The sequence below is a fragment of the Pleurodeles waltl genome, chromosome 9 (genome assembly GCF_031143425.1).
Source record: "Pleurodeles waltl isolate 20211129_DDA chromosome 9, aPleWal1.hap1.20221129, whole genome shotgun sequence".
Taxonomy (NCBI): Eukaryota; Metazoa; Chordata; class Amphibia; order Caudata; family Salamandridae; genus Pleurodeles; species Pleurodeles waltl.
This window is the reverse complement of record NC_090448.1, coordinates 1,183,301,100-1,183,445,278: the sequence shown is the minus strand read 5'-3', so window position 1 is coordinate 1,183,445,278 and position 144,179 is coordinate 1,183,301,100. Positions and strand designations below refer to the sequence as shown.

Sequence of the window (144,179 nt, the reverse complement as noted above, 5' to 3'; positions counted from 1 at the left end):
GGGTGGATATAGCCACACTAGCTGCCTGGCCACCAGACAGGCAAAAATACAGGCAGCAGCTCTTGACAAATGGGACAAAGGTAGAAGACCTGAGGGATACAGTGCCAGTGTCACCAAGGTGACAGGGAAACTGGTTTCCCCAGGACAATATTTGGCTGGACAAACTTATCCAGTTACCAATGCTGACAATGTGACTAAAGTCCATCCCATGGCTCTGGTGACTTTAGAATGGGTAGGGGTTACTGCCTGAAACATGTAGTGGTCTCTTCTGCAATCCCAGTAGAACGTTTGCTAGAGAATGGTTTGGAGTCCTCAGCATGGGCTGAGGTAGAACTCAAAAACCCATGCAGCCATGCTGGATATCCCTGAACTTGTGTGTGTGAACACCAGAGCACAGAGCAGAGCACGGGGTGAAAAAGAAGTGTTGGAGCCTGGAATAATGGCCCAACCTTCCAAGGGAAAAGGTAAGAGGACTGGGGAACCAGCCTCTGAACAGCAAAAGAAGCAAGACCTCTCTTCTCAGGAAGATGTCTTATCCCCTGAGGGAACTGAGTCCATGGAGATGGAATCTTACCAGAGAGAGCTCTTGGGCCCCGGGGGACCCACAAGGGAACAGCTGTGCCAGGGACAAACGACTTGGCCCACTCTTGAAGGACTGAGACAGCAAGCTGCTGAACAGGACAAGGGGGATGTCAGTGGCTCCCACAGGGTATATTGGGGGGATGGACTCATTTACACTGAGGCCAGAGATCCCAAACCTGGAGCCACTAGGAGAGTGGTAGTGACACAGGAGTTTAGCGAGTTTATCCTTACATTGACCCATGACATCCCCCTAGCTGGGCATTTGGGACAGATCAAGACATGGGACCGCCTTGTGAACTATTTCTATTGGCCCAACATGTCCCAGAAAGTACGGGAAGTTTGTAGCTCCTGTGTCACCTGTCAGGCCATTGGTAAGATAGGTGGCCATCCAAAGTGTAGGAGGTTGGCCTGGTTTGTATTGGGTACCAAAGGTACTAACACCTTAAACCAGGTCCAGTTATCCCTTATTAGTGAAATGTAGTCAGTGCCTAGCAGCTAGGCTGTCTAGAGGTAGCTGTAGCTGAGCAGCCAAGGCTGAACTAGGAGACATGCAAAGCTCTTGCAATACCACTGTAGTCACACAGTACTCACAATCATGAAATAAAATATTCAGTGTTACAGAAATAAAAGTACTTTATTTTGGTGACACAAATGCCTAAAATACCTTAGAGACTATACTCCCTTAGGAGGTAAGTAATATACACAGTACATACACTAGAATCCAAAAACAGGTAAGTAAACAGTTAGAAAACAGTGAAAATAGTGAGAATCACATTAGATTGCAATGGGCCTAGGGGGAACACAAACCATATACTAAAATAGTGGAATGTGAAAGTTGGTTTCCCACCTATGCAAGGGTAGTATGTAGACAGGCGTTGGGAGTGTAAGAAAACACTAAAGGTAAGTAATAGAGCCCATCCCAGAGCCCAGGAAAACAGGAGTAAATCACAGTAAGTTTCCTGAAACACAAGCAGTCATGATAGAAGATTATGCAAGAACTAGGTGAGACTGCAAGACACTAATGATAGATTCCTGCACCTGAAGACCTGTGGAAGAAGGGGACCAAGTCCAAGAAGCACTGAAGAGTCCAGTGAGAACAGGAGACCCTGCTAACCTAGATGAAGGTGCAAAAGAAGAACCGCCGGTGAGAAGACAAAGTAAGTTATGCACCCAAAAAGATGGATGCAGGTTCCTAGTTGGTGCAGAACATGTCCCACGCCGGATGGATGATTGCTGTCTGGTTTGCGTCACTGGATTCGGCCAACAAGCCTTGGCATATGCAAAGCTCGCACTTAGTGGAAAATGGTGCTGCCCGGGACCAGGAGGGACCTGGTGGCCTCTACCCAGGAGGGGGAGACAGGGCGCTCTCAGCAACTCAGAGAGCCCTCAGAAGACCAGGCGGTGCACACAGGAGTCCCACAGCATGGGGACAAAGAAGGTGCAAATGGAGGCCCACACAGAACGACACAAAGGGATCCAAAGCAGCCGGAGAACCACTCAGGAAGCTGTGTGTTACAGGATGGAGTACTGGGGGCCTAAGCAGTGCTGTGCACAAAGAACTTCTTGGAAGGTCGCACACAAGTCTTGGCAACTGCAACTCACGCGGTGCATGGTGGTACTGTCTTGCGTGGGGAGGCAAGCTCTAACCTTCACCAAAGTTGGACAGCTGGACCTTGGGACTGTTGGGGTCACTTTAGTCCACCACCCGTGTTGCTGGATCCACGCTCGTCGTCTGGAGAAGGGACCCACACCACCGGTCGTCGCTGCAGAGAGGTGCCTGCTGAAGCAGGGAAGTGCCTCAGTGACTCCACGGAAGATTCCTTCGGTTCTTCTGGCGCAGGCTGAGGACAGGCAGTCCTCGGAGGATGCACGACTTGGAAACTGTTGCAGTTGCTGGCATGAGCTGAAGATATAATGTTGCAGGTCGTCTTTGCTTCCTTGTTGCAGTTTGTAGAGTTCCTAGAAGGTTCAGCTGCGGTTCCGTCAGTAGAAGATGAAGTAAAGGATGCACAGGATTCCTGCTGGAGTCTAACAATTCAAATCTGAAGAAACACGAGAGACCCTAAATAGCCCTGAAAAGGGGATTGGTCACCTAACCAAGTAAGCACCTATCAGGGGAGGGCTCTGAAGTCACCTGCTGGCCACTCAGATGCTCCCAGAGTGCCCCACCACCTTGGAATCCAAGATGGCAAAACCCAGGGATACTCTGGAGGAGCTCTGGGCACCACCACTGGGGTGGTGATGGACAGGGGAGTGGTCACTCCCCTTTCCTTTGTCTAGTTTCGCGCCAGAACAGGGACTGGGGGTCCCTGAACCAGTGTAGACTGGATTATGCAAGAAGGGTACCATCTGTGCCCTAGAAAGCATTCCCAGAGGCTCTGGGAGGATACCCATCCCATGCCTGTAAGACCTATTTCCAAAGGGAGAGGGTGTAACACCCCTCTCCCAAAGGAAATCCTTTTTCTGCCTTCCTGAGCTTGAGCTGTCCAAGCATCAGGAGGGCATAAACCTGTCTGTGAGGTGGCAGCAGCTGGGGCTGCCTGGAAAACCTCAGAAGGCACTGTGGAGCCCTCAGAGTTCATGGGATTGCATAACCAATACTGGAATCAGTATTGGGGTACAATTCCCAGTTGTTAGACACCTTACATGGCCATACTGGGGTTACCATTGTGAAGCTGGACATAGGTATTGACCTATGTCCGGTGTACGTGCATAATGGTGTCCCCGCACTCACAAAGTCCGGGAAAATGGTCCTGGACGACGTGGGGGCACCTCCGCTAGTGCAGGGGTGCCCTCACACACAGGTACTTTGCACCCAGCCTTCAGGGTTGGAAGGCATGACATTTAGGCGACTTATAAGTGACCTCGTGCAGTGTAAATGGCTGTGAAATTGTGCATGCACCATTTCACACAGGCTGCAATGGCAGTCCTGCAGAAGCCTTTGCATGGGCTTCCTATGGGTGGCAAACGTAATGCTGCAGCCCATAGGGATCCCCTGGAACACCAATGCCCTGGGTACCTAGGCACCATATTCTAGGGGCTTATAAGGGGTGACCAGTATGCCAATCTAGAGTGAACTAGTCGGTTACCAGTATGTAGTGATCAATTTGGAAACAGAAAGAGCATAAGCACTGGGGTCCTGGTTAGCAGGACTCCAGTGACACAGTCAAGCATACTTTCAAAAACATTGAAACATACTGACAAGCACGCCAAAATCCATAAGCACTGGGGTCCTGACTAGCAGGATCCCAGTGACACAGTCAAAACACACTGACATCAGGCAGAAATTGGGGGTAACATGCCCAAAAGAGGGTACAAAGGCCCCCCTCATTCCACTTCCAGTGGTGGGGGTACCCTTTGAGAGGATGGTGTGGACATTGTGGGTCCAGTTGAACCTCCCACTGCCTCAGGGAATCAGTACATACTGGTAGTAGTGGATCTTGCTACCAGATACCCTGAAGCAATTCCCCTGAAGCCCATTACTGCCCCTGCAGTAGCCAAAGCTCTAATTGGTACTTTACCAGAGTGGGTTTCCCTAAGGAGATGGTTTCTGACAGAGGTACAAACGTCATTTCAGCTTACCTGAAGCACATGTGTAATGAGTGTGGGGTGACTTATAAGTTCACCACACCATACCATCCACAAACCAATGGACTTGTTGAGAGATTCAACAAGACATTGAAGGGCATGATCATGGGGCTCCCTGAAAAACTCAAAAGGAGATGGGATGTCCTCCTGCCATGCTTGCTTTTCACCTATAGAGAGGTGCCTCAGAAGGGAGTAGGATTTTCCCCCTTTGAACTTCTGTTTGGTCATCCTCTAAGGGGGCCACTGACACTTGTTAAAGAAGACTAGGAGAGACCTCTCCATGAGCCTAAACAAGATATGGTGGACTATGTGCTTGGCCTCCGTTCCAGGATGGCTGAGTACATGGAAAAGGCATAAAAAAACCTTGAGGCCAGCCAACTACTCCAGAAGTTGTGATATGACCAAAAGGCTGCAATGGTTAAATTCCAGCCAGGGCAGAAAGTCTGGGTTCTGGAACCTGTGGCTCCCATCGCACTTCAGGACAGATGGAGTAGCCCTTACCCAGTCCTGGAGAGTCAGGTCACTTACCTAGTGGACCTGGGCAGTAGCAGGACACCCAAGAGGGTGATACATATTAACCGCCTGAAACTCTACAATGATAGGGCAGATATAACCATACTTATTGTTACTGATGAAGATCAGGAAGCAGAGAGTGAACCTCTCCCTGACCTCCTCTCAACTGACCCTAAAGATGAATCAGAAGATGGAGTTGTCTATTCAGACGTCCTTTCTGCCCAACAGCAAGCTGACTGCAGGCAAGTCTTACAGCAGTATGCTGAGCAATTCTCTTTGACCCCTGGTCAGACACACCTGTGTACCCATAATGTGGACACAGGAGACAGTTTAACTGTCAAGACCAGCAGAAACAGTGCCATGGCCTTGACCTCGTCTCCCTTAACAGAGACGAGGCCAATGCAGTGGCACAACAGCACCCTCTCAATGTGCACTGTGTACAGTGCAGACAGTGCGCTTTCTGAGGGTGCTGCCAGGAGGGGCCATGCACTGCCCATGCCATGAGCATGGGTAGTTCAGGGGCTACCCGGTGGCCTCCATCACTGACTTTCTGCCAGCCTTTTCATAGCAGGGACCCTGCCATGAAATGGCTGGCGGAGAGAGGACTGGCTGGAGGAGAGCGCTGTCATGGCTGACCACAACTCTGACCGCTGCCAGTCCACTGGGATCCATGATCCTGGATTTGGTGGCGGTCCCATGGAGGTCTGACCGCCAGGGTCATAATCTGGCAGTCGGACCACCAGGACTGCCGCGGTCCGACCGCCACTGCAAGTTTTTCGTTCCTCGGACCTCCAAACCCATAATGGGGTCCTTGGTGCCTTACAAAATGCATGCTTGCCATCCTCAAGGGATTCTTGACAGTCTATAAACCATTTGAACTTTTTCAATAGATGTCACATTTGATGAGTTTTCGCAGAAAAAGTTATCTACAAACTTAGAATAAAATTCAGCTATACTTAGAAAGGATCTGAGATTACCTTTGGATTGGGGTGTTGGGCATACCTTAAGACTTCAACCATTTCTCCTACACTTTAATTCCACTACAACTGATCTCATCCTCCAAACCTGCACATACTAATTTCTGCCACTAAACCCCTTTCCTGAAGAACTTCCAGCACCTTGCTTGCAATGCCCATCGCTTTCGTTCCCATCCATCTCCATCACTAGTACGTCATCCTGTAAACAAATGATTCTTGGCATATCTACCAACAGCTCCATCAAAAGTCTCTGGAAAACAGCAGCAGCCAGTATGGCAAATCAGATACATCCTACAGAACTGGGAGCAGCCCAATGGTGTGATAAGCTGTCAAGATTTTCCTGCTAGAATGTAGACATAGCTGGTGACAGGTAGAAGAGAGATCAGAAGTGGGCAAGTGCTTCACATTATTTCTGGTTCATGAGGGCATCTCGTCAATCCTAGGAAAGGGAAGTACTCAGCTACAATGTTTATTGATAGCCCTTTCTCAGTCCTCAGCAACAGGAATTGGTCAGCTACAATGGTCTTTGGGCACCTAAAATCCACACATTCTCACTTCACCGTTCGCATGTCATGATACAACTTGACTGATGGGAATTCGACTCAAGATTCAAGAGGTTCTACAACCTTTGCATTCTGTATCGCCTAAAGTTCAGCCTTTGCCTCAGCCTTTAACCTGAACTGCATATTCCTTATGTAGCATGAGAATTCAGAACTAATCTATATGCGAAGCCCTTTAATTTCCAAGTGGTCTTGTCAGGTACCTTAGTAAACTGCTTAATACCCACATTCTGGTGACTTCGCTGCCACGGTCTAGACTAGTAAAATCAAACATGATGTGTAACAACCTCTGATCTCTCCATCTCAACGTGGGTGGTTCTTCTCTGGCAACAAATAACATACAGTCTCTCTAGTCCGGAAGCTGAAAACGAATAATCTGAAAGGTAACATATCTATGCTGTCCCCAATATAACTTTCCAAATTAATATCTGAGACTCCACACTACTCCCAATGTTGTCACTATCATTCTCTTCCCAAACATGTTGTGCAACGTCCGTATGTGGTGAATGGGAATCCGCCGCAACCTGAGCATAATTCCCCCAGTTGTCAACCAGCACTCAAAGCTGGCCACAGTACCTGGTCGACATGAGCGGAACATGCACTCGGCCGGGTTTACAGCTCGCTTCTCGAAGCTGAAATGGAAACAAAGGGAATGTACCATGGCTGTGGACACAGACAGCGGCATCCTCAGATGCACCAGGACCCCCTTTCCCTCTCTCGCGTCTTTGCGTGCGATTATAAAGGTGTGGACCTTCCACGACTGTTTCCCCTTTCAGGTGACAAGTCCACATTCTCATCCTCCATCGCAGACATGATCACGGTCTAGGTGAAATAACAACAGATTATCAGCGCTCTGCACTGACATGCTGAAAATACAGGACAAAACAGAGAACTCTCTGCCAGGACCAGAGGCGAGGACTGAGCATGACTCCCTTCACTTCCTTATATATAGAAATAATTTCCAAGTTTGCCCTTTTAAAAATAATAATACACAAACAATTCCCCAAAACACAGTGAAATCTAAATGCAAAAAATAACCAACTTCCAGTAAAATACAACTTACCTTGCCTGTTCCTCCTCTTTCTTCACTGCTTGGCAGAATTAAGTGGATCCTCGAGAAAATGATATAAACGTATTCACTGTAGAGTTCTGGATGCTGAGTTGACTTGAGTTGAAGCAGGGATGCCACTTTGGCCAGAGCAGGAGGCCCCCAGCTAGGGAAGCCAGAGTGCTTCAGGAGGACCACGGGTGGGCATTGCAGCAGTCTTGCACACTCGGCTGCAAGTCTCTGCGCCACCTGGAGCAAGTAGGGGTCCTTCTCCCTTGGGGTCACTGTTGTTTTCAGCCCTCTATAGTAGAACAGCCAGATCAGTTTATTTTTAATGAGTAAGCCTTTTTTTTAAAGAACATTGGAGCTGCATGCGAAATAAACTCTATTTTGATTCATAATAATTCATTAAATGCTCTGCATTTTCATAAATCCTGTTTTATCCCTTTTGTAACCTAGTTGGATTGCATTGTCTTCTTAGCAATTTAAGGGCAATACTGTTTGTAAACAAACACTGTACAGGAAAAACAGGCATCTTAAAGCAGGTTGCAGAGGTGCCAGCCTTGAAGCCTGCAGTTTTGCTCAAGCACACAAAGGATAGTTGGAGATGGGGTTGTAGGTTAAGCTGGGCGCTGAGCGGGAAATGCCTGTGTGCTAAATGAAACACAGGACAAAGTACATGAGATTGGGCCTTTTGGGCGTCACGTATGTGAATACCAGTTAAGCAAGCACAAGTTACCATAAACCAGGCTTCTCCAATGAGCAGCTCTTGAGCTATTAGTAGCCCTCCACCTCCCAGTAACTAGTTCTCCTATGAACAGCCCAGCCTACTAAATGAGAAGCTTTTGCTTCATTTAAACAATCTATATACATAAAAACTGAAAAGTGTGTGTTCAAGAATAAAATGTGTATGTATTTTCAGAATTCTTAAGCTGATGTTTGGAACAAAATGATTTAATATCCAAAATATATATATAACAGATATTTGAGGGATAAATCGTGCAAGGCTGAGGAAACATATTACTAATGTAACTAACTTGGTAATCCACAATCTGCCAGAAGATCGTCAAGGTCACTTTAAAGAGCTAGTGTAGGACAGTCAAGCTGTGGACCAGCAAGTTATACAATCTAGCCTGAACACAACAGACTCAGTGGCAACAGCCATGGGAATATCCCCTTCCCCTCTGGCGCCATGGATGGTTGCACAGTTCTGTTTTTTGCCAGGATGGCCAAGCAACTTTGACAGGCCTTCCCTTCAACGTCTCCTGCCTTTTCAGACCAAAAGCCACTTAAGCACTGGGGAATTTTCAAGACAGTAAAGCCACTACAGTTTCACTCGGCCTCCAGACACATATGAGGGATTATTGGTAATTTTGAAAAATATGAGGCTTTTCCTTTCAAGGTTGTCAAAAGTAAGCCTAGCAGCAACAGGAGAACCCCATATAAAAACAATACAGAGGTCGTGGTAGAGGAAAAACGTGTTCTCCTTCTACCATCCTCCTCCCCAGCCACCGCAGGGAAGCAAACCTAGCTCCCCCCTGTCTCAGTACCCACTGGAGGATGTATATACACCTATTCACAGGTCTGGAGAGCCACCACTCCAGCTCTTGGTCTTGCAGATTGCAGAAAAGACATATAGCCTACCATACCAACACAAACCCTTGCCATGCCTCCTCAGTGGCAGTTGCTCCCTCAAGTCCATCTATGAGTACTACAGCGGGAAGTTCAGATCTTACTCTTCCAGGGCAGAGTGGAGTTGGTTCTATAGCAGGGACACAGATGCTACTTCCTGGTCCCCTAAAAGGTCTCTGTCTGATCCTCAGGGATCTGAACTGGTTCTCCTAAAAGGAAAAGTTGAAAATGCTGTCCCTGGTTCTGCTAGCATGGTGGTGTCTGTCGACCTGCAGGATGCCTACTTCCATATCCCTATCCTACGGTTACAAAGGAAGGATCTATGTTTTAGGATCCAAATACTACCAGTTTGCCGTTCTTCCATTTGGCCTCACGCTCCTTGAAGCTTCAGATATATGATGGTGATGGTTGTGGCCCATCTCAGGTTGCAGGGTATGCTAGTATTCCCTAACCTGTACTACTAGTTCCTGAAAGACAGCTCTCCAGAGATGCTGCCTTGCTATTTGAACACAAACGCCAAGTAGCTGTTTGATCTCAGCTTTTCTATCAATAAGCACGAGTCTCATCTGGTACCATCTCAGAGCATCCTGTTCATAGGGGCAGTGCCGGACACCACAATAAATCAAGTTTTCTCTCATTCTCAGAGAGTTTGCAACATTTAGGTGATGACTCTGTTAACGAACAGAGCAATGATTTCAATACTGACTTGAATTCTTTGACTGACTGACTGACTGTCTTACGTCTGCTTGGTCTGCTAGCCTCTGTAGTGAATCCTCCTATTTGATTTTATTGGGAATCAGGAGTTCGCTTAGCCTTCTGTGCCCCTTCACCTAGTGACTTTCAACCTACTTCGCCTGCTTTGTTTTAGCTATTTTATTTATTTCTTCCAAGATGGCTGCTATGTTTATAGTTAGGAAGATGTTTTGATTTCAGGTTAGCAGTGCCACTCTGTGAAGACGTCACTATCAGTGTCAAAGACAAGTGACATACGTAGGTATTCACATCATGTCGCTTTCCCACTTACGTGCGACAGGAACATAATGTTCTTTTGGAGGGAACTGTTAATATGATTGCTGCCCCAAGCAAGCCTGCTTATCTATTGTTTGGGAACATACCTGCGTCAAGGGTTCTACAAGATATGTATAAATACATCTCACGCAGACAGGGTTATCAGAGGGACTCCTACCAGATGCCATCAACGCTATCTATGCTACACGTCACAGGGATGCAGACCCAGCCTTTGTGTCCCCACGGAGTCTGATCTAGAGACCTCATTCCAAGGTTTGTAGGGCCCTTCTCATGGAGATGGTACGGGAAGATTAGGTTTAACACACCTAGCTCTCTTTAGGTTAGAGATTAGGTTCTCCATGCTAGGGCTTTAGGGATATTTTACATCTTATGTTTATTGCAAGATGGTGGGGGTCTTTGTATTTATGACTCTCATCTTTACAATTCTGCTTCTTACATGGTTTATTAACATTACCCTAATCATTGCAGCTCATGCATTTTACAGTGGATTGCAGTCTTGTTAATAAAACCTACTGAAAACTTTACTGCATCTCCTTCGTTGCCTGTGTGTGACTGATTCTTGTTGCTCACGTGAGAAAGGGTAATCTCTGTTTCACCATGACTCCCCTGAGATGTCGCACTCTTGAGTCCATGCATAAAGTCTACCAGAAATCACCTTTTACTGTTTCAGTTGTTGGTCAGGTACTGCTTGTGAGCCGGGAGGGTTGGGCCGACAGTTGTGACTTGTAGGATTAGCATAGTCGCCCACTGTGAGAAGGTAGCCTCTTTCTAGCCTTGTTACCCCCACTTTTGGCCTGTTTGTGAGTGTATGTCAGGGTGTTTGTCACTGTTTTCACTGTCTCACTGGGATCCTGATAGCCAGGCCTCAGTGCTCATAGTGAAAACACTATGTTTTCAGTATGTTTGTTATGTGTCACTGGGATCCTGCTGGTCAGGACCCCAGTGCTCATAAGTTTGTGGCCTATATGTATGTGTCACTGGGACCCTGTCACACAGGGCCCCAGTGCTCATAGGTGTGCATGTATATGTTCCCTGTGTGGTGCCTAACTGTCTCACTGAGGCTCTGCTAACCAGAACCTCAGTGGTTATGCTCTCTCATTACTTCCAAATTGTCACTGACAGGCTAGTGACCATTTTTACCAATTTACATTGGCTTACTGGAACACCCTTATAATTCCCTAGTATATGGTACTGAGGTACCCAGGGTATTGGGGTTCCAGGAGATCCCTATGGGCTGCAGCATTTCTTTTGCCACCCATAGGGAGCTCTGACAATTCTTACACAGGCCTGCCACTGCAGCCTGAGTGAAATAACGTCCACGTTATTTCACAGCCATTTTACACTGCACTTAAGTAACTTATAAGTCACCTATATGTCTAACCTTTACCTGGTAAAGGTTAGGTGCAAAGTTACTTAGTGTGAGGGCACCCTGGCACTAGCCAAGGTGCCCCCACATCGTTCAGAGCCAATTCCCTGAACTTTGTGAGTGCGGGGACACCATTACACGCGTGCACTACATATAGGTCACTACCTATATGTAGCTTCACAATGGTAACTCCGAATATGGCCATGTAACATGTCTATGATCATGGAATTGCCCCCTCTATGCCATCCTGGCATAGTTGGCACAATCCCATGATCCCAGTGGTCTGTAGCACAGACCCTGGTACTGCCAAACTGCCCTTCCTGGGGTTTCACTGCAGCTGCTGCTGCTGCCAACCCCTCAGACAGGCATCTGCCCTCCTGGGGTCCAGCCAGGCCTGGCCCAGGATGGCAGAACAAAGAACTTCCTCTGAGAGAGGGTGTGACACCCTCTCCCTTTGGAAAATGGTGTGAAGGCAGGGGAGGAGTAGCCTCCCCCAGCCTCTGGAAATGCTTTGTTGGGCACAGAGGTGCCCAATTCTGCATAAGCCAGTCTACACCGGTTCAGGGACCCCTTAGCCCCTGCTCTGGCGCGAAACTGGACAAAGGAAAGGGGAGTGACCACTCCCATGACCTGCACCTCCCCTGGGAGGTGTCCAGAGCTCCTCCAGTGTGCTCCAGACCTCTGCCATCTTGGAAACAGAGGTGCTGCTGGCACACTGGACTGCTCTGAGTGGCCAGTGCCACCAGGTGACGTCAGAGACTCCTTGTGATAGGCTCCTTCAGGTGTTAGTAGCCTCTCCTCTCTCCTAAGTAGCCAAACCCTCTTTTCTGGCTATTTAGGGTCTCTGTCTCTGGGGAAACTTTAGATAACGAATGCAAGAGCTCATCCGAGTTCCTCTGCATCTCCCTCTTCACCTTCTGATAAGGAAACGACCGCTGACCGCGCTGGAAGCCTGCAAACCTGCAACATAGTAGCAAAGACGACTACTGCAACTCTGTAACGCTGATCCTGCCGCCTTCTCGACTGTTTTCCTGCTTGTGCATGCTGTGGGGGTAGCCTGCCTCCTCTCTGCACCAGAAGCTCTGAAGAAATCTCCCGTGGGTCGACGGAATCTTCCCCCTGCAACCGCAGGCACCAAAAAGCTGCATTACCGGTCCCTTGGGTCTCCTCTCAGCACGACGAGCGAGGTCCCTCGAATCCAGCGACTCTGTCCAAGTGACCCCCACAGTCCAGTGACTCTTCAGTCCAAGTTTGGTGGAGGTAAGTCCTTGCCTCACCTCGCTGGGCTGCATTGCTGGGAACCGCGACTTTGCAAGCTACTCCGGCCCCTGTGCACTTCCGGCGGAAATCCTTTGTGCACAGCCAAGCCTGGGTCCACGGCACTCTAACCTGCATTGCACGACTTTCTAAGTTGGTCTCCGGCGACGTGGGACTCCTTTGTGCAACTTCGGCGAGCACCGTTTCACGCATCCTCGTAGTGCCTGTTTCTGGCACTTCTCCGGGTGCTACCTGCTTCAGTGAGGGCTCTTTGTCTTGCTCGACGTCCCCTCTCTCTTCAGTTCCAATTTGCGACCTCCTGGGCCCCAGCAGCGTCCAAAAACGCCAAACGCACGATTTGCGCCTAGCAAGGCTTGTTGGCGTCCTTTTGGCGGGAAAACACTTCTGCACGACTCTCCACGGCGAGAGGGATCCGTCCACCAAAGGGGAAGTCTCTAGCCCTTTTCATTCCTGCAGAAACCTCAGCTTCTTCTGTCCAGTCGAAGCTTCTTTGCACCCGCAGCTGGCATTTCCTGGGCATCTGCCCATCTCCGACTTGCTTGTGACTTTTGGACTTGGTCCCCTTGTTCCACAGGTACCCTAGATTGGAAATCCACAGTTGTTGCATTGCTGGTTTGTGTCTTTCCTGCATTATTCCTCTAACACGACTACTTTGTCCTTAGGGGAACTTTAGTGCACTTTGCACTCACTTTTCAGGGTCTTGGGGAGGGTTATTTTTCTAATTCTCACTATTTTCTAATAGTCCCAGCGACCCTCTACAAGGTCACATAGGTTTGGGGTCCATTCGTGGTTCGCATTCCACTTTTGGAGTATATGGTTTGTGTTGCCCCTATCCCTATGTTTCCCCATTGCATCCTATTGTAACTATACATTGTTTGCACTGTTTTCTAAGACTATACTGCATATTTTTGCTATTGTGTATATATGTCTTGTGTATATTTCCTATCCTCTCACTGAGGGTACACTCTAAGATACTTTGGCATATTGTCATAAAAATAAAGTACCTTTATTTTTAGTATAACTGTGTATTGTGTTTTCTTATGATATTGTGCATATGACACTAAGTGGTACTGTAGTAGCTTCACACGTCTCCTAGTTCAGCCTAAGCTGCTCTGCTAAGCTACCATTATCTATCAGCCTAAGCTGCTAGACACCCTATACACTAATAAGGGATAACTGGGCCTGGTGCGAGGTGCAAGTACCCCTTGGTACTCACTACAAGCCAGTCCAGCCTCCTACATTGGTTGTGCAGTGGTGGGATAAGTGCTTGAGACTACTTACCACTCTTGTCATTGTACTTTTCATAAGAGAAAAATATACAAAACAAGGTCAGTGTATATACACATAGCCAAAAAGTTTTGCATTTCCTCTTTTCACTCTTTTCTAAGTGCTGAAAAGTACTCCTAAACTTTCAAAAAGTTCTTAAAAGTTTAAAAAGTTTTTTTTTCTGTCTTTCCAAAAAGTTCTGAAAACTTTTTTCTCTTTTTCTATCACTTTAACTCTCTCTAAAAAATGCCTGGCACAGGCCAAAGTGTTGATCTGTCCAAACTTGCATATGATAACCTTAGCTGGAAAAGAGCAAGGAGTCTCTGTATAGAGAGAGGTTTGAGTGTAGGGAAGAATCCTTCCTTGGAACTGTTACTTAACATGCTTAGAGAACAGGATAAGGCCATAGGTGCCCCATCTGTTGAAAAAGTACCTAATAGTTCCCAATCTGATTCAGGGACTCCCCCAGGAAAAGATTTAGGAAAGAAACTTCCTAGCCTGCCCATTACTAGACAGTCTAGCATAGATGGTAATGATGATGAGCCACACCATAGAAATAGTGTTGTCTCACATCATAGCAAAAGCATATACTCTCACCATACTGGTAGTAATGTTTCTGTAAACCAAGCTGTTAGGGTGGCTCCTGTAAGGGACTGGTCTCCTTCTGTTCATTCCCATCATAGCTCTGTTTCTATAAATGTCCCTCCCACCAACCCTGATGACAGAATTTTAGAGAGGGAACTCAATAAGTTGAGGGTGGAACAAACCAGACTGAAGCTTAAAAAGCAACAGCTGGATTTGGATAGACAGTCTTTTGAATTAGAGAAGGAAAGACAGAAGTTGGGTTTAGATACCCATGGTGGCAGCAGCAGTATTCCCCATAGTCATCCTGCAAAAGAGCATGATTCCAGGAATCTGCACAAGATAGTTCCCCCTTATAAGGAGGGGGATGACATTAACAAGTGGTTTGCTGCACTTGAGAGGGCCTGTGTTGTACAGGATGTCCCTCAAAGGCAGTGGGCTGCTATCCTATGGCTATCATTTAGTGGAAAAGGTAGGGATAGGCTCCTTACTGTGAAAGAAAGTGATGCCAATAATTTTACAGTTCTTAAGAATGCACTCCTGGATGGTTATGGCTTAACCACTGAACAGTACAGGATAAAGTTCAGAGAGACCAAAAAGGAGTCTTCACAAGACTGGGTTGATTTCATTGACCATTCAGTGAAGGCCTTGGAGGGGTGGTTACATGGCAGTAAAGTTACTGATTATGAAAGCCTGTATAACACAATCCTGAGAGAGTATATACTTAATAATTGTGTGTCTGATTTGTTGCACCAGTACTTGGTGGACTCTGATCTGACCTCTCCCCAAGAATTGGGAAAGAAGGCAGACAAATGGGTCAGAACAAGAGTGAACAGAAAAGTTCATACAGGGGGTGACAAAGATGGCAATAAGAAGAAAGATGGTGAAAAATCTCAAGATAAGCATGGGGATAAGGGTAAAACCAAAGATCCCACTTCAAATCTTAAACACTCTTCAGAGGGTGGGGATAAAACAAATTCTTCCTCTTCTTCCCAACCTGCACACATTAAAAAGCCTTGGTGCTTTGTGTGTAAAAACAGAGGCCATAGGCCAGGGGATAAGTCCTGTCCAGGTAAACCCCCTGAGCCTACCACCACTAATACATCAAGCTCTAGTGCCCCTAGCAGTAGTGGTACTAGTGGTGGGACTGCTGGCAACAGTCAAGCAAAGGGTGTAGTTGGGTTCACTTATGGGTCCATAGTGGAAACTGATGTAATCAGTCCCAAGACAGTTTCTGTCACACCTAGTGGCATTGGCCTTGCCACACTGGCTGCTTGTCCCCTTACAATGGATAAGTACAGGCAGACAGTTTCAATAAATGGTGTTGAGGCCTTGGCCTACAGGGACACAGGTGCCAGTTTCACTTTGGTGACTGAAAACCTAATGCCTCCTGAACAACACATCATTGGACAACAGTATAAGATTATTGATGTCCATAACTCCACTAAGTTCCTTCCCTTAGCTATAATTCAGTTTAGTTGGGGTGGAGTTACTGGCCCTAAGCAGGTGGTGGTATCACCTAGCTTACCTGTAGACTGTCTCTTAGGTAATGACCTAGAGGCCTCAGGTTGGGCTGATGTAGAGTTTTATGCCCATGCAGCCATGCTGGGCATCCCTGAGGAATTGTTCCCTCTCATTTCAAGTGAAATGAAAAAGCAAAGGAGAGAAGGCCTGAAAACTCAGGATCCCTCTCCATCAACAGGTAAAAAGGGTATCACAGTATCCCCTAACCACCCTACCATTCAGGATACCATTCCTGTGGTGGGAGAAACCTCTCCTGGAGTGGCACCTGTTCCAAGGGAATCATCAGCTGGCAAAGCTGGACTCCCTGAGGTGGAAGTACCTCTCTGTGGGATAACTAACATTGGTGAGAAAAACAGCACCATTTTAGTTAACATGGAGCATCCCTCCAACCCTCCCAGAGAAACTTTAGTGCAGAAACCCTGCACTACCTCACAACACTTAGGACAGCATCCCTGCCCTAGTGTGGAGCTCATAGGACAGCATCCCTGCCCTGCTCCAACTCAAGAGAAACAGCATCCCTGTTCTCTCTTCCAGCCAGATGGACAAAGTTTTTGCCCAGCTATGGCTTTTCTGAGACAGCATCCCTGTCTGGCATTTCCATCACTACAAATAGGTTCAGTGGACAATTCCCACTGCTCTAAACTAAAACTTACTGATAGAAACTCTGAAAATACATCTTCACATTGTTGCTTAGCTAAAAAACTTCAAACAGGGTGGTTTACATCCCCACAGGGAAGTAACCATATAGTGGATGATAAAGGGAGTAACCAGTCTATTGCAGAGCTACTCTCTACTTATCACCACTTAGACAATAAAGTCTCAACTGGCCAAGGTTAGCCTTATTGTCCTTCGTTTGGGGGGGGGGTTGTGTGAGAAGGTAGCCTCTTTCTAGCCTTGTTACCCCCACTTTTGGCCTGTTTGTGAGTGTATGTCAGGGTGTTTGTCACTGTTTTCACTGTCTCACTGGGATCCTGATAGCCAGGCCTCAGTGCTCATAGTGAAAACACTATGTTTTCAGTATGTTTGTTATGTGTCACTGGGATCCTGCTGGTCAGGACCCCAGTGCTCATAAGTTTGTGGCCTATATGTATGTGTCACTGGGACCCTGTCACACAGGGCCCCAGTGCTCATAGGTGTGCATGTATATGTTCCCTGTGTGGTGCCTAACTGTCTCACTGAGGCTCTGCTAACCAGAACCTCAGTGGTTATGCTCTCTCATTACTTCCAAATTGTCACTGACAGGCTAGTGACCATTTTTACCAATTTACATTGGCTTACTGGAACACCCTTATAATTCCCTAGTATATGGTACTGAGGTACCCAGGGTATTGGGGTTCCAGGAGATCCCTATGGGCTGCAGCATTTCTTTTGCCACCCATAGGGAGCTCTGACAATTCTTACACAGGCCTGCCACTGCAGCCTGAGTGAAATAACGTCCACGTTATTTCACAGCCATTTTACACTGCACTTAAGTAACTTATAAGTCACCTATATGTCTAACCTTTACCTGGTAAAGGTTAGGTGCAAAGTTACTTAGTGTGAGGGCACCCTGGCACTAGCCAAGGTGCCCCCACATCGTTCAGAGCCAATTCCCTGAACTTTGTGAGTGCGGGGACACCATTACACGCGTGCACTACATATAGGTCACTACCTATATGTAGCTTCACAATGGTAACTCCGAATATGGCCATGTAACATGTCTATGATCATGGAATTGCCCCCTCTATGCCATCCTGGCATAGTTGGCACAATCCCATGATCCCAGTGGTCTGTAGCACAGACCCTGGTACTGCCAAACTGCCCTTCCTGGGGTTTCACTGCAGCTGCTGCTGCTGCCAACCCCTCAGACAGGCATCTGCCCTCCTGGGGTCCAGCCAGGCCTGGCCCAGGATGGCAGAACAAAGAACTTCCTCTGAGAGAGGGTGTGACACCCTCTCCCTTTGGAAAATGGTGTGAAGGCAGGGGAGGAGTAGCCTCCCCCAGCCTCTGGAAATGCTTTGTTGGGCACAGAGGTGCCCAATTCTGCATAAGCCAGTCTACACCGGTTCAGGGACCCCTTAGCCCCTGCTCTGGCGCGAAACTGGACAAAGGAAAGGGGAGTGACCACTCCCATGACCTGCACCTCCCCTGGGAGGTGTCCAGAGCTCCTCCAGTGTGCTCCAGACCTCTGCCATCTTGGAAACAGAGGTGCTGCTGGCACACTGGACTGCTCTGAGTGGCCAGTGCCACCAGGTGACGTCAGAGACTCCTTGTGATAGGCTCCTTCAGGTGTTAGTAGCCTCTCCTCTCTCCTAAGTAGCCAAACCCTCTTTTCTGGCTATTTAGGGTCTCTGTCTCTGGGGAAACTTTAGATAACGAATGCAAGAGCTCATCCGAGTTCCTCTGCATCTCCCTCTTCACCTTCTGATAAGGAAACGACCGCTGACCGCGCTGGAAGCCTGCAAACCTGCAACATAGTAGCAAAGACGACTACTGCAACTCTGTAACGCTGATCCTGCCGCCTTCTCGACTGTTTTCCTGCTTGTGCATGCTGTGGGGGTAGCCTGCCTCCTCTCTGCACCAGAAGCTCTGAAGAAATCTCCCGTGGGTCGACGGAATCTTCCCCCTGCAACCGCAGGCACCAAAAAGCTGCATTACCGGTCCCTTGGGTCTCCTCTCAGCACGACGAGCGAGGTCCCTCGAATCCAGCAACTCTGTCCAAGTGACCCCCACAGTCCAGTGACTCTTCAGTCCAAGTTTGGTGGAGGTAAGTCCTTGCCTCACCTCGCTGGGCTGCATTGCTGGGAACCGCGACTTTGCAAGCTACTCCGGCCCCTGTGCACTTCCGGCGGAAATCCTTTGTGCACAGCCAAGCCTGGGTCCACGGCACTCTAACCTGCATTGCACGACTTTCTAAGTTGGTCTCCGGCGACGTGGGACTCCTTTGTGCAACTTCGGCGAGCACCGTTTCACGCATCCTCGTAGTGCCTGTTTCTGGCACTTCTCCGGGTGCTACCTGCTTCAGTGAGGGCTCTTTGTCTTGCTCGACGTCCCCTCTCTCTTCAGTTCCAATTTGCGACCTCCTGGTCCCTCCTGGGCCCCAGCAGCGTCCAAAAACGCCAAACGCACAATTTGCGCCTAGCAAGGCTTGTTGGCGTCCTTTCGGCGGGAAAACACTTCTGCACGACTCTCCACGGCGAGAGGGATCCGTCCACCAAAGGGGAAGTCTCTAGCCCTTTTCGTTCCTGCAGAAACCTCAGCTTCTTCTGTCCAGTCGAAGCTTCTTTGCACCCGCAGCTGGCATTTCCTGGGCATCTGCCCATCTCCGACTTGCTTGTGACTTTTGGACTTGGTCCCCTTGTTCCACAGGTACCCTAGATTGGAAATCCACAGTTGTTGCATTGCTGGTTTGTGTCTTTCCTGCATTATTCCTCTAACACGACTACTTTGTCCTTAGGGGAACTTTAGTGCACTTTGCACTCACTTTTCAGGGTCTTGGGGAGGGTTATTTTTCTAATTCTCACTATTTTCTAATAGTCCCAGCGACCCTCTACAAGGTCACATAGGTTTGGGGTCCATTCGTGGTTCGCATTCCACTTTTGGAGTATATGGTTTGTGTTGCCCCTATCCCTATGTTTCCCCATTGCATCCTATTGTAACTATACATTGTTTGCACTGTTTTCTAAGACTATACTGCATATTTTTGCTATTGTGTATATATGTCTTGTGTATATTTCCTATCTTCTCACTGAGGGTACACTCTAAGATACTTTGGCATATTGTCATAAAAATAAAGTACTTTTATTTTTAGTATAACTGTGTATTGTGTTTTCTTATGATATTGTGCATATGACACTAAGTGGTACTGTAGTAGCTTCACACGTCTCCTAGTTCAGCCTAAGCTGCTCTGCTAAGCTACCATTATCTATCAGCCTAAGCTGCTAGACACCCTATACACTAATAAGGGATAACTGGGCCTGGTGCAAGGTGCAAGTACCCCTTGGTACTCACTACAAGCCAGTCCAGCCTCCTACACCCACAAACAAAAGTGCTGTCATCCCTAAACCAGCAGAATTCCCTAGAGCAAGATTCCAACTACGACATGGTGCCACCAATGATGGTGTTTTGGAGCTAATTTACGGATGTCCTGAGTATCTCAGTCTCACACACAACAGGCACCCTAAGTGCCATTTTTTGGAGACATCCGTGGTCTCTGGGATAATCCTCCTCAGCTGAACGGGGAACACCAAACTAGGCTGCAGGTTCTTCGAGCTCAAACTCTTAAAATGACTTTCTTCCCATTTGGTGTTTATAATATGGCTAACGCAATTAATATTCCTGAGAATGTCAGACATTCATCAACACTACATCTAATAGCGCATAGCTTAACAGATGAGGGTGGGGATGTCACATTCATTGTAAAATCCAATGAAGCTTACAAAACAGAAACATTCTATTCCAAGGTCACCTTTCCTGAGGAAGACTCTACAACATACACATTCCACACATATAGTTGTAAACATACAACAGCAGTACCAAGCATTCCAGAATCTTGATATACCGATTACTTGAATAGGTTTATTGGCGCCCTACGACACTTAATACAACCCATGAGATTAGGTCCTCTAAGTAATGACAGACCAATGTGGCAAATGTTTGCAACATATACACTACACCCTGGTGTACCAAACACGCAGGCAGCTGATCTGTGCAATCTTTACAATGTGCTAGAACATTATATAGATTACTTTTTCAGTTTGTAATGCAAACTTTGAACACAATACCAGTGTGTCCAGGACCTGCTGGATATCAATTGGCTGTTACTGGGATTAATCCGCAAACAGTGCATTCTATCTTGGGCAAAGTGCTCATGGAACAAGAGAAAATCCTGTTCTGGACAGCCCAGAAAACTTATCAGCTAGAAGCTGTGTTTCCCCATTTGGGACTACAGGAGAAACACAGAATTCTCACAATGTGCTTGCCATTCGGAATGGGGTACAGTCTTCGCTGCAATATACACAACCACACGTGGTACCCAGACACTTGCCAATTTACCAGAAGTGTTAAAACAAATTCAGAACGAACATTGGGCTGCACCAGCCCTGGACTTGGGAATGAAACTAAAGCATAACTTCAACGCAGTCTCCTCAATAATACTCAGTAATATTAAAGGGAAAGCAGTAGCGCTGGCTATACGCCAACGGCTCCAAGAGTTTCCACATTTAGAACAGGAGAAACAGCTACCAAAAATTATTTCCTATACTAGTACAGGATGGGATAGTTTGGAAGCAAAGCTGAAAAAGCCTGAAATTCAGAGTACCACCCCTGAGGAAGGTGCCAAACAGCACAGGCGGGTTCTATAATGCACTGGGATAAACAAAAGCAAATAAACAAAGACAAAGTCAGAGTGCAGACTCTCCACACCCGGAGAGCTCCGAAAGGAGATATAGGGGGCATTCTGACCCCGGTGGGCGGCGGGAGCCGCCCGCCTGGAGGGAACCGCCAGAATACCGCTGCGCGGTCAAAAGACCGCCGCGGGTATTCTGGGTTTCCCACTGGGCTGGCGGGCGACCGCCAAAAGGCCGCCCGCCAGCCCAGTGGGAAACACCCCTCCATGAGGATGCCGGCTCCGAATGGAGCCGGCGGAGTGGAGGATGTGCGACGGGTGCAGTAGCACCCGTCGCGAATTTCAGTGTCTGCTAAGCAGACACTGAAATTCAGGGTGGGGCCCTCTTACGGGGGCCCCTGCAGTGCCCATGCCATTAGCATGGGCACTGCAGGGGCCCCCAGGGGCCCCACAACACCCCATACCGCCATCCTGTTCCTGGCAGCCGAAGCCGCCAGGAACAGGATGGCGGTATGGGGGTCAGAATCCCCATGGCGGCGCAGCCAAAAGGATTTCCCTTTCTGGCCGCGGCTGAACCGCCGCGGTCAGAATACCCTGGGGAGCACCGCCAGCCTGTTGGCGGTGCTCCCGCCGACCCCGTCGGAATGACCCCCATAATCTCAGAAACAGAGAAAATATAAAAGCTCCTGACAGATGTATTGACTCACGTCCCTCTCATTCCTTTTAGGATGCACCGGACAGAAATAGCGAGAAAGTGGGCCGGTCACAGCAAGGTCCTGACTATGTGAAACAGAAGAAAGACTCACAGTGGTCTTCAGACAACAAAGAAGAAAGGTCCCCACAACAAAAGCTAGAATTTAAAAAGAAAAAGGTGGCAGCAATTTTAATTAAACATGCCAGCAAACCTGAGAACATTGCAGAAGAACAAAACATGGGCAGTGATCCTGCTAGACAGCGTGGCAGGAGTCACAATATGTCACCAGAGTTTGAAAGATCATCTGGATGCAACAGCAACTAGCGACTTCATTGCAGTCGAGACTGCCGACAGACATGTTCTCCCACCCGACAGGGTTTATGATTTAAACATCCAAATTGAGGGACACATAGAGCGCACCATTACTGTAATATTCTGGGACAAACTTAGTTGTGATATTCTATAGGCCGAAATAGCCTGGCCTCCGGAACACGTCTGTAAGCTCCCATATGGGTAAGTTGTCATTTTGCCTTTTTCTCTGATCTTGTTCCAGAAGCAGTAAAACAAGCTTATGCTGTCAAGTGGGCTTTAGCGCAGGCACCTGCGCTATACCACAATCATGTAGGTTGGGATAAGGATTCTTACCATGTAATACCTATTAGGCCTACACCCCAGCCTCAGCCCATATATCCTGTTAAACACAAAACCAAAGCTCCACTGAGGGAGGTACTCACTCAGCTCGAGTACCAGGGTATAATGGAGCCCTGTATCTGCAATGAATAACCTGTTATTTCCCGTTGCAAAACCTGACCATTCATATAGAATAGACTTAGATTACAGAAACTTTAACAGTCACACACACACAAATGCAATTCAAGACTCACACAGCACTGCACTAATTAACAACATTGTGAGTAAAGAAAAACTTTGGATATCTCCAATGTTTTTTTGGGGACCTGCGTGCATTCTCATTTGGCTCACAAAAATTATTCTGTTGTTTGCCCCAGGGCTATAACAACAGCCCAGGGCTGTTCTCAGCTTGTGTAACATCAATATTGCATAATACTGACCCCGAACCGTTGTCCTATGTGGATGATTTCTATCTCACAGATGATGATCTCAACGTTGATCTTGCCAGGGTTGATCGGATCATTCTAGTTTTTGCAGCCCTTGGCTACAAATTCAATTTTAGGAAAACTAAAATAGCCTTTCTCAGTGTATTGTTCCTGAGATATGAGCTATTAAATGAAGGCCCCGCATTCTTTAGAAAATTTGCTCAGCTCCAGACACCAAATTCTATCAAGAAACTGCAGTCTTTACTAGGTTTCTTTAAATTTGGCAGAACGTATATTCCTGATTAATCACAACGCATCAAGCCACTCTATGATTTATTTGCCCACATTTCTCAAGCAGACACTGGACAATTGAATACACGTGCATCCTTAGAGGACCCGAGCAGGATATGTTAGAAGCAAAATACTTACACACCTTTGACAACAAAACACATTTGATCATCAGACTAATTACTGGGGTCATTGGGTTCACATATGTCACCTTTAATGAGGGCGACACTGTGCCCATAGCATATAAAATCACACTTCTATTCCAATGCAGAACAACGATTTGCAGCCACAGAAAAAATTCTAACTGCTGTAAAGATGGCTGTCATCAACGAGAGGCCACTTGTCCAAGAGAAATGCATCATTGTTGTTAACCTGGTGCCGGCCTTAGAATCCCTCACCAAAGCAAGCGTTCCTAACAATAAAGCATTACACCCATGTTGGATTCAATGGGCAACCTCCCTAACTGCCACTGATGTCGATTACATCTTTGATCCAAAACTTCAGAAACAAGAATTTCTCCAATGAGAACAGGAGTACCCCGCACCTCTTGACATCTTGCTGCTTGAAAGATACCATACTGTCATTTACACTGATGGTTCAGCACAACCAGCTGTATATACAAAACATCAATACTCAGCTGTCTGCGCAGCCATGAGTGGAGTGATGAAGGATGGTGTATTCCACCCTCACAGTACCTACATGCAGACCCTGGGGGACTGCACAGGTCAGCTGGCTGAACTTAAAGTCCTTATCCTAGTGCTAGAACGTACGGATCCTGGACAATTCACATTGTCTGTGATTTGTACTACTGTGTCCAGCCCTACAATGATTATCTTAATCATTGGTGACTGAAAGGGTTCAGAGACTCAAAGGGGAATACCATAAAACACAGAACTCTGTGGGTTAGGGTGGATGATCGTAAGGATAAGCTACCTGATGCTCATCTAGTCCATACAATGGATTACCAATGTTTAAGAGTAAACGTTATAAGCAACACTTTGGCTGATGAAGCGGCCAAATCCACAGTAGCTACAGCTTCTGTTGCTGCAGTGACTTGTTCTCAAAAGAGAGAGGATATTTTGGCCGCTGTGAAAGGCTTGTCTGAAGGCAAGCCTCTCCCAAAAACATACCCTACAAACTATTCATACTACATCAGTGCACAGAAGTTGCCTTTGCAACAATTCCTGGGGTTGGAGCTCGAGTGATCCCCAAACAAGGCCAGAGATTAGATCTCATCAAAGCAGACCATGAAGGTGTCACATCTGCTCATGCTGGCGTTGTGGCCACAATAACTCTGTTGCAAAAATGCTTCCAGTGGCCAGGTCCATACTAACAGATCAAGCAATATGTCCTTTGTTGTGACATTTGCCAGCAGATTAAGGGGGTCATTCTGACCCTGGCGGCCGGTGACCGCCAGGGTCACCGACCACGGGAGCACCGCCAACAGGCTGGCGGTGCTCCCAAGGGCATTCTGACCGCGGCGGTTCAGAAAGGGTAAACCGGCGGTCTCCCGCCGGTTTACCGCTGCCCCATTGAATCCTCCATGGCGGCGGAGCGCGCTCCGCCGCCATGGGGATTCAGACACCCCCTACCGCCATCCTGTTCATGGCGGGAAACCCGCCATGAACAGGATGGCGGTAGGGGGTGCCGCGGGGCCCCTGGGGGCCCCTGCAGTGCCCATGCCAATGGCATGGGCACTGCAGGGGCCCCCGTAAGAGGGCCCCACAAAGTATTTCAGTGTCTGCTTCGCAGACACTGAAATACGCGACGGGTGCAACTGCACCCGTCGCACCCCTGCAACTACGCCGGCTCAATTCTGAGCCGGCGTCCTCGTTGCAGGGGCATTTCCGCTGGGCCGGCGGGCGCTCTTTTGGAGAGCGCCCGCCGGCCCAGCGGAAATGTTTGAATGGCCGCTGCGGTCTTTTGACCGCGGTGCGGTCATTTGTCGGCGGTACCTTGGCGGACGGCCTCCGCCGTCCGCCAAGGTCTGAATGACCCCCTAAGTGCTCGAACATCAAACACCCTCCGCAGACATCTCTTTTAGTGTCCAACGGCCAATACAATGTGTGTACCTGGACCAGTGTCATCCCTTACAACCTGATGATGCATACAAATATATCTTAGTCGCTGTAGATTCCTGTTCTAGATTCCTGTGGGTATGGCCACAGCAGTCAGCTGACGCTCAAACTGTTATAAAAGACTTGCTGATCTTTATCTGTATATATGCGGTTTCAGCATTCCATTCAGACCAGGGCCCTGCCTTTGCCTCTAAGGCATTCAGGAACACCCAGAGGACAACGGGTGTTGAACCTCATTACTCCTCACCCTACCTCCTGAGGGTAATTTGGTCGTGGAGAGGAGGAATTGAGATCTAAAGCAGTCCTTAACAGCTAGAGGATTAGGTTCTGGCAGCAGTTGGCTTCATCACCTATATGGGATCCAGACAGCACTGAATAATCTGCCAGGACGGTCTTGGAGGACGCACTCCTTATGAGGTCCTCTTTGGGATACATATGTATGTCCCAGATCTAGATGGCCCTGTTTTGGTGGCAGCAGATACACCTTTTGACATAAATGAACGTCTCACTCTCATAAGGAGCTTGAGCAATTTTGTGATGATAATTCATCCACCAGTGCTGCCACCTTAGGAATAGGCGATTTGCCAACAACTTCTACAGGCTGGATTCCTAAAGTCAGGGATCTGGTTTGTGAGAAGATTGCTGTAAAGAAGGATTTCAGCCCATCCTACGGAGCACCAGTCCCAGTACTGGGAATACAAGGCACCAGAACTGTTATCCTACCACCGCTGCCTGGCTCTAAAGGAAACAGATTTGTCTCCATCTACAACATCAAGTTACACCACTACGTGGCCCATCCTGCACATTAGACCCAAAGGTCCCATGGGTAGCGCCCGGTCCCCTCTCGCTACCCAACAGGACATACCTCTTCAAAGAAGAAACAACAACTCTTCTGACTACACCAGCATGTACAACAATGCTACAAATGCCTCCTCGAACATGGGGAGGGTGGAAAATGAGCTTTTGCTGATTCCTGTTACCACTTCACTGACAACAACTGACCAAGATGTGGCTGTTTTCGACTCCAACTCAACACAAACAGAAGACATTGTCTACTACGAACCTCCACGCGAAGTGGGCCCATCCACCAGTAATGCACCGGCTCCTGTGTTTGCAGAGACTGCTTCCGTTTATTTCATTGACCTTGATGACTTTTCTTCATCTTCATTCGCACCTGCAACTGAGACTGTTTCAAAGACACGTAAGCTGTACATTTGGCTTAAAAATAACAATTTGGTTTATTCATGGAATGATCTGTGGATACTTCTGACACTGCTTGCCTTTCAGTTATGGATTGGTTTCGTGGCTGTTTTCTTTCCCCTTATAAATGGTCATTATCTTCCTGAACGCTCTTTTGTGGAGCCAGTGGATGACGTTCTAACTCCATATCTTCCCTCACATAAGGTCCGAAGGGACCTGTCCCTTGTGAACATTTCAGTGGTACCAATTCCAGATGGGATTGTGAGGGACAAAGTTCCATCTGATATATATGGGCCTACTGAGGTCATTCAAATTCCATATGTCTTTAAAATTTCAATGACTGATGTAATTATACCTGGTGTTGTTTCTGATGACTGGCATATTCAAACAGTTAATTCAATGCTTGCGGAGCTGCAGGATTATTCTGTATTAGAAGTGATGGTGTGTACAGTAACACAATGAATTATGGGGATATGTTCTGTTACAATAATTGGGGACATTACTACCTGCCCTGAGCTACTAGATGTAGAGCATTATTTAATTATACACAGTGGGAACACTGTTCAACTCCACCTTTGGGGAGTCCAAAGCATTATTCAGATAAATGTGCATTTTTTTCTGGGCATGACATTGGAAATGCTGAATCATTCTACTTCAGGTTATCACCTTCTAACATTAGGAAGATTTTGCCAACAAACACTAAATTGATCTATTCAGATTCCTTTGTTTCCCAACTTGCAGTTGAAGGATATGAACACTGGAAGCATACTATTGATATAAAAAGTGTATGGGGAACACAAGATTGGCAAATTCAGAGTAGGGAAGCTTTGTTTAGAGCGTGCCGTATTCCTGTTCAAATGATCTTTTTAAATGACACAATTCAACAGACAGCCTGTCTAGGATTACCAAAAATGAAGGAAATGAATGCGCCTAGTATCCCCACACCAGCCAAATTCACCAACTGGCAATCCTTCCTAAATATCACTGAGAAAGAATTGGATGCAAAGATTCAGGCTGGTTCGTATAATTCTTTACTTTCCAGTCCCAGTTGGTGGTATTGTGGCTAATAGACACAAATAGGTCTCAGGCACGTTTTGTTAATTCCTCAGGGGGTTTCAAGATTAGCCGGCCGGACCCTCGCTTTGTCTCAGGTCAACACTCGTGTATAGTTACCACATTTAGTGGGTAAACTGTCAAATCAAATCAAAATCATTAACATTTATAAAGCGCGCTACTCACCCGTGCGGGTCTCAAGGCGCTAGGGGGGAAAGGGGGGTGTTATCGCTGCTCGAACAGCCAAGTCTTTAGGAGTCTCCGGAAAGCGGAGTGGTCCTGGGTGGTCCGGAGGCTGGTGGGGAGGGAGTTCCAGGTCTTGGCCGCCAGGAAGGAGAAAGATCTCCCACCCGCCGTGGAGCGGCGGGTGCGAGGGACGGCAGCAAGTGCGAGGCCAGCGGAGCGGAGGGGGCGGGTGGGGACGTAGAAGCTGAGGCGTCTGTTGAGGTATTCCGGTCCCTTGTTGTGGAGGGCTTTGTGTGCGTGGGTGAGAAGACGGAAGGTGATCCTTTTGCTGACTGGGAGCCAATGCAGGTGTCTCAGGTGTGCGGAGATGTGGCTGTTGCGGGGTACGTCGAGGATGAGGCGGGCCGAGGCGTTTTGGATGCGTTGCAGGCGGTTTTGGAGTTTGGCTGTGGTCCCGGCGTAGAGGGTGTTGCCGTAGTCCCGGCGGCTCGTGACGAGGGCGTGGGTCACGGTTTTTCTGCTGTCGGCGGGGATCCAGCGGAAGATCTTACGGAGCATGCGGAGAGTGAGGAAGCAGGCGGAGGACACGGCGTTGACTTGCTTGGTCATGGTGAGAAGAGGGTCCAAGATGAAGCCGAGGTTGCGGGCGTGGTCTGCGGGGGTCGGTGCGGTGCCGAGGGCCGTGGGCCACCAGGAGTCGTCCCAGGCGGACGGGGTGTTGCCGAGGATGAGGACTTCCGTTTTTTCAGAGTTCAGCTTTAGGCGGCTGAGCCTCATTCAATCTGCGACGTCCTTCATACCCTCTTGTAGGTTGGTCTTGGCGCTGGCGGGGTCCTTGGTGAGGGAGAGTACAAGTTGGGTGTCGTCGGCGTAGGAGGTGATGATGATGTCGTGCTTGCGTACGATGTCGGCGAGGGGGCTCATGTAGACATTGAAGAGTGTCGGGCTGAGCGATGAGCCTTGAGGTACGCCGCAGATGATCTTGGTGGGTTCTGAGCGAAACGGAGGGAGGTAAACTCTTTGGGAGCGGTTAACGAGGAAGGAGGCGATCCAGTCCAGGGCCTGGCCTTGGATCCCGGTGGAGCGTAGGCGGGTGATTAGGGTGCGGTGACAGACGGTGTCAAAGGCAGCCGAGAGGTCGAGGAGAATGAGGGCGACTGTTTCACCGTTGTCCATCAGGGTTCTGATGTCGTCTGTGACTGAGATGAGGGCGGTTTCCGTGCTGTGGTTGGTTCGGAATCCGGTTTGTGAAGGGTCGAGCAGGTTGTTGTCTTCCAGGAAGGTGGTCAGCTGTTTGTTGACGGTCTTTTCTATTACCTTGGCTGGGAAAGGTAGAAGAGAGATGGGGCGGAAGTTTTTCAGGTCGCTTGGGTCAGCCGTAGGTTTCTTTAGTAGGGCGTTGACTTCAGCGTGCTTCCAGCATTCGGGGAAGGTAGCAGAAGAAAAAGAAGAGTTGATGACGGTCTGGAGGTGCGGGGCGATGATGTCGTCGGCTTTGTTAAAGATGAAGTGCGGGCAGGGGTCCGAAGGGGCGCCGGAGTGGATAGAGTTCATGATGGATTTGGTTTCTTCCGTGTTGATGTGGGTCCAGTTGTTGAGGGTGATGTCCGGGGAAGCGGGTTCAGTGGTGTATGGTTGGGTCTGGTGTCCGAAGCTGTCGTGGAGGTCGCTGATCTTGCGATGGAAGAAAGTGGCGAGGGATTCGCACAAATCCTGTGAGGGCGTGACGGCGTTGGCGCTGGCGCTGGGGTTGGAGAACTCTTTGACGATGCTGAAGAGTTCTCTGCTGTTGTGGCTGTTTTTGTCTAGTCTGTCGGTGAAAAAGTTCCTTTTGGCAGTGCGGATCAGGTGGTGGTGTTCGCGTGTAGCGTTCTTGAGGGCGGTCATGTTGTCAGCGGTGTGGTCCTTGCGCCAGGCCTTCTCAAGGGCACGACAAGTTTTCTTTGATTCTTTGAGGGTGTCAGAGAACCAGAGAGGTTTTTTGGTGTTGGTCTGTCGATGCGTGCGTTTGAGGGGAGCAAGGTTGTCAGCGCAGTTGGAGATCCAGTTTGTGAGGTTGAGAGCTGCGTCGTTGGGGTCGGTGGTGAGGGTGGGTTGGTTGGCGGCGAGAGCGGAGAAGAGTTGCTCTTCAGGGATCTTGTTCCACTGTCGATGAGGGATGGGTTGAGTGCGGAGGTGGGAGGTCTCGCGTCGGAATGTGAAGTGGACGCAGCTGTGGTCGGTCCAGTGTAGGGCAGAGGTGTGGCTGAAGAAGACGTGTTTGCTGGCGGAGAAGATAGGGTCGAGCGTGTGTCCGGCGATGTGGGTGGCGGTGTTCACCAGTTGTTTGAGGCCGAGGTTGGCGAGCAGGGTGGTGGTGTTGGGGTCGTTGTTTTGTTCCAGATGGAAGTTGAGGTCGCCTAGGAGGATGTAGTCCGGTGAGGCGAGGGCGTGCGGGGAGATGAAGTCGGCGATGGCGTCGCTGAAAGAGGCGCGAGGTCCGGGAGGACGGTAGACGAGGGATCCTCTGAGGGTGGTCCTTGGGTCGGTGCGAATCTGAAAATGCAGGTGTTCAGCGGCGAGGGGGGGTCTTCGGTGGAGGTGGTGACGCTGATGGAGTCTTTGAAGATGATGGCGACACCTCCTCCTACTTGGTTGGTGCGGTCTTTTCTGGAGATCTTGTAGCCTTCGGGGATGGCGGTAGCGATGTCTGGAGCAGAGGAGGCGTTCATCCATGTCTCCGTGATGAAGGCGACGTCCGGGGCTGTGGAGTCCAGGAGGTCCCAAAGTTCAACGGCGTGCTTGTGGACGGAACGAGCGTTGATCAGGATGCACTTGAGGTGGTTGATGGCGCGTGGGCTTGTGGTCGTGGTAGTTGCGTGGTGGAAGATGCGTTTGCAGGAGTTGCAGGCGAAGGGTCCATGGGTGCGTTTGGGGTGAGCTAGGAAGCAGGTTTTGGAGCGCCCTGGGTTGAGGGCGTGGAGGGTGGTGGGGTCGTAGCGGATCAGCGGGGCTTGGGGGAGCTGGGGACCAGGGGTCGTGGCGCTGGGCGCGGGCCAGGCGCGGACGGGCGCAGACGGGCTTGCCTCTGGCGCGCCTCCGGCGCGCCAGCGGCGTGCCCGCTGCGCGCGCCCGCTGCGCAGTCGCGCAGCGACCGCCATAAGAGGTAGGAGGGGGGGGGGGGGCAGCTGGGGGCGAATGGGAGCTGGGGGGCGGGGGCGTGCAGGAGGTCGCGGCGGGAAATTGCCTTTGTCCTTGCTCCACGATAGTTGTTTGATTTGCTGATTTATTAGCGTCTTAAAGGTATTATGCTGTAAGGACTTTTGCCACAGCTCTTCTGCCTGACGTTGTTTGATTGTGAAGGTGATTTTGTCGGACCAAGAATTTTAGTTGACCTGCAAGTTCAGGCCTGATTCCTCCCCGATTAGTGCTTTTATTGTGTTTGGTGGCACTTGTCTTAATAGAGAGGCATATTTAAGGATGGCTCCGTTCTGTGCCAGGGCTTGGGCTTGTAGCCCAAATTCTAGTCTGATTTGCGCTGATGAGGAGCTGTGTGGTAGGCGGAAGAAACGTCGGAAAACTTTACTCTGGGCGATGTTCAAGAAGTCATTAAACTTGCCAGGATAATTTTCTAAGCCGTATGTGAGGGAAGGCAGGAACTTTGCTCTGATCACATTGAGGAGCGGCCTCCAGGTAGGACTTTGCAGATTTGAGTATAATTTTTGAAGGGCTGCTAGTGTCACTGTCTGCACATCACTTCCCACTGTTGGCTGAAAAACTTGAAGGAGCATCTGGTGTTCTGCTGGTTCAGGACTGACCAAGATAAGGGCAACCCTTTCTAGTAGCCACAATGCTGCTTGACTGGAAACGCCTAAGCAGACCATACCCTCCAGAAGGAGTCCCAGAGGGAAAAAAAACAAAAATGTGGGTCACGGCAATGCCGGCGCTCCGATACTCGGAGCGGCGGCCCGCCCTCGGCTCAGAAAAGGGATGCCGCAGTAGAGTGCGACGTCACAGCTAGTTGTGCTGCCACTCTGACTTTCAGGGTGTTTAAATGAAAAAATTGTGATTCCGGCCCGGCGAGGTGAGAATATGGCTGCAAGCAGGAGTGTTGCTTTGATGAAACTGTGACTACAAGCACACACCCCTCCCGGAGGACCTAAGATGCGAATAGCATAGATATTGAACGTTTGCCCAGCAGAACAATGATCCTGATGGGTATTATCTAATTTAATTTAGCTGTATATATTACCATACCACATAGCAAGTTGTAATAATTCTTTTAGTGATAGGGGCACAAGAAGTGACACTAGGGAGTTCACCTTGGTCCTGATGAGGAGTCTGGGTGTAGACTCAGAAACATGTAGACCACCTAGGAGGTAAGGTACATAATATACCCAGCCTCCCAACACCCCTTTTTAATCATACCACCCGTGAGACGTATTAAATTAGTAATATCATCCAGCGGGTAGTATTTTTAACTCACCAAGGCGCCACCACTCCTATCCCTTTCTAGCATTCACATTGTTGAAACCAACAGTGCTTCCACGTATTTCGTCAGTCGCAGCACGCCTCGTTCTGCAGCAGAACGGGAGGAAACCCAATGATGAAGCATGCCACCAAGGAGTAACCTGGTGGGGGAGGGTTTTTCATACAAAAAACTTTTTGCCTCCCTGTGGAAGTATCTTTTCGTGCTGGGCCTTTATGTACGTTTACTAAAGCTTAAGGGAGGATAGACCCAGCCCTTTTAAACCCTACTTCTCCCCTTTAGTTAGCCCCTTTCCTATAGTCCAAAGATCTGTAGCCAGCACTTCTGTCCACAAGCTGGCCCAAGATGACTACCTTGGTTTTCTTTGGGTTAACCAGCAACATGTTGGATTTGCAATACTGATCCAGGCTGTTTATCAGTTTTTGCAATCCTGTGCCTTATAGGTTCAGGAGGACGACGTTGTCTGTGTAGAGAAGTGCAGTTAGAATTTGGGAACCTAATTTGGGGGGATGGGAACCGGCAGAGTTTAAATGTGCACACAGGTCTGCATGGTATAGTTTGAAGAGCATCGGGGCTAGGACGCAGCCTCGCTTTACTCCTCTTTCTATCGGAATTTTTGCAGAGACTCTTCCATTGCAGCCAACTTTTACCCTAGCCCAGTTGTCGGAATATAAGAGTTGTATTCCCTTTAGAAAGTTTGGTGGAATATTGAGGTCTGCTAATTTTCTCCACAACCTGTGCCGTTTTACAGAGTTGAAAGCTTTAGAGAGCTCCAAAAAGCAGGTGTACAAGGCCACTTTCTTTTTTGTGTACTTTTCCGCCAGTACTGCTAGTGCTACCAAGTTGTCGGTGGTATTTGATGAGGGACGGAAACCTGTTTGGTTCAGTGGGATTAGGTTCTGTCTAGAAGCCCAGTCTTTTATTTCCACTAGCAGGGATTCCGCAAATATTTTTGCATCAGTGTCAAGGAGGGCAATCAAGCGATAGCTGTCAGGGTTCCCATAGGGGCCTTTCTTGTAAATTGAGTGGAGAGTCGCCCCTCTCCAGGAGTCAGGGATTTTATTTTCTGGAACGCAAGAGGTGAACAGATTAGTAGGTTGGTTGGGCCAAAATTCCAGATCGTGTTTTAGGACCCCCATGGGGAGGCCATTTGGGCCGGGGACCCTATTGGGTCTGCAGTGCCTAAGGTGACCTTCGATCTTATGTTCTTCGAAGGATAGGTGATTTGGCTCGTCATTTAAGCTCAAGCTGCATTCTACTACTTCCTGACAGTCGTATAGCTTGGAGATGTATTCGGTCCACTTTGATTCCAGCACAGTGTTGTTTAGGGTTCCAGCCACCCCACGCTCCAGTATGTTAATGATAGACCAAAGGGGACAGCTGTTCTTTTGTATGCATGCCTCAATAACTTTGATCCATTCTTGCTCTCAGTGAGTGTGCTTTGCTTCCCTGATTGCCTTTTTGTATTTCTTCCTTAAAGCTTGGAAGGTACTGTGTTGTTTGGTGTCCATGAGTTGTTTCTTCAGGGCTCTTGTCGCTTTGTTGAGCTGTTGCCTTTGTTGCTTTAGAGATTGTGTGAACCATTGGTTTTTATTTCATGGAGGTCCAAGTCTGTGCAATTGAAAGGGAGCTAGCTGGTTCCTTAGTGAAGTTAGCATTGATTCCCACCTAAAGAATATGTCCGGCTGGGGTGGATAATAAGCTTGCTTTCTGTTAGAAATGGGGTCTCTAGTTGGCAGTCGGTTTGCACCCTGTCCAAGTAGGGACCCTCGCTGGTGTTGCGGTGTCGGTTCCGGAGTCGGTGCGGGAGTCGTCAGACCCTTGAAGTCACATGCACTGCAGATAGAACTCCTGGCTGATGAAGTCAGGAGCTCTGGCGTGGATGGCATCGGGGCTGCGGTGCGAAGTGGGACGATGCGACGGGCGGTGCCTACAGGTCACGGTACAGGCAGCGGCTCAGTGACGGCGTCCAGCAGCGTCGGTGAGACCAAGGCTGCGGTGTGAAGTGGGGCAGTGTGACGCGCGGTGCTCCCAGGTCACGGTGTAGGCAGCGGTGGCATCGTTGCTGAAGCGCTGCCGTCGGTAGGCCCAAGCCGGCGGTGTGGGACAGGGCGGTGCTCCATGACCCTCAAGAGCGGTGTTCACAGGCCACGGTGCAGGCAGGGATGCCCGGTGATGACACTGGAGTTGATGGTGCTGGCGTCGGTGGACCAGGGCTGCGGTGCGGGACGGTGCTTCGTGTACATCATGAGCGGTGTCCACAGGCCACGGTGCAGGCAGCGTCACTGGTGTCAGCAGGATCGTCATCGTCAGGGATGCCCAGGCTGAGGTGTGAGCAGGCGGTGCGGGGCCCACAGGTCGCAGTGCGAGCAGCAGTTCGGTGAAGTCGTCGATGATGGCGTCAGCGAGACCAGGGTCGCGATGCGAAGCGGGGCAGTGCGGCTCTGTGCCGCGTCAGCAGATCGCGGTGCAGGCCAGCGGCGTTGTTGACGACAATGCAGTGTTTTTTCTTTCAGTTCCCAGTGCTGTAGGAAGAGGAAACTGAAGTCTTTGATATCCCTGAGACTTCTAACAGGAGGCAAGCTCTACTCCAAGCGCTTGGAGAACTTCCTCAAGCAGGACACATAGGAAAGTTCACCCTTTGCACTCTTTTCAGGCAGAAGCAGCAACTGCAGGCCTGTCCAGCAAAGCAACACAGCAAAGGGACAGTTTTCCTCCTCCAGCTCCTGGGCAGAGGTTCCTCTTGATGCCAGAAAGATTCTAAAAGTCTGGGGTTTTGGGTCTTCTTCTTATACCCCTTTCTGCCTTTGAAGTTGGCAAACTTCAAAGCAAAGACTCAAGTATTTGTGAGATCCTTCCTTGTCCAGGCCTGGCCCCAGACACACACCAGGGGGTTGGAGATAAGATGGCTCATCAGGATATGCAGGCTACACCCCTACCCCCTTTGGGTCACTGTCTAGAGAGGTGCAAAACAGCCCAACTGTCAAACTGACCCAGACAGACAATCCACAAGAGTCACAGAGTGGTTTAAGCAAGAAAATGCCTACTTTCTAAAAGTTACATTTTCAAACAGACAATTTAACAACCAACTTCACTAAAAGATGTATTTTCAAATTGTCAGTTCAGAGACCCTAAACTCCATATTTTTATCTGCTCTCAAAGGGAATCTGTGCTTTAAGAATATTTAAAGGCGGCCCCCATGTTAACCTATCAGAGAGATGGGCCTTCCACAGTGAAAACCGAATTTGGCAGTATTTCACTGTTAGGGCATATAAAACCCACTAGTATATGTCCTACCTTAAACATACACTGCATTCTGCCCCTGGGGCTACCTAGGGCCTACCTTAGGGGTGCCTGACATGTAGTAAAAGGGAAGGTTTAGGCCTGGCAAGTGGGTACACTTGCCAAGTTGAATTGGCAGTTTAAAACTGCACACACAGACACTGCAGTGGCAGGTATGAGCCATGTTTACAGGGCTACTAACGTGGGTGTAACAACCAGTGCTGCAGGCCTACTAGTAGCATTTGATTTACAGGCCCCTGGCACCTCTGGTGCACTTTACTAGGGAATTACCAGGAAATCAAATATGCCGGTCATGGATAAACCAATCAACAGTACAATTTACACAGAGAGCATATGCACTTTAGCATTGTTTTAGCAGTGGTTACATGCCCAGAGTCCCAAAGCCAACAAAAACTGGTCAGACAAATTAGGAGGAATAAGGCAAAAGACTGGGGATGACCCTGCAAAAAAGGCCAGGTGCAACACTGCCCAAACCTCGTATTTCCCCATGTACTAGGTAGACCATCTTATATGGCGGATGTGGCTGCCTGGATCCTGTGCGTCTATGTTGTGCATTTGTGCCATGTAATAGTTGTTGTTCGAGATTTCCATGTCTTGCGGGTGATGATCGCTTTCGCATCGTACTTCTATGCTGAAGCCTTGAATGTATTTGAAGAATGTCATTGATGTAAATGTGTAATCCAGGGTGCTTGCTGATCTCTTTGCTATGTGCATAGGATTCATTGGGCTGTCTGTGAGGAAGTGACCGTTCAAGACCCTTAATCCTAACGCCTCCAAGGCTCTCACCAGAGGGTGATCGCATTTATCGGTATCACTGAAGCGTGATATTTGCTGTGGATTGCCCAGACGTTAATCTAAGGCTCCTTCTCTGGAACTTATGTACACGTGGTTGTCCATATTTAAATTGAAGTCGCCTGTGATTAGCCAGGATGCATTACCGTACGAGGTAATTAAGAGACTGCAGTTTGTTTTCCATCGTATCTAATAACTGCAATTTATGGGTTGTTTCTGGGTTGATATAGATGTTTAATATCATGACTGCAGTTGATACCTTGTCCAAAAGTCAGTTTCCAATGCTGACAGCTAGCATATGGGTTGGAAGCAGGTCGATTTTCCTTGCCGTTAAAGATTTACTTGTGGATATGTAAGTGGAAAGCCCTCCCTTGGGGTGTCCATTTCTCTTTGCTTTTGTTGCTGGGCTATAGAATTCTTGGAATCCTGCTAACGGATTTTCATCTATCCGCCAAGTTTCTTGTAGGCAAATGATGTCTAAGGTTCTGAAATAGGATTCCAGGTTCGGATCATGAGTTATTTTGGTTGACCCTGCTATGTTCCTGGATATTATTTTTGTGTTGCCCAGTGCCCGTTTGGGATGGGGTCCAGAATTTGAGATAGTTATCCTTTATCCTGGATCCCCACACCTATCTTGTGGTACAGGGGAGCGTCAGAGTCAAGAGAATAATTTGTTCCAGCTGATTTCCTCTTTTTGCTGGTCCGTGACATGGTCTCGATTTATTACTTGGTTTTCCTGTGTAATGGAGACCGTGAAATCACTTGGTCCGAGGGGGAGGGAGCCCCTTTGGCATGTTGTAGAATTGACCTCTCTGTGACGTCCCTAGCGATTGCTGTCTGCGTTTCGACAGTTTCCCCTGGTGCCCTGCAGGATGAGGCTCTATACCCCAAAGTTCAAATGTCTCTGATTTTGACAATATCAGCTGCACTTTTTCCGTGCTGCTAAGGCTGACTTCCATGCATTCATTTTTGCTGCTCTTACTTGGTGGTAGAAAGGCTATGTACTCAAGATCTTTGCTGCTTAATTGTTCCAACCCTGGGATGGCGTTGCACCTTCACAGAAGATTGCCTCCATTTAGGATGTCCCAAGGGCCCTGAGATTTGTACGTGGGATGAAAGATGAGGGTATGAGCGCCCTTATACTTTGGGGTCAGCGGAGGATTGGGCATAGTTGCTTGGGGCTTTGCTAAGTGCAGCGCTGATGTGATTTCTTCATCTGTGATTGTGGTTTGCACTGTGTAGCTGGGTGCTCGCTTTATGCGGTTTTAATTAAATGCACGGACTGAGGTCTTTGTGTGATGGGTCATGATTGACATTTTATCTCTCTTTATGTTTTAGCTTTTTTTAACTCGTTTTTAATTAGATGTTAACATTATTTTAATAAGACTTTAGTTTATTTTAGTTCAGAGCATTTTAGCTTGGGTTCATGCCCCATCTCTGGCGACATCATTATGGCATCATACTTGTTCCGTCAGTGAGGAAGGTGTAGTGGATCCTGTAGGAAAGTACCATCTTGCCTGGCATGTTACCCCCATTTTTCACTGTATATATGTTGTTTTAGTTGTATGTGTCACTGGGACCCTGTCACCCAGGGCCCCAGTGCTCATAAGTGTGCCTGAATGTGTTACCTGTGTAGTGACTAACTGTCTCACTGAGGCTCTGCTAATCAGAACCTCAGTGGTTATGCTCTCTCATTTCTTTCAAATTGTCACTAACAGGCTAGTGACCAATTTTACCAATTTACATTGGCTGACTGGAACACCCTTATAATTCCCTAGTATATGGTACAGAGGTACCCAGGGTATTGGGGTTCCAGGAGATCCCTATGGGCTGCAGCATTTCTTTTGCCACCCATAGGGAGATCTGACAATTCTTACACAGGCCTGCCACTGCAGCCTGAGTGAAATAACGTCCACGTTATTTCACAGCCATTTTACACTGCACTTAAGTAAATTATAAGTCACCTATATATCTAACCTTCACCTGGTAAAGGTTGGGTGCTAAGTTACTTAGTGTGTGGGCACCCTGGCACTAGCCAAGGTGCCCCCACATTGTTCAGGGCCAATTCCCCGGACTTTGTGAGTGCGGGGACACCATTACACGCGTGCACTACATATAGGTCACTACCTATATGTAGCTTCACAATGGTAACTCCGAATATGGCCATGTAATATGTCTATGATCATGGAATTGCCCCCTCTATACCATCCTGGCATAGTTGGCACAATCCCATGATCCCAGTGGCCTGTAGCACAGACCCTGGTACTGCCAAACTGCCTTTCCCGGGGTTTCACTGCAGCTGCTGCTGCCAACCCCTCAGACAGGCATCTGCCCTCCTGGGGTCCAGCCAGGCCTGGCCCAGGATGGCAGAACAAAGGACTTCCTCTGAGAGAGGGTGTTACACCCTCTCCCTTTGGAAAATGGTGTGAAGGCAGGGGAGGAGTAGCCTCCCCCAGCCTCTGGAAATGCTTTCAGGGGCACATTTGGTGCCCATTTCTGCATAAGTCAGTCTACACCGGTTCAGGGACCCCTTAGCCCTGCTCTGGCGCGAAACTGGACAAAGGAAAGGGGAGTGACCACTCCCCTGACCTGTACCTCCCCTGGGAGGTGCCCAGAGCTCCTCCAGTGTGCTCCAGACCTCTGCCATCTTGGAAACAGAGGTGCTGCTGGCACACTGGACTGCTCTGAGTGGCCAGTGCCACCAGGTGACGTCAGAGACTCCTCCTGATAGGCTCCTTCAGGTGTTGCTAGCCTATCCTCTCTCCTAGGTAGCCAAACCCTCTTTTCTGGCTACTTAGGGTCTCTGTCTCTTGGGATTCCTTAGATAACGAATGCAAGAGCTCATCCGAGTTCCTCTGCATCTCTCTCTTCACCTTCTGCCAAGGAATCGACTGCTGACCGCGCTGGAAGCCTGCAAAACTGCAACATAGTAGCAAAGACGACTACTGCAACTCTGTAACGCTGACCCTGCCGCCTTCTCGACTGTTTTCCTGGTGGTGCATGCTGTAGGGGGAGTCTGCCTCCTCTCTGCACTAGAAGCTCCGAAGAAATCTCCCGTGGGTCGACGGAATCGTCCCCCTGCAACCGCAGGCACCAAAGAACTGCATCACCGGTACCTTGGGTCTCCTCTCAGCACGACGAGCGAGGTCCCTTGAATCCAGCAACTCTGTCCAAGTGACTCCCACAGTCCAGTGACTCTTCAGTCCAAGTTTGGTGGAGGTAAGTCCTTGCCTCCCCACGCCAGACTGCATTGTTGGAAACCGCGACTTTTGCAGCTACTCCGGCCTCCGTGCACTTCCAGCGGAAAACCTTTGTGCACAGTCCAGCCTGGGTCCACGGCACTCTAACCTGCATTGCACGACCTCCTAAGTTGTTCTCCGGCGACGTGGGACTCCTTTGTGCGACTTCGGGTGAGTACCGTTTCACGCATCCTCGTAGTGCCTGTTTCTGGCACTTCTCCGGGTGCTACCTGCTGCTGAGAGGGCTCCTTGTCTTGCTCGACGTCCCCTCTGTCTCCTGACGCAATTTGCGACATCCTGGTCCCTCCTGGGCCACAGCAGCGTCCAAAAACCCTTACCGCACGATTTGCAGCTAGCAAGGCTTGTTGGCGGTCTTTCGGCGGGAAAACACTTCTGCACGACTCTCCACGGCGTGAGGGATCCGTCCTCCAAAGGGGAAGTCTCTAGCCCTTGTCGTTCCTGCAGAAACCTAAGCTTCTACAGTCCAGTAGCAGCTTCTTTGCACCCGCAGCTGGCATTTCATGGGCATCTGCCCATCTCCGACTTGCTTGTGACTTTTGGACTTGGTCCCCTTGTTCCACAGGTACCCTCGACTGGAAATCCATCATTGTTGCATTGCTGGTTTGTGTCTTTCCTGCAGAATTCCCCTATCACGACTTCTATGTCCTTTGGGGAACTTTAGTGCACTTTGCACTCACTTTTCAGGGTCTTGGGGTGGGCTATTTTTCTAACCCTTACTATTTTCTATTAGTCCCAGCGACCCTCTACAAGGTCACATAGGTTTGGGGTCCATTCGTGGTTCGCATTCCACTTTTGGAGTATATGGTTTGTGTTGCCCCTATCCCTATGTGTCCCCATTGCATCCTATTGTAACTATACATTGTTTGCACTGTTTTTTAAGACTATACTGCATATTTTTGGTATTGTGTATATATATCTTGAGTATATTTCCTATCCTCTCACTGAGGGTACACTCTGAGATACTTTGGCATATTGTCATAAAAATAAAGTACCTTTATTTTTAGTATAACTGTGTATTGTGTTTTCTTATGATATTGTGCATATGACACTAAGTGGTACTGTAGGAGCTTCACTCGTCTCCTAGTTCAGCCTAAGCTGCTCTGCTAAGCTACCATTATCTATCAGCCTATGCTGCTAGACACCCTATACACTAATAAGGGATAACTGGGCCTGGTGCAAGTACCCCTTGGTACTCACTACAAGCCAGTCCAGCCTCCTACAGATCCCATTTGTTTTTTTTGGGAATCGGGAGTTTGCTTTGCCTTCTGGCTTGCAGACCTGCGCCCCTGTACCAGGTGACTTTTAACCTACTTAGCATGCTCTGTTTTAGCGTATTTATTTAATTATTTCTTCCAAGAAGGCTGCTATGTTTATAGTTAGTGAAATGTTTTAATTTCACGTTATCAGTGCCACTCTGTGAAGGCGTCACTATCAGTGTCAAAAGATAAGTGATATACGTAGGTAACCACATCATGTCCCTTTCCCACTTACATGTGACAAGAACATAATGTACTTTTGGAGGGAGTTGTTTATATCATTGCTGCCCCAAGTATGCCTTATCTATTGTTTGAGACCATACCTGCATCAGGGGTCCTACAAGATCTGTATAAATATATCTCACACAGACAAGGTTATCAGCGGGATTCCTACCAGATGTCATCAACGCTATCTATGCTACATGTCGCCTTGACGCAGACCCAGCCTTCGTGTCCCCACGGAGTCTGATCTAGAGACCTCACTCCAAGGTAACGAGGGTTAGGGGGGCGATTCTCATGGACGCGGTACTGGCAGATTAGGTTGAACACACCTAGCTCGCTTTAGTTTAGAGATTAGGTTCTCTATGCTAGGGCTTTAGGGATATTTTACATCTTATGTTTATTGGAAGATGGTGGGGGTTTTTGCATTCACGACTCCCATCTTTACAATTCTGCTTCTTGCATTGTTCATTATCCTAATCATTGCAGGTCATTCATTTTACAGTAGATTGGAGTCTTGTCAATAAAACCATTGAAACTTTACTGCGTCTCCTTCATTGGCTGTGTGTGACTGAGACTTGTTGTTCATGTGAGAAAAGGGTAATCTCCGTTTTACCGTGACTCCCCTGAGATGTCGCACTCTTAAGTCCATGCGTAAAGGCTGCCAGAAATCACCTTTTACTGTTTGGGTGTTTGATGAGGTACTGCTTGTGAGTCAGAAGGGTTGGACCGACAGTTGTGGCTTGTTGTAGGATTGGACTAGTCACCTGCAAACAAAAGTGCTATCATCCCTACACCAGCAGTCTTGCCTACAGCAAGAGTCCAACTACAATGCCTCATGCATCCCACTGGTCACCGATGCACACTGGCGCGAGTGCCCTCCATTGATGCCTCCACGGGCAGTGGTACCAACAGGGTGGAGCTCTTCAAGCTTGTATTGCAAAGGACTTGCAGTGATGGGATGTGGACAACAATATCTCCCAAAAAAGGCTGTTACACCCTCCCTCTCAAGTGACAACGAATGTCACCACTTTAGGGTGAGGACCACATCTGGAGGGATTGGAAATCAGAGGTCTTTGGTCCACAGAAGAACAGATATTGCACATCACTCTGTTGGAATTGTGGGTGATATGTCTGGCACTCAAGGCCTCTCTTCTTTCCTTTTGTGGCCAGTCTGGCCAGATTTTGACAGACAATACAACCTCAAGGTGGTATATTAACAAGCAGGGGGATCAGGATTACACCTTCTCTACTGAGCTCTGGGCATCAGATCTACCTGGTGGCAAATCACCTGGCTGGGGTGCTCAATGTGCAAGCAGACAGTCTCAGTCGGCATGATCTTGAAAACCGCTGGTGGTGTCTTCATCAAGAGGTAGTCTAGGATATATTCCCACTCTGGGGGACTCCTCACATCAACCTCTGCCACTCACAAAAACGCTACCAGCCTGAAATGTTCTGTCCTCCCAAGCATTGGGGGCGCTCTTCCATCTAAGTGGAACTTGATGCTTTATTACATATTTGCTCCTATGCCCTTGTTTCCTCATATTCTGAGGAAGATTTGCTCCGATCAGGCTGAAGTAATTCTGATTGTCTCAATTGGCCACAAAGGTTGTGATATTCAGATCGCATTGACCTCTCCCTGTGCCCTCTGCTCCATGTACCCCACAGGGTAGACCTCCTCTTGCAGTCTCAAGTGCAGGGCCTACACCCCCCCCAACTCCAGAGTCTCCCCTACATGCCTGGAGATTAAAAAAGGACAACATGACTTCTTGTCCCTTGCCCCCTGAAGGGCTATTATATGCAAGTCGACACTTCACAAAGGCGGATTCAAGCAGATGGGATACGTTTGTCAAATGGAGTGAGGATACTTCAACAGACACTCTTGAAGTCAGCCTTTGGACATTCTACATTACACCCTTTCTCTAGCACAGCAGGCGTGTACAGTGGGCACTACAGAGGGCTAGTTATTGGCCTTGTGTGCTTTTCTCTACTTGCATGATCAGCTGTCTCTTTTAAGTCACTGACTGGTATAAGGTTAAAGGGGCTTACAAGCAAGTTTCCTTATCTCCCTTTATAATGCTTCAGTGGGACCTCAATTTGGTTCTTAAATTCCTTGTGTTCACTATTCTAACCGTTACACAGTTGCCCCTTGCATTTGTTCATGTTTAAACAATCTCTCCGATCATTCTAACAAGTTGCAAGTATTGGTTCCAAACCTCCGTGCACTTCCTTCTTTCCTAATAAGTTGCTGTTAGGAACCAGTTCTGCCTTCCTGCCACAGGTGGTTACTCACTTTCACCTAGTCCAATCACCCTGCCAATCTTCTTCCCTCCTCCTTTATCATCTTGACCATAAGACAGAGGCCAGTCATTACGCAGACCGAACACTTGAGTTGACACTGGTTGACCAGCTCTTTGTGGGCTATGTGGGAAAGAAGAGAGGCAAGGTAGTGCATAAGAGAAGTTAAAGATGGATAATCCTGTGCATCAAGGTATGCTACACTCAGTACACAAAGAACCACTGGAAGGTATTCAAGCTCATTTGAGCAGAGCAAGTCTTCTACTTTTGCACTGTTGAGAGGAGTTGTGGTACCAGATATCTGTAAAGCAGTGACTTGGACTTCCCGCCACACGTGTGCGTAGCATTGGTGTTTGGACTCAGAAGTGAGGATCAGTTGGCATGTCAGGCCTTCAGTATTTTTTGGTATAACCAGTCATGCTCTCACCTCTTGGTTGGAGACTGCTTGGGGAATCACTTCAAAATGTGAAGCATCTGCAGGTAGAAGTATCCATCAGAGATACTTGCCTTCAATAATGCTTTAGTGGTGTTGGCTCCTACTTCCTGCAGATTACTCACTGACCCACCTTCTTCCCTCTTGCATGGCTGGTTATACCACGCCCTCTTAATGCAGCCGCATCACGCTGCAAGAGACTGCGCCTGTCTTGCTGCGGATCATTCATTGGCCTTGAAGGTGTGTAGCGCATGCACTGCAGCTGATGTCAGCACGCAGACAGGGTGCTTTATGGCGTAAGTGGCATCAGAGGGGTACCACGTACAGCGTTGGAGTGGGGCCAGGGCCTCTTACTGGAGCAGGAGTCCTCCTAGTTGGACTCTCGCTCTTAGGCGAGACTGCTAGCTCGGGGACGACAGCACTTTTTAATTGAAACAAGTCTCACTTACTCCTGTCATCTCGCAAGAGGTTTCTTCCACAAATTAACTGTAAAGTTTGTTACATCACTTCTGAGCTAAACGTCTTATGATGTCACTTCCTGTGCCATCCTATGATTAGTAGTCTATGATGTCACTTACGGTGGCATTCTACTATTAACAGTCTTACGATGTCACTTCCTGTGGCAGCCTAAGGTTCTTAGTCTATGATGTCACTTCCTGTGCCAGCCTTAGGTTAGCAGTCTTATGTCACTTCCTGTGATGTCATGGGTATTGAGAGCGTGGTGGTGCGGGGCGCAGGCCGCGAGGATCCTATCACCCTCGCCCTTCGGGGCGCAGGGGGGACCCGCTGCTACCGCTTCCCTCCCCCCGGGGCGGACCCGCTGCTACCGCTTCCCTCCCCCCGGGGCGCAGGGGATCTCATGACCCTCCTCCCCGGAGGCCGCGAGTCCGGCCCACGCTCCGCAGGCACGCAGTGCGCCGTGACGTCACTCCGCCTCCCGCCGCCCTGCCGACGTCACTCGAGCGCGACGGTTTCCATGGTCCCCGCTCAGCGATGGAGGCCGAAGCGGCGGGGAGGGAGATGCTGGGGGCTGCCCTGCGGGTCCTGGACGTCTGTACGAGGCAGGTGAGGAGGGCGGGGGTCTGGAGAGAGATGCTGGGGGCCTTGGAGGTCTGTACGAGGGAGGTGAGGAGGGCAGGGGTCTGGAGAGAGATGCTGGGGGCCTTGGACGTCTGTACGAGGGAGGTGAGGAGGGCGGGGGTCTGGAGAGAGGTGCTGGGGGCCTTGGAGGTCTGAACGAGGGAGGCGAGGAGAGCAGGGGTCTGGAGAGAGATCCTGGAGGGCTGAACGAGGGAGGCGAGGAGGGCAGGGGTCTGGAGAGAGATCCTGGAGGGCTGAACGAGGGAGGCGAGGAGAGCAGGGGTCTGGAGAGAGATCCTGGAGGGCTGAACGAGGGAGGCGAGGAGAGCAGGGGTCTGGAGAGAGATCCTGGAGGGCTGTACGAGGGAGGTGAGGAGAGCAGGGGTCTGGAGAGAGATGCTGGGGGCCTTGGACGTCTGTACGAGGCAGGTGAGGAGGGCGGGGGTCTGGAGAGAGATGCTGGGGGCCTTGGACGTCTGTACGAGGCAGGTGAGGAGAGCAGGGGTCTGGAGAGAGATGCTGGGGGCCTTGGAGGTCTGTACGAGGGAGGTGAGGAGGGCGGGGGTCTGGAGGGAGATGCTGGGGGCCTTGGACGTCTGTACGAGGCAGGTGAGGAGGGCAGGGGTCTGGAGGGAGATGCTGGGGGCCTTGGACGTCTGTACGAGGCAGGTGAGGAGGGCAGGGGTCTGGAGGGAGATGCTGGGGGCCTTGGACGTCTGTACGGGGCAGGTGAGGAGGGCGGGGGTCTGGAGAGAGATGCTGGGGGCCTTGGAGGTCTGTACGAGGGAGGTGAGGAGGGCAGGGGTCTGGAGAGAGATGCTGGGGGCCTTGGACGTCTGTACGAGGGAGGTGAGGAGGGCGGGGGTCTGGAGGGAGATGCTGGGGGCCTTGGACGTCTGTACGAGGCAGGTGAGGAGGGCAGGGGTCTGGAGGGAGATGCTGGGGGCCTTGGACGTCTGTACGGGGCAGGTGAGGAGGGCGGGGGTCTGGAGAGAGATGCTGGGGGCCTTGGAGGTCTGTACGAGGGAGGTGAGGAGGGCAGGGGTCTGGAGAGAGATGCTGGGGGCCTTGGACGTCTGTACGAGGCAGGTGAGGAGGGCGGGGGTCTGGAGAGAGGTGCTGGGGGCCTTGGAGGTCTGTACGAGGCAGGTGAGGAGGGCAGGGGTCTGGAGAGAGATGCTGGGGGCCTTGGACGTCTGTACGAGGCAGGTGAGGAGAGCAGGGGTCTGGAGAGAGATGCTGGGGGCCTTGGAGGTCTGTACGAGGCAGGTGAGGAGGGCGGGGGTCTGGCGAGAGATGCTGGGGGCCTTGGACGTCTGTACGAGGGAGGTGAGGAGGGCAGGGGTCTGGAGAGAGGTGCTGGGGGCCTTGGACGTCTGTACGAGGCAGGTGAGGAGAGCAGGGGTCTGGAGAGAGATGCTGTGGGCCTTGGAGGTCTGTACGAGGGAGGTGAGGAGGGCAGGGGTCTGGAGAGAGATGCTGGGGGCCTTGGACGTCTGTACGAGGCAGGTGAGGAGGGCAGGGGTCTGGAGGGAGATGCTGTGGGCCTTGGACGTCTGTACGAGGCAGGTGAGGAGGGCAGGGGTCTGGAGGGAGATGCTGGGGGCCTTGGACGTCTGTACGAGGCAGGTGAGGAGGGCAGGGGTCTGGAGGGAGATGCTGTGGGCCTTGGACGTCTGTACGAGGCAGGTGAGGAGGGCAGGGGTCTGGAGGGAGATGCTGTGGGCCTTGGACGTCTGTACGAGGCAGGTGAGGAGAGCAGGGGTCTGGAGAGAGATGCTGGGGGCCTTGGAGGTCTGTACGAGGGAGGTGAGGAGGGCAGGGGTCTGGAGAGAGATGCTGGGGGCCTTGGAGGTCTGTACGAGGCAGGTGAGGAGGGCAGGGGTCTGGAGAGAGATGCTGGGGGCCTTGGACGTCTGTACGAGGCAGGTGAGGAGGGCAGGGGTCTGGAGAGAGATGCTGGGGGCCTTGGACGTCTGTACGAGGCAGGTGAGGAGAGCAGGGGTCTGGAGAGAGATGCTGGGGGCCTTGGAGGTCTGTACGAGGGAGGTGAGGAGGGCAGGGGTCTGGAGAGAGATGCTGTGGGCCTTGGAGGTCTGTACGAGGCAGGTGAGGAGGGCGGGGGTCTGGCGAGAGATGCTGGGGGCCTTGGACGTCTGTACGAGGGAGGTGAGGAGGGCGGGGGTCTGGAGAGAGATGCTGGGGGCCTTGGAGGTCTGTACGAGGGAGGTGAGGAGAGCAGGGGTCTGGAGAGAGATGCTGGGGGCCTTGGACGTCTGTACGAGGCAGGTGAGGAGGGCGGGGGTCTGGAGAGAGGTGCTGGGGGCCTTGGACGTCTGTACGAGGGAGGTGAGGAGGGCGGGGGTCTGGAGAGAGATGCTGGGGGCCTTGGAGGTCTGTACGAGGGAGGTGAGGAGAGCAGGGGTCTGGAGAGAGATGCTGGGGGCCTTGGACGTCTGTACGAGGCAGGTGAGGAGGGCGGGGGTCTGGAGAGAGGTGCTGGGGGCCTTGGAGGTCTGTACGAGGCAGGTGAGGAGGGCAGGGGTCTGGAGAGAGATGCTGGGGGCCTTGGACGTCTGTACGAGGCAGGTGAGGAGGGCGGGGGTCTGGAGAGAGATGCTGGGGGCTTGGACGTCTGTACGAGGGAGGTGAGGAGGGCGGGGGTCTGGAGAGAGATGCTGGGGGCCTTGGACGTCTGTACGAGGCAGGTGAGGAGAGCGGGGGTCTGGAGAGAGATGCTGGGGGCCTTGGAGGTCTGTACGAGGGAGGTGAGGAGAGCAGGGGTCTGGAGAGAGATGCTGGGGGCCTTGGAGGTCTGTACGAGGGAGGTGAGGAGGGCAGGGGTCTGGAGAGAGATGCTGTGGGCCTTGGAGGTCTGTACGAGGCAGGTGAGGAGGGCAGGGGTCTGGCGAGAGATGCTGGGGGCCTTGGACGTCTGTACGAGGCAGGTGAGGAGGGCGGGGGTCTGGAGAGAGATGCTGTGGGCCTTGGACGTCTGTACGAGGCAGGTGAGGAGGGCAGGGGTCTGGAGAGAGGTGCTGGGGGCCTTGGACGTCTGTACGAGGCAGGTGAGGAGAGCAGGGGTCTGGAGAGAGATGCTGTGGGCCTTGGAGGTCTGTACGAGGGAGGTGAGGAGGGCAGGGGTCTGGAGAGAGATGCTGGGGGCCTTGGACGTCTGTACGAGGCAGGTGAGGAGGGCGGGGGTCTGGAGAGAGATGCTGTGGGCCTTGGACGTCTGTACGAGGCAGGTGAGGAGGGCAGGGGTCTGGAGAGAGGTGCTGGGGGCCTTGGACGTCTGTACGAGGCAGGTGAGGAGAGCAGGGGTCTGGAGAGAGATGCTGTGGGCCTTGGAGGTCTGTACGAGGGAGGTGAGGAGGGCAGGGGTCTGGAGAGAGATGCTGGGGGCCTTGGACGTCTGTACGAGGCAGGTGAGGAGGGCAGGGGTCTGGAGGGAGATGCTGGGGGCCTTGGACATCTGTACGAGGGAGGTGAGGAGGGCAGGGGTCTGGAGGGAGATGCTGGGGGCCTTGGACGTCTGTACGGGGCAGGTGAGGAGGGCGGGGGTCTGGAGGGAGATGCTGGGGGCCTTGGACGTCTGTACGAGGCAGGTGAGGAGGGCAGGGGTCTGGAGGGAGATGCTGGGGGCCTTGGACGTCTGTACGGGGCAGGTGAGGAGGGCGGGGGTCTGGAGAGAGATGCTGGGGGCCTTGGAGGTCTGTACGAGGGAGGTGAGGAGAGCAGGGGTCTGGAGAGAGATGCTGGGGGCCTTGGACGTCTGTACGAGGGAGGTGAGGAGAGCGGGGGTCTGGAGAGAGATGCTGGGGGCCTTGGACGTCTGTACGAGGCAGGTGAGGAGGGCGGGGGTCTGGAGAGAGATGCTGGGGGCCTTGGAGGTCTGTACGAGGGAGGTGAGGAGAGCAGGGGTCTGGAGAGAGATGCTGGGGGCCTTGGACGTCTGTACGAGGCAGGTGAGGAGGGCAGGGGTCTGGAGAGAGATGCTGTGGGCCTTGGACGTCTGTACGAGGCAGGTGAGGAGGGCAGGGGTCTGGAGAGAGGTGCTGGGGGCCTTGGACGTCTGTACGAGGCAGGTGAGGAGAGCAGGGGTCTGGAAAGAGATGCTGTGGGCCTTGGAGGTCTGTACGAGGGAGGTGAGGAGGGCAGGGGTCTGGAGAGAGATGCTGGGGGCCTTGGACGTCTGTACGAGGCAGGTGAGGAGGGCAGGGGTCTGGAGGGAGATGCTGGGGGCCTTGGACGTCTGTACGGGGCAGGTGAGGAGGGCGGGGGTCTGGAGGGAGATGCTGGGGGCCTTGGACGTCTGTACGAGGCAGGTGAGGAGGGCAGGGGTCTGGAGGGAGATGCTGGGGGCCTTGGACGTCTGTACGGGGCAGGTGAGGAGGGCGGGGGTCTGGAGAGAGATGCTGGGGGCCTTGGAGGTCTGTACGAGGGAGGTGAGGAGAGCAGGGGTCTGGAGAGAGATGCTGGGGGCCTTGGACGTCTGTACGAGGGAGGTGAGGAGAGCGGGGGTCTGGAGAGAGATGCTGGGGGCCTTGGACGTCTGTACGAGGCAGGTGAGGAGGGCGGGGGTCTGGAGAGAGATGCTGGGGGCCTTGGAGGTCTGTACGAGGGAGGTGAGGAGAGCAGGGGTCTGGAGAGAGATGCTGGGGGCCTTGGAGGTCTGTACGAGGCAGGTGAGGAGGGCAGGGGTCTGGCGAGAGATGCTGGGGGCCTTGGACGTCTGTACAAGGGAGGTGAGGAGGGCAGGGGTCTGGAGGGAGATGCTGGGGGCCTTGGACATCTGTACGAGGGAGGTGAGGAGGGCAGGGGTCTGGAGAGAGATCCTGGAGGGCTGAACTAGGCAGGTGAGGAGGGCAGGGGTCTGGAGAGAGATCCTGGAGGGCTGAACGAGGGAGGTGAGGAGGGCAGGGGTCTGGAGAGAGATCCTGGAGGGCTGAACGAGGGAGGTGAGGAGGGCAGGGGTCTGGAGAGAGATCCTGGAGGGCTGAACGAGGGAGGTGAGGAGAGCTGGGGTCTGGAGAGAGATCCTGGAGGGCTGAACGAGGGAGGTGAGGAGGGCAGCGGTCTGGCGAGAGATGCTGGGGGCCTTGGAGATCTGTACAAGGGACTAGTAGAGCTGGGGCACTCGTTATTCTGTGGCACGTGATGGATCACGATCCCTACATTACGTGGTTAGTGAAATCTAGCAGCGTGTCTGACTGGAAGTGCTTCTTGCTAATACTTCAGTTGACCATCCCCTTTTTTTCCCCAAAGCTTCACCTCCCTGAAGATGTGGTGACAATTACAATCAATTGGACAAAGCTTCAGGATGTTCCTGTGCCTTCTCCAGCACTATTCAGCCAGACGCTCCAGCAACACATGCAGGTATCTGTTTCCATCTGCAGGGATTATAAATGGCGACTTGATGGGTGATTTTTAACCCATTCTTCATTATACACCAAGCTGCAAGCATCTGGCAAAACAGGTTTGAGGAATTATTTCTCAACTCTCTACCACAATACTCTTTTCGTAAATGTGTGTTCACTATGAGATAGTTTAGTCTGATGAGGTAAACTACGGAATAAGGATCACATTTAAGCACTGCAAACTGAAAGCCTCCATCAAAGAGCACAACTTATTCCAGTAGGACAACAAGGTTTTAAAGAGGAACATTCAACTCTATACCCTGTTTTAGCTTATGGGGGGTTGCCAGACAAGCGATAGAACAGCAGGTTAATTTATTCTGCTTAGTGGGTTTCCGGACATCAGTTGATTTCTTTTATTGTTTTTTTTTTGTGGTGTTTTGCTTCACTAATGACCGAGCTGAAACACTCATTCCCTGTACTGTCAGAAGGGCTGGGGCAGTCCTCCTCCTCACCAATCCTCCATACACTGGACTTATGACAAGTTGGGCAATTTTGTAAGCATGTAGGTCAAGACCTCTGTGAGGAGCTGAAGCTCTTATGTTTTATTTCCCAGTACACAATGGTGTTGATGGCCACATGTGGTTGTATCATGGTTAACATTTTCATCAGGGCAGTTTCAGCATTTTGTAATGGTCTGTTATTCAGAATCTGGAGGGCTTCATTTAAATGCTTTCTCCAGATTTTCTGAGTCCCATCAGATAATCTTTTAGTCCAGAACCCCAGAGACACTCCTGTTCTTCTCTGCTTTTGCTGCCACCTCCAATCTGCATATTGTCCCTGGATAGTTACATGCAACACAATGTCTCCTTCCTGCACTGTCCACAAGTCTAAAGCCTGTTGAATTATTTCTTTTGCCAAATCAAAAACACACTGTTGCTCTTCACCCCATTCAAACGCACATTTTTTACTTGTCACTTTGTACAAAAGGGTTACGATTTTAATCACGTGAGGGTCAGGCTGTTTCCAAAAATCAAACAATCCCACAAACCGCTGTGTCTCTTGCTTAGTGCAAGAAGTAGCAAACTCCAGAATCTTTTGTTTTACTGGTAGAAACATCCCTCTGTCCTGGCCACATTTTACTCTGCACAAGCTCCTTTAGTATATCGTTAACATCCTTAACTTCTTGCTTGGTGTAGCTCACACTGGCCCCCACCTTTTTTAACCTCCTTATTACTAGAATGTGAAAAATAAGATTTCCCTGTGACAGCTTGGTAGATATCAGCCTTATCTTGTAATAACTTATTTTGACAAGAAAGTATAGTTACAGTATTCTTTCTGTTAACAATCTACGTTTTCAATTTCTGATTTTCATATTCTAACTGCTTACATCTCATGCATTTTTCTGTAAGCAGACACAAATATCCAAACCCTCCTGTCAAGAACAAAAGGGTCATCCTTCTGTTCAAAAAGCACCTTTTTTAAACATGTAAGTACAGTTATTAATTCTGTTTTATCCAAGCACCCATCCCAAAATTTAGAAACTCCTGATAAACAAGAAAACACATTTGCCAATATATCATAAGACATTTTAATTTCACATGCATTTTCAGACATGGTTTGTAGTGCTTCCTATAACTCTCTGAATAAAAACATATTTTCACTTTTAAATCGTTCACTTTCAACTTCCAACCTACCTTTAGACTGTCAGACTACGGCAAAATGTTTTGCTTCACTAATCACTAAGCTGAAACACGCGTGCACTGACAAAAAAATCTCTGGAATGCGTTTCTTAGTCTAAAGAACACATTTATTATTTCACTTCGCAAGGTTCGTGAAAGGAGATTAGCGTGCTGAAAGCAAACGTTAAAAAAGGGTCACAGCAATGAAATGAAAACCTGTACAAATGATTCGCCACTGCAATATACACATCAAATATATGTATCTATATTATAATGCAAAGCAAATAATGAATTAAAAAGTATACTTCACCATGAGGCAATGGCACAACTGCTTCATCTCCCTACAATTCAGGATCAGATCGCCAGAATCGATCGAGGAGAGAGAGATCGGTTATCCTCACGGAAAGGATGACAAACCCCAGCGTCCTTGGTATGCCTGAGATCTGAAAGTACTCTGCCTCAGTTCATCTGGTCTTGGCCTCTTATACTTTGAACAAACAAGAGAGGAACATTCTAGAACCTCCCTCTCACTGCAGAAGTTTATTTATTCAAAAAATGCTGATTTCTTTAGGCCAGCTTTGAAAATAACACGTCAGGACTTGGCCACAATCCCAAGGTACCTCTTCAAAACAAGACCGTTCCCTGCCGTCTTACTACATTCTTATCAGCCTAAGCCCTTAGTGGGAAAGAACACGAAAAATAAAAACATGACAATTTGGGAAAACTGCTTGCAGCTTTTAACATGGCAGTGGCTAATGCTAAAATAAAGTCAATAGGCAAAATGAAGCTGGTGGTCACTAGTGTGATGGTATGCTGCTAGGCTCAGTGCAACATGGAGTTAGTGGTCAAAACATAAATATCACTACATGTTGTCAGTGAATTACTCTGAAAGATGCAGTTCTACCTGGAATTAGACACAGAGTACCCTTTCTGGAAAAAAAAATCCAATAAATGATGGCTTGAGGCAATGCAGTGTGCTTGCGCAGTGCTGCTGTTTGTAAGTGAAGATTGACCTCCTGTGTACCTGAGGAGAGGTTTGTGAGCAAATCTTGACAAACACATTTTCTTATCTTAAAACTGGCATATATGCTTCGCCTACACTTTTTTTTTTTTATGGTTGAGTGCACAGGCTCTCCGTCCCTGTTGTAATCTCTCTTTGGGCTTGTAACCACACCCATGTCACGCCTGTCACTTTCATTGGTTTGAGGCCTTGCCTTTTCAAATCCGCTTGCTTTCATTTCATTCCTTTTTCAGTGTCTAGCCCTCCTCGAGTGCACCGGCCAACTACTGAAAACTTACGACATATAGTCCACAACAACAGCAGTTTTCAGTGAGGACACCTTTTTTAATTGAAATTCTTCAGGTGAAAGTTTTAGTGTCGAGCTGCTGTACAAGTTTGTGCTTTACTGGTTTGGCTGCAGCATCTCTATCAAATAATGCATTTGTTGGAAGAAGATAATGCAACAGAATGTCCTTGACAAATTCACCCCTTTCGTTTGCTACATCCATCTCTCTGTGTGCTTGTGAAAGTTTTTTTAATTTTTTTTTATATAACCTGTATTGTAGTGACTGGTTAGACAAAACTCTTGCTATGGCAATTAAAGCATGGATGCTTAGCTTTACTGATTATGTCAAACAGCGCTTTTTCTTTTACTACAAATCCCTCCTACTTCAATTCTGTGTATAGTTTCGATCCATGCTTAAGGACATCTAGTAGACATGTCTTTATGTTGTTATCCACATATTGTTTGGTCCCAAAGTTGTATAGTCACACAAGCTGTCATTTCAAAAAGGTTTCCTTGCTGCTGCATGAAATGAAGAAGGCTGTCAACATGTTTATTAAAACGTTCCCCTCTCTTTTCCACAAGTTTGTGATGAGAACAGTTTCACGATGGGCAATTAACTTGGAATTTGTAATCTCTGAAAACATTGCAAATAGAAAGGACTTCATGGTAAACTAGCTGCCATTGAACAACATATTCACTTTTACGTGTCTGACCAGCAATTCCCTTGGAGCTTTTCTGCGATCTCTGGATCGTCTGTTCCAGTTTCATATCTGGAGCTACAACATTGAAATTTCCCTCTCTTGTCTTTCATCTTAAAATGTCTTTGGATGAATTTTCTGTAGAGGTGTGGTTTTTCCACCTAGCTTCTTCACTCTTCAAATACCAGGACCCATAGCTCAGGTAGTTTATGCAGTAGAATTTGTTAAACACCGTAATCAGTGACTCCACAGTCTTCACATGCATGTCCCAATCACTCTTCATATCGGCAGGTACCGAGTTTTTCAGTAGAGCAATCATGTGTAAAACATTTCCTTACTACTTGCAAAGTTGTGAATTTTCTTCACATTTTTTGACGAACTCTACGAACTTGGTTTTCGTGTTTTCTGATTTTGAACTGAGTGTATTGAATATTGTCTGGCTTTGCGTTATGTCTTTTGAAAGAAGTGCACCCTGTGCCTTGTTCATTTCGGAGATAAGATATGCAACACCTGATTTGTCATTCTCGTTCCAGAAAGCATTCCAACGCATGTTTCTATAGCCTCCGATATCATGAGCGTAACTTGTAACAAACAAACATAAAGAACTCCGCTCAATACTGGCTGGACAGTTTTGCTTCCAAAGATTTCTGCCTCAACAAGTGCATTGTCTATCCTACATCCACTGAGATAAATTCCTGCATACTGCAACTCAACTTTTGTCATGTGGAAAATGCCCATCATTGGATAAAGATCATCAAATTCTACTGGATTGCTCATGAAAATGTCATCTAAAATACGGAAAACACCTTTGCAGAAAATTGGCAGGATAGGCTGGTCTTCAAGCTGAGCACACACATTTTGGAAATATTTTAGAGCTGTGTATACTTTTGTGTATTTGTGACTGGAGACAGTATTACTGGTAAAAAGCCAACCTTCTTCAGTGAGACAGTATTCTGGGAGATGAGAGCATGAATTCCAGTCCACGGAAGAACTGCCTTTTATTCATCCTTCCGTCCGCACTGAATAAGCAATATGATAAATTCAGTTAAATCAGCTTTACGGTCCACTGCATCAGGTAAAAGAAGATCCATGTCTTTAGCCACTTTGAAACTTTCTGGTACACTGGGACATGTTGATGACTTGTAGTGATCAAGGCAGTTTCTGTAGGAAGCTGGCTCTGTATATACTATACCGAAGTAAGGTATATTGTGCACAGAGTGCAGTAGATCCCCAGAGGCTTTACAGAGGCCAAAGAAGATAATACTGATGCTCTCTTTTGTGGTAGTGTGGTCGAGCAGTTAGGCTTATCAGAGGGTAGTGATAAGCATTTGTTGTACACACAGTCAAAAAATGAGGCACATACTCACTGACTAACTCCAGGCCAATTGTTTTATGTATCAAAAAAATATACTTTACTTTATTTCTAGAATCAAAAGGATCTTTGGTGCAGGTAAGTACACTCTTGAAACTGTATCACTTTCAAATATCAAATGCACTTTGTTTAGAATTCACAAGTTAAACAGTTCACTAGTAAGTAATGCTTTTCAGTTTCAAAAGTGGACTATTTTAGTGCAATTTCTGATTGTAAGCAGTGCAATCCTAGAGGAGGAAAAGTAACAACACAATTTAAAGGTAAGTACTTGACTTAGGATCCCAGTCTTCAGGGGTTAAGTTGTCCACAGGGCAAAGTTTAGGAAGACACCAAGCGTGTATCACCAGCAACATGGGGTTGGCTGGGTGCAGAGGTCAAAGTTGGTGTTGGACCCCCCCACGGAATCCTTTGGGGACTGGGGGCACTTGGAAATAAACTGCTTGCAGGTAAGTGCCCATGGCTTCAGGGCACAGGTGTGGGGGTGTTTAAATCAGCACCAGGAGGCCACAGGTCAGCGCAGGGTGCAAACACTGTGTTGAGCGCCCATTGCTTTTCATTGAGGGAACCCCAGAGGTTACAAAGATGCTGCAGGCTAAGTCAAGGGAGTCGACTGAAGAAAACCAACGACTGGACAGGTAAGTAGAGAGCCCACCAGACATTGCTGGACCATTGGTTTGGGTTCCCCAAGGCCAGGAGCTGCGGGTGCAGGGGTACATTTAGGCATCTGGAAATCTTCACTGGAGCTGGTCGCTGTCAGAGGGGTCCTCTGGATGTAGGCTGGAGATGTGGCATCAGTGTGGGTTTATTGAGCTGAAAAGTTTGATATCAAACTTCACAGTCTTCAGTAAAGCCATCATGGAGCTGTGGAGTTCGTAAGGACAAACTGCCAGCCCATTTACCCAATACGGCCACACTGCACTAAGAATGTCTAAGAATGGACTGAGACTCTTTAGGGGCATTTTGCTCATGCAGCTATGCCCTCAACTGTGGTATAATGCACCCTGCCCTAGGGCTGTAAGGCCTGTTAGAGGGGTGACTCACCTAGGCCACAGGCAGTGGTTTGTGGGCATGCACCCAGAAAGGGATGCCATGTTGACCGTACCTTTTTCTCCCCACCAGCACACACAAGCTGCGGTGACAGTGTGCATGTGTTTGGTGAGAGGGTACCTTGGGGTGGCATAATACATACTGCAGCCCTTTGGGACCCTCGCTGGCCACAGGGCCTTTGGCACCTCTGGTACCTTTTACAAGGGACTTAGTTGTGTGCTAGGGGTGTGCCAAATGTAGAAGAAGTGGTACAGTTTAGGGAAAGAACACAGGTGCTGGGGGATGGTTAGCATGATCCCAGCGCACACTCAGTCAAGTTAGCATCAGATATCTGGCAAAAAGAGTGTGCGGCTAACCTTGCCAAAAGGGTCACTTTCCTACAGTTGGGTTATAAGTTTGCTGCTTTGTTTGTTTATGCCTACAGCAGACACAGCTTGTTTTCCAGCAGCTACTTCATTGATACAGCCTTGAAAAAGCACAATGGCATTATCACATGATGCTGAATGTTACGGACAAACAAGACCTGTCTTCAAAATTATGAAGAGCAACAATTGTAAATCCTTTCCTGGATTCCTTGGAAGTGGTATGCTGTTGAATTCACAAGATTTTACAGCTTGAGCTGCTAACAAGTTCCTGCTCCATACTATTTTTATTTTGACTTGTTGATACGCCAAACCTATTCATTGAAGTTATTAGTTCTCTACTTTTGCACTTGTCATTGATTGCGTGGGCAGTCATCACGTGTAGCGGAGTTTTCTTTTGCTGTGATGTAATTTAATAAAACATGATTTGGAAAAGACAGTTAATTTGCACAACATAAGCCAGTTGGTTCATGCGATTGTCTTCCGCTTCTTCGCTTCTATCTTCAAAGCCATCATCAATGTTGTTGGCTTCTGTTCCGAACGTAAAAACTTTAGTTTGTAACAGTTTTGCTTTCCTGATATTAAACCATGATGTAAAACATGTTAAGACAACTTTAGGCGTTCTTGTTGACTCCCCGGATTTGCGGAGCTGTGGGGCATAGCAAAATTTGTCATTAAGTCCAAAATCTAAATCTTTCCATTACGTTTCTTAGAATGGTTCCTGCTGATTTTACTGCATCCTGTGATATTATTTTGGCAGCAAGAACTTCAGGAGTCATATCACAAAATAAGTCTCCCCATCTATCATTGTACATTCTCACCAGGAAAATCTTCATTTCATTATTATGATCTCACTGAGTGTGATCCCATAGCCAGCACTCAAGACTGGCTTTAAAACTTAATTTGCTTACTTAACTGAAGGCTGGCAGTTAGGTTGCTTCTGTGAGCTCATTGTACGTTCATATTTTCGAATGTATGCATACACAAATTTCGGCATACAAAGCCACAGCAAATACATTCACCTCAATGTTTAGATCAGCTACTCGGCTGGAAACTTCATCTTGAAAGAGTCTAGCTGCAGATAAAAACATGTTTACCCTTTGAGACTCACATACTCTGTACTTTGTTCTTTTGTCAGTCCCTTTGGCCCTTGTTCTGGCTAAACCACAGATAACACATTGAAGATCCTCTGCTTTCTGATCAGTTGTTAGAGGTGGACAAGACGTGGGTATCAATCTTCTAAGTGGATGGACAATGGGTTTGGTTGTCGTAGCTTTCTCAGAAGACTCGGATTCTAGTTGTGATTCATTGGATTATGCAATTTTTTTGGACAATTTTCAGGGTTTTTTCCATTGTACATGACCTGTAACACTTATTACAGTGATAAAATATTTGATCCTCTTCACCCATCAGTTTCAGTCTTTTGTGAACTTTATCTTGCCTTGTTTCTGCAGCTTCTCTAACTCTCTTCTGTCCAGCCGGGTTGAAGTTAGCTTTTCTTTTGGATTAGGTTGGCATATGACACATTTTTATTTTTTGGAGTCCTCGGATTTTTTGTAGTTAGCAACACTCTGTCAGGAGGTAAAGATCCTCGGCTGCCACTTGCTTCTCTCATGTTTACAAACTTGAATCAACGGAAAACCTGAAACAAAAACAATATTAAAATAAATTACCAATATGATGCCTAAAACACATCATTATAGAGCCACCGTTTTGGAGAATGGCGGGATGGTTGTCCTAAGGAGTTTTTTCTGTCTCTATAAGACTACTTGACCCCAAAACCTACGTTTTGACACCAAAATGAAGTATATAGGTCTCATGGTTCCTGAAATATTACATAATCATTGCAACACATCTGCCATTTAAAAAATGTCATCCAGAAAAAATCGGCCCGAATTAGAAATGTCTACCCAAGCTAAATTACTTCTCTAATGATACAAAAACACAAATAAAAAATGAAAATCTCTGGACAATTTTTTTTTCTAGTGAGGTATATCAAGGGGCCAGGACTAACAGCAAAGCATTCTGTATTCTAACTGCAGTAAAATTAAGGGTATACAAATTGTATTACTATCTTTTCAGGGGTAGGGTGAGCTTTAAGGCAAAGGCGATCTTTAAAAGTAGAAATTCAAGGGCTATCCACCTTGCGTGTACGAGGAAAACATTTTAGGGAAAGGAGATCCCTGTCGCTCTCTGTGTTCATTTGTCCCCTAGAAGAAAATGGTAATCGGAAGGTGAAAGGAAAAGAACTGTTGCAAATGCCTTCATCTGATTTACAATTAGTGATAACTATAACTCAATTAAGTCTTTACAGAATACTTTACGCAGCCAGGACACTTCTTTTTTTTATAGAGCAAGTGGACACTTATAAGCAACTGGAGCACTTAACAAGCTTGGGGATATTTTAAAGGCTGTGTGTGAATTTGACATTGGTTTTAGCTAATGATTGTTGTCATGAGCTAACAAAGGTGTTCTTGTAATTGTATTTTTGTAAATGAATTCTGTGTGATCAGAAAAGTTAAAGACAACATACGTATTTAGCAGCCGACCACAAGAAGGCCGTTTATTTACGATGTGTGATTACACCTGTGACTGCACTTATCAGATTTCCTGGTTTCATGGCCATTACTTTAGGTGCTTGCAATTTTCCTCAGGTACTTCAGCAGGTAATTGCCTTTGAAAATGTACAGCAAGAAAGTACCAGGTAAATATTGATGCAAGCAGAATCAAGTGTGATAAGCGCCACATTCTGTATGTTATGTCCCAAACTGTGTAAAGATATTTGCCTACCCGCTGAATACTTCATCCCCATGTGCCCTGCTTGTGATTGAAGCATATGTTGAATGAATAAAAACATGGAAAATAAGGAAATAATCACAGAAAATAGTAATTGTCTTTAGAAATGGAAACGTTTGTTTATGAATTTAATTATTGCTGGCATCCCAAAAGATGGTCAATGAAAAGCATGGCTTATTGTGTATTCATGTGTCTGGCGGTTGAGGCTGGAAAATAGCAAACTGGGATTTGGACCCCATATAAGATCCTTATTCACATATTTCGGAAGTCAGCTGCTGTCCCATGCAGAGTGTTGCCGCTTGAAAACGAGAGACTTGCTAACTGGCTTATGGCTGACCTTGGCTTGAGCTAGAAGTTGTTCTTACCTGCAGGTTTGGTACCACATTGAGTCCACTGTAGGCAGCTGTCCTGTAGCACCAGCACATATGGCCGGAAGAGGCTTCCTCATGGCCTTGCTGCTTGATGAAAGAGCAGCCAAATAAGAAGAAAAAAGTTTGTCTAGGCCTGTAAATTTCCTTTCACTGTAAAGGCATACAGCATCAGATTATTCCACATGAAAGCATTCTAAGGAGCTTTGGCCACACTGCAGGATAGCTCAGTTGAGTTGAGCATGTATTGTTGAGATTATGGCGGATGAATATGACGACAGAACATCCCAGCATATATATAGAGAGAGAGGGGTTGAGGGAAAACGTGAAAAATATGGTAGTATCCATCAGGGTCGTAAATAGATATCCATTATAGATAATATAGAAGATTTTTCATCAGAGATGCTGAAGATGGCGATAGTTGAACTGGCTTGCTGGTACCCCTAATGACAGTCGCCCTCGGGGAAAAATGAACCAGCAGTACAGTTAATATTGGTTTAAAAGTGTTTTCCTGGAATATAACTGGTTTCTCAAAAGATCAAAGTAATCTAGCAGTTTGAAAAATCAGGTGGGCATTATCTGCATCCAGGAAACTTGGCAGGCAACACATATAGATTTAGATAATTATCATGCTTTTAGGATTTCCCCCTCAAGGTGAAGCCCTGCTGGTGGGGGGAGGAAAGGGCTAATTTTTAAGTAAAAGTATAACAGGGCCCACAAGACTTTTGAGCAAAACAACTAACCTCTTTCAAGAAATAAAAGCAAGTGGAAATTGTGGTCTTGATACAGGTGAGTCCTTATTACTTCTGAGTACTTCTATCCCTCCAGAGCATTCTTATACCCCTTTGATAATAGTTATTTGTTTTTATAGATGAACAATTGGAACAAGAGTATTGGTGGCAAGTCCTTTCAGTGGCAATTTTAATGTAAAAATATTTAATTATGCCTTAAGTGTGTTTGCGGATCAGAGTAGAGAAGGGACCCAAATTACCCCTCTGGCAATATTCCCTGAAAAAATAAAGACAGAGGAGGATCAATTTTATTAGATTATTTAAGGAAACATGAATGTTTGACAGTGAATAGCTGAGTTGGGAAAGATTGTGCAGCAACATTTACTCATTGGGTGAAGAATATTGGGTCATGGATTATATAATTGTTACCTATCTAACTTTTAGCCTAGCTGTGGATCTGGGTATAAGTGAATCTCTTTTTAGTGCTCACTGAGGTCGTTTACTTAAGTTAAATGTTTCAGTGACATGTGCTGCCTCTTGGAGTTTATACAGGAGAATCGATTGGTTTTAGTATGTTAAATGGTAGAATGCACTAGAAACCTAATAAAATTGCCAAACTGAGAGAGGCAATGGTGTAGGAGGCTGGCCTGGCTTATAGTGGGTACCTTGTAGTACTTACACACTGTGCCAGGTCCAGTTATCCCTTATTAGTAGAATAGAGGCGTTTCTAGCAGCTTAGGCTGATAGAAAGTAGCTGTGGCAAAGCTTAGGCTGAACTAGGAGACATGCAAAGCTCCTGCTATACCACTTATATCATATAGCACAATATCATAAGAAAACACAATACTCAGAGTTACTAAAAATAAAGGTACTTTATTTTTATGACAATATACCAAAAATATCTCAGAGAATACCCTCATTTAGGAGGTAAGTAATATACACAAGTTATATGTACACCAACCCAAAACAGGTAAGTAATAGTAAGAAAAGTAATGCAAACAGTGTAGAATCGCAATAGGTGAACATAGGTCTAGGGGCAACACAAACATATACTCCAAAAGTGGAATGCGAATCACGAATGGACCCCAGATCTATAGGAGCTTGTAGAGGGTCGCTGGGACTGTAAGAAAACAGTCAGGGAGTCCAAGATACCCCACCCCAAGACCCTGAAAAGTAGGAGTAAAGTACCCATACTACCCTAATAGAACACAATAGTCGTGATAGGGGGATTCTGCAAAAACCACAAACACCAGCAAAGCACCGAAGACGGATTCCTGGACCTGAGGACCACCACCAAACTTGGACTGAAGGATCACTGGACTGTGGGAGTCACTTGGATAGAGTTCCTGTGTTCCAGGGACCACGCTCGTCAGGATGAGAGGGGACCCAGAGGACCGGTGATGCAGTCTTTTGGTGCCTGCGTTAGCCGGGGGAATATTCCGTCGACCCATGGGAGATTTCTTCTTGGCTTCCAGGGCAGGGTGAAGGCAGACAGCCCCGAGAGCATGCACCACCAGGAAACAGTTGAGCAAGCCGGCAGGATGAGGCGCTACAATGTTGCTGGTAGTCGTCTTGCTACTTTGTTGTGGTTTTGCAGGTGTCCTGGAGCAGTCAGCGGTCGACCCTTGGCAGAAGTCGAAGAGGGAAGTGCTGAGGAACTCTGGTGAGCTCTTGCATTCGTTATCTGAAGAATACCCCAGAGGAGAGACCCTAAATAGCCAGAAAAGGAGGTTTGGCTACCAAGAAAGGTAAGAGCCTATCCGAGGGGGTCTCTGATGTGACCTGCTGGCACTGGCCACTCAGAGCAGTCCTGTGTGCCCCCAACACCTCTGAATCCAAGATGGCAGAGGTCTGAGACACACTGGAGGAGCTCTAGGCACCTCCTCTGGGAGGTACTGGTCAGGGGAGTGGTCACTCCCCTTTCCTTTGTCCAGTTTTGCGCCAGAGCAGGGCTGGGGGATCCCTGAACCGGTGTAGACTGGCTTATGCAGAGCTGAGCACCATCTGTGTCCATCAAAGCATTTCCAGAGGCTGGGGGAGGCTACTCCTCCCCAGCCCTTCACACCTATTTCCAAAGGGTGAGGGTGTAACACCCTCTCTCAAAGGAAATCCTTTGTTCTGTCTTCCTGGGCTGGGGCTGCCCAGACCCCAGGAGGGAAGAATCCTGTCTGAGGGGTTGGCAGCAGCTGCAGTGGAAACCCCGGAAAGGCAGTTTGGCAGCACCCGGGTTCTGTGCTAGAGACCCGGGGGATCATGGAATTGTCCCTCCAATACCAGAATGGTATTGGGGTGACAATTCCATGATCTTAGACATGTTACATGGCCATGTTCGGAGTTACCATTGTGACGCTATACATAGGAAGTGACCTATGTATAGTGCACACGTGTAATGGTGTCCCCGCACTCACAAAGTCCGGGGAATTTGCCCTGAACAATGTGGGGGCACCTTGGCTAGTGCCAGGGTGCCCACACACTAAGTAACTTGGCACCCAACCTTCACCAAGTGAGGGTTAGATATATAGGTGACTTATAAGTTACTTATGTGCAGTGAAAAATGGCTGTGAAATAACGTGGACGTTATTTCACTCAGGCTGCAGTGGCATGCCTGTGTAAGAATTGTCTGAGCTCCCTATGGGTGGCAAAAGAAATGCTGCAGCCCATAGGGATCTCCTGGAACCCCAATACCCTGGGTACCTAAGTACCATCTACTAGGGAATTATATGGGTGTACCAGTGTGCCAATGAGAATTGGTAAATTTAGTCACTAGCCTGCAGTGACAAATTTAGAAAGCAGAGAGAGCATAACCACTGAGATTCTGGTTAGCAGAGCTCTCAGTGATACGGTTAGGCACCACACAGGGAACACATATAGGCCACAAACTTATGAGCACTGGGGCCCTGGCTAGCAGGATCCCAGTGACACATAACAAACATACTGACAACATAGGGTTTTCACTATGAGCACTGGGCCCTGGCTAGCAGGATCCCAGTGAGACAGTAAAACACCCTGACATATACTCACAAACAGGCCAAAAGTGGGGGTAACAAGGCTAGAAAGAGGCTACCTTCCTACAACTGGTAACGGCAGTTCAGGAAAGATCAGTGGAGGGGAGTGAGGCATTTTCCAAATGTTTGAGAGGGATATAAATCTGTGGTGAAAGAACCAGTTGCACCCCTTCCGGGCTCGTAATAGAGATATAGGAAGAATAACCCCCTCTAAACAAAGAGATTAATAGGTTAATCAGAAGGCAGTTTCTTTTTTACTAGCTGCAAAGGGGAAACATAGCTAGAATATACACAACTCAAAAGCAGCAGGAAAGCAGCTATAGATGTATTACCTTGAGAGAAGCCACCCATAGTAAAGATGACCAGACATTTTGGTAGATTATTTCAGAGGGTTGTGGGAGTAAAATTGGAGCGAGTCCAATTTCGATTGGGAATGATCAGTGGGAAAAGTACATCTTAGGGCTTTATACCCCAAACTCTGGTGATGAGCCAAAGAATTGGAAGATGACAGACTCTCTGATTAAATTATGCAGTCTAGCAACAGCCCTCCGGTAATGGGGAGAATAGAAACATTTCTCCAGTATTGTATCTTTCATAGATTCACATGCTTGAATCATTCCCTGTCGTCGAAGTGGGAGTCCCACAGTACCATAGTAAAGCAGTATGTAATAGTAGCATAGGCTATTATGGCAATGCAAAGTCAGTTTAATAGCCTATCTATGTCATTTTAAAAAAAGGACCAAATTTGAAAACGGCACCCTCTAGAATACTCCCAACAAACACTGAATCCCTCAAACGTTCTACCACATGTTGTGTGAAGGCAGTCTCCCTGAGTTCTGCAAAGTTTTTTTCCTATGTATCCCAACTTTTCTTCAATTGCAATGCCCGAGTCTTCTAAGGAAGACCGCTTCAGATCCTGCAAGTCCTATGGGAAGAAAAGGCTTTATGTGAATGACCCACACAGAGACTGTCTCTATTGCCTCTGCCGCAAACATCAGGTAAAGCAGTGCAAGATTTGTCACAATTTTTCTTCTAAAACCTTGAGAGACAGGGAGGAGAGGCTATTTATGTGGCAACAGAAGTCTAAATCCCCAAAATCCAGCTCTTCTGAGGAGGACAGCAATACATCTGCAAGACTCCTCAAAAGGTCAAGATCCTCTAAGCATGGGGCTTCTGGGAAGAGTAGAAAGGCCTTGAAGGTATATCATATATGTTGTATTGAGAGAATTGCTAAATGCTGTAGGTATATTGGCAACGGAGAGATAAAGAAGAATTAAAATGTTAGCAATGTGAAGTGATGCAAGTCAGCTATTGACTGGCATCTGCCAGAGTTGGTCGTACATTGCACTGAGTCTTGTGCTATTAAAGGAGAGAAAATGCAATTTGGTGAAGCCCGTCTTTTCAAGTGGTGACAAGGGTGGGACCTTTTGGAGGACCAATCCTGGTCTACTTAATATGAAGATATCAAAAGAGAAACAGCGAACGTGGGGGAAAAAAAAAAAGTAAATGCTGCTGGTGCCGGTAAATTGAGAAATTAGTTTATGTCCATGATATTACCTTGCAGAGCATGTTACTAACTTTGAATTTCTGGCATATCTACATTTCTTTGCTGTGGTGTTGTTAATGTTACTGTTGCGCATAATATAATGTTGTGCCAAAACGTTATTGGAACAGGATGAAATACTTGGTGCGGTTTGGAGTAAAGAAAAAGAAGTTTAGTATGAAGGAAGTCAACAAGTGTTCATATAATGTTTGAACTTCTGAGCACAAGCAGTTTGTGAGAACCTGCAAGTTAAATGACTTCTGCAAGAGTGTTACACATGAAATGGGAATTGTTACAAAATTTACACAGATTACATTTTAGGCACCATTTATTTGAAGTTTGTGTTAAGGGAGTAATTTAGCATATAAAGAACAGTATCTATCTGCATGATCTACAAGAAGTGTTATTATTTGAAAATGTCAGGCTCTCTCCTCCTTGTGATTCCGCGAGGCCACACAGCGATTCTGTTACTGCCGATAGTGTTTCCCGCGAGCTCTTGGCTGGTGCAAATAATGTCTGGGATTGTTCATGTCGAAGGAGACACGTCAACTTGAAACAATTGGAACTCTCTTTTGAAACATATGTTGGCCATTTTAACTAATTGGAAAACCTTCATGCACTTATACGAAATGAGTGGAGTTCACTTTTGTACATACAGCATGAGCAACATTCATTGGCCATGTTAACAATGGGGGAGTTTACTGTGCGTCAGTGTTGAAGTACGATGTTTGAGATGTTATGCTTAGTGCTCATACAGCGGAGAGACCGTTTGACTGTCAAAAGTAGATGTAAAGGTGAAGTTTCAAGACCCTCGGAGAACAGTGACTACCTTTGTTTTTATTTTTTATTAGCTTATTGTTTTATGTTTTTTTGTTGACCAGGGCAGTGGTTGTTCCTTTTGCTATGTTAGTTTGTTGTGTTGAACATTGTTAGTTCATTGGATATACTTACCTTGCAAGAGTTTAGCAATTATTAGTTCATTAGATTTACTTACCTTGCTGGAGTATATTAATATATATGGAGTGATAACCTGTTGCAAAGCTAACTATGCATTCTATTTCCCCTCCACTGGTATTTTTGGCTACTCCAGGATATCCAAATATGTTTTGGGAAGATTGGCGAGAAGCTTTTGAAACGTATTTGGAGGTCTTGGAAGGGGCTATTTGTGGCAAAAAGGAAAGCACAGTTTAGGAGTAGAAGGAAGAAAAGTATTGAAAATGTTACAGTGCGTAAGTTTACAGAAGGTGAAGAGTGTCAGATGAAGAAAATGAAGAAGATTTGTATACAGTAGTGATCAAATCACTGGAAGAACTTTATGATAAAAAGGAAGTGTAGTAGTGGAAAGTCACTTTTTTTTTTCTTTCAAGGGCACTATTGATCACTATGTTAGTGTACTATCAACGTTAGCAGTTACATGTAATTTTAGAGAATTACATGAAGAAATGATAAGAGATCAGTTAACTAATTGCACCATTAATGGAAAGATTCAAGAAAAGCTGTTAAGTGTAAAAGACACTTCATTAGATAAAGCTGTAATGATTGCCAAACATATCGAAGACACTTCACAGTATGTCAAGTAAATAGTAAATAGAAAAAAAAGATGGTGATGAAACAATGCATGCAATAAATAGAAAGGTCACATATACAAGAGAAGAAAATAAGACTGACAAAGTTAAGGATGATGAGGAGAAAAAATGGTTATAGATGTGGTAGCAATAAACATTAATGTCATCTGGAAATTGTCCTGCAGTGAAAGCCACATGTTTCAGATGCAACAAAATAGGACACTTTTTGCAAGTATGTAACTTGAAAAAACCAACGTATAAAGGAAGTGTGAATTTAGTATGGAACGACATAGGGAAAGAGGGAAGTAGTTCATCAGATGGTGACATTGAGATATTAGTGTTAAGTGATACAGAAATAACTCAAATAGTAGAATGACACATTCTGTTGAAGATGACACTCATGTGAACGTGTTACAAAATGATCAGTGTAAGCCTCCAAAATGTAAAGTTAAAGCAAATGCTTTTTGGATTCAAGTGTTGGCAGACTCTTTTTCACCATATACATTGATAGATCAAGAAAATGGCAGAAAGTAGGAAGAAGTTAATTATCTACAACTAATGTTGGACTAGTAGGATATGCTGATAGTAAATTACCAATTTTAGGATGTTTTCAAACCAAAATAATTTTCAAACAAAAGAAGATCACATGTTGGGTTTATGTAGTAGAGAAGGCAGAATGTTTGTTAGGATACAAAGAACAAAAGGCTTTGAACATGATATTGAATCCCAATACTGAAGAGCAGGTATTAACAGTATTAATTGAACAGGCATAGAAATGGAGTAAAGAGTTCCCAAATTTGTTTGGAGACAAATTGAGTTGTCTAAAGAAGTTCATGCATAAAATCAGTTTAAAAGAAAGAGCAGTCACAAAAGTGCATAAAGTCAAAAATGTACCAGCAGTACTGAGAGAGGCATTTCTGGAATTGGGTACGATTGAACAGCTAGAATCATCAGAGTGGTTAAGTCCAATTGTTGCAGCTCACAAACTTAGTGGAAAAATTAGGATGTGTGTGGACTTAAGAGATTTGAATAACTGCATTGGGGTAGACTGATATCCCATACCTAATATAAATGAATTGTGGCGACTGTGAAGAAAAGAAGGGTGTACTCTACACTTGATTTGATTTATCAAGTGCACACCATCAGATTTTATTACACTCTGACTCGAGGCACCTAACATCACTTAGAATACCTGAAGGAGCACTTAGGTTTGTATGCATGCCTTTTAGCCTAGCGTCTGCTTCAGCAGTATTTCAGAGAGTCATGCAGAGTTTGCTTGGGAAATTGCAGAATGCAAGCTTTTTCCAGGACAATATATTCGTGTGGGTGGAGAACAACGAAAGCCATGATAAGTTGTTAAGAAAAGTCAAACGTTGGAAAAGGCTGGACTTATTGTAGTAATCAGTAAATGTAAGTGTAGGGTATTTAGGTCACACAGTGTCTTATGAGGGAATAGAATCTAAGATCAAATTGATGAAGGCTATTGAAAAAGCACCAACTCCAGAAAATAAATAATTAGCTACAGAGTTATCACACCACACTCGACTACATTGAAGACATCCTTTGTGTTGTTAAAGGGAAGGAAAACAGGTATCAAAGCTGTACCAGGGTGGATGGGGAAAAACAAGACAGGGGAAGGTGAACAAAAATGATGTAGAAGAAATGCAAGTATAGCAAGGAAGGTGAAGTTAGGAGTGAGTATGTATGTGGAGTTTTTGTGCGAACCAGGCTTATGAGAGGTGTAAGGAAGGGAATTTCCAAATGATGTGTGCCAAATCGAGTAATGAAAGTTAATAAATACAGTGTGGAATGGGATGATGGAAAGAGCTGGAACATGAGAAGTGTGGTAAAGTACAATGAAATGGAGTTGTACAAGTGGAAAAATATTGAAAATGGATGTGAGGAAGGAAGAAGAGATGGGAATAATGAAAGATGACAAGGGAAGATTGGCACAGGATGAAGGAAAAAGTAAGAGAGAGTAGGTGTGGTAGGAAAGTCAAAGTACCAAAACATTTTTAAAAAATGATTATATTTTGAATGAATGTTAGAAGCAGTGGTATTTAAAATGTATTGTATATAATATTAAAGGTCATCAAATGCATGTTATTGAAAATGTGATCTCATTGTATAGGAAATGTGTATTTTTTAAAAATAAAGATTGTTGGGGAAGGAGATATGTTGTATTGAGAGAAATGCTAGAAGCTGTAAGTATCTTGGCAATGGAGAGATAAAGAAAAATTTGAATGTTAGCAATGTGAAGTGGTGCGAGTCAGCTGTTGACCGGCATCTGCTAGGGTTGGTCGTACATCTGCACTGAGTCCTCTGTTATTAATAAACGAGAGAAAACGTGATTTGGTGAAGCTTGTCTTTTCAAAAAAGGACTTTCTGCTTAAGGAGAAACTCAAACTCATCTCCACAGGCACGCCCTCTCCCCAACCCTTTACTCCATCTGTGAAAAAAGGGGAGCAACAACATTCTTCCTCCTCAGAACCTTCAACGGTGAGAACAAAAAATCTCTCAGAACACCGTCGACAACAACATCACAGTCGACGTTCGTGTCGACGACGAGGACCGTCACCACCGTCTCATCTATGAAGCCATTGTCGTTGAGAACCTTGACTATGGCAGCTATTCACATTCCCATTCAGTGGATCAAGGTGATTTCCTCCACTAAGTCACCATCGACGATAGATTTGCCCTCATCTTCAACATAGACGAAGATACAGTTGACAAAGACACCATTGATAAAAACACAATCAACTGCAGCGTGATCAACAATAGCACCGTCGTAGATAGTACAGTCAATGACGGCAACATCTACAACTGCACTGGTGACAGCGGCACCATCGACAAGGGAGTTCTTACCGTCTACACCTCTGTTTCCATTTGGGGCATCGACGGAACCATCAGCAAAGATTACAATTACTAAATGTAGGAGGCTGGACTGGCTTGTAGTGAGTACCAAGGGGTACTTACACCTTGCACCAGGCCCAGTTATCCCTTATTAGTGTATAGGGTGTCTAGCAGCATAGGCTGATAGATAATGGTAGCTTTCCAGAGCAGCTTAGGCTGAACTAGGAGACGAGTGAAGCTCCTACAGTACCACTAGTGTCATATGCACAATATCATAAGAAAACACAATACACAGATATACTAAAAATAAAGGTACTTTATTTTTATGACAATATGCCAAAAGTATCTCGGTGAGTACCCTCAGTATGAGGATAGCAAATATACACAAGATATATGTACACAATACCAAAATATGCAGTAATAGTATTAGAAAACAGTGCAAACAATGTATAGTTATAATAGGATGCAATGGGGACACATAGGGATAGGGGCAACACAAACCATATACTCCAAAAGTGGAATGCGAACCACGAATGGACCCCAAACCTATTTGACCTTGTAGAGGGTCGCTGGAACTGTAAGAAAACAGTGAGGGTTAGAAAAATAGCCCACCCCAAGACCCTGAAAAGTGAGTGCTAAGTGCACTAAAGTTCCCCAAAGGACTTAGAAGTCGTGATAGAGGAATTCTGCAGGAAAGATACAAATCAGCAGTGCAACAACGATGGATTTCCAAACGAGGGTACCTGTGGAACAAGGGGACCAAGTCCAAAAGTCACAACCAAGTCAGAGATGGGCAGATGCCCAGGAAATGCCAGCTGTGGGTGCAAAGAAGCTACTACTGGACAGTAGAAGCTGAAGATTCTGCAGGAACGACAAGGGCTAGGAACTTCCCCTTTGGAGGACGGATCCCTCACGCCGTGGAGAGTCGTGCAGAAGTGTTTTCCTGAAGAAAGACCGCCAACAAGCCTTGCTAGCTGCAAATCGTGCGGTTAGGGTTTTTGGATGCTGCTGTGGCCCAGGAGGGACCAGGATGTCGCCAATTGCGTCTGGGGACAGAGGGGGCGTCGAGCAAGACAAGGAGCCCTCTCAGAAGCAGGCAGCACCCGCAGAAGTGCCGTAACCGGCACTACGAAGTGGAGAGAAACGGTGCTCACCCGAAGTCGCACAAAGGAGTCCCACGTCGCCGGAGGACAACTTAGGAGGTCGTGCAATGCAGGTTAGAGTGCCGTGGACCCAGGCTGGACTGTGCACAAATGATTTCCGCCGGAAGTGCACGGAGGCTTGAGTAGCTGCAAAAGTCGCGATTCCCAGCAATGCAGTCTGGTGTGGGGAGGCAAGGACTTGCCTCCACCAAACTTGGACTGAAGAGTCACTGGACTGTGGGAGTCACTTGGCAGAGTTGCTGGATTCAAGGGACCTCGCTCGTCGTGCTGAGAGGAGACCCAGGGTACCGGTGATGCAGTTCTTTGGTGCCTGCGGTTGCAGGGGGACGATTTCGTCGACCCACGGGAGATTTCTTCGGAGCTTCTAGTGCAGAGAGGAGGCAGACTACCCCCACAGCATGCACCACCAGGAAAACAGTCGAGAAGGCGGCAGGATCAGCGTTACAGAGTTGCAGTAGTCGTCTTTGCTACTTTGTTGCAGTTTTGCAGGCTTCCAGCGCGGTCAGCAGTCGATTCCTTGGCAGAAGGTGAAGAGAGAGATGCAGAGGAACTCGGATGAGCTCTTGCATTCGTTATCTAAGGAATCTCCAAAGACAGAGACCCTAAATAGCCAGAAAAGAGGGTTTGGCTATTTAGGAGAGAGGATAGGCTAGCAACACCTGAAGGAGCCTATCAGAAGGAGTCTGACGTCACCTGCTGGCACTGGCCACTCAGAGCAGTCCAGTGTGCCAGCAGCACCTCTGTTTCCAAGATGGCAGAGGTCTGGAGCACACTGGAGGAGCTCTGGGCACCTCCCAGGGGAGGTGCAGGTCAGGGGAGTGGTCACTCCCCTTTCCTTTGTCCAGTTTCGCGCCAGAGCAGGGCTGAGGGGTCCCTGAACCGGTGTAGACTGGCTTATGCAGAAATGGGCACCATGTGTGCCCATGAAAGCATTTCCAGAGGCTGGGGGAGGCTACTCCTCCCCTGCCTTCACACCATTTTCCAAAGGGAGAGGGTGTAACACCCTCTCTCAGAGGAAGTCCTTTGTCCTGCCATCCTGGGCCAAGCCTGGCTGGACCCCAGGAGGGCAGAAACCTGTCTGAGGGGTTGGCAGCAGCAGCAGCTGCAGTGAAACCCCGGGAAAGGCAGTTTGGCAGTACCCAGGTCTGAGCTACAGACCTGTGGGATCATGGGATTGTGCCAACTATGCCAGGATGGCATAGAGGGGGCAATTCCATGATCATAGACATGTTACATGGCCATATTCGGAGTTCCCATTGTGAAGCTACATATAGGTAGTGACCTATATGTAGTGCATGCGTGTAATGGTGTCCCCGCACTCACAAAGTCCGGGGAATTGGCCCTGAACAATGTGGGGGCACCTTGGCTAGTGCCAGGGTGCCCACACACTAAGTAACTTAGCACCCAACCTTTACCAGGTAAAGGTTAGACATATAGGTGACTTATAAGTTACTTAAGTGCAGTGTAAAATGGCTGTGAAATAACGTGGACGTTATTTCACTCAGGCTGCAGTGGCAGGCCTGTGTAAGAATTGTCAGAGCTCCCTATGGGTGGCAAAAGAAATGCTGCAGCCCATAGGGATCTCCTGGAACCCCAATACCCTGGGTACCTCAGTACCATATACTAGGGAATTATAAGGGTGTTCCAGTATGCCAATGTGAATTGGTGAAATTGGTCACTAGCCTGTTAGAGACAATTTGGAAAGGAATGAGAGAGCATAACCACTGAGGTTCTGGTTAGCAGAGCCTCAGTGAGACAGTTAGGCACCACACAGGGAACACATACATATAGGCCACAAACTTATGAGCACTGGGGTCCTGACTAGCAGGGTCCCAGTGACACATAACAAACATACTGAAAACATAGGGTTTTCACTATGAGCACTGGGCCCTGGCTAGCAGGATCCCAGTGAGACCGTGAAACCACCCTGACATACACTCACAAACAGGCCAAAAGTGGGGATAACAAGGCTAGAAAGAGGCTACTTTCTCACACTAAACCATCCAAGATTGCTGTAAGGCCTGAAGTGACCTCTCCAAACAAGGTTTCAACGTTGCTACCCAGTCACTTATTGGACTGGAAAGAGTAGATGATTATTGGCCTTTTGGGGACGTGCACGGTCCTTCAGAGCTCCAGGTAAAATTCAAGGAAGAAAGTGATGATGAGATGCACAATCAACAATGCTACGAATCATCCTATGCCCTCCTAGGCATCATTATGAACACTGAATACCACCCGCATCCTCAGCTTAGACAAGATGTTACGGAGATGCCTATTTCTCTAGTTCAACATCTAAAGGCCATGTTACAGGATTACAGTAAAATATTTCCTGAATCTCCACAGGAGCAACACTTGCACCGCCCCAACCTGCTTCTCCTGCTACTCCACAGAGCATCCCTCTGCCGATAATGCCCTGGTTGACGCCTGCCTCGAATATCGCAGTACCTCCAAGAGAAAACCTCTAGTCCTCAGAAGATGAGAGCGAGAAAGGCGAGATCCCTGATCCTCCACATTTACGGGATGAATGGAATGACTTCATTGTCCCTACTCTGTCTTCTCCACCTCCTCATCCTTCAGGCTCTTCCCCCAGAGGACATCAGGGGTCTGGTGGACCAAACTGCAGTATGATTCCATCTTACAGCTTCTGTTAAGCAGCCCAACTGCTTTCTTCATGATTTTAAAGAGCATGCCAAAAAGTCTGTGAGAGCCATCCCCATTATACACTATATCTGGGATGAGGGAATAAAGATCATGAAGAATCCAGCTACGGTACTACCAGTTCTATCTCACCTGGGCCAAAAAATAGGAAAACCAAAGATGTTTCCCCTGCTTGCCTCACCAGTCATCCCAAACCTGACTGTCATCCCACGAGCAGCGCCAAGGTGCTAAAAAAAAATCCGTCCTCTCCCATCTCAACACCACCAGACAAGGAGAACAAACGCTTGGACAACATAGGGAAATGATTCTCTCTTATGTCTGCATCACTGTTCAAGCAGCCAACTCACTAGTGATTCTGGGGTGCTATGACACCAAATGTTGTCAGATATCAGCAGCCTGCTCAATTTGATCCCTGAAAACAGAAAGGGAAAGAGAAAAAGATTTTACAGCAAGGCAAATGGTCTTTCTCAGAAATTATAGACTCTGCTCTCAACATAGCATCCAAAGGTTTCCATCAGTTGGCCAAAGTAGCGGCCTTGAAACGCCAAGGATGGTTTAAAGCTGCCTCTTTTACACCAACAGTCCAATCAAAGGTCCTGGAGATGGCCTATGACGGCAAAACTTTGTTTGGAAAACATGTTGATGACTCCTTATTGACTATAAAGGTGATCACTAACACCGCTTAGCACTCTTCAGTTTAAGAAGTTGCCATTTCGGGAGGGCTAAAAGGGGAGGCTTCTTTACTTACAGAGGGGGCTATCCATGACCTCGGCATTACCAATCTCAATATAGGCCCTCCTACCATCAGGCCTATCACCAGCCACCCTCAGCACCCCACAACAAGCAAGGTGTGTGCTAGAAGTAACCTCCCCAGTATTGTGATACAGCCTGCAAACAATAACCTGGACCAGGTACCAGCTACATCCACTGCTTCCACTCATGTGGCGCATATATATCCAATGGAAGGAGATACCATCACACAAATGGGTTTTGGACTTAGTGAACTATGGACATACCCTGGAGTTTGTACAGAAACCACAATCAATTCTCCAATAGCAGCACACCTACCTCCTCTTCACTTACTGAGGAAAGAAACCCATACAATGCTCGCCAAGGGTGCAATAAGAAAGGTTCCTTCTCATCAAAATGGCCTGGGATTCTACTCCCAATGTCCTTTCTTCGGTGCCCTATCTGTTTACAGTCAAAGCACCATGCCTTAGTGGCATCCCGGTTTTTACCCTGGTACCTACTTTTGTTTTGTGAGGTGCCTTGAGACCCACCCTCCTGAACAGTTTTTTGGGGGACTACAGAGGATTTCTTTTCTTTATTTTTAGGGTTGTTAAAATTTTCTCTTTGGGGGGAGTTCCTGGCTCTTTCTTGTGGTCGCTCCCTCCATGTCTTGTCTTGGACACTGTTGTTCTAACCCAATGATCAGCCTTCCTCCTCAGCTCTTGAGGAGAGACTGGCCCCAGGTCCACAAGGCATTAATGGAACTTCTCAGTTACTTAATAGGTGTTACTTCATAATCAAATAACAAAGCCCATCATAATCTTGCACCTGACGTACCTTTAACCAACCACCTAGTGTTTCACTGAAAAGTCCACTAAATCAACCCAGGACTGGCTCAGGGTTTTGCGAGTCTCTCTGAACCTGATTCTATATTCTTCAGTGGTAAGTCCAAAGCCCTCAATCAGGGTGTCCTTCATGAGGTCATAGAACCTCACATCTGCCTCATTCAGTGTCAGGAGGCTATCCCTGCACTTTCCTGAGAACATTTCCCAAAGGAGAGCGCCCCAGTGTTTTTCTTAAGTTGTCTGGCAACTTGCCCTGTCATAGCTGTGAACCGTTTGGTGACATCATTACCTTCCTCATACTTGGAGACATTCTACATTCCCTTTGGGAATTTTAGGGTCAAAGTGCTCTACTCTTTTCCTATTTTTATCAAATATTGCTGTCACCATTAATGGGTGCTATACCCATCTTTTCTTTCTCTATTGCCAGGATCCTGTCTTCCATGGCAGTTCTTCTAATTAGTCTCTCTAAAAGAATCTCCTCTTCAGAGAGCCTTTCTCTGGACCTTGAGGAACCGGAGTCCTTCTCACTAGAGGGGGTTGTACTATACACTTGGGGTACAGGTTCCTCTCTTTCAATTGATGGAGGGTCCAGTTCCGCCCCTTTACTTGGGTTGCCCTGATCTGCAGGGTCAGTGGCTCCATCAGTAGGATGGGCTGCTAATAATCTGCCAGTAGCTCCTGAAGCTTTACACTTGTAGGGATTGAGCCTGTTTTTATTTTGTACTCATTACAGAGGGCCCTTAACTGCTTGTGAGAAAGCTTAATGTAAGGGGTGAGGTCGAGCTCCACAACTCTGTCCTCTGCGGTACTCATTACTTTACTAAAGTTTGGACCTTTTCGAGCTAGAGAAAAAATCCTAGCAGTATTTTACAGTTCTAACTGAAGTAAGTTTTTAAAAAACTTTTACTGTTACGCTACCGGGCCCTAACAGCAGTTTTAGGAAACTACCCAATTCAAAAAATGCAATTTAACTAAAGGCAGTTTTTGGAATTACTTGGGTAGTCACTAATTGACCCAAGTGGTATCAGCAAATGCGAAGTCGCAGACCCCACCGCTGTTCTACCAATGTAGGAAGCTGGCTCTCTACATAGTGCACTAAAATGAAGTACACTGTGCAAAAAGTCCAGTGGATCCCCTAATGGCAGAGGCAGAAATAGATAGGACTAATGCTCTGGTTTGTGGAAGTGTGGGTGAGCAGCTAGGCTTATCAGAGGGTAGTTCTAAGCATTTGTTGTACTCACATAGGCAAGGAATGAGGAACACACTCAAAGAATAAATCTGAGACCAATTTAGAAAAAGGAGACTTAAACTATATAAATGTTTAAAATCCAAAGAACTTCGTAATCAGCTAAGTAGACTTTTGCACATAAATTCTTTGCAGTTTCAGAAATCAATACTTAGTGCAATTTTCAGAGTTCTCTGAATGTTATCCTGTGGAGGAAAACAATGGTACTCTCAAACCCGTATATCCCAGGATGAGGGCCAGTGCTCTTGAGGTCCTGAGGCAAAAGCCTGCACTGGGCAACGGTGTTATCACCTCAACCAAGTAGGATGGACGGTCCAGGGCAGGGAGCTTCAAAGGCCTTGCCGCCTTTGTAATGTGACCGGGGTTTCTCCAGAAGTGGAGATAACTGCCTTCTACAAAGACTCAGACTCCTGTGAGCGGCATGACTGCTCTGCAACAAAGTTTCAAGAAAAGACTCTGCAGCCCCTGGAACATCTAGGACTTGACACTCGAATTGACCACTGCCCCGTCGACCATGATCCGAGGTGGAGCCAACCAACAGTGCCAGCCCACTTCCCCAGCTGTCTAGTGTCTGAGTCCACTCAGGTTTCACCCTTCTTGGCCTCCCCCAAGTAGCCTGGAGACTCTGTGCGCAGGCCCCCTCTCCTGCAGCCTTGTGGTGAGAGAAAATCCAACCCCCTCCAGCAACCACTGCACCCATCGTTCCAGACCACATTAGATGTGATTCACTGGTGACAACGATGTCCCCCGGCTCCCCTGAGCTTAAGTCCACCCTTGTTTCACTCCCAACAACTCTTGCATCCTCAACACGCAGGACCTGGGACCCCGAGCGCTCCAGGACGAAGAAGCCTGATGCCTAAGTAGACCATTGCATCCGTCTTTCCTGGGCCCTGGAAAAAAGGACAAAAGGTGCACCTACGTCCCCGATCACCTGAAGTCTACAACCTACCTGTTTGTTGTCCCCGACTGGCTTCCTAGCCAGAGCCTGCTGCTGTGTCTTCACAAGGACCAAACTGCCATAGGAAACCATTGGGCACCTGATGCCTTACTGCACCCCTGCACCTGGCTGCCCCAGTGCTGCCCAGAGTGATGTGCTACTGTGGTCCTGATCAGTGCCCAGTAGTTACCTTAACTCTCTGAGATTGGCCATGTAAGTTGTCGTTTACCCTGTGTTTGCTGAGGATTGTTTTCCTCCATAGGATAACATTGAGAGAACTCTGAAAATTACAGTGTTGATTTCTGAAACTGCAAAAGCTGAGTCCCAAGATGGTTGACAAAACCAACGACTTTCGTTGAAGTGTTATCAGATATGCAAATTTAGATTTTCTTTAAAACTACTGAACGGAATTACACCAAAAAAAAAAAGGTTGCTTTCTAGACCAGGACCTACCTTCCTGCCAAATTTGATGTAGTTTCGTCCAGTAGTTTTTGCCCTATTGTTATTCAGAATCCCTATGGAAAAATGAATAGGAAAAACGTGTTTTAGGACCCTCCCTTTTTCTGGGTAGTTCCCAAGTTTTGGTGGAAAGCAGCTCCAGTAAGGAGCACCTTGCAACACTCTAGAGTTGCTCATCTCAAATGTCTGTTTATCTAGCAAAGTGTTAAGCTTAGGATCAGCACAGTGCTATCCGCGCCAAGCTAGATAGGGATAAAGGGCCTGATTACAACTTTGGAGGAGGGTGTTAATCCGTCCCAAATGTGACGGATATCCTGCCCACCGTATTATGAGTTCCATAGGATACAATGGACTCGTAATACGGCGGGTGGTATATCCGTCACATTTGTGACAGATTAACACCCTCCTCCAAAGTTGTAATCAGGCCCAAAGTCTTTTGACATTTATACAGCAAAATCTTTAAGCATAGGATTGACACAGTGTAATCCTCGCCAAGCTGTAAAATGACAAAGCTATCTACCACTCCAGGCACAGTATTACAGCTTTGGACTGGTAAAATACGATCCAACCCAACCTGGGATAACTAAAAGCAACCCCTGACAAGTGTTAAGCTCTCATTAGAGCTCTTCAGAGGGGTTTAGCTTTGTCCAGACACAAAGGAGCACCCAGTATGTGCGCCTAGTGGCGGTTGCTTCTAGGTAGTTATAGTTAGGATCTAGTTTTTATAGAAAAAGCATTTTTTGTTTTACTGACAACTTTGGCACCATATGATGAATCTTCACAAAATGTTCCCAAAAAATATGACGCTCAGTTCAGCATCTGTCTGGATAAATTTGGGGTGATCCGTCAAGCAGGGGCCGAGAAAAAGGGGGGTGGGTCCCAAAACACTTTTTCCTCCTGCATTTTTCTATAGGGATTTTGGACAGGAATGGTGCCCGAACCACTGGACGGAATTCAATAAATTTGGCAGAAAGGTAGCTCTTGGTCCAGAAAGCGCCCTTTTTGCTATTTGGTGTAAATCCGTTTATTAGTTGTTGAGAAATTAAAGAAACACACATTTGTATATATAGGGATGCGAAGGTTCTGCGAACCCTCCCAATTGGGCTCCCACACTTGTTTTTAGTAGAGCCAGTGCGCAGGGGCATGTCAAAAATAATGAGGGGTGCTTGAGGCCCCCCTCTTCCCCCCCCCCTCCCCTCCCCCCCCCCCCCCCCCCCCCCCCCCCCACCCGCCCTCCTCGGCTTGCTGCAGGCCACCCCTCCAGGGTTTTAATGAAAATGAATGCGGGGGGGCTGCACTGCGAATTACCCAGATATTGCAACACTCATGACCGCTTTTATAACCTAAATAAAAATATCAATGAAACAGTAGCAGTCAAACTATTGAAGAGAAAACTGTGCATGGTGAAGGCATGAGTTATAGTTACCTTAGGGCGCGATTTATAGTTACTTGAATGAACTCTAACTACAACTGCTGAATTTCCGTTGTTTTGTACGAGTGTAGGAGGCTGGACTGGCTTGTAGTGAGTACCAAGGGGTACTTACACCTTGCACCAGGCCCAGGTATCCCTTATTAGTGTAGAGGGATGTCTAGCAGCTTAGGCAGATAGAAAAGGTAGCTTAGCAGAGCAGCTTAGGCTGAACTAGGAGACGAGTGAAGCTCCTACAGTACCACTAGTGTCATATGCACAATATCATAAGAAAACACAATACACAGATATACTAAACATAAAGGTACTTTATCTTTATGACAATATGCCAAAAGTATCTCGGTGAGTACCCTCAGTATGAGGATAGCAAATATACACAAGATATATGTACACAATACCAAAATATGCAGTAATAGCAATAGAAAACAGTGTATAGTCACAATAGAATGCAATGGGGGCACATAGGGATAGGGGCAACACAAACCATATACTCTAGAAGTGGAATGCGAACCACAAATGGACCCCAAACCCATGTGACCTTGTAGAGGGTCGCTGGGACTGTAAGAAGACAGTGAGGGTTAGAATAATAGCCCACCCCAAGAACCTGAAAAGTGGGTGCAAAGTGCACCTAAGTTCCCCAGAGAGCACAGAAGTCGTGATAGGGAAATCCTGCAAGAAAAAACAACACCAGCAATGCAACAGCGATGGATTTCCTGACGAGTACCTGTGGAACAAGGGGACCAAGTCCAAGAGTCACGATCAAGTCGGGAGTGGGCAGATGCCCAGGAAATGCCAGCTGTGGGTGCAAAGAAGCTGCTACCGGATGGTAGAAGCTGTGGATTCTGCAAGAACGACAAGGGCTAGAAACTTCCCCTTTGGAGGATGGATGTCCCACGTCGTGAAGAGTCGTGCAGAAGTGTTTCCGTGCAGAAAGACCGCAAACAAGCCTTGCTAGCTGCAAGGGTCGCGGTTAGGGGTTTTGGATGCTGCTGTGGCCCAGGAGGGACCAGGATGTCGCCAATTGCGTGAGGAGACAGAGGGGGCGTCCAGCAAGACAAGGAGCCCACTCAGAAGCAAGCCGCACCCGCAGAAGTGCCGTAACAGGCACTACGAAGTGGAGTGAACCGGAGCTCCCCCGAATTCACGAAAGAGGGTCCCACTACGCCGGAGGACAACTCAGGAGGTCGTGCACTGCAGGTTAGAGTGCCGGGACCCAGGCTTGGCTGTGCACAAAGGAAATCCTGGAAGAGTGCACAGGAGCCGGAGTAGCTGCAAAACACGCGGTTCCCAGCAATGCAGTCTAGCGTGGGGAGGCAAGGACTTGCCTCCACCAAACTTGGACTGAAGTCACTGGACTGTGGGAGTCACTTGGACAGAGTTGCTGAGTTCCAGGGACCTCACTCGTCGTGCTGAGAGGAGACCCAGAGGACCGGTGAAGCAGTTCTTTGGTGCCTGCGGTTGCAGGGGGAAGATTCCGTCAACCCACGGGAGATTTCTTCGGAGCTTCTAGTGCAGAGAGGAGGCAGACTACCCCCACAGCATGCACCACCAGGAAAACAGTTGAGAAGGCGGCAGGATCAGCGTTACAAGGTCGCAGTAGTCGTCTTTGCTACTTTGTTGCAGTTTTGCAGGCTTCCAGCGCGGTCAGCAGTCAATTCCTTGGCTCAGTATCATTCCTACTCTTATTTATTATCTGTAGATAGCCCTTAGCAAAGTTACTTAGGGCCTGATTTAGAAATCTGTGGATGGGCTTCTCCATCTCAACGGTGAAGGATATCCCAGCTGTCGTAATGGTGTAACCCATCGCAGAGTTCTAAATCAGGCCCTTAGTCCAGTCCAGTCTCTAGGGCACTGTTCTACCTGCTGCAGAATGCTCCACCTCGCAACCAGATATATTATATTTCATTTGGTGGGGTAGCTTTACAAAACTGATGAAGCTTAACCTGGCAAAAACTGAGCTTCTCACCACCCAGGAAACTGTCACTTGGAGTGATGGGCCGACTACCAGCACTTGCCTCCTTGGTATGAAATTTGGACATTATGTTGATTCCAGACGGTCTCTGGATATTCTGCTGGCCAAAGTGGCTAACATCCACTTCTTTAATTTGAAGGTCTTAAAAAGAGTTCTTCCTTTCATTGAAGGTCAAGTCAAATCAAATCAATGTTTATAAAGTGCACCTACTCACCCATAAGGGTCTCAAGGCGCTGAGGGGGTTTGTCCTCTGAGCTTCAAGGTCCTCCCTGAACTGATGCAGCGATGGTGACTGCCTGAGGTGCAGGGACAGGTGTTCCAGCTCTTTGCCGTGAGGAAGGCGAAGGATCTTCCACCAGACGAGGTCTTCCGTATGCAGGGTACGGTGGCTTGTGCTTGTTGAGCGAAGTGGAGGGTTCTGGTGGGGGGAGTCAAAGGTGATGCAGTGGTTGAGGTAATTGGGTCCTAGGTCGAGGAGGGCCCTGTATGCATATGTAAAGAGTTTAAAGTTAATCCTTTTCTCGATAGGGAGCCAGTGGAGATCTCATAGGTGACTTGAGATGTGTTCGTGATGGGGAATGTCCAGAATGAGTTTGTCAGAGGCGTTTTGGATGTGCTGTAGGTTCTTCAGTTTCTCCTGGGTGGTGCTGGTGTAGAGGGAGTTGCCCTAGTCAAGTCTGCTGGTAACCAGGGCATGGGTGACGGTTCTGCGAAAGTCCTTTGGGATCCATTTGTAGATCTTCTAGAGCAGTCAGTGAGTGTGAAAACAGGAAGCTGCGGCTGAGTTGACTTGGCGGGTCATGGTGAGCGATGAGTCCAGGGTGAAGCTGAGGTTGCGTGCGTAATCTGTAGGGGTGGGGGGGGGGGGGGGTGCCGAGGGTTGATTGCCAACAGTTGTTGTTCCAGGCTGATATGGAGGGTCCCAAGATGAGGGTCTGGATCTTGTCAGAGTTTAGCTTGAGGCAGCTCTCCTTCATTCAGGCAGCGACAGCTTCCATTCCGTTATAGAAATTCTTCTTGGCAGTTGTGGGGTTTTCGGTCAGAGAGATGATCAGCTGGGTGTTGTCGGAATAGGAGATGATGTTTAGCCCATGGTTCCTGACGATGGACGCGAGCGAGCCATGTAGATGTTGAAGAGTATGGGGCCCAGGGGGGAGCCTTGTGGAACTCTGCAGCTGATCTCCGTAGGTTCTGACAGATAAAGCGGGAGTCTGACTCTCTGGGTCCTGCCAGACAGGAAGGAATGTATTCATTGTAGGGCCTTTCTGCGAATGCAGGCTGTGTGGAGTCTGGAGTAGAGGGTGAGGTGTGAAACCGTATTGAAGGCGGTCGATAGGTCCAGTAGAATGAGAGCTGCTGTGTGGCCGCAGTCGAGGAGTGAGCGGATGTCATCTTTGGCAACGAGGAGGGTGGACTCTGTGCTGTGGTTGCTCCTGAAACCTAATTGGGAGGTGTCCAGGATGATGTTGTCCTCGATGTGCTTGCGGAGCTGAGTGTTGATGGCCTTTTCAATGACCTTGGCTGGGAAGGGCAGCAGGGAGATGGGGGCGGTAATTCATGAGGTCCAGAGGGTCAGCTGTGAGTTTCTTCAGAAGTGGGCGGGTCTCGGCGTGCTTCCAGTCCTCTGGAACGGTGGCTGTATCTGTGGAGCAGTTGAGGGTGTGGTGCTCGAGTGCAATGGAGGTGTTGACTTTGTTGAAAATGTGGTGGACAGGGGTCTGTAGGGACTCCGGAGTGGATGCTGCTCATGATGGTGCGGGTCTCGTCCGTGGTGAGGGTGGTCCAGCAGTGCAAGATCTGCGACGGTTCATGGTGTCGGAGCTTGGGGGGGATTGTATGAGGGCTCGGAGGGTTTTGGGGTCCGAAGCCGTCGTATATGTCTTTGATTTTCCGGTGGAAGAAGGTGGCTAGTCTGTCGCAGAGGTCTTGAAATGTAGGGATGTTTGTTGTTTCTGATTGGAGTTTGGCAAACTCCTTCACTACGGCGAAGAGCTCTTTCGTGTTGTGGGCGGTGGCACTGATACAGTCCTGCAGGGCAACTTTGCTGGTGACTCTGTTGAGGTGGTGGTGGGATATGGTGCCAGCTCTGTAGGCCTCGAAGTCTTCTGGGGTCTTGCTGTTTCTCAATTTTTTCTCTAGCTGTCGGCACATGCGCCTGGAGTGCGGGGGAAAACCAGCTGGCCTTCTTGAGGTGGTGTTTGGCCGAGGTCTTGCAGAGTGGTTCTAGGGTGTTGACGCATTTGGAGATCCATTGGTGGAAGTTGCATGCTGAGATGTTCGCGTTTGCGATGAGGGGCAGGGGAGACTTGCTGAGGGTATTGGTGAGCTGTTCCTCAATGATCTGGTTCCATTTTCTGCTTGGGGCTCGGAGTGTGCGGAGTTGGATGGTCAGTGAGGTGATGGTGAAAAGAATGCAGTGGTGGTCAGTCCAATGAAGCATGTAGGTGTTGTTGATGATGATGTTACTGGTGGAAAAGATGGCGTTGAGTGTGTGTCCAGCAACGTGTGTTGGCGCGGTGACTAGTTGCTTTAGTCCTATTGTGGCGGGCAGGGAAGCCGTGTTGGTGTCATTGCTGTTGTCAGTGTGGTAGTTCAGGTCACAGAGGAGGAAGTAGAGTGAGGAGGCGAGAGTGTGAGGAGAGATGATGTCGATGGAGTCGCTGAAGGCTGGGCAGGGGCCGGGTGACCTGTAGATGAGTGCTGCAGAAGGTAGACTAGCGGGTGACGTGATTCTGAAATTGGAGGTGCTCCATGAGTGGGGAGTGTTCTTCCGCATTGGATGTCAGGCGGAGGGTGGATTTGTGTACGATGGCCAGGCCGGCCGGTCTTTGCGGAGCAGTTTGTAGTCGCTGGCGATGTCTGGTGCAGATGTTGGGTTTGTCCATGTCTCGGTGAGAAAGGTGATGTCCAGGAGGGTGGAGTCTGGAAGGTCCCAGAATTCTACGGCGTGTTTATGGAGGGATCAAACATTGAGGAGGATGCAGCTGAGGTGCTCTGGGTTGGTGTTTGGTGGCTCAGTGGCGGGAGGGTCCGGAGCTTGGTTTAGGGCGAGGGTGTGGTGGTAGTAGAGGCAGGAAAGTGGTCCATGTGTGTTTCTAGGAGGTCTTTACCATGTGCCTGTGACCTTTGCTGTAATGAAGGAGTGACTCGATTAAGGGAAGTAAACGTTTCTTGGCCTCCCCAGAGAAATGCCTGAACTGTCCTTATCTGGTGACTTGTCACTCTGCACCTCATCAGCAACCTATGCTGAGACTCTTCTATTGACTGCATGTCCTTAACACAGTCACTTTGAAAGCTACAGTCATTTTATATGATTTCATGGCCAGGAAATTTAGATTTAATGATCATCCCACTAATTTCGGATGGAGCATATCCAGCACAAGCATGGCACTTGACTTGCTGAGGCTTCAGTGACATCTAGTGGCTGGTAAGGGCTGCGTTTGCTTTGCTCCTCAGACAGCAAATAGGCAGATGCAGCAGTATCACCTAGTGGCCATTAAGGGAGTAACATTGACTGAGTAAATGAAGTAGGCTAGCAAGAATCTGTGCCACAGGGGTCAGTCTGCTTCTCTGGAAGGCTTTAATGGTGAGAGTGTCTTCCTAGTTCCCCGGCCCCATCAGATTTCAACAATGAGGTTACGTTTGTTTGACTAGGAACTTGCATAGCTAGATCAGGATAAATCTGAGCCCCTGATGATTGGTTAAAGCTGTGTTAATATTCAGATCTTTAAACGAATGGAGCCATGTGAGATTCCTTGTATTTCTTCTGAGCTATGGGTATGAGATGGCTTGCCAGCAGCTGCCTCCTTAACTGATGAGTACTTCCTAAACATAGACCCTTCACCTGCTCTCAGCATGTGTCCAGTGATGCATATTTCAGTAAAGTATCCCTGTTCTGACCCCCTCCCTTTCTCATGACACATCATACCTCTTGAATAACGTCTGAGTGGCACGGTAACCCCTGACGCACTTCATGTGCAACGCACCTCGCTGTGCAGCACTTGTATGTAGTGACGTGGTACTTATGCCCAGCATCGGCTGAGTGACGGCGCAGGCACTCGACAAGGCTGGAGCTGCATGCACTGAGTGGGTGCGTGAATAACGTCCTAATGAAGTGGCTTCAAGCCTGACACTGGGCCTTGATTTGGGATTTCAACAGGTTTCCAATGCTATATCTTGCTGTCACCAGCAGAGAGCCACAGTCTCCTTGGAACGTACGCTGCTCAGCCCACCACAAAGGACAGATAGAAAACCGATCACTGCCTGTGCATTCTTCTGTTTATATGTGAGAGATGTAAGACTTCAGACTAGCAGACAAAAGGAGTGGTTGCTGATGTGAGGGGGGGGGTCTCTGTTCTCCCGATTACTGATGACCCTCCGCAGACGTGACATAAATAGAACTCTGCACTTATTGTCTGGCATGTGGAGGCATTGAGACCATGCACACAAACAAGCCTTATCATGAGGTGGTGAGTGCTGCCTTCCTGTACCGGTGCATGTACTCAATCCTCTTCAAACACTTGCATGTGGTGTTACTGTTTGCACGTTCAGTTGGTGTGGTATTTACCGGTCATTTACAGATTCCCATCAGCTACTCTGTTCCATTTACTGGCACCTCCTGTATCACCTCACAGTGGTATTTCCACGCTGCAGTAAAAATAATGTCTGTAGAGTAATCCAGGGTGAACTCAGAAATATCGACTGTCCGGAGATACAGGAGACTGTGGGTGGCCAAAAGACACCCCCGTCAGCATAAAAAAAAAAAACACGTAAGCTCGGGTAATTTCCCTGCACTACCAGTCACACTTTGAACTTTATATTGCACCAGCATCCGAGACCTGTCTCGATTCTACCACAGGAAGAGTCTTCTGCCTGCATTTTTAGTCCCACTCCCTGTACTTCAATCAGCTAGGCAAACTGCAATGGCAACTTTATAACTGAATGTGAAGTGCATGAGACACCTCTGTCAAGGCTTTTTGGAAGATCCCGAGGAGTAAAGGAGAGCCAGGTCCTTGTGCTGAACTGGAAAGCAAAAGTTTAACTCATCCCACCAGGTATGCCCAGCCTGCGAGGCATTTAAGGGTTCTTTGAGGCTCACTCAATACTTGTGCTGAGCTGGAAAGCAGACTTTTAACTCATCGCACTAGGAATGCCTGGCCTGCGAGGTTCACCCAATACTTGTGCTGAGATGGAAAGCAGAAGTTTAACTCATCTGCTCAACTGAGACAATGTTACTTATATATGTGTGACCCATAACATTCTCTTGTACTGCAGATGTAAGAAGTCAAAACCTGGTTAAGGCCCCTCAGTTTTGTTAAATTATGAATAGTTGTCTTTTGATTTAATAGGGCCCACACCCTTGAAATAAGGCATATGTAGTGCAGATAAACAGCTTTGCAACCACTGGTCTACTGTTCTATATTTTTTGTCTCTAATGTATTTTTGGTGCAGAAATATTCTAGAAATAACATGCTGTACAGACAAATAAATTGTTACAAATCTGGCATTCCTTCTCACCGAGAATACATCCTCTCTGCTTATTTTCCTCACTTTCAGCACTGGTGAAGGCTCTGTGTTTTTTCTTAGATTTACTGCACATGAGAATGTTATTGGTTACATATGAAAGTAATATTGTCTCAGTTCTCCATAAATGTGTATACTCTATGCTCCCGTTATCAATATATTTGTAAAAAATAACCATAAAGGCATGTTTATTTTTTTTCACTCAATGCAACAGATTTACCTTTCTTTTACATTTAAAAAACAAACTACAACAAGAGTCACCTTCTGTTTTTATACACTTTTGCTTTTCAGGCAATATTGCATTCTGATCTGACTGTGCCTTCATGTTTTGTGATGAGGCAAGAAGTCACGTTTTGCTGAAAGATATTCTAGCTGACTTGCCACTTGTTTGCTTGTATCACTTAAATGTAATGTTCACAACATGATCGATGAAGAAGGTAAAGCCCTTCTGGCGCTTCATCATAGAGTTATGTATGAGTATCTGGCTCTGTTATTGTAGCAGTAAACAGTCCTTGCTGTCACCATGCACAGGTCATTGGCTGGCCATTCATTGTGCCAGCTGTGTTCTGGGGTTTCCATGGTGTTCTTGAGGTGTGTTGTTCTAGAGCTTGTTGATTGAGTTTCATGCTTTTGTTGAAGCTTGGTAAAATGTCATTATTGATGATTCATCTCCTGTCTTATCTTTTCAGTCATTTTTAGATAAACTTAAGGCTTTTGTAAAGGGAGAAGAGGTGTGTCCTGATGAAAATGCCTGCAGAGCGACCCATGGTGGTTCCTGTGTAAAGAGCGCAGAACCCACAGAAGGAAACAGGGATGAGACTCCTGAAGGAGCATTTTCTGGCCCTGAAGATGGAAAAGACACCAAGGAGTCTCTTGATGAAGGTTCCCGCAGAGCATGTTTGTGTGCAGAGCGCAAAGAAAACGCACAAGGACGAAATCCAGAGCATTTAAAAGAATCACTTTCTGGATGTATAGATGGAAACACCACTATGAAGTGCCCTGTTGAAAATGGCAGCAAACCAGATTGTGAGCATGGTTCCTCAAAGAGTCCAGAAGTTATGGAAACAAGCAAGGCAGCCTCCCCTGGGCATCAAGGCAGGAAGGATGCCTTTGAGTGCCCTGCTGAAGATACCAGAATAGACTCTGAGAATTCCTCTACAAGGAGCACAATGACTGCAAGTAGTGGAAGTACAGAGATTCAAGAGAAAGTACCCTCAGAACCTACCGACATGGATATCAACATGGAGTGCCCGTCTGGAGATGTCGGCAAAACTTCTGCAGTGTATTATTCTGCAAAGAGTGCAGGAACCACAGAAAGAAAGAAGACCAGGATTAATGGGAAGGTACATGTCAGTCCCTCTGCCGAGCAAGACGCCATGAAGTGTCCTGCAGAAGATGCCAGCAGAGCTAACGTCATGGAATGCAGTATTGCAGCAGGAGGAGGCACGGAGTCTGAGCAGAAAACACCACCCGGCCCTTCAAAAATGAGGCATTCCTTGGAGTGTCTTGATGCCAGCAAAAGAGACACTAGAGATACCTCTGCACTGAGTGCAGAAGCTACAATAGAAAGCGGTACTGCGGCTTGCAAGAGAGTATCCTGTGATCTTACAGACAGGGACGAAGCCATGGAATGTCTTACTGAAGATGCAAGCACAGCAGACATCAGTGCTGCCTCTGCAAAGAATGCAGAAACCACAGAGGGAAACACGGCAAAGGCTAGTGAGGAAGCAGCAGCAGATGGGCCTCCAGGCATGAGCGGTGCCGTGAACTCGTCTCTTCGCTTTGATCAAGAGGTGGTCCAGATCAAGGCACAGAAAGCAGAGGTTAGTGAACCATGCAGATCTAGCGACTGTACCCTCTGACCCCTGACCACTGCTTCCTTGTCTTCCCACTGATGCCCCATTGTCTGTTGCAGTCCAATTGGATAATTAAGATACTTGCTTTGTACACTTCACTCTCAAGGGGTAGCAGTAAATGAGTAGTCAAAACTTACTTTAGAAGGCAGTAGAGTGTTTGTAACTTATGTACTTCAGAACACAATTAATTGTACTCCGATTATTTCCAGTAAAGCAGTATCTTTCTTTCATTTGCAGACAGAAAATGAGGGCTGTAAACAAATTAAGACCACATACCTCATGAGAGTAAGACACACCACAGGTATGGAGGACTGAAGGGATTTTCCATGATGAATGCTTGGAGACTTATTCCCTCGAATAGTAGAGGCAAAAAGGCCTTTGAGTCTTTCCTGGTATCACCAGCCACCAAGCATCCAATCTCTCCATGTCCTCAAGAATTAGTGGGATACACTTAGAGTGCACCTCCTTTCTGCAGAGCCTAGAATACTGCTGTCAAACATCTGTATAAATCATGGTGCACCTCCAGGACCGCAGGATCCAAGGCCAGGTCACACAGAGGAAAGTTGGGAGCAGGGTGATTCCCACCCATGCGTACACTTCCAGCTTTACACCTTCTCTTATGGCACGTGATGGTGTTAGGGGGACTTTGTCGTACATCTTGGCAGCCTCAACGAAGTTTGAAGTGCGCTTTGGTAATGTTCTTGTAAAAACATTAGTCCAAATAACCAACATTTACTCAAAAATTAGATCCTGCTCAAGCCAAAGTATGAACAGCTGGCCTTCAGATACAGTATCAGAGGGTGACAACAGGGTAAACTGTATGTACAGAACTCTGTTGTCAGCAAACAGTTGGTGCTATGTTGCCATGAAGGGTGTAAGTGATGGGGACGGCCTCCATCCCTGCAGCTCATAGAAGTTAGAACATGTCCCGTTGGTAGGTGTTGTCTCCTTCGGTGTTAGCTACATCCACAGATACCCCCTCCTGTATGGGTCCTTTACCTTTTGAAAATTCTGCTCATCTCTAGAATAAATCTTTCGCTCTCTCATCTCTCTCTCTTTTTTCTTTTTTTCTCAATCACAATATCATCCCTGTATTCATGAGACTGGCGGTTGATCAAAATAGAGTGCACAATTACCATTGCAAGTCCACATGCACTTTGATACTGGGGTACGTTTAGGGCCACTGGAATTATGCGGTAGGGGAGGGCCAAATGATGTAGCAAGGAGGGGGGGGCGAATCATTCAGCAAAATGCAGCACGTTTTCTGACAATATTGAATCTTTTTTTTTCATTTTTACACTTGTTAACACTGTCTGGGCATTGGTTATACCTCATTAGTTCCAGTATAGCACTCGGATATAGCAATAAGCAACAGAAATTTGACCAGTCAACCTTTGCAAAGGGCCTTTCGCTGCGCGGCAACATGTGTTTCTGCGTTTTTAGTAACTTTTAGACCTTTGGAGGTAGAAACAATTTTTTTCTTGTGGTTCAAATCAGCAGGTTATGTGGTCGATAATGGATTATGCGGCTAATCTATAACTATGCGAAAAACGCCACAGCCACACAATCGCATAATTCCAGTGGCCCTGGGTAAGTTACTATAAAGCAGACTGAATCAAATATATCTGCACTTGTACTTTTTTTTTAATTTTTATGTATGTATGTTTGCTGAAATGCAACTAAAACACTATGGGAACTGGTCCTTATGGTGTACTAGTACTCACAAAGATAGTTTTCGGTTCTATCCAGGTTTATCGATACTACGAGGACCGATCTGGTCTTCGTAGCATGGGTTAAAAACACACACGCTCTCTCTCTCGCTCTCTCTCTCTCGCTCTCTCTCTCTCTCTCGCTCTCTCTCTCTCTCTCGCTCTCTCTCTCTCTCTCTCTCTCGCTCTCGCTCTCGCTCTCGCTCTCGCTCTCTCTCTCGCTCTCTCTCTCTCTCTCGCTCTCGCGCTCTCTTTCTCGCTCTCGCTCTCGCTCTCGCTCTCGCTCTCGCTCTCGCTCTCTCTCTCGCTCTCTCTCACGCTCTCTTTCACTCTTTCACTCTTTCGCTCTCTCTCTCACTCTTTCTCTCACTCTTTCTCTCTTTCTCTCACTCTTTCTCTCACTCTTTCTCTCACTCTTTCTCTCACTCTTTCTCTCACTCTTTCTCTCACTCTTTCTCTCACTCTTTCTCTCTCTCTTTCTCTCACTCTCTCACTCTCTCACTCTCTCACTCTCTCACTCTGTCCATTGCACATTCGCCACAGCTCTTCCCCCTCCTCCCTCCCCCTGGCTCTTACTCCTGCATGGGTGCTTTGACGCCGTCCTGATGGTGCCCTCCGATTTATTTAACTTCTTTATTTTCCTTACAGATTGACCGGCGCATAATGGCGTTCATTGAGCGGAAACAGGCTGAGATCAACAAGAACAACGTTCGCGAGTTCTGCAATGTGATTGATTGTAACCAAGGTAGTGCCAGCTGTTTGTTCACTAGCTAAAACGAACACCCATGTCCACAGGAGGGTCTAATCGGCCATGTGTGTGAGGGGTTGCTGCTGTGTGTGTGGGGCCACTGCTGGGTATTCAGTGGTCTTGACCCACCGTGTGCACAAGGGTTTGCTTCTGAGTGCTCAGTTGTTTCACCAGCCTGCTCGGGAGTGGCTGTCTGCTCAGGCATTTACTGGCAGTGTGTGTGAAGGGTTGCTGCTGTGTGCTCAGATGTCTTACCGGCCTGCTTTGCTCTTGGATAGCTAGCTGCTCAGTGATTAACTCCAGTGTACAAATTGTAAAGTGTCCATGTGCGTGTCTGCACTTCTGCATCGTGTTAGTTATGTTGGGTACTAGTGCAAGCGTTCTCACCTCCTACAGTGCGCTTTTTACACCAGGATGCCAAGATAAGTGCAGGAGGAGGAGTAACCCCATGTACGTCCTCACAGACTGCAGTGTGCTCCTTGCACGGTTATCCCTTGAGTGTGTTCTGTCTTGCTGCAGTGCACTCCTTAACCACTATGTCAGGTGAGTGCACCCTCCTCCGGCAGTACACTCCTTGCACTAGGTACCCATGATTGTCATCACCTCCTCCATTACACTCCTTGCCTCTTGTACCCTATGAATGTCCATCTCTTGCTGCAATGTGCATCTTGCACCACGTACTCCATAAATATTCCCGCCTCTTACAGTGCACGTCTTGCACCAGAATCTCACGTGAGTGTTTCCCATGCTGCTGTGCACTCCTTGAATCCGTATCAATGTGCATGCCCTCACCTGCTGCAGTCACTGCTTGCACCCAGTACCCCATGAATGTCCTCACATGCTGCCTTATATTCTCTACATTTTTACTCCATGAATCTTTTCTTCCATTTTGCAGTGCTCAATTTGCACCAGGCCCCCCAGCTTTTCCTTTAGGGCAATGGGACTCTGTCCCTCCCTAATTAGCAGTCGAAAACTAACATTTCCAATCTGTCAACGTTCAGTTCAAACTTGTGTTTCACTAGTGAATGATGACCAATTGGAAATCATTATGGTCAATGCCTGGATTCTCCCTCTGCCTCTCTCTGAGGGAAGGTCAGGCAGCAAGCACTGAACATGCGCACGTACGGCACTCTGAGAATTACACCATGCCGTAGGGCTTGCATTTTAACATCCCCTTAGTGCAGAGTATGGACTGGAATGCCATTGGTGCCTTTGCGCTGATAGAATACAGTCCCCAGGCATTTCCATGCTCAGCCCAGTCCTTGGCTGAACATCACATCAATCCCACTTTTCATCAGTTGCCAGAATAGACACAAACTTGCTTGACATGACCATGCTGCCCTGCCTTGGATCTTCTGCCTGCCACAACTGCCATAGCTCGGTTTTCTGGTACTAGAAGTTCATGGGTGCACCAGAAATGCAGAGTTACTGATACAGGCTTACACCTGAATCTGCAAGGCAGATTACTCTGTTGTAGATTGATGTTTATTTTCAAGCTTAACGGAAAATAAAAGGCTTTCTGATGAGCACAAAAAAGGGAAGCATTTTCTTATTCAGCCAGTCCCTGAGAGATGCTAAACAGTATGATTGGATTGGCAGTGGAAGTGTGTGCTGTTCTTTTCCATTATCCAGCAAACATCACAGATCTGTTGTGAAGGTAATGGGGTGTATGTTTGTTTTGTGGTAGACGATACAAACTTGAAAAAAAAACAGTCAGACATTTCCCATATCACTTCAATAATACCAGTATAGCTGCAGACACTGAACTTCTCTATCTTTTGCTTATGTTTAATTTCTTGACCAGTCGCAAGTTAAATGTACAGCTGAAGCTCTGGACGTTATTTTCATAGAATTTCTCAAAATTAGTTTTGAGGAGTTATCCGTATGACACATTGCTTCTAAAAGCTCTTTATACCAATATAAACTAGCAAAGTAAAAAACTGTGAACAATTGTGGTGCTGGAGAAGCGACAGTGGGGTTGGCACATTCTGATCAGTAACAGAGTGTAATATTGAATTACTTGACATAATAACTGTTTCCTTCCCCGTAGCTCGCTCGCTCTTCTCACTACAGTGTCTCCTTTTGGCTTTCCTCTCTCCCATGCTTGTCTCATCCCAATGTTGCCCCTTTCTATTTGCTTCCCTCGTTGTTCTCTTTCCTTGTCGCATCTTTTTCCCCCTGAAACCCTTAGAATTCTCCATAGCAAATTCTTTCTCATGTCCCTCATGTTTGCCTTCCATCTTTTTTCTCTTCTTTAATTCTGTAGCTTTCTAATTTATTTTACCTAGTCCTTCCCCATCTTATTATGATACTGCCATCTCTCCTTTTTCCATGCACCCTTCTTTTAATTGTACTTCCTCTCTCCCACTTCTCACTTCAGTCCTTTCTACTTTGCTAGAGCTGTCTTTCGCGTCACAAAGTTTCCACACTCTATTTTCTGGCATTTCTCTTGTATGTCACTTTCTGATGGATACAGCTACCTGTGGATTCCTCACCTTATGAACTCTCCCAATGCGCCAGCATTCGACAAATTTCTTCCCAGCTCTTCACGTCGTCGAGGACGTCACAATTGCACAGCTCCGCACACAACTTTACCTGACATCATCATGGCACTAAGAAGTCCTCGCCCGCGTGTTGACATCACTTCCCTTTTTACCGCACCTTCTGGGCTAACGGTTTTTCCTGGCTCACAAACAACTACTGTTTCAAAGGTGTTCTTGTTGTACTAGTTACAATGTCTCCACCGAAGAAATCGGGTTTTAAGCTTTGTCATGAGTGTGGAGGTCGCATGTCAGTCACAGATCCTCCTAAGGACTGCTTCTGGTGCCGAAGTTCGGACCACGACGTGGAGGGGTGCATGTCCTGCCAGCGGATAATCGAAGATCTAAGGTGAGGGACTCTTCACACATGTCCTCGAGATCCCATAAAAAGCTGCACCGGCATGCTTATCGACGCCGTTCTTCCAGAGATCGGTCTCTGTCCCCTCCGAGACAACACCGTTCGGCTTTGGAGGTCAGTCCAACAATCACTCCTCAGCCTCAGTGTCCACAGGCTTCTCTGGTGCCATCGTTGATTGAGGTCGTCGAGTCCTCCGATTCACTTTTCACCCATGTTAGCTCAGGAGCCGGTGGCGCAAGTTTCAGATCCGACCCAAGCGCCGCAAAACGAACAGAGGTTTCCTGCCTTCCAAACTCCGGGAGCAGATCCAGTAGCGTTCCTTAATGCTATGTTTAGCATTTTCAACAAGGCTGTGGCCGGTGCTGGTGCACCGGCTGTCCCACAGGTCCATTAGCTTTCTCTTTGGGTTCACCTGCGGCGTACAAACAGGCTCCGTTTGTAACCTTCTATCTGGCTGAAAGTGCTGGTTCGGCACCGATGGCGTCATCGCCCCAGATGATGTTGCAGATGGAGTCGATGCAGGCGCCTGGTGGATCCCGGTCGGAACGCACTATATCTTCACCATCTCCGCCAGAGCATCCATCTGCCTAGAAACCGTTGTCGTCGACGTTGGCTAATTCTCTGTGAACACCGAGATTCGAGGCCAGATTGAGATCAAGGAGGAGAGCCTTGAGGCTCTTGGAGGAGCAGGAATATCATCAACAGCTGTTGGTGGAAGGAGAGATTCCTGAGCTTATGGGGGAATTTTAGGGGCTGGACTCTATAACTGGAGTGAATACATCCCCTGAGTGGTATCTTTCATCCCGGGCAAATTTACAGAGGAGGCAGCATCTTATCACACTGTTATAAGAAGGGCTGCTGAATTCTTGGAACCTCCGTTACCAGCATCGTAAGTGAAGACAAACATCTTGATTGAGGTGATGCATCCTTCCTCTACGTCCTCGGAGCCCCTACTCCCTTTTAATGGTGCCCTTACTGAGCCCATTTTAGACATTTGGAGGAAACCTGTCACGACTCCAGCGGTTTCCAGGACTGTGGCTAGGAGGTACAGAGTTGCTCCTGGGGATCCTCAACTTTTGTCTCAACATCCGACTCCTGAGAGATAGGTGGTTCAAGCTTCTTGTTCTGCCCGATCTGCACCTGGCTCGTTTCCTGCTACTCCATCGGACAGGAAGTCTAAGAGGATGGAACAAGCAGCCAAGAAAGGTTTCTCCTCATGCAGTATGGCCTTGAAATCTGTCAATGCTACCTGTGTGCTGGGGAGGTATGCTCATTCCCTGATGGACACGGCAAGAGCTGTGGTGCCGAGCTTGCCTCAGGATATGCAGGGGTGTATGATGAGCTCCTTTTGGACACTCATGCGGCGGCCAAGCAGATTATCCAGTTGGGTCTGGATACTTCTGATTCAGTGGCCAGGGCAATGGGCACTTTGGTGGTGACCAGGAGGCAGGCGTGGCTTAGGTCGTCTGGCTTTTCCACAGACGTTCAAACAACTTTGTTGGACCTTCCGTTTGAGGGCGAGAAGTTGTTTGTATCCAAGGCCAACTCTGCTTTGGAATGTTTTAAAGACAGCAGGGCTACTGCAAGATCCTTTGGGCTACAGGCTTCAGAACCTACATCCTTCAGATCCTTTCGGAGGCTCAGGGGGTTTGGACGTGGATCCTCTTTTCGTGGAAGGCCACATCCAGCATGCAACAGACTCCCAACCCTCTCTATGGGTCTTTTAGAGGGCGGGGGAGGGTTGGAACACAAGGAGCCACCCAGCAGCCTCCTGCCTCATCCTCTTCCTCTGGGGTAACCCAACAAGGAAAGCAGCCCTAGTTTTCTATCCATCTTGGATTGTGCTTCTCCCGTAGGGAGCAGGCTATTTCATTTTCTCCACGAGTGGGAGTTAGTCACATCAGACTCTTGGGTGCTAAATATTGTGGGGAAAGGTTATGCCCTTCCTTTTCGGGAGTTTCCCCCTCCCATCCCTTTCCGTCATTTGTTTTGCTCAGAAGATCATCTCCTGTTGCTTCAGCAGGAGGTGCAAGTCCTTTTGTTAAAGGGTGCTATGGAGTTGGTTCCAGAGCAGGAAAGGGGTCCGGGATGCTATTCGAGATATTTTCTGATTCCCATGAAGGATGGTCGATTGAGGTCTATCCTGGACCTGAGGATTTTGAATTGGTTCCTCAAACAGTAGAAATTCAGAATGCTGACTCTAGCAGAGTGCTTCTAGCGTTGAACAAGGAAGACTGGATGTTGTCTGTCGACTTGCAGGATGCTTATTTTCATATCCCCATTCCGAAGTCTCAAAGGAAGTATCTCCGGTTCGTGGTAGGGTCGCAACACTACCAGTTTGCGGTCCTTCCTTTTGGTCTTACTTCCACACCTTGGGTCTTCATGAAGGTGATGGCAGAGGTTGCAGCGGACCTCAGAAGGAAGGGAGTATCTGTATTCCCTTACCTGGACGATTGGCTGATAAAAGCCAGATCCTCAGAGCTTGTGCTGCATCACTTGCAAATGACAACACATTTGTTGTTCAACCTGGGCTTTACAGTAAACGTGCCCAAGTCTCACCTGGAGCACTCTCAGTGCCTCCTGTTCATAGGGGCAGTACTGGATACAACATTGAATCGGGCCTATCCTCCGCCTTCGCGGATTGAGGACATTCAGGCGTTGATTCCAATGTTTCAAAAGGGAGCGGCTGTTCCGGTCCTCAAGGTCCTACATCTGCTCGGTCTGTTTGCTTCTTGCATTCTGTTGGTCACTCATGTACTTTGGCACATGAGGGCTCTCCATTTGTGCCTCCGCAGGCAGTGGTTTCAACACAAAGGGGATTTCGAGGAGTCGATTACAATCTCCAGGGACGCTGCAGTGGCGGGTCTATGATGGTGGGCTAGGGACCGCAACCTTTCCCAAGGAAGGCAGTTTTGCCTCCCACCTCCGGTGGCCACAGTTATAACTGATGCTTCCACTCTACAGTGGGGAGCTCATCTGGGGGACCTGGAGATCAAAGGTCGTTGGGCTCCAGTAGAACAGATGTTTCACATCAGTCTGTTGGAGTTACGGGCAATACATCTGGCTCTCATGGCCTTTCTCCCGTCACTTCGCCGTCTGTCAGTTCAAGTTTTGACGGACAATACTACTGTGATGTGGTACATCGACAAGCAGGGAGGAGTAGGGTTGTATCTTCTCTGCAGAGAGGCTCTGCAGTTGTGGTCCTGGGCACAAGACCATCGGATTTGAATAGTAGCATACGATCTGGCCGGAGTTCTCAACGTACGTGCGGATAGTCTCAGTGCGCATTTCTCGGCTGATCATGAGTGGCGTCCCCATCCAGACCTGGTTCTTCATATCTTCCGGATGTGGAGATTTCCACAGAAAGACCTGTTTGCCACTCGGGAGAACGTGCACTGCCCGTCGTTCTGCAGCCTCCAGTACCGGTGCAAGGAGTGTTGTGCGACGCGTTTCAGATGTCTTGATGTGACCAGTTGATTTACGTGTTTCTCCCCATACCCTTGATTCCTCGGGTTCTGAGAAAGATCCGCAAAGATCTGGCTCAAGTCATTTTAATAGCTCCGGATTGGCCAAGAAGGGTGTGGTATACAGACCTTCTCCAACTCTCACTGTGCCCTCCACTCCGTCTCCCTCACAAGGCAAGCCTCCTCTCACAGTTGCAGGTTCTACATTCCCACCTCCAGAACCTGCACCTACATGCCTGGAGATTGAATAGGGCAATCTTTTTCTCTCCCTCCAGAAGTGGTGGATGTTATCTTATCAGCCAGGCGACACTCCACCAAGACTGTTTATGCTAACAGATAGGCGAAATGTGTTGCTTGGTGTGGAGAGAAGCAAATTGATCTCTTGAAGTCCCATTTGTCTGATGTTTTGCTTTTTGCCCTTTCCTTGGCACAGAAGGGATGTGCAGTTGCGACTGTGAAGGGTTATTTATTGGAGTTGTCAGCCTTTCTGTGCCTTCCTGATCAGCCTTCCTTATTTAAGTCTCCTATAGTTATTAGGTTCTTGAGAGGCCTGACTAACAAGTTTCCTCCCACTCCGTTTCTCATGCCTCAGAGGGATTTGAATTTGGTTCTTACATTTTTTTTTTTTTGTGGGTTGACTGTTTGAGCCTATGCATTCTTGCCCGTTGAGATTGTTAGTTTTGAAAACAGTTTTCCTCACAGCTATCACGTCTGCTAAGCATGTGAGTGAGCTTCAGGCTCTTAATGTGAAACCTCCGTTTACATACTTTCATGCTGAGAAGGTGGTGCTGAGAACCAGGGTTGCTTTCCTTCCTAAGTTTGTCACTCCCTTTCATATGGGGCAATCTATAACACTCTCTTCCTTTTACCCTCCTCCCCATCCTTCAAAGGAGGAGGAACGACTTCATCGCCTAGATCCAAGAAGGGCTTTGAGTTTTTACATTGAAAGGACAAAAAACGTTCGTATTTATGATCAACTCTTCATTGGATATGTGGGCAAGATGGAGGGCAAAGCCGTCCACAAGAGAACCCTTTCCAGGTGGGTCATTCTTTGCTTAAAGATTTGTTATTCACTGGCAAAGAAGGTTCCTCCTGGGGGCATTAGGGCCCATTCCACCAGGGCTAAGTCTGCCACATCGGCCTTAGCTAGAGGTGTCCCAGTTGTTGATATTTGTAAGGCAGCAACTTGGTCTTCCCTCCACACTTTCGTGAAGCATTATTGCTTGGATTCAGAAGTTAGGAGGGACGGCCATTTTGCACGTTCTGTGTTGCAGGATTTCTTGGTGTGACCAGTCAGGCACCCACCTCCGAGTGCAGTACTGCTTTGGGATTCTATTCATAAAGTGAGGAATCCAAAGGTAGTTGTATCCATCAGAAGAACAAGTCACTTACCTTTGGTAACGCTTTTTCTGGTGGATACAGTAGCTACCTGTGGATTCCTCACAGTCCTACCCGCCCCCCTATTGCCTGTGTAGTCATTCCAATACTTCTTTAATTATAAATGTATATAAGTTTTTGGTGATTTTATATAAACAAATATTGTGGTTTATATTTGTATTTGGATTGGTATATATTGTTCTTGTGAGGTCTTGTGCCTCGAAGGCAGGTAAAAAATGGTGCAACTGACATCACCACGCCGGCGAGGACTTCTTATTGCCACGATGACGTCAGACGCTTGCGGATCCGTGCAATTGTGACGTCCTCGTCGACGTGAAGAGCTGGGAAGAAAATTTGTTGAATGCTGGCGCATTGGGAGAGTTCATAAGGTGAGGAATACACAGGTAGCTACTGTATCCACCAGAAAAAGCGTTACCGAAGGTGAATAACTTGTTTTTTAGGCCCGTCAGCCTTAGGGTTGTCTTCTCCCAGTCTTTTTGCTTCACGCCTCCATTCTTAGGACTCTGCGTACTTTACCACTGCTAACCAGTGCTAGTGTGTTCGCTCTCTCCTTTAAACATACTGAACTTGGCTTACACCAAAGTGCCACATACATTTTTGTACTATATGTGCCCAGGGCCTGTAAATTCAATGCTACTGGTGGGCCTGCAACACTGCTTGTGCCACCCACTTCATTAGCCTTTTTAAACCTGTTTCAGGCCTTCCATTGCAGCATGTGTGTGCAGGTTTAAACTGCCATTCTGACCTGGCAAAATAAACCTTTTGCCAGGCCCAAACCTTCCCTTTTAATATGTATGTCACGCCTAGAGTAGGCCCTAAACAGCCAGTAGGGCTGGGTTCAGTGTGTATAAAAAGTTGGACTTTTAATTTCTACATGTTCTGCTGGTGGTAAAGTCTTAAATTTGTTTTTCACTACTGAAAGGCCTGTCCCTCCCACAGGATAACATTGAATTGCCTTATTACATTTAATAACTGATAACTGTCTATTCAGGGCGAGTAGGAATGTTGAGTTTCGTATATAGAGAAGTGTATTTTAGAACCCTCTTTAGTGGTAAAGTCAGATTTTAAGTCACAACTCTGAAAATGCTACTTTTAGAATGTTGGCATTTTCTTGTTCTAACCACTTGATGCCTGCAGCCTGTTTCTTGGGTCACATGACTAGGTGTAGCTGGCAGTTGGTCTTTGTATATTGCTCCCAGACAGTGAGAGAAAGGAGCATATACTTGTTGACAGGATGGGTTACACTGACTTGATGAAGTGGAGGAGCTGCCACCTACCACATTCGCACATCACAAAGGCTGTGACTGAGCATACTTTCAAAGGGTTTGACACTAGTCGTTTGTGACCACAGACATGATGGGGCCAGGACAGGGAGGTAGGAAATTCCGAGCACCTCTGGGGTTGGAAACCCCCAGAGCCTACTACTCCAAAGAGGGCACCACGTTTAAATAATGGACTCCAGGAGCCAACTGTTCAATACACCTCTGGACCTGTGGAAGAGTCAGAAGGACTGATGTGCTGCTCTTCCAAAAGTACTGCTCTGTTGCCCTGCTGCCTGAATGAGAGTACTGGACCTGCACCTTTATCCCAGGGCCACCAGAGTGACTACAAGGGCTGGTTGACTGCCCCCCTCATCTGAGCCTCAGGGACAGAAAAGGCTCCAACCCCTTGAACCCACCACGTGGATGCTGAGAGTCTTGCCCCCCCAAATGGTGCCATCCCAGTCCTGGAACTTTGGAAGTGGGCCTGAAGATGCTCTGCCAGCCCAGCTGTGGTCCTGTGTTGGAACTGATGCATCGCCTCGCAGCCCTACTTTGCATTGCATCCCAGATTCCGAATCTTGCATAGCAGCCCACAGTCTCCGCGGAACCGCCTATGCACGTCGCATCCTTGAAGTTGGCCATCCCATTGCAAGCCCCTTGTCAATGGCATTCCCAGTGACTATGCAGGACCTAACATTGCAGTCTCCCAGGGTCTCGGAACTGCTGCTGCCGCCTGACACTTCCTCAGTGCGGGATCTCACAATGCTCGGCCACCAAGGATTTAAGATACTTTGTTACCCTATATCAGGCTTGCGCTCCATCGCAGTCAGCCTGAATTTATGACTTTGTCCTAGTCCAGCGCAGCCAGATAACCACAGTGGATGTTTTTTGCCATTAGAAACTATATTTACTTAAATTGTTGAAAGTGCATATCTCCTGTTTTACTGATTGGAGTTTTGTTGTGGTCTCAAATCATTTATTATAAATTATTCTTTCTTTTTCTAAATTGGTGTGGGATATTTCTTGTGTTGTGTTTTCACTTTATTACTGTTTGAAGAGCTGCTTATATACTTGCACATTGCCTTTAATTTAAGCCTGGCTGCTCAGTGCCAAACTACAAGAGGGTTGAGCACAGGTTGATTTCGTGTTTGCTTGTGTTTTACCATGACCAAGATTGTGGTTACTGCTTGTGTAGCGTTTTTCTCCAATCACCCCGTAACTCAATTTCCAAAAGTCACTTTTTGCCATCTTACCTGTCTTGATGTCCAATATATTTTATTCTGCCTTCTGTTCTAAATGTCATCCTAGTGCCATGTGTTCCACCTGTATTTCCTTTCTGTGTCAGTTTCTTGCCAGTTTCTCCATTTCTCTATTGTATGTTATCCTTAAATCATTGTCTGGACTCTCCTGGCTGTGGTTTCCCTTCTCTTATGAATGTCTCGCTCTGTCTTTTTTCTGTCCTTTTCCAGTGTCACGGTCTTTCGTATATCATTATTTGCCCTCTCTCCAAAGTCTATCCCGAACTACTTTCTTCTCTCTGCTGTGTCTCACTTCCAAGTAACCACACCACTGGGGAGGTTAAGGCTTGCTTGACAAAACAGGAATTGAACTGTTTTATAGAGCAGAAATGATGGAAAAAGTAGAGTTTTTAGTTAATTTTAAAAAAATAAGTTAGTTTCCCTGTTTGCCACATACGGGCAGGAGAGTGAGATGGACATGCTCACTTAATAGTCTCACTTTCACCTCACAGTTTGGGGTACGAGTTTACGCTGCACCCCTTTCACTTGCTTCTCCCCGTATGTTTTGTCACTAACTGCAATGTGCTGCTTCCACCAGGTCCTGTATATATACCTCACATGATATAGAGTGCTGCTTCCACCACATACCCCATAGACTTATTCACATACTGCAGTGTGCTGCTTCCACCAGCTCTGATATGTGTACCTCACATGATATAGTGCACTGCTTCCACCACATACCCTATAGACTTACTCACATACTGCAGTGCTGCTCCACCAGCTCCGATATGTGTACCTCACATGCTATAGTGCGCTGCTTCCACCACATACCCCATAGACGTCATCACATACTGCAGTGCGCTGCTTCCACCAGCTCTGATATGTGTACCTCACATGCTATAGTGCGCTGCTTCCACCACATACCCCATAGACGTCATCACATACTGCAGTGCGCTGCTTCCACCAGCTCCGATATGTATACCTCACATGCTATAGTGCGCTGCTTCCACCACATACCCCATAGACGTCATCACATACTGCAGTGCGCTGCTTCCACCAGCTGATGTGTACCTCACATGCTATAGTGCGCTGCTTCCACCACATACCCCATAGATGTCATCACATACTGCAGTGTGCTGCTTCCTCCAGCTCCGATATGTGTACCTCACATGCTATAGTGCACTGCTTCCACCACATACCCTATAGACTTACTCACATACTGCAGTGCGCTTCTTCCCCCAGCTCCGATATGTGTACCTCACATGCTATAGTGCGCTGCTTCCACCACATACTCCATAGACGTCATCACATACTGCAGTGCGCTGCTTCCACCAGCTCCGATATGTGTACCTCACATGCTATAGTGCACTGCTTCCACCACATACCATATAGACTTATTCACATACTGCAGTGCGCTGCTTCCTCCAGCTCCGATATGTGTACCTCACATGATATTGTGCGTTGCTTCCACCACATACCGCATAGACTTATTCACATACTGCAGTGCGCTGCTTCCTCCAGCTCCCACATGTATACCTCACATGCTATAGTGCGCTGCTTCCACCACATACTCCAGAGGCATCATCATGTACTGCGGTGTGCTCCTTCTTGCAGCTCCCATATGTGTACCTCACACGCTATAGTGCACTGCTTCCACCACATACCCCTTAAATGTCATCACATACTCCAGTGTGCTGCTTCCCCCAGCTTACATCTATATACCTTACAAGCTATAGTGCACTGTTTCCACCGCATACCCCATAGACGTATTCACATCATGCAGTGCGCTGCTTCCTCCAGCTCCCATATGTGTACCTCACATGGGATAGTTGTAGGAGGCTGGACTGGCTTGTAGTGAGTACCAAGGGGTACTTGCACCTTGCACCAGGCCCAGTTATCCCTTATTAGTGTATAGGGTGTCTAGCAGCATAGGCTGATAGATAATGGTAGCTTAGCAGAGCAGCTTAGGCTGAACTAGGAGACGAGTGAAGCTCCTACAGTACCACTTAGTGTCATATGCACAATATCATAAGAAAACACAATACACAGTTATACTAAAAATAAAGCTACTTTATTTTTATGACAATATGCCAAAGTATCTCAGTGTACCCTCAGTGAGAGGATAGGAAATATACACAAGATATATATACACAATACCAAAATATGCAGTAATAGTCTTAGAAAACAGTGCAAACAATGTATAGTTACAATAGGATGCAATGGAGACACATAGGGATAGGGGCAACACAAACCATATACTCCAAAAGTGGAATGCGAACCACGAATGGACCCCAAACCTATGTGACCTTGTAGAGGGTCGCTGGGACTATTAGAAAATAGTAAGGGTTAGAAAAATAGTCCACCCCAAGACCCTGAAAAGTGAGTGCAAAGTGCACTAAAGTTCCCCAAAGGACATAGAAGTCGTGATAGGGGAATTCTGCAGGAAAGACACAAACCAGCAATGCAACAACAATGGATTTCCAGTCGAGGGTACCTGTGGAACAAGGGGACCAAGTCCAAAAGTCACAAGCAAGTCGGAGATGGGCAGATGCCCAGGAAATGCCAGCTGCGGGTACAAGGAAGCTGCTACTGGACTGTAGAAGCTTAGGTTTCTGCAGGAACGACAAGGGCTAGAGACTTCCCCTTTGGAGGACGGATCCCTCACGCCGTGGAGAGTCGTGCAGAAGTGTTTTCCCGCCGAAAGACCGCCAACAAGCCTTGCTAGCTGCAAATCGTGCGGTAAGGGTTTTTGGACGCTGCTGTGGCCCAGGAGGGACCAGGATGTCGCAAATTGCGTCAGGAGACAGAGGGGACGTCGAGCAAGACAAGGAGCCCTCTCAGCAGCAGGTAGCACCCGGAGAAGTGCCAGAAACAGGCACTACGAGGATGCGTGAAACGGTGCTCACCCGAAGTCGCACAAAGGAGTCCCACGTCGCCGGAGAACAACTTAGGAGGTCGTGCAATGCAGGTTAGAGTGCCGTGGACCCAGGCTGGACTGTGCACAAAGGATTTCCGCCGGAAGTGCACGGAGGCCGGAGTAGCTGCAAAAGTCGCGGTTCCCAGCAATGCAGTCTGGCGTGGGGAGGCAAGGACTTACCTCCACCAAACTTGGACTGAAGAGTCACTGGACTGTGGGAGTCACTTGGACAGAGTTGCTGGATTCAAGGGACCTCGCTCGTCGTGCTGAGAGGAGACCCAAGGTACCGGTGATGCAGTTCTTTGGTGCCTGCGGTTGCAGGGGGAAGATTCCGTCGACTCACGGGAGATTTCTTCGGAGCTTCTAGTGCAGAGAGGAGGCAGACTACCCCAACAGCATGCACCACCAGGAAAACAGTCGAGAAGGCGGCAGGATCAGCGTTACAGAGTTGCAGTAGTCGTCTTTGCTACTATGTTGCAGTTTTGCAGGCTTCCAGCACGGTCAGCAGTCGATTCCTTGGCAGAAGGTGAAGAGAGAGATGCAGAGGAACTCGGATGAGCTCTTGCATTTGTTATCTAAAGTTTCCCCAGAGACAGAGACCCTAAATAGCCAGAAAAGAGGGTTTGGCTACCTAGGAGAGAGGATAGGCTAGCAACACCTGAAGGAGCCTATCAGAAGGAGTCTCTGACGTCGCCTGGTGGCACTGGCCACTCAGAGCAGTCCAGTGTGCCAGCAGCACCTCTGTTTCCAAGATGGCAGAGGTCTGGAGCACACTGGAGGAGCTCTGGGCACCTCCCAGGGGAGGTACAGGTCAGGGGAGTGGTCACTCCCCTTTCCTTTGTCCAGTTTCGCGCCAGAGCAGGGCTAAGGGGTCCCTGAACCGGTGTAGACTGGCTTATGCAGAAATGGGCACCAAATGTGCCCATGAAAGCATTTCCAGAGGCTGGGGGAGGCTACTCCTCCCCTGCCTTCACACCATTTTCCAAAGGGAGAGGGTGTAACACCCTCTCTCAGAGGAAGTCCTTTGTTCTGCCATCCTGGGCCAGGCCTGGCTGGACCCCAGGAGGGCAGAAGCCTGTCTGAGGGGTTGGCAGCAGCAGCAGCTGCAGTGAAACCCCAGGAAAGGCATTTTGGCAGTACCAGGGTCTGTGCTACAGACCACTGGGATCATGGGACTGTGCCAACTATGCCAGGATGGTATAGAGGGGGCAATTCCATGATCATAGACATGTTACATGGCCATATTCGGAGTTACCATTGTGAAGCTACATATAGGTAGTGACCTATATGTAGTGCACACGTGTAATGGTGTCCCCGCACTCACAAAGTCCGGGGAATTGGCCCTGAACAATGTGGGGGCACCTTGGCTAGTGCCAGGGTGCCCTCACACTAAGTAACTTTGCACCTAACCTTTACCAGGTAAAGGTTAGACATATAGGTGACTTATAAGTTACTTAAGTGCAGTGTAAAATGGCTGTGAAATAACGTGGACGTTATTTCACTCAGGCTGCAGTGGCAGGCCTGTGTAAGAATTGTCAGAGCTCCCTATGGGTGGCAAAAGAAATGCTGCAGCCCATAGGGATCTCCTGGAACCCCAATACCCTGGGTACCTCAGTACCATATACTAGGGAATTATAAGGGTGTTCCAGTAAGCCAATGTAAATTGGTAAAATTGGTCACTAGCCTGTTAGTGACAATTTGAAAGAAATGAGAGAGCATAACCACTGAGGTTCTGATTAGCAGAGCCTCAGTGAGACAGTCACTACACAGGTAACACATTCAGGCACACTTATGAGCACTGGAGCCCTGGATGACAGGGTCCCAGTGACACATACAACTAAAACAACATATATACAGTGAAAAATGGGGGTAACATGCCAGGCAAGATGGTACTTTCCTACAATAGTGCACTGCTTCTGCCGCATACCTTATAAATGTCATCATATACCGCCGTGTGCTGCTTCCTCCAGCTCTCATATGTGTACCTACCATGCTGCAGTGCGCTGCTTCCACCACATACCCCATAGACTTCATCACATACTGCAGTGTGCTGCTTCCTCCAGCTTACATCTATATACCTTACAAGCTATAGTGTACTGTTTCCACCGCATACCCCATAGACGTATTCACATACTGCAGTGTGCCACACCGCATTGCCCTTTCCAATATAAAATAGCCACATTGCATTTGATCAGAGCCCTGGGGAGGTTGTGGTCCCTGGGGCTGCAGAGGGGGTAGGCGGCCCTTCCAGCATTCAAAATGTAATGCACCCAGAGCCTGGCCCACCCAGGAGCTCCACTGAAACAAGCATGGAAGCTTGCGCTTGTTTTTCTTTTTTCTCTTTTTTTTCCCTGCTGATCCGTCGCGACTCCAGCTGAATTATTATTTTTTTTTTTACTGCTTTTTTTGTCCTCTGGGGGATCCATCTGGGACCCAAGCACCAGAGCTAAGCAGATTCCCAACAAGGCTGCCAACACTTCCTTCCTGAAGTGTTGGCAGGCAGTCCTATCTCAGCACAAGATCGGGATGGTTTGCGGAGCCTTCACATCCTTATATACAGAAATTTACTTTTTCTTTAATTTCTCAAAAACTACTGAATGGATTTACACCAAATAACAAAAATGACGTTTTCTGTACCAAGAGCTACATTTATACCAAATTTTATGTAATTCCGTCCAGTGGTCAGGGCGCTATTCCTATTCAAAATCCCTATGGAAAAATGCACAGGGAAAATGGGTTTTGGGACCCTCCCTTTTTCTCATCCCTGTAAATTTTGTGAAGATTCATGAAAAGGCGGCAAAGTTATTAGCAAAACAAAAAAAATGCCTTTTCTATAGAAACCAGGTCCTAACTATAACTACATAGTGGTGACTGCCACTACGTTTATTATTATATATATATATATATATATATATATATATATATATATATATATATATATATATTTGTGTATTTTTTTTGCTTCATAACAAATGTTGTGTATGAGAAAATTTGATAAATACTGATATCTACTGTGATTCAAGCATGTGAATCTATGAATGTTCCAATACTCGAGTAAGGAAATAAGTTACTTACCTGTAACTGTATTTCTCCAGTATTGGAATGTTTCGTAGATATTTTTCCAGTATTGGAATCTTTTATAGATTCACGTGTGACCCCCCTCCCCCCACCACCACCCCTGATAAGCTCACCTTTATCTCTCTCAGTACAGTTTTTCGTCTAAGCACTAGGGCTTGAAAATCTGAGGCTCTGGAGTTTCTCTCTGGAGGTTGTACAGGGTAGGGTCTCCTGATTGGTTGACTGTTAAGTTAAGTCCTTTTCTAAATAATGACTATGATATGCATCCGTGGCTGCAGTTATTAATTGACTTCCCCTTGATTGGAACAATAGAGGGCCCGATCGTAATACATCCGCACGGGCAGAAGGGGCGTCAGACCCAGAGCTCTCCTCCTCTGCTGTAACAGATATACCATCGGTTAATTTTCCCTCCAGGAACCCTAATGTTAGCCTGTGTAGCCGGTCACCCTCGAGGAAGGCTACTGTAATTCAGGAGGCATTAACTCTAAAGCTCTTGACATGGAATTTGGTTGGAATCCGCAATAAATTAGCTGACCCAGATTGGGGGGAGTTCATTGACAAATTTGATATGTTTGTTTCAGGAAACGTGGTGGATTACAGATGTTTTCAGACAAGGCTTTACTTCTCATTGTAAAGAAGCTAGACCTTCCCTGGCAGGGAGATCGGAGGGGGGGCTTGTCATATGGACAAGGATTTCAGACTATGATATGGTACTAAACAAGTCTATATTGACACCACTTTTTTAATGTACTAGGGACTCCATCTTGACAGGGAACGATTCAAGCATGTGACTTTATGAAAGATTCCAATACTGGAGTACTACAGTTACAGGTAAATAATGTATTTCCTTCTGCTCTTAGGTACCTCCCCCCCTTGGAGCAAGATCGGCTGCTGCATTCTGCTTCAGCCCCCAGATATGTACTTCATAGGAGTGAGGTCACTTCCTGCACTGTTTCCACCCCCAGCTATCTCTACTGCTGCATCCCCCTGCCATTGGATGTCCATTATAAATGATTTCACGTGCTGCCAGGTGCCCCTGTGTCTCCTGTAGATAAACCTGTTACTCCAGTATTGGAACTTTCATAGATTAACATGCTTGACTCATTCCCCGTCATTGAGATGGGAGTCCCCGGTACTTTAGAAAAGATAATGTCTACATAGACATAATATTAAAAGAGGCCTCTTGCCTTACTTTTAAGTAATCTCTCCAAGTCGTTATGTAAAAAAGGACCAAACTGCAGAGTCCACCAATCAGGCGATCCCACCCTCAAAACCCTCCTGAGAGAAGCTCCAGTGCCTCAGCACTAGTGCCTACCATTACAAATTTGTACTGAGAAAACTAAGGGGAGCTTCCTCTGTGAATCTATGAAAGATTCCAATATTGGAGAATTATAGTTTCAGGTAAGTAACTTATTTTCTTACTCCAGTATTGAACCTTTCATAGATCCACATGCTTGAATGAGACTATAAAGCAGTATATACGTCACATTGCGTTGAGAAGAAGTTAAATTGCCTAAAGGTACGTCTTATCTTATAAAGCATACAAGTATTCTAACATGTAAAGATGCTATAGCTTACAAGCACTAATAACCATGTTCGTAAACCATTACCATCTCGACGACGGGGAATGATTCATGTGAATCTATGAAAGATTCCAATACTGGAGAACTATTGTTACAGGTAAGTAACTTGTTTTCTTATTGCGACATGCAGATGGACTCCCAGAAGTCCAAGTGAACCTCACTGGTTTAAAAACCACTGAGGCTGTTCAGGAGAAAGAAGAGTAGCCTTTTATTGCATAATTATTAAGTTCATGAGGAATCTTCTTTTATTTTTGTTTTCAGAAAACAGTTGTGCGAGAACGGATGCTGTGTTCACTCCGTATCCTGGATTTAGGAGTCATGTCAAAGGTTAGTTCTCTGCGGAGAAGTGTATGGTGTAACAGTATGGTGACCTTTCACAGGCATAGGACTAGTGAGGTGGTGGGATGGGTTTTACTATGAAATGTTAGTGAGCAGCTTCATGCTGGCAACATGAGTAGAGGGGTTGAGCACTGGTGCTCGTGTTTTGATTGAGTCCTGGACTGGCGGTGTGTGTCTGGAGCCCCAAGGGAGACAGTGTGTGGCTGGGGCCCAAGGGAGGCAGTGTGTGGCTGGGGCCCAAGGGAGGCAGTGTGTGGCTGGGGCCCAAGGGAGGCAGTGTGTGGCTGGGGCCCAAGGGAGGCAGTGTGTGGCTGGGGCCCAAGGGAGGCAGTGTGTGGCTGGGGCCCAAGGGAGGCAGTGTGTGGCTGGGGCCCCAGGGAGTGCAGTTTCGTGTGTGGCTGGGGCCCCAGGGAGTGCAGTTTCGCGTGTGGCTGGGGCCCCAGGGAGTGCAGTTTCGCGTGTGGCTGGGGCCCCAGGGAGTGCAGTTTCGCCTGTGGCTGGGGCCCCAGGGTGTGCAGTTTCGCCTGTGGCTGGGGCCCCAGGGTGTGCAGTTTCGCCTGTGGCTGGGGCCCCAGGGTGTGCAGTTTCGCCTGTGGCTGGGGCCCCAGGGTGTGCAGTTTCGCCTGTGGCTGGGGCCCCAGGGTGTGCAGTTTCGCCTGTGGCTGGGGCCCCAGGGTGTGCAGTTTCGCCTGTGGCTGGGGCCCCAGGGTGTGCAGTTTCGCCTGTGGCTGGGGCCCCAGGGTGTGCAGTTTCGCGTGTGGCTGGAGCTCCAGGGTGTGCAGTTTCGCGTGTGGCTGGAGCCCCAGGGAGCGCAGTTTCGCGTGTGGCTGGCGCCCCAGGGGAGGCAGTGCGTGGCTGGAGGTCAAGGCTGGCAGGAGCTTTTGCCCTCCTATTGATATCCCCTGGTACCTGTTCTTGGCAGTATTTGGCTTGTTGAATTTTCACAAGTCAGTTTTAGTCTTATGAGATTGGGCATTAGGAAAGGTTTACTGAAGGAAATGTGTAGTTCGTCTCTGGCTCTTCAGTGTTGAACATCTAATTTTCTGTGCAACATCAGCATAATCACTTACTGTTTGGTCACCCCCATGAAACAAAGGCTTGTCTCCTTCCTTCTAGTTTCTCGAGTAGTGAATACCTATGGGCCACAGACTCGGCCTGACTTGGCTTCAGCATCCAGCACCAAAACCAGCGCTCTCTCACGAGATTGCGGGAACCAGGCTGTCGAGGAAAGGTTGCAGAATATAGAGACTCACCTTTGCTTACAGTCAGGTTCGTATGATCTGCTTTTAATTGAACGTACTGCTCAAATGTTATTATTGTTAAAGGTTTGAGTTTGAAACCACAAGGGCCTGTGTACATGTTTGGCTGCTCAAATAGATTGTTCCTTTATACTCTTCCCTAACAAATTCTGAATCCCTCTGACATTGATAATACATTTACTATCTCAGAAGTCTGTTTTACAGTATGAACCTTTTTTTAAAAACATTTTTTTTTATTTGGAACTTGAGCGCACTCATCTGAGCTTCTTGGTGCTAAGATAAAAAAAGGAAGGAAATTAGAGCAAAATTATTTACAAGCACTGGAAAACGCCATTGCCATGCTTTTTATGGTGAAAAAAGGAGTGAACACAGATAACCTGATTTTTATATTTTTGAAAACCTTTTTTGTAGTTTATGTATATCAATCTTGACTCTAAGGTATTAGAGCAGTTTACAAGAGCACTAGTTACATTACACAAGGACACTTTCATTTTGAAAAATTTGATCCGATAGAGAAGATTTGTTACCTTAGGATGCTCTTGTCGTCAGATGGATACAGAAGACTTTTGAGCAGTTCTTTCCTTTCTGTGCCAGATAGCGCTGATACGGTCTGAGCTCCCCTCAGTCTTTCTGACTGGTCTTTGTTTTTACTTTTTGTTGACTCTCTTTGAGATTTTTATCTCCCGGTGTGAGGATGTCACCAAAGTTTGGGAGAGGTGTGTGGACCCTTACGGAGCTTAAACTGTTGAGGAACAGAACAACCGGTATGCGGACCTTGGTGTGGCTAGTGGTTTGGACATCTCGTCTGACACGACCTGGGTTTTTCCCTCTTTCTGTGGCTACAGAGAGGGAGCCTCATTTGTAATTGTGGTGCGCATGGCGGCTAAGATCTGGGACCTTACCCTTCCCTCAGTGGCAGTCAAAACTAATGACTTGACTGAGGTGCTTCTGCTGGGAGTCACGCTCCCAGAACACTTACTCCTATTCAGTGAAGCCCTTACAGATGTCCTACATGGTGTCTGGTCCAAGCCAGGCACATGGGCTTCTGTAAATAGAACAATCGCCCTGCTCCTGGGGACCAAAATGTCCTTATCCAGCACCTCACCCCGGAAAGCTTGGTGGTCCAAGTCTCCTCATCCCGTATCCACCCTGGTGCTTTCCCAACCATTCCCTCGGATAGAGAATCTTAAGAGGCTTGGAGACCTTTGGTATGAGAATGTTCTCTTCCACCAGCTTGGCACTGCAGTCGGTGAACACCACCTGTCTATTGGGCCAATATTCCCATCCACTATGGGATTTGGTTGCGCAACTGCTGCCTATGCTCCTGCAGGAGACCCAGCCCGTACTCTTTCAGGCTATTGCTGATGGGAGGGATGCAGCTAAGTTCACCATCCGATGTGCACTTGACACAACCAACTCACTGGGTAGAATGATTATCATTGGTGGCCTTGCGGTGCCACACCTGGCAGAGAATATCTGGGTTCTCAGGGAATGTCAAGGCTTCCCTCATGGACATGGTCTCTGATGTCTCGCCTTTTTGGAAACTAGGCTAATTCGCCACTAGAATGCTCCAAGGAGAGCAGGGGTACTGCCAAGTAGTTGGGCTTCTGGCTGCTCGCCAACCCCAATCTGCCTTCTGTCCCTTTTCATGGCCATGGAATGGGTCTCCAACTGCCCCATACACTCCCCACTACCACAGGCAGTGGGCTTCCCAGCCCTTTTCTGGAAGAGGGTGCGGATCCTACAGACCACGTGGGACAGGTTGCCAGCTGTCGGGTCACCCACTTTCAGAATATGGCAAACCTCCTGCACTCGCTGGGGTTCACCAACAACATCCCAAAGTCGCACTTTACTGCCTCTGACACTTCCTTTCATCAAAGGTGTTCTGGACATGGTGAGGTTTCAGGCCTATCCTTTCGAGTGGTGAGTCCAGGATACTCAGGCTAGGATTCTGGTGTTTCTGCCTCTGTCCTGGATTTCGGTGAGACTGACCCTGGGGCTGTTGAACCTCATGGCCTCCTGCATCATGCTGGGCACAAAGTCAGGGGAATATTTCCCTGACATGGTCCAGATCTTGCAGGGAACTGCAAAAGACCTGCAGTGGTGGCTAGCAAACTGTGTTTGGGTCAGTAGCAGACTCCTTTCCCTTCCTCAAACAGCTCAAACAGTAGTGACAGATGCATTACTCTTGGGTTGGGGCGGCCACCTGGGAGAGGTGGAGATCAGAGAAGTTTAATCTCTGGCAGAATCCGGACTCTACATCAACTTGCTGGAGCTTTGAGTGATCTGACCGGCATTGAAAGCCTTCTTAGCCTCCATCAAGGGAAGGCTAGTGCAAATGTTCACAGACAACACCACCTCCATGTGGTACTGACTGCAACAGTGTGGGGTAGGGTTGTGGACCCTCTGTCCAGTCAAGCAGTCCTGTGTGTCTGGACATGGCTGGTACGTCACAGCACTTCTCTGGTGGTTCAACACCTTGCGGGCTTGCTGAAGGCAAGAGCGGATGAACTCAGCCGCAGGTGCTAAACGGATAACGAATGGCGTCTCCGTCCGGAAGTGATGCAAGGTCTTTTTCAGAAATAGGAACAACCTTTGTTACATCTTTTCGCCACCACCAAGAACAAACAATGTCAGCAGTTTCGCACGCTGGAGTTTTGAAGACGACTCTTTCGTGGAGATGCTTTTTGTCGTGGTGCTCCGGCCTCCTATACTACTTTCTGCCAGTACCATTCTTGCTTAGAGTTCTCAAGAAGATCGGGAGCCACCGGGCCCAAGTCATTCTGTTGGCTCTGTATCGGGCACAGAGCGTCTGATATCCCAAGCTGTTGAGCATGACCATTGGTCCCCCAGTCAGGCTGCCTCTTCAGTAGTATCTTATGTTGCAGCAACAGGGCAGGGTTCCGCACCCTCCACCTGTATGAGCAGAAGTTGAGAGGCAAAAGTTGACAGCTTTTGACCTTCCGCCCTAACTCTGTGATGATATTCTGGCAGCCAGCCGTCCCACATCCAAGTTGATATACACTTGCTGTTGGTATAAGTTTGTGACCTAGTGTGCTACCCACAATGTTGTACTCTTTTCTGCACCTTTATCCAAGGTTCTTTTGTTTGCCCTATCTTTGGCCCAGCAGGGCTCTGCTATTGACACTGTAAAAGGGTAACTTTCTTCTATCTCTGCCTTCCTGCAGTTGCTGGACCAACCTCTTTCCAAAACCCCTATTGCATTAAGGTCTGAAGCATTTTTCCCCCCACATGCCATTTGTCATGCCATATTGGCACCTCAGCCTTGTTCTTGTTCTCACTTTTCTGATCTGTGCGCCATTGAAACCTTTGCACAATTGCCCTCTTCAGCTGCTATTAAAACTGCGTTTTTACTGGCCATTACATCGGCCGGCAACGTCGGTGAATTCCTCTCTGTGTACCCTCATTTTACCCATACAAACTGGTGATCCGCACACATGCCTCCTTCCTTCTGAAGGTTGTCATTCCCTTCCTTGTAGGCCACAGCATTACCCTGCCTACCTTCTTTGCTCTGTCTAATCCCTCCAAATAGGAGTAGAGACTCCACCGTCTACCCAAAAAGAGCGATGTCTTTCTACCCTGACTGTACTAAAGAGTTCTGGGTGAATGATCAACTGTTTGTGGGCTGTGTTTCAGCCCAAAAAAAAGGAAGGCTGTGCAGAAGTGGACCGGCTCGTGATGGATCGTTCTGTGCATTAAGGTCTGCTACACATTGCCAAAGAAACAGCCCCCCAGGGCTCGTTCCGCCAGAACCAAAGCTTCAACCACTGCTTTAGCGTGCAGCATCGCTCTCCTGGACATCTGTCAGGTGGCGACCTGGCCATTACTGCATGATGGGCACTTCTTCTGTGCGCTCCTGCAGAACCTTTTGGTTTAATCAGGTTCTCAGACCCACATCTAGGGAGGTATTGCTTGAATAGTTGGTGGGCCCGCTCCATCCACTGTGCAGTGGGGGGCCTTCAAGTTTTGTTACGCCACTGGGGCAACTCTGCCTCTTTACTCTTTGTGTTGAAGGAATGCAATTTATATTATTTATTTTTATCCCTTAGGATTCTGTTTAGTGCTACTCAACCCATTCTCTGGCAGCAGAAGGAATGAAAAACATAGGTTACAAGGGAAATGTGCTTGGATCTAGTGACATTCTAGTGTCAGGGCATCTAATTATAGACTGTCTTCAACATTTGAGAGCAACGTGGAAAGCTAAGTTCGAGAATTGTCCTTCAAGTCCTTAGAGTCCCAGGAGATATTGCTTCATGCTAAATTTTAAGATAGAGGAGTGTTGCTCGAGAAAGCTTGCTTCTTGATAGATGTGTTCTTGAACTGGGAAGACTGAGGCAAAATACAACTTTCCCTCTCAGGTTACGTTTCCTCCAGACAAAATATTTGTCAGTGACTGCATGTTGAGCCTTATAGGAAATTCAGGCAGTCTTGTATGTGCATCAACCTTCTAGGAATAGCCAGTGTAAAAGGGGCAGAATAGGTGCAGTGTGGTTGAATTTCCTGTTCTATTTGTGAACTGCGAGCAGAGTGAAGTACTAGTGTTAGTGATGCGAGGTAGGCCATGTGGAGCCCAGTGTACTGTGCATTTCTTTTTTTACACCATTCTTGATATGGCCATGGCTTGGACTAGATTTTACCCTCCACAATTAATCATGGCATTGAGGTTCCTTTGTAGTAACTTCACCTTACTTATGAAACTGCTTTCTAGTCTGAATTTTAGATCCTGAAAAGGTATCTCTGTTTTTGCACGTAAAAAGGTCTTCTTGTTGTGCTTTTTCTGATTGCCATAAAACATGACAAACAAGTCCACTTTATTACTAGCACTAAACCCACTGTAGTGAGCGAATGGAATGAGCACCAGCAATGTTCATGATGGGAATGACAGAGAAGGGGAGGTCCCAGGATTAAACACATTGGGGAATGATAAATATGCACTATTGCACTAACTGTACTTTCTGCATTTGATGGGTAGTCATCATGAAACCTGTGCATCAAGAAATGTTTGTCATACTGACAATAGTTTTGATGTTCTGTGTTTTTTGTTTGATCAAACAAATTACTATAAAAATAGTTTTTGTTCTTTTATGGGTGACCACAGTTAGTCCAATGATGCCCACAAGAATGGCCACTGCTCCAGAAGGTTCTCATTCTATCAGAGCATAAAAGCATAGGCATCTTAATGTCAGTGTGACCATTACTATGTCTAGGTGGATGACTGTACTGCAAAGGGGACCCTTATGTATGTTACGAAGATTCACTCGCAGTGGGCTCTATTAAGTGAGAGTGGCATCCTTAATGCCTTTGAAGGCCTCATTGTATGAGATATAACCTGTTTGCGCATACGGGCAACAATATACCAATCGTGGTTACAGATGCCATGAGTTGCCACCGGTGAAAAATACTGTCTGCAGAGAGGAGCACCACACCAGGCACCCTCATAACCCTACACATTTTTACAAATGCACATATGTGTAACCCCACACCAATCTTACCTGATTTGGCTCCTACCACTTCCCTCCTTGTCTTCTGGGTTCCTCTGTTAAATCAGTCACCTCTTGGTGTGGTTTCCCCTGTCTTTTTGCTTACGACCTTCTGTTTTTGATCCTGTGCCAAATGTGGTTTTTGCTGGCTTTAGGACTCTGGGCACTTTACCACTGCTAATCAGTGTTAAAGTGCTAGTGCTCCCTTTCTAAATTGTGTCTGTGATTGGTTTATCCTTGATTGGCATATTTGATTTACTAGTAAGTGGCTAGTAAAGTTAACTTTGTGTGCCCAGGGCCTGTAAATCAAATACTTCTAGTGGCCATGCTGTACTGATTGTGTCACCCAGAAGTAGCCCTGTAAACACGTCTCAGACCTGCCAGGGCAGTCTATGTGCAGTTGTAAACTGCCATTTTGACCTGGCAAGCGCACCCACTTGCCAGGCCCAAACCATCCCTTTTACTACATGTAAGTCACTCCTAAAGTAGTACGTGTACTGATGTGTCCTACATGTCCTGATAGTGAGATACTACTTAATTCAGTTTTTATTATTGCAAGGCTTATCTCTCCTATAGGGTAACATGGGGATTACCTTGAAATATCTTTTAAATATAGTTTCCTATTGTGAGCAGATAAAGATATGGAGTTTGGGATCCCTGAACTTATAATTTACAAATACATCTTTTGGTGAAGTTGGTTTTTGAACAGTGAGTTTGAAATTGGCACTTTTAGAAAGTGGGCATTTACCTGCTTAACCATCCTGTGCCTCTGCCTGTCTACTGAATAGACTGTGGATCAGGATGACAGTTGGATTGTTGTGCATTCACTCTAGGCAGTCACAGCTGAGTCATAACTGAGGTGTGCCCTGCATATCCTGTTGTCCTGTCAGTTGCACCTGAATAGGGCTGTGCATGTCCCCACACAAAACAGTCTCCAACCTTCTGGAGCGTCCTGGGTCAGTGCAGGGAAAGACAGGGTCTTGTGCACTATAAAGACTTCTCTTTGGAGTTGGCCCACTTCAAAGACAGAAATGGGTATACGTACTGGACCTATGACATCACATAGTTAGAATCCTTCTGAACTAAGAAAATTCTGCCAGGAAGAAGAGCTGGTTGCTGTAGGAGGGACTGCCACTCTGCCTGTTGCTTTGTTGTGCTGGCCCGCTGCTTGTTGCTTCTGTCCTGTGAGTGAAAAGACTGGACTTGCCTTTTTATGTCCTGCTTCAAAAGGTTATTCAAGGGCTTGGACTGAGCTTGCCTCCTGTTAAGAAGTCTCAGGGACATCTAAGACTTCATCTGCCAGGGCCTGCTCTCTTCTGCTGAGAGTCCTGACTTGCCACGTGGTGCCAACTCCGGTCCCTGCACCCTTGGAACTGCAAGCTGGTGATCTGAAGGAGGAAATCCGTGCATCAACGGCGCTCCGGAAGAATCGACGCAGCACCTATCTTGTGGCTGAAGAATCGACGCAGCGCCTGTCTTGCGGCTGTAGAATCAACGCAGCGCCTGTTTCACCGCAGTCCTATGAACACAGCACATTTGCATTTGCCACGCATTGTCCATGGGCACCAAGTTTTCATCAACCCCTGCACCGCAGTAGGGAACCAAGGCCGTTTGTCGGGAAATCTAGACATCACATTTCCTGAAAGGATCAGCGAGGAAAGAATCAACGCATCACCTCCCCTGCCCAGTAAGGAACCGATGCATCACTTTGCGTTTCCGGTGCCTCACCTCCCCTGTGGTCTGCATCGCCTTTGTTTTTGACGCATCCCAGGTACTTTGTGCTATGAAGATACATCCATTAATTCGTATGGATTAAGACTTGCTTAAACTTTAAAAAAGTGATATCTTGACTTGTGTATGTTGGATTTTTGTCGTTTTGGTCTTGTTTTACTCAGATATTGCTATTTTTCGAAATTGGTGTGGAGTCCTTTTGTCGTGTTTTCACTGTGTTACTATATGTGTGTGTACGTACAAATACTTGAAACCTTGCCTCTGAGATAAGCAGGACTGCTCGTACCACGCTGGTCAGCAGGGGTTATCTTAGCTATGTGACTCCCTTACCCTAAGTAGAGCCAGAGTCCCTACTTTGACAGGGTGCAAACCACTGCCAACTAGAGACCCCAATTCTAACACTCTCAGACTCGGCTCATGCAGTCTCACACTCAGGGTGCTGCACTCTCTTTACATCTCTTATTCTGCTTCTCCAGCCTCAAGCCCACATGTGATCTGACAACCTTTTGTAGAGCCTACATCACATGTTTGTGTACGTTTTACATGTGTTTTAAACCTTCTTTGAGACTTTTTAGATTATATTGTTTGCAAAATAAATGATTTAATTTATATATATTTTTTTAAGTGTAAAGATAAAATGTGAGTCTAGTACACAGCCTTCATGAAGTTTGCCTTTCAACAGTTATGATTGGACTGGAAGAGGACTGCTTTCTTGGTTGAGCCTGCAGTATGAACCGTCCCCATGCAGCTGGTGCATCTAGTGCAGGTGTTCGTTGGTAGAGTCATGTCCCCTGTGCTGTCAGATATACTGTGTGTGTCCCCATGGGACCCTGCAATTGGCCTGGCTGGCTGCCACTCTGAAGGTCTGGTGCTAAAAGGTATCTTCTGTGTTGAGCAGAAGGCAGCGCTGCTCAGCTCCTCAGAGCGATGTCTTGAGTTGGGCTGCACATGAGGCAGCTGTCAAAGTACCAGTAGCTTGCAAGTTGTGTTAGAGATCCCTGAGTTAAAATGTTTGCAGTAGATGAAAGGTAGAAGAGGGTGGTGTGGTAGAGCCACAGACATAGAGCCCTCAAAAAGCTAAGCAACATAAATGTGCAGAGCCCTGCAGATGCCAGGGCCACACGAGTGTCTGTGAGTCAATGGATCCGAGGTGAAAAGAGCATAAGAAAACAAACATAATTGAGCCTTCTTAGGGTATCACAAAACAAGGGTTAAATTCCAGAGAGGAAGCTCTAGAACCCACCTCGGTACAGTTTTCATATGATGAGGTCTTAACTAGAAAACAAATTTGAGCCCCCGAGAGAAGCTACCCTTAGCTTTGGAAAAGCAGACAAAATCCTGGGTGCCATAAGCACTGAATCAAGGCCAAAGGTAAAAAGTTTGGAAGTCAAGCTCTTGAATAAAATATGAGGGCCATGACGTGTAAGTGTGCCATTCTTTGCTCTGCTGAAAATAGTGACTGGACACCTGAGCAGGAGCACTGACTGATTCCTGGAATGGAGTCCGCAAAGCACTGTGGACTGAGAGCGGGAGAAAAAAATTGACTGATCGCCCCTCCACTCCATTCAATAAACAAAACGAAGGGGTGAATGTTGCCAATCTTCTGTAGTTTGCATTAGGTCCAAAGTTCGTGCAGAGGATAAAGATCTGGGAGTCTCGTCTTGTGGCTTAAGTGAACCCCAAAGGTTAGGGGTCCTCGGGGAGGAGAGGACTGCACCTGCATGAAGAAGAGTAGGGCGAATGGGCAGATGTGAAAGCAAAGTAATTAGGGGAGGGTACTTGGGTGTGTTGGGGAGGGTGCTAGAGGATGTTGGGGGGGTACTAGGGGATGCTGAATAGGCTGAAGTATTTAATCTATCTTACTTTGGGCTCCATGTGTGAGGAAGGTTTGGTCTTCTGCCTGTGATGTACCTTTTTGTGTGCAGTGGAAATTGGGATTATATTCAGAAAGTATGAATGGTTAATTTTGTGATGCTGATGTTTGTTTCTAATTGCTGCCTGTAGGAGGCCCAGTACCTAAAGACATTTACATGCGAATCAAGAAGCTTGAGGAGAAGATCCTGGAGCTGGAAGGGCTGTCGCCGGAGTATTTTCAGACCGTGGTACGTAGTCTTATCCATCAGTACCAGTTGTCTTGCCAGGAAACACGTGTTCTTTTTGTAACAACTTGCTTTCTTTTTCATGGCATTCCTCTTACTGTTCGTCATTCCTTTCAGAGTTTTCCAGGAAAGCGAAGGAAAAGCCAGGCAGCGCAGGTAGGTCCAGTGAAACTTCTGTGGTTCTGTGGTGGTATGCATTCTGATGGGGTCACTTGGCGTTGATGCTGTTTCGTCCTGTCTCACTTTGACAGTACGACCCATTTGTACTGCTACCTGTTGGCTCTTTGCTCATGCAACAGACACAAGGCCTTCTGCTGGTGCTGCACGCATTGTATTTTCACAGCTGAGTTGTGTTGTCACAGCTACTCATAGCTGCTCTGTCCTAGCACTTACAGGTGCAGGTGCTCCTAACTCTATCACTTGGTTGTACAACTTACTATCAGGTATTTCTGCCTACTGATCTGTCATGGGTGACAACACATTTTCTTTGTATTCCCAGAGCTGTTCTTTGGTCGAGCTTGATCAGAAGATCTCTGCACTCAGAGGAAAGTTGGTGCGAACAGCCAGTGATTTGAGCTCCCGACACGGTGACAAGTTCCATGTTTAAAGTTGTTCTAGAAGTGTTTGCTTGTTCTACACAGGCCATTCCATCTCTGAAGATCTGGGTCTACAGCCTCTCTGAGACTGCGAAGTGAAACAAGTTAAATCTGATTTATTTCTGTCACCAAGCCAGTCAGTCAAGTCTTCCAAGAGCCTCACCAGCACCAAAACCTGAGCTGCAAGAGCTCGAAGGTGCAGGTCGCTTTTTCCTGGGACTTTTTTCCAAAAGCAGGATTTGAAGAATGCACTGAAGTTATTTGGAGAGAAGAACAGCAGCTGTGGTGCTCAAAGAAAAGTATTTTGATCCTGATGCTTTTTCGTACACAGCAGTTCGAAAACAAGGGTGTAGGAACAGAGAATGTAGCGCTAAAGGGCTAGCATGGCATTCCAAGCCTGTTGCAAGATACTCCAAGGGCATGCCTGACCGGTTCCTTTATATAACGTGCAGAAATGTAAAGGTCAGGTTAAGAAGATACTGGGAGCAAAACCTGACTCCTTTCTTTCATGATGTGCAAAAACATTTAAGATATGTGCTGATGGCGATCATGATGCCATGTGCTGTCACGGTACTCTGTTGCCGTATCCGATGACCTACCTGTATGTGCCATACAAAATAAATGACATATAACGTGCACCAATGCGCGATGTGGAGATAAGTGTGACATTACCTTGTATTTCTTGGCTTTTAAAATTGTGCTGTAATAGGGAATGTAAAAGTTAAGCATACATTACATATCAAATGCCATGCTCGTGCTTGGTTATGTACAAATGTAGGAACTCCATACATTTAAAACTGCATATCCTTGTTCTAGCTGCAATCCTATGCTTGTCTGTTTGTCTCCTTATCCTGCGGGCATAACTTGAGCCCATGCACATGAGTGCAAGCCAAGTGAGTCTTTTGGACTGCTACTGCTTGGAGGTGTAATGTGGGTGCCCATGCAGGTGGTACTGGGTGTCGCTGCCTGGAATAACCAGGGGGTGGAGATGGCACTTCCTTGAAGGTGTGATGTAAGTGTCTGTGCAAGTGGTAAAGTGTGTGGGTGCCTGCAAGAACCAGCAGATGGAGATGCAACTGCTTGCAGGTGTGATGTGACAGCAAGTGCCCATGCAGGTGGTAGTGGTTGTCGGTGCCTGCAAGCCCAGTGGGTGGAGATGCCACTTGATGTGACAGCAAGTGTCCATGCAGGTGGTAGTGGGTGCTTGCAAGAACCAGCTGGTGACGATACCACTGCTTACAGGTGTGATATGACCGTAAGTGCCCATGCAGGTGATAGTGGGTGTGCATGCCTGCAAGAAACAGCGAAGGGAAATGCCACTGCTTGCAGGTGTGATGTAAGTGACAGCAAGTGCCCGTGCAGGTGGTAGTGGGTGTCGGTGCCTGCAAGAACTAGCAGGTGGCGATGCCATTGCTAGCATTTGAGATGTGACAGTGAGTACCTGTGCAGGTAGTACAGGGAGTGGTTGCCTGCAAGAACCAGTGGGTGGAGATGAGGCATTGGTGTGAGCGCATGTGTCAGTGAAATTACGAGTGGGTAAATGCTTCAGTTGTTAACCACCTGCAGGTCATTGTTCTAATTATGTGTGGGTGTGCTTGAATAGGAGAAATTAGGCGCTCTGGGTAATCAGGTAAATAAATCACAAAAAGGTATATCCTTTGATGGTGCACCCTTGAAAGACCCCACCCCTGGGCCTTAATATGTGCAAAAACACTCGTAAATACCATTGAATACAAGAGGCACTCATAAACAGTATTCTAAAGTCAATACTTGTCGATTTGTTATAGATTCGAATAAGGCAGTACTCATAGGCAGATAATCAATCAATCATAACTGAGTTTTATATATTGCTACAAGAAAAAAAGGGGAAAGACGAATGATAATCGTCCTGTATGTCAGTGTCCTTAATATACAATCAATGTCCAAATGCAAAAAGACAGAGTAATCAATTTTCGTTGCTCCCAGCTTCTTATATATTCCAAGATCAAAGTTCAGATTTCTTCAATCCAAATAAATCATATTCCTTAATGGTATCTTGTGGTTTGTATTGATTCCACTCTTTGTTCAGATTTACAGCCAGCCAACACGTGTTTCGTCAGGGAATTTCCCAATGACTTCCTCAGGGCAATGTTATATGGGTCCAAGATGCATATCTAAGGTATTCTTTACTATCGTGTCCAAGTAGCTCCTATTCTGAGATATCTTATAAATAAATGTGCAGCGTGTCCAGTGTTCTACAACCCAATGCGAGTACGCATAGGGTTGTACCTTATCAAACCGCCATACCGTCTCCGCGTCCAAACGAGTGTATTGGTCTGTGGGTGCCCCTCTCCCCCCACACACAAGCAGTCTGTCGTGTTGGGGCAATACAGTGGTATTCAGGGAGTGACAGAGCGGTAGATGTCAGGAGTGTGTTCTACTGTGTTTTGGTTATTGTACTTTGTCCGTGTGGAGGGGAGTATGGAATGACATGGGTAGTACATGAGGTGAGGTGGGGTGGCACAGCGTGAGAGGATCTTGTGGCATTTAGCTTGGGTATGGAAAGTGAAGTGCAAGCATATGTCATCAAGCTCTCGAGAAGGGATTCCATGTTCAGGTGCGAGTGACAGGAACAATGGAAACTAAGAAGTCTGTACTACAGAGTTTCTACGTTGGTGAGGATTGAATGTCCACGTGGTGCCTTGAGGAGAGGTTTGTTGTGGTGTTTTACAGGTTGATGTCATGCTGTGTATGTGCCTGTGATTGAAATGCAGAGGTGTTGGGTTGTGTAGTGCCAAACATTGTTTGATTTGTGGGGTTGTGAGATGGGTGTAGAATGTTAGTTCAGTGTGGGGGCAACAGCAGCGGTTGTGGCTGAGGATAATTCTAGGTTGGTGAAATGTGTGAGGAATGCTCTGCCTCACAGGGGCGTGGAATAGATAAGGTGTTCATAGAGTGGATGGGGAGTGTGGTGTTTTACAAGTGATTGAGATTTGAGAGAGAGTGCAAGAGTATGACAAGAGGGTTATTTTTGAGTGGGTTCTCTTTGTCCGTGCGAGTGATAAAATTTTGTAGGGTCAGGTTCGATCTCAGTTTGTGAGAAAGGTGTGGTAGAATTCACATGGATGTAGTGGGAGAGTGTTTAGTGTGTGTACAGGGTGTTCTGGTTCATGAGTGGCCATTGTATGAAGAAGGGTGAAGGGAAGTTCCATGAGGTGTGGGAAAGGTGATAGTTTTGGGGATGGCCTCAGTTGTTAGTTGGTTGCCCACATGATGATAGGTTTGACAACAAGAACGCTATATCACAATGCATCAACAGTCCATAACGGAGTAAAAATGTGTTTAATATTTTTTAGCTCAAAAGATTGTTTTAAATTTTCCCTATACTTTACAAAAAAGTATAGGGAAAATGTAAGGATTGCTAAACTCAAAAATAAATATTTTCCCGATAGGATATCCTAGGGAGATGAGTCTCCCAATGGTAAAGTATAGGGAACATTTAAAATATATTTAGTCCAGAGGTACATGCTACACATTTTTATGACAAACATTAATGTAAGTTCATTTTTGTATATTTACCTTACATGTCGAACACAATAAATGCTACCATGCTGTTAAAATAATTTTCAATTAAAACTTTAATGGAAATATATTGCATTAAATGAAAATTATTTTTCTGAAGTTTAAAATTAAAAACAAATCTCACATAAAGGAAAATAATATTTTTAATGTGCATTAATAATAATCAAAAGTAATATATAAAATTAATTATTTTTTAATCAAATGTATTGTTACATTAGTTTTTTTTAATTCTAGACAAGTTATTAAAGTATTTTATATTTTATTTGAGTAATATGTACTGTTTTTATATATTTGTAACACTCATATGTATTATATTTTTAAATATTTTAAATACAGCTTATGTTATGCAGATTTGTAGGGCGCACAGTCACCCAGCATGGTATCCTGGCACTGAACAGTATTGAGTCTAGCCAAACCTTGGGCTTAGTGGGACTACCAGCGGAATTAAAAAAAGTGAAGAGGAAACTCCTATGTGCAGCAACAGGTTGTTCTGTGCTTTAGGAGCGATAAGAAGACTTGCATCGGATCAGATCTTTTTCATATGCGTGGGATATGTCCAAGTAGGAGTCTGGATTAGCGGAGGTGTCTAGAAGGTTTATGAAAGCAGATGCGATTGTTGAGCGAGTATTATGTAGTGTCTTGAAAATGTGGGTGAGGAGTTTGAATTGTGGTGATCTGTGGATGGGGAGCCAGTGGTGCTCCCTCAACTGTGGTGCGATATCTTTGCAACGTGGGAGGTTGTGAGTGATTCTGGCTGCTGAGTTCTGAATGGGATGCAGCCTTCTGGTGAGTTTTGTTTGTTGATCCAGGTGTTGGTGTTCCCATAGTCCAGCCTGTTTGTGACCAGGGCGTGCATGACGGTTTTCCGGATGCTCATTGGGAGCCATTTGAAAATCTTCCTCAGCAGTTTCAGGGTACAGAAACATAAGGGGGTGACTGCATTGAGTTTGCTATTGATCCTAAGGTTCTTAGTGTTGGTGGTGGAGTGGGTGTCATTCCCAGCTTTGTTGGCCATCAGGTGGAGTCCCACTGTGATGTGCTGTTCCGGAAGATCACGATTTAAGTCTTGTCGGTGTTCAGCTTTAGGGATTTGGTCCAATTTTGACCAGGTACTGGGTGTCTTGTCTGTGAGGAGAGAAAGAGTTGTGTGTTGTCGACATAGGAGAGGACAGTGATATTGTGAGAGCGGATAATGCTGTCTGGAGGGATCATGTATGTGTTGAAGAGGGTTAGGCTGTGTAGTATGTTTGGAATGATAGTGAGAAATGCTGCTTACTGGTGTAGGTGGATTTTTTATTACCATTATGGAATTGCCACTCTTAGAATGAGAGCATTTCTCTGTGCTTATAACTAGTGCTTTTGCTGCCTGACTCCAATCCACGTCTGGGGCGGAGTGACTGCTCCACTTGGTGCATACTTTTCAGACAGCCAGTACACTGGGAGGGTGGAGGTGTTACAGGATTGCATCTGTATACTGAATGGTCTTCCTGGGCTGGGAGAGGCGGTGCACACTTATATTTGTATAGTCTGTGTCCTGCCCTCACACTTAGGGCTTGTTTACCTCCTACTGATGTCTAGAGCCAGAGCTGGAAGAGAAGGGGGCATCCCTGGGACTGGTTAGTGCTGGTTGAAACCCCCCTCCCCACCTTTGTGGAAGCTGAGCAGAATCAGTATAAGTACAGGGGGTTGTTCCCCACATTTTTAGACACTGATGCACAAGGACTGGATACTAGATGCTGGAGGGACTTGCCAGGAACCGCCTCGGGGACTGCTCTGCTGTTGGACTGACCTGTGACCTGCTAGGTCACAGAGGTACTGCCTCTGCTTTTCTATGGACCCTTGTGCTGGACTTCTTGTCTGGGCCCTGCAACCCTGTGCCCACACAGTTGTCTCCAGGAGCAGTGTGGTGTGCCCCCTGCTTTCTGCCCCTTTGGAGCTGCTTCCTTCGAGGAGCATGGGTAGTGTGCGCCCTTTTTCCACCCTGCTTGGGTTGTGGCAGTGTGTGAAGAGCGCTCTTTTGCATCTTTAGCACAGAGCGCTGTGTACTTCCACAGCACCACCAGCACATAGGTAGCCCTTTTGATTACCTCCAAGCTCCTCTTCCTATGGTGGAAATACGTAGGGGAAGCGCAGGGGGTTGCCTCGCATGTTGCGGCTGGGGCTCTCCCTGAACCTCAAGTAGGGTAGGGTTCCTTTCCATGCCTGCAGCGGGGGGATGGAGGGGAAGGGGGGGCGGGCGGGGTCGTGACTTTCAGCTGGTTCTTCACAGTCCAGGACTCCAGGTGCGCCTGCAGACGGTTAGAAAAAAGATGGAGAAACAGCAAGTCCCTGGAATACTTAGCAGCCTTCAGATCCGCTGTAAAATCTCAACTGCACCTCATCATATCCACTAGGAAAGCCGCCTTGCAGGACCGTATCAGCGACACCGCACACAACTCTAAAGAGCTTTTCGCCGTGGTGAAAGAGTTCACCAAATCCTAGTCGGAAATGTCAAACCTCCCTCCTTCTCAGGACCTCTGCAACAGACTAGCCCCCTTCTTCCATCGAAAAATCAAGGACATCTATGATAGCTTTGGATCCCAAGACCCTCTAAACCCATCAACAACTCTCCAGCTCAGATCTTCCGAACCTTCACAGATCCTGCACTGCTGGACCACCGTCGCCATGTACAAGACCTGCTCCATCATGAGCAGCATCCACTCCAGGGCCCACTCCAGAGCCCTTACTGATCCCTGTCCTTAAAACATTTTCAACAAAGCCAGCACCTCCATCGCACCCAAACTCCACCACATTCTTAACTGCTCCATGGAGGCGGCTACCTTCCCTGAGGACTGGAAGCACACAGAGATCTGCTCGCTTCTGAAGAAACCCACGGCCGACCCCCTGACCCTAAAGCTCCCATCTCTCTGCTGCCTTTCCCCGCCAAGGTCATCGAAAAGGCCATCATCGCACAGCTCTGCAAACACGTTGAAGATAACAACATCTAGGACATCACCCAATCAGGTTGTCTGAAGGGTTGGCAGCAGCAGTAGCTGCAGTGGAGACCCCGGAAAGGCAGTTTGGCAGTACCCGGGTTCTGTGCTAGAGACCCGGGGGATCATGGAATTGTCCCCCCAATGCCAGAATGGCATTGGGGGTGACAATTGCATGATCTTAGACATGTTACATGGCCATGTTCGGAGTTACCATTGTGGCGCTGTACATAGGTAGTGACCTATGTACAGTGCACACGTGTAATGGTTTCCCCGCACTCACAAAGTTCGGGGAATTTGCCGTGAACGATGTGGGGGCACCTTGGCTAGTGCCAGGGTGCCCATACACTAAGTAACTTTGCACCCAACCTTCACCAGGTGAAGGTAAGACATATAGGTGACTTATAAGTTACTTAAGTGCAGTTGTAAATGGCTGTGAAATAACATGGACGTTATTTCACTCAGGCTGCACTGGCAGGCCTGTGTAAGAATTGTCAGAGCTCCCTATGGGTGGCAAAAGAAATGCTGCAGCCCATAGGGATCTCCTGGAACCCCAATACCCCGGGTACCTCAGTACCATATACTAGGGAATTATATGGGTGCACCAGTATGCCAATGTGAATTGGTAAATTTAGTCACTAGCCTGTTAGTGACAAATTTGGAAAGCAGAGAGAGCATAACCACTGAGGTTCTGGTTAGCAGAGCCTCAGTGAGACAGTTAGGCATCACACAGGGAACGCATACTTATGAGCACTGGGGACCTGTCTGGCAGGGTCCCAGTGACACATAGACTAAAACAACATATTTACAGCCTGCACCCCTGGGGTCTCAGATGGCCTTCTCCACCCCAATGGTAGCAGGTGGCCTTCTCCACCCCAGGGGTAACAGGTGACAGTCCCCACCCCAGGGGTAGGAGGTCGCATTCTCCACCCAAGGGGTAGGAGGTCGCATTCTCCACCCAAGGGGTAGCAGGTGGCATTTTCCATCCTGGGGGTTAGCAGGTGGATTTCTCCACCCCAGGGGTAGCAGGTGGCAATCCCCACCCCGGGGGTAGCAGGTGGCAATCCCCACCCCAGGGGTCGCAGGTGCCAGCCTGCACCCCTGGGGTCACAGGTGGCATTCTCCACCCCAAGGGTAGCAGGTGGCATTCTCCACCCCAAGGGTAGCAGGTGGCATTCTCCACCCCAGGGGTGGCAGATGGCAGTCTGCATCCTAGGGGTAGCAGGAGACAGTCTGCACCCATAGGTAGCAGTCTGCATCCCAGGGGTAGCAGGTGGCATTCTCCACGGTAGGAGTAGCAGGTGGCAGTCTCCACCCCAGGGGTAGCAGGAGGCAGTCTGCACCCCAGGGTGTAGAAGGTGGCAATCCCCACCCCAGGGGTAGCAGGTGGCAAGCCCCACCCGAGGGGTAGCAGGTGGCAAGCCCCACCCCATGGGTAGCAAGTAGCAGCTTGCACCCCGGGAGTAGCAGGTGGCAGTCTCCACCCCAAGGGTAGCAGGTGGCAGTCTCCACCCCAAGGGTAGCAGGTGGCAGTCTCCACCCCAGGGGTATCCAGTGGCTCTCTTGTCCCCGGGGGAAGCAGGTGGCTCTCTTCTCCCCAGGGAAAGCAGGTGGCTCTCTCCACTCCAGAAGTAGCAGGTGGCAGTCTCCACTCTAGGGGTAACAGGTGGCAGTGTGCACCCCATGGGTAGCAGGTGGCAATCTCCACCCTAGGGATAACAGGTGGCAGTCTACACCCCAGGGTTAGCAGGTGGCGGTCTCCACCCAGGGTTAGCAGGTGGCGATCTCTACCCCAGGAGTAGCAGTCTCCACCCCAGGGGTAGCAGGTGGCGGTCTTCACCCCACATGTGGCATTCTACACCGCAGAGGTATTAGTCTCTACCCCAGGGGTAGCAGGAGGCAGTCTTCACCCCAGGGTTAACAGGAGGCAGTCTTCACCCCAGGGTTAACAGGAGGCATTCTCCACCCTAGGGGTAGCAGGTGGCATTCTCCACCCTAGGGGTAGCAGGTGCTAACCCCCACCCTAAGGGTAGCAGGTTGCAATCCCCACCCTAAGGGTAGCAGGTTGCAATCCCCACCCTAAGGGTAGCAGGTTGCAATCCCCACCCTAAGGGTAGCAGGTTGCAATCCCCACCCTAGGGGTAGCAGGTTACAATCCCCACCCTAGGGGTAGCAGGTTGCAATCCCCACCCTAGGGTTAGCAGGTGGCGTTCTCCACCCCAAGGGTAGCAGGTGGCATTCTCCACCCCAGGGGTAGCAGGTGGCGTTCTCCACCCCAGGGGTAGCAGGTGGCGTTCTCCACCTCAGGGGTAGCAGGTGGCGTTCTCCACCCCAGGGGTAGCAGGTGGCGTTCTCCACCCCAGGGGTAGCAGGTGGCACTCTACCCCAGGGGAAGCACGTGGCTCTCTCTACCCAAGGGGAAGCTGGTGTGTAGGAAAGTACCATCTTGCCTGGCATGTTACCCCCATTTTTCACTGTATATATGTTGTTTTAGTTGTATGTGTCACTGGGACCCTGTTCACCAGGGCCCCAGTGCTCATAAGTGTGCCTGAATGTGTTACCTGTGTAGTGACTAACTGTCTCACTGAGGCTCTGCTAATCAGAACCTCAGTGGTTATGCTCTCTCATTTCTTTCCAAATTGTCACTAACAGGCTAGTGACCAATTTTACCAATTTGCATTGGCTTACTGGAACACCCTTATAATTCCCTAGTATATGGTACTGAGGTACCCAGGGTATTGGGGTTCCAGGAGATCCCTATGGGCTGCAGCATTTCTTTTGCCACCCATAGGGAGCTGCTCTGACAATTCTTACACAGGCCTGCCACTGCAGCCTGAGTGAAATAACGTCCACGTTATTTCACAGCCATTTTACACTGCACTTAAGTAACTTATAAGTCACCTATATGTCTAACCTTTACCTGGTAAAGGTTAGGTGCAAAGTTACTTAGTGTGAGGGCACCCTGGCACTAGCCAAGGTGCCCCACATTGTTCAGGGCCAATTCCCCGGACTTTGTGAGTGCGGGGACACCATTACACGCGTGCACTACATATAGGTCACTACCTATATGTAGCTTCACAATGGTAACTCCGAATATGGCTTTGTAACATGTCTATGATCATGGAATTGCCCCCTCTATTCCATCCTGGCATAGTTGGCACAATCCCATGATCCCAGTGGTCTGTAGCACAGACCCTGGTACTGCCAAACTGCCCTTCCTGGGGTTTCACTGCAGCTGCTGCTGCTGCCAACCCCTCAGACAGGCAGCTGCCCTCCTGGGGTCCAGCCAGGCCTGGCCCAGGATGGCAGAACAAAGGACTTCCTCTGAGAGAGGGTGTTACACTCTCTCCCTTTGGAAAATGGTGTGAAGGCAGGGAGGAGTAGCCTCCCCCAGCCTCTGGAAATGCTTTCTTGGGCACAGATGTGCCCAATTCTGCATAAGCCAGTCTACACCGGTTCAGGGGACCCCTTAGCCCTGCTCTGGCGCGAAACTGGACAAAGGAAAGGGGAGTGACCACTCCCCTGACCTGCACCTCCCCTGGGAGGTGTCCAGAGCTCCTCCAGTGTGCTCCAGACCTCTGCCATCTTGGAAACAGAGGTGCTGCTGGCACACTGGACTGCTCTGAGTGGCCAGTGCCACCAGGTGACGTCAGAGACTCCTGATAGGCTCCTTCAGGTGTTGCTAGCCTATCCTCTCTCCTAGGTAGCCAAACCCTCTTTTCTGGCTATTTAGGGTCTCTGTCTCTGGGGAAACTTTAGATAACGAATGCAAGAGCTCATCCGAGTTCCTCTGCATCTCTCTCTTCACCTTCTGCCAAGGAATTGACTGCTGACCGTGCTGGAAGCCTGCAACACTGCAACAAAGTAGCAAAGACGACTACTGCAACTCTGTAACGCTGATCCTGCCGCCTTCTCAACTGTTTTCCTGGTGGTGCATGCTGTGGGGGTAGTCTGCCTCCTCTCTGCACTAGAAGCTCCGAAGAAATCTCCCGTGGGTCGACGGAATCTTCCCCCTGCAACCGCAGGCACCAAAAAGCTGCATTACCGGTCCCTTGGGTCTCCTCTCAGCACGACGAGCGAGGTCCCTCGAATCCAGCAACTCTGTCCAAGTGACTCCCACAGTCCAGTGACTCTTCAGTCCAAGTTTGGTGGAGGTAAGTCCTTGCCTCACCTCGCTAGACTGCATTGCTGGGAACCGCGACTTTTGCAGCTACTCCGGCCTCCGTGCACTTCCGGCGGAAATCCTTTGTGCACAGTCCAGCCTGGGTCCACGGCACTCTAACCTGCATTGCACGACCTCCTAAGTTGTTCTCCGGCGAAGTGGGACTTCTTTGTGCGACTTCGGGTGAGCACCGTTTCACGCATCCTCGTAGTGCCTGTTTCTGGCACTTCTCCGGGTGCTACCTGCTGCTAAGAGGGCTCCTTGTCTTGCTCGACGTCCCCTCTACCTCCTGGTCCAATTTGCGACCTCCTGGTCCCTCCTGGTCCACAGCAGCATCCAAAAACGCTAACCGCACGATTTGCAGCTAGCAAGGCTTGTTGGCGTTCTTTCGGCGGGAAAACACTTCTGCACGACTCTACAAGGCGAGAGGGATCCGTCCTCCAAAGGGGAAGTCTCTAGCCCTTTGCGTTCCTGCAGAAACCGCAGCTTCTTCTGTCCAGTAGAAGCTTCTTTGCACCCGCAGCTGGCATTTCCTGGGCATCTGCCCATCTCCGACTTGCTTGTGACTTTTGGACTTGGTCCCCTTGTTCCACAGGTACCCCAGATTGGAAATCCAGCGTTGTTGCATTGTTGGTTTGTGTCCTTCCTGCATTATTCCTCTAACACGACTTCTTTGTCCTTAGGGGAACTTTAGTGCACTTTGCACTCACTTTTCAGGGTCTTGGGAGGGTTATTTTTCTAACTCTCACTATTTTCTAATAGTCCCAGCGACCCTCTACAAGGTCACATAGGTTTGGGGTCCATTCGTGGTTCGCATTCCACTTTTGGAATATATGGTTTGTGTTGCCCCTACCCCTATGTTTCCCCATTGCATCCTATTGTAACTATACATTGTTTGCACTGTTTTCTAAGACTATACTGCATATTTTTGCTATTGTGTATATATATCTTGTGTATATTTCCTATCCTCTCACTGAGGGTACACTCTAAGATACTTTGGCATATTGTCATAAAAATAAAGTACCTTTATTTTTAGTATAACTGTGTATTGTGTTTTCTTATGATATTGTGCATATGACACTAAGTGGTACTGTAGTAGCTTCACACGTCTCCTAGTTCAGCCTAAGCTGCTCTGCTAAGCTACCATTATCTATCAGCCTAAGCTGCTAGACACCCTATACACTAATAAGGGATAACTGGGCCTGGTGCAAGGTGCAAGTACCCCTTGGTACTCACTACAAGCCAGTCCAGCCTCCTACATTGGTTGTGCAGTGGTGGGATAAGTGCTTTGAGACTACTTAACACTCTTGTCATTGTACTTTTCATGAGAGAAAAATATACAAAACAAGGTCAGTGTATATACACATAGCCAAAACGTTTTGCATTTCCTCTTTTCACTCTTTTCTAAGTGCTGAAAAGTACTTCTAAACTTTCTAAAAAGTTTTAAAAGTTTTTTTCTCTGTCTTTCTAAAAGCTCTGACAAACTTTTTTCTCTTTTACTATCACTTTAACTCTCTCTAAAAATGTCTGGCACAGGCCAAAATGTTGATCTGTCCAAACTTGCATATGATCACCTTAGCTGGAAAGGAGCAAGGAGTCTCTGCATAGAGAGAGGTTTGAGTGTAGGGAAGAATCCTTCCTTGGAATTGTTACTTAACATGCTTAGAGAACAGGATAAGGCTAGAAGTGCCCCATCTGTTGAAAAAATAGCTAATGGTTCCCAATCTGATCCAGGGACTCCCCCAGGAAAAGATTCAGGAAAGAAACTTCCTAGCCTGCCCATTACTAGACAGTCTAGCATAGTTGGTAATGATGAAGAGCCACACCATACAAATAGTGTTGTCTCACATCATAGCAAAAGCATTTATTCACACCACAGTGGTACTGATGTTTCTGTTAGCCAAGCTGTTAGGGTGCCCTCTGTAAGGGACAGGTCTCCTTCTGTCCATTCTCACCATACTTCTGTTTCAAGGCATGTCCCTCCCACCCACCCTGATGACAGATTGTTAGAAAGGGAGCTCAATAGATTGAGAGTGGAACAAACCAGACTGAAGCTCAAGAAGCAACAGCTGGATTTGGATAGACGGACTTTAGAAGTAGAGAAGGAGAGACAGAAACTGGGTTTAGAAACCCATGGTGGCAGCAGCAGTATTCCCCATAGTCATCCTGCAAAAGAGCATGATTCCAGGAATCTGCACAAGATAGTTCCCCCTTATAAGGAGGGGGGTGACATTAACAAGTGGTTTGCTGCACTTGAGAGGGCCTGTGTTGTACAGGATGTCCCTCAAAGGCAGTGGGCTGCTATCCTATGGCTATCATTTAGTGGAAAAGGTAGGGATAGGCTCCTTACTGTGAAAGAAAGTGTGCCAATAATTTTACAGTTCTTAAGAATGCACTCCTGGATGGTTATGGCTTAACCACTGAACAATACAGGATAAAGTTCAGAGAGACCAAAAAGGAGTCTTCACAAGACTGGGTTGATTTCATTGACCATTCAGTGAAGGCCTTGCAGGGGTGGTTACATGGCAGTAAAGTTACTGATTATGACAGCCTGTATAACTTGATCCTAAGAGAGCATATTCTTAATAATTGTGTGTCTGATTTGTTGCACCAGTACTTAGTGGACTCTGATCTGACCTCTCCCCAAGAATTGGGAAAGAAGGCAGACAAATGGGTCAGAACAAGGGTGAACAGAAAAGTTCATACAGTGGGTGACAAAGATGGCAACAAAAAGAAGGATGGTAAGTCTTCTGACAAGGGTGGGGACAAATCTAAAAATGAGTCTTCATCAGGCCCACAAAAACACTCTAAAGGAGGATTTGGACCCACCACCCCCACCAATCAAAACAAAGAAAAGAAACCATGGTGCTATTTATGTAAAGTAAAAGGCCATTGGACAACAGATCCCAGTTGTCCAAAGAAAAGCACCAAGCCTCCTACCACTACAACCCCTCTTGCTACCTCTAGTGTCCCTACTAATAGCAGTGGTGGTGGGAGCAAACCTACTAATAGCCAATCCAAGGGAGTAGCTGGGCTCACTATTGGTAACTTAGTTGGGGTTGGCCTTGTTAGGGAGGCCACAGAGGCTGTGTTAGTCTCTGAGGGGGCTATTGATTTAGCCACCTTAGTTGCTTGTCCCCTTAATATGGATAAGTACAAGCAGCTACCCCTAATAAATGGTGTTGAGGTTCAGGCCTACAGGGACACTGGAGCCAGTGTGACTATGGTCCTAGAGAAACTGGTCCACCCTGAACAACACCTACTTGGTCACCAGTACCAAGTAACCGATGCTCACAACAACACACTTAGCCACCCCATGGCTGTTGTTAATCTCAACTGGGGGGGGGGGGTACTGGTCCAAAGAAAGTTGTGGTAGCCACAGATTTACCTGTAGACTGTCTACTAGGAAATTATTTGGAGACATCCGCTTGGTTGGATGTGGAGTTGGAGGCCCATGCAGCAATGCTGGGCATCCCAGGGCATATTTTTGCTTTGACAAGGGCTCAGGCCAAAAAGCAAAAAGGACAGGGAAGCTTGGATCCTGGAACAATGGACCAAGTGCTCCCTAAAGCTAGGGCTAGTAGAAGCAAACCACTTCCTACTATCCCTCCCTCTACAGTGGATTCAACTTCTGAGGAAGAAGAATTCCCTCCCTGTGCAGAACCTACACCAGAGGAGCTGGAAGCAGACACTGCTGAGCTTTTGGGTGAAGGGGGGCCTGCCAGGGAGGAGCTGAGTGTGGCACAGCAAACCTGTCCCACATTAGAAGGTCTAAGACAGCAAGCTGTCAAACAGGCTAATGGGGATGTCAGTGACTCTCACAGAGTTTACTGGGAGGACAACCTCTTGTACACTGAGCATAGGGATCCTAAACCTGGAGCTGCCAGGAGATTAGTGATTCCTCAGGAGTACAGAAAGTTCCTCCTAACTCTTGCCCACGACATTCCCCTAGCTGGGCATCTGGGACAAATGAAAACTTGGGACAGACTTGTTCCCTTGTTTCATTGGCCTAGGATGTCTGAGGACACAAAAGATTTTTGTAAGTCCTGTGAAACCTGTCAAGCCAGTGGCAAAACAGGTGGCACACCAAAGGCACCCCTTATTCCACTGCCTGTGGTTGGGGTTCCCTTTGAAAGGGTAGGGGTTGACATAGTTGGCCCCCTTGACCCTCCTACTGCTTCAGGCAATAGGTTTATCTTGGTGGTAGTGGACCATGCCACAAGATACCCTGAAGCAATTCCTTTAAGGACCACTACAGCACCTGCAGTGGCAAAGGCCCTCTTGGGAATATTTTCTAGGGTAGGCTTCCCAAAGGAAGTAGTATCAGACAGGGGAAGCAATTTCATGTCTGCATACTTAAAGGCCATGTGGAAGGAGTGTGGTGTAACTTACAAGTTCACAACACCCTATCATCCACAAACAAATGGACTGGTGGAGAGATTTAATAAAACTCTCAAAGGCATGATTATGGGTCTCCCTGAAAAACTCCGCAGGAGATGGGATATCCTTCTACCATGCCTCCTTTTTGCCTACAGGGAGGTACCCCAGAAAGGAGTGGGCTTCAGCCCCTTTGAACTTCTTTTTGGACACCCTGTTAGGGGTCCACTCACACTTGTAAAGGAGGGTTGGGAACAACCTTTAAAAGCTCCTAAGCAGGATATTGTGGATTATGTACTTGGCCTCAGATCAAGGATGGCTGAGTACATGAAAAAGGCCAGCAAAAACCTTCAGGCCAGCCAAGAGCTCCAGAAGCAATGGCATGACCAGAAGGCTGTTTTGGTTCAGTACCAACCAGGGCAGAAAGTGTGGGTCTTGGAGCCTGTGGCTCCAAGAGCACTCCAAGATAAATGGAGTGGACCCCACACAATTGTTGAAAATAAGGGAGAAGTCACCTATTTAGTTGACTTAGGCACTGCCAGGAGTCCCCTTAGGGTGCTCCATGTCAACCGCCTGAAACCCTACTATGACAGGGCTGATCTCACCCTGCTCATGGCAACTGATGAGGGACAGGAAGAAGACAGTGATCCCCTACCTGATCTCTTCTCTTCCACAGAACAAGATGCTCTTGTGGAAGGTGTAGTTTTGGCTGATTGTCTTACTGCTGAGCAGAAAGACCATTGCATAAATCTCCTAGATCAATTCTCTGAACTCTTCTCTACTGTGCCAGGTACCACTTCTTGGTGTGAGCACACTATAGATACTGGAGACAGTTTACCTGTCAAAAGTAAGATCTATAGGCAGCCTGACCATGTCAGGGACTGCATAAAGCAAGAGGTGCAGAAAATGTTAGAACTAGGAGTGGTTGAGCACTCTGAAAGTCCATGGGCTTCTCCTGTGGTACTTGTACCAAAACCCCATTCCAAAGATGGAAAGAAGGAAATGCGGTTTTGTGTAGACTATAGAGGTCTCAACCTGGTAACCAAAACTGATGCTCACCCTATACCCAGGGCAGATTAGCTCATAGATACACTGGCATCTGCCAAGTATCTAAGCACTTTTGATTTGACTGCAGGGTATTGGCAGATCAAATTGTCAGAAGATGCTAAACCTAAAACTGCATTTTCAACCATTGGAGGCCATTACCAGTTTACTGTAATGCCTTTTGGATTGAAAAATGCACCTGCCACTTTTCAGAGGTTGGTGAACACAGTCCTGCAAGGGCTGGAAGCTTTCAGTGCAGCATATTTGGACGATATAGCTGTCTTTAGCTCCAGCTGGGATGATCACCTGGTCCACCTATGGAAAGTTTTAGAGGCCCTGCAAAAGGCAGGCCTCACTATCAAGGCTTCAAAGTGCCCGATAGGGCAGGGTAAGGTGGTTTATCTGGGACACCTTGTTGGTGGGGAACAGATTGCACCACTTCAGGGGAAAATCCAAACAATTATTGATTGGATTCACCCTACCACTCAGACTCAGGTGAGAGCCTTCCTAGGCCTCACTGGGTATTACAGGAGGTTCATTAAGAACTATGGCTCCATTGCAGCCCCTCTTAATGACCTCACATCCAAGAAAATGTCTAAAAAGGTATTAAGGACAGCAAACTGTCAGAAAGCTTTTGAGGAGCTGAAGCAGGCCATGTGCTCTGCACCTGTCCTGAAAAGCCCTTGTTACTCTAAAAAATTCTATGTCCAAACTGATGCATCTGAATTAGGAGTAGGGGCAGTCCTATCACAACTTAATTCTGAGGGCCAGGATCAACCTGTTGCTTTTATTAGTAGGAGGTTGACCCCTAGAGAAAAACGTTGGTCTGCCATAGAGAGGGAGGCCTTTGCTGTGGTCTGGGCTCTGAAGAAGTTGAGGCCATACCTGTTTGGCACTCACTTCATTGTTCAGACAGACCACAAACCTCTACTTTGGCAAAAACAAATGAAAGGTGAAAATCCTAAATTATTGAGGTGGTCCATATCCCTACAGGGAATGGACTATACAGTGGAACATAGACCTGGGAGTAGCCACTCCAATGCAGATGGACTCTCCAGATATTTCCACTTAGACAATGAAGACTCATCAGGTCATGGCTAGTCTTATTGTCCTTCGTTTGAGGGGGGGGTTGTGTAGGAAAGTACCATCTTGCCTGGCATGTTACCCCCATTTTTCACTGTATATATATGTTGTTTTAGTTGTATGTGTCACTGGGACCCTGTTCACCAGGGCCCCAGTGCTCATAAGTGTGCCTGAATGTGTTACCTGTGTAGTGACTAACTGTCTCACTGAGGCTCTGCTAATCAGAACCTCAGTGGTTATGCTCTCTCATTTCTTTCCAAATTGTCACTAACAGGCTAGTGACCAATTTTACCAATTTGCATTGGCTTACTGGAACACCCTTATAATTCCCTAGTATATGGTACTGAGGTACCCAGGGTATTGGGGTTCCAGGAGATCCCTATGGGCTGCAGCATTTCTTTTGCCACCCATAGGGAGCTCTGACAATTCTTACACAGGCCTGCCACTGCAGCCTGAGTGAAATAACGTCCACGTTATTTCACAGCCATTTTACACTGCACTTAAGTAACTTATGTCACCTATATGTCTAACCTTTACCTGGTAAAGGTTAGGTGCAAAGTTACTTAGTGTGAGGGCACCCTGGCACTAGCCAAGGTGCCCCCACATTGTTCAGGGCCAATTCCCCGGACTTTGTGAGTGCGGGGACACCATTACACGCGTGCACTACATATAGGTCACTACCTATATGTAGCTTCACAATGGTAACTCCGAATATGGCCATGTAACATGTCTGTGATCATGGAATTGCCCCCTCTATGCCATCCTGGCATAGTTGGCACAATCCCATGATCCCAGTGGTCTGTAGCACAGACCCTGGTACTGCCAAACTGCCCTTCCTGGGGTTTCACTGCAGCTGCTGCTGCTGCCAACCCCTCATACAGGCAGCTGCCCTCCTGGGGTCCAGCCAGGCCTGGCCCAGGATGGCAGAACAAAGGACTTCCTCTGAGAGAGGGTGTTACACCCTCTCCCTTTGGAAAATGGTGTGAAGGCAGGGGAGGAGTAGCCTCCCCCAGCCTCTGGAAATGCTTTCTTGGGCACAGATGTGCCCAATTCTGCATAAGCCAGTCTACACCGGTTCAGGGGACCCCTTAGCCCTGCTCTGGCGCGAAACTGGACAAAGGAAAGGGGAGTGACCACTCCCCTGACCTGCACCTCCCCTGGGAGGTGTCCAGAGCTCCTCCAGTGTGCTTCAGACCTCTGCCATCTTGGAAACAGAGGTGCTGCTGGCACACTGGACTGCTCTGAGTGGCCAGTGCCACCAGGTGACGTCAGAGACTCCTGATAGGCTCCTTCAGGTGTTGCTAGCCTATCCTCTCTCCTAGGTAGCCAAACCCTCTTTTCTGGCTATTTAGGGTCTCTGTCTCTGGGGAAACTTTAGATAACGAATGCAAGAGCTCATCCGAGTTCCTCTGCATCTCTCTCTTCACCTTCTGCCAAGGAATCGACTGCTGACCGTGCTGGAAGCCTGCAACACTGCAACAAAGTAGCAAAGACGACTTCTGCAACTCTGTAACGCTGATCCTGCCGCCTTCTCGACTGATAGATTGCAATAGGAGCACATAGGTATAAGGGCAACACAAACCATATACTCCAAAAGTGGAATGCGAACCACGAATGGAGCCCAAACCTATGTGAGCTTGTAGAGGGTCGCTGGGACTGTAAGAAAACAGTGAGGGTTAGAAAAATAGCCCACCCCAAGACCCTGAAAGGTAGGTGTAAAGTGCACCTACAACCCCCAGAGAGCACAGAAGTCGTGATAGGGGGATTCTGCAGGAAGAACAAACACCAGCAATGCAACAACAGTGGATTTCTGGACCTGAGTACCTGTAAGACAAGGGGACCAAGTCCAAGAGTCGCAACAGTGTCGAGAGTGGGCAGGAGCCCAGGAAATGCCAGCTGAGGGTGCAAGGAAGCTGCCACCGGTTGGAAGAAGCTTGGTGTTCTGCAAGAACGAAGAGGACTAGGAACTTCCCCCTTTGGAGGATGGATGTCCCACGTCGTGAAGAAGCTTGCAGAGGTGTTCCCACGCAGAAAGACCGCAAACAAGCCTTGCTAGCTGCAAGGGTTGCGGTTAGGGTTTTTGGATGCTGCTGTGGCCCAGGAGGGACCAGGATGTCGCCACTTGGATGAGGAGACAGAGGGGGCGCCCAGCAAATCAGGGAGCCCTCACAGAAGCAGGCAGCACCCTCAGAAGTACCTGAACAGGCACTTGGAAGAAAAGTGAACTGGAGTCCACCCGAAGTCACAAAAGGGAGTCCCACGACGCCGGAGGACAACTCAGAAGGTTGTGCACTGCAGGTTAGAGTGTCGGGAACCCAGGCTTGGCTGTGCACGAAGGAAATCCTGGAAGAGGGCACAGGAGCCGGAGCAGCTGCAAATCATGCGATACCCAGCAATGCAGTCTAGCGTGGGGAGGCAAGGACTTACCTCCACCAAACTTGGACTGAAGAGTCACTGGACTGTGGGAGTCACTTGGACAGAGTTGCTGAGTTCCAGGGACCACGCTCGTCGTGCTGAGAGGGGACCCAGAGGACCGGTGATGCAGTCTTTTGTTGCCTGCGGTTGCAGGGGGAAGATTCTGTCGACCCACAGGAGATTTCTTCAGAGCTCCTGGTGCAAGAAGGAGGCAGGCTACCCCAGAGCATGCACCACCTGGAAACAGTCGAGAAAGCCGGCAGGATGAAGCGATACAAGGTTGCTAGTAGTCGTCTTGCTACTTTGTTGCGGTTTTGCAGGCGTCCTGAGCAGTCAGCGGTCGATCCTTTGGCAGAAGGTGAAGAGGGAGATGCAGAGGAACTCTGGTGAGCTCTTGCATTCGTTATCTGGTGAGATCCCCAAAGCAGAGACCCTAAATAGCCAGAAAAGGAGGTTTGGCTACCTAGGAAGGAGGATTGGCTACCAAGAGAGGTAAGAGCCTATCAGAAGGAGTCTCTGACGTCACCTGCTGGCACTGGCCACTCAGAGCAGTCCAGTGTGCCACAAACACATCTGTTTCCAAGATGGCAGAGGTCTGGGACACACTGGAGGTCAGGGGAGTGGTCACTCCCCTTTCCTTTGTCCAGTTTCGTGCCAGAGCAGGGCTGGGGGATCCCTGAACCGGTGTAGACTGGCTTATGCAGAGATGGGCACCATCTGTGCCCATCAAAGCATTTCCAGAGGCTGGGGGAGGCTACTCCTCCCCAGCCTTCACACCTATTTCCAAAGGGAGAGGGTGTTACACCCTCTCTCAGAGGAAGACCTTTGTTCTGCCTTCCTGGGCCAGGGCTGCCTGGACCCCAGGAGGGCAGAAACCTGTCTGAGGGGTTGGCACAGCAGCAGCTGCAGTGGAGACCCAGGAAAGGCAGTTTGGAAGTACCCGGGTTCTGTGCTAGAGACCCGGGGGATCATGGAATTGTCCCCCCAATGCCAGAATGGCATTGGGGTGACAATTCCATGATCTTAGACATGTTACATGGCCATGCTCGGAGTTACCATTGTGACGCTGTACATAGGTAGCGACCTATGTACAGTGCACGCGTGTAATGGTGTCCCCGCACTCACAAAGTCCGGGGAATTTGCCCTGAACGATGTGGGGGCACATTGGCTAGTGCCAGGGTGCCCACACACTAAGTAACTGTGCACCCAACCTTCACCAGGTGAAGGCTAGACATATAGGTGACTTATAAGTTACTTAAGTGCAGTGGTAAATGGCTGTGAAATAACGTGGATGTTATTTCACTCAGGCTGCACTGGCAGGCCTGTGTAAGAATTGTCAGAGCTCCCTATGGGTGGCAAAAGAAATGCTGCAGCCCATAGGGATCTCCTGGGACCCCAATACCCTGGGTACCTTAGTACCATATACTAGGGAATTATATGGGTGTACCAGTATGCCAATGTGAATTGGTGAAATTGGTCGCTAGCCTGTTAGTGACAAATTTGGTAAGCAGAGAGAGCATAACCACTGAGGTTCTGGTTAGCAGAGCCTCAGTGAGACAGTTAGGCATCACACAGGGAACACGTACAGGGCACATACTTATGAGCACTGGGGCCCTGCCTGGCAGGGTCCCAGTGACACATAGACTAAAACAACATATATACAGTGAAATATGGGGGTAACATGCCAGGCAAGATGGTACTTTCCTACATCGACTGCCCGGGACAAACATATCTGATGGCTGGTGAAGCACTGCACCCACAGCCCCAAGGCCTGAGAGAAACTGAAAACCGGTGCAGCAATGAACACCAGGCGGCCATCACCCTTGCCCAGTCGGTGGCTTGCCCGAGAGCCCCCACTGTGCCCTGCCTGCAGTGCCTAAGTGACCCCCGGGTCCATCCCTTGAGTTCTATTGAGAACCCGACGCCCTGTTTGCACCCGGCCGCCCCCGTACCGCTGAGCGTGTGGTTTTTGTGCCTACTTAGGACCCCTCCAGTACTCCTCCAAACCCCCCTGCCTGCCCTCCGACAACGCGGGTACTTACCTGCTAGCAGACCAGAACTGGAGTTCCCCTGTCTCCATAGGGTCCCATGTTATTTTGGCTCCTGTTTGACCTCTGCACCTAACCGGGCCTGTTTTACTTGTGCTGGGTGTTTGGGGTTATCTTGAAACCCCACTGGTGGGCTACCTATGCCCCGGAGATTAAAACTGTAAGTTTGTCACTTACCTCCAAAACTGTACTTTACTTACCTCCCCCAGGAACTGTTGCAAATTGCAGTGTCCACTTTTAAGATAGCTTTTTACCATTTAAAAAAAAACTGTGTACATTGTTGATTTCATTCAAAATTCTAAGTATTACTGTGTAAAGTACCTTTCATTTAATGTACTCACCTGCTAAATGAATCTTTTGGTTGTAGAAATAATATTTTTCTATATAAAAACCTGTTGGCCTGGAGTTAAGTCATTGAGTGTGTGTTTTCACTTTATGCTTGTGTGTGTACAACAAATGCTTAACCCTACCCTCTGATAAGCTTAACTGCTCAACCACACTACCACGAATAGAGCATTAGAATTATCTACTTCAGCCCCTGTCAAAGCTCTTGGGGAACCCCTGGACTCTGTCCACACTATATCTCATTTTGATATAGTATATACATAGCCAGCTTCCTACACAAGAAAAGTCCAGTTGGGATTTTACAACGCTACTAGCTCTAACTCGAGCAAATGTGAGACCCATTGCATTGCAAATGCTTGTTTTGGGGATGCTCACAGTGGAGGCGACCCCAGCAGACGGACAGTTTCTATTTTTTTTTCATGCAGTCGTTGCTTGTTAATGTTAAAGCATCTTTCTGGTGGTGTGGAATATAAGAGTAATATACAGTATATATTTTGACTTTCATATGTCTTGTTTGTGTATTGTAATGCCTTATGTTGGTGAGTGTGTCAGACTCAGTGTTGTCAATCTGCATAAACTAGGCCGTTTAGCTTTTTTGCATAGTCATGTTGAACAAAAAAGTTGCCTGACTAAATTTGGTAGCGCATGAGCAAGAACACTTAACAACGCTGTCATGTGCTCAGATCAATAAAGAGTGAAAAAAATGTTGCCTAAAAGGCGTTCTGATTTGCACTCCCCTATGATCTTGTGCAGCCTGCCGAAGACAGCAGGTCTGGCTTTAATGGGCTAAGGCATGGAAACACAGATGCACGTGTGTGTTTGAGGATGACTGGGTTTGCATGACTTTGCATGTTACAACTAGACATGTTGTCTTTCCTGCTGCATTTCTTTCCGCTTACCAATCTCTTCTCTGACAAAGTGGCCCAATTCTACAATATTTATGGGTTAGAGGTCAATTGTTTTTTTGTTAAGGCCTTTACAGTATGAAATGAAGAGGATTCTGTCATCGATTAGGTTGGATAATAATGTTGCAGGTGCACTGTAACACCATTTTTCATTTGCTTTTGCGACAGGAATGAGGCAAATGGAAAGAGAATTGGCGAAAGTTTCCCTGGAGTGTGGATTGCTTTGCCACTTGCTCTCGGGTATTGCAGTGCATGCTGTGGGCTTTCTACAGATGTAGGCCCTCTGCTTTCGGGCAGGCCTGGTCCACGCTCCTGTGCCAGTCTGTTTGTGGGATGGTAAATAATAGCTGCTGAGCTTGTATACATATAATGTGTTAGACCTGACGGATTTAGGGTGCTCGTCACCCCAGCTTTTTGCCCACCTCCTCCACTTTTCTCACCTTGTGTTTGCTGGCTTTAGGACTCTGTGCACTTTAAGACTGCAAACCAGAAATGCAAAAAGAGATAGTGGGCACCAGCAAATGCTGCCCTCGGAGCGCTGCTGAAAGCTGGAAAACTAGGAACAACATTTTACCATTGTGGCCTTAGTTGCGTTGCTCTGAGGAATGTTTACATATGTTGGATGGCTGGTGTGGGCATGTTCTTCTGTGGGAGATGGGAGTAGAAGCTAACAATGAACGCCCATCAGAGGCACACAGTTGCAATGTCAGCCTCTCCGCATTACCCAACACCCCGTTCCCTCTAAGGTACGAAAGCGACTCCACCAACCAGTTACTCTTCCCCCCGTGAAGCCCGGCTCTTTTTAGAGCACCTTGGTCTCGCCTCTTCTTGTACTCTGCAGAGACCTACCTCTCTCGTCAGGGCCTAGATGAGCACGTATTCTGAACACCTTTGTGCCCTGCGCCAATGACTGGCACTGTGAGATATTCACACCGCCTTTTATCCTCTGCTCCAGAGCTTTCAAACCTGCTGCGTTACAGTCACCCACAGCATGAACTCGCACAGACACTTACAGGTGGCCCAGTTTATTG

General features: G+C 47.8%; 1 protein-coding gene across 1 annotated transcript; it reads left to right on the top strand.

Annotated features, from left to right (window-relative positions):
• The first annotated feature begins 44,571 nt into the window (after positions 1-44,571).
• MBIP (MAP3K12 binding inhibitory protein 1) lies at positions 44,572-122,269 on the top strand. Its single transcript, XM_069209136.1, has 9 exons — positions 44,572-44,919; positions 50,203-50,313; positions 87,250-88,383; positions 90,774-90,870; positions 108,973-109,038; positions 110,167-110,319; positions 119,546-119,643; positions 119,758-119,796; positions 120,140-122,269. The coding sequence occupies exons 1-9, from the start codon at positions 44,848-44,850 to the stop codon at positions 120,245-120,247; spliced, it is 1,878 nt and encodes a 625-aa protein (XP_069065237.1). The 5' UTR covers positions 44,572-44,847; the 3' UTR covers positions 120,248-122,269.
• The last annotated feature ends 21,910 nt before the right edge of the window (positions 122,270-144,179 follow it).

What these genes read in the sequence shown, in the direction of transcription:
- MBIP (XM_069209136.1), top strand. Translation starts at nt 44,848, where the DNA reads ATGGAGGCCGAAGCGGCGGGGAGGGAGATGCTGGGGGCTGCCCTGCGG. An exon ending in TCAAGGCACAGAAAGCAGAG is followed by an intron (nt 88,384 to 90,773) that starts GTTAGTGAACCA and finishes TTTTCCTTACAG; the next exon opens with ATTGACCGGCGCATAATGGC. An exon ending in GGAAAAGCCAGGCAGCGCAG is followed by an intron (nt 119,797 to 120,139) that starts GTAGGTCCAGTG and finishes TTGTATTCCCAG; the next exon opens with AGCTGTTCTTTGGTCGAGCT.